Here is a 108,296-nt window from a genome sequence, read left to right as displayed (position 1 = left end):
AGAGAGGGGTAGAGGGGCTCAGGGCCATGGGTGCAGTGAGCTCCTGTTATGGTTAAGGAGCCCTGATGGTGGGAACAGGCCGTGCGCAGCAGTCAGTGAGCAAGCCTGCTGTCTGTGGGGTGAGGGTTTAACATGGTCCCTGGCGAACAGTCCAGCAAGGAGCAGTCAGGTCCGTGCACTCTTGCCACCCCCAGCAAGTGCATCCAGAGACAACCAGGGCTGATGGTGCACCGACGGCCTCACACGAAAATCCCCACTGGCCTCACAAATGCTTGGCCAAGTGCATGTTTTCTTATGAGTATCTGACTCCATCAGTCACTCTTGTTAGTCTGACCAATAGAGCCAATACAAATGCACTCACCTTGGTTCCTGCAGCATTTAAAATTGAGGCCACCGCAGCAGGCCTATAGCCCAGTGATTAAGATGCCCACGGCCCATGTCAGAGTAGCTGGGTTCAATTCCTGGCTCTGCTCTTGAATCCAGCTTCCTGCCAAGGCTGACCCTGAAAGTCATCAGTGATGGCTCAAGAAGTTAGAAACCTGGATTGATTTCCTGTCCCCAACCCAGCCCCAGCCACTATGAGCATTAGGAGAGAGAACCAGCAGGCGCAAGTGTTCTCTCTCACATAAATAAATATTTATTTGTTTAAATTTATTTTACTTATTTGAAAGATGGAGTTACAGAGAGAGGTAGAGACAGAGAGAGAGGTCTTCCATCTGCTGGTTCACTCCCCAGCTTCCATCTGCTGGTTCAACTCTGCAACAGCCAGAGCTGCGCCGATCCAAAGCCGGGAGCCAGAAGCTTTTTCCGAGTCTCCTTCACGGGTGCAGGGGCCCAAGGACTTGGGCCATCTTCTACTGCCTTCCCAGGCCATAGCAGAGAACAGGATTGGAAGAGGAGCAGCTGGGACTAGAACCGGCACCCATATGGGATGCTGGTGCTTCAGGCCAGGGCTTTAACCCGCTGCGCCACAGCGCCAGCCCCAGTAAATATTTAATGTAAAAAAAAGTTAAGGTTACTGACAGCAGAACTCCCGACCACATAGTAAGGCCAACTGGCAATACTGATCTCACCCTTGTCCCCCAGGGTCCTGGGCTTATCGAACTGTGAGAACGTCCCGGGGAGAGCAGCAGCTCTTAGTCCCGACAGCCATGATGTCATCTAGTGCCAGTCTAGAGTCCAGCCTGGCCCGCTCCAATTGGACAGCCTGCTACTTGGTATCATTACCAGTGATGATGGCAGGCAGTAGAGGAAGCCCAAGCGCCCATCTCCAGTGGTAAGAAATTCTGTGACCCTTTCTCCCATATGGACAAAAGAGCCTGCATCGCTCAGGTTTAGGCTTTGTGTTAGGTTTGGCTTGAGTCACTTTACATCGGCGTGGTTAAGGATGATGATTAGTTTTTTTTATTTTTCATTTTTTTATTTTTATTTTTGACAGGCAGAGTGGACAGTGAGAGAGAGAGAGACAGAGAGAAAGGTCTTCCTTTTGCCATTGGTTCACCCTCCAATGGCCGCCGCGGCATCGCGCTGATCCGAAGCCAGGAGCCAGGTGCTTCTCCTGGTCTTCCATGCGGGTGCAGGGCCCAAGGACCTGGGCCATCCTCCACTGCACTCCCGGGCCATAGCAGAGAGCTGGCCTGGAAGAGGGGCAACCAGGACAGAATCCAGCGCCCCGACCGGGACTAGAACCCAGTGTGCTGGCGCCGCAAGGTGGAAGATTAGTCTATTGAGCCACGGCACCAGCGATGATTAGTTTTATGTGCCAGCTTGTCTGGGCCGTGGTGCCAAGATAATCTGCTAAGATATTAATTTGGGACGTTTCAGTTAGGGTGTGTTGTGTGAGATAGACATTTAAACTGGTGGACTTTGAACAAAGCAGGTCACCCTCCGTGATGATCAGAGGAAAGCCTGCGTGGAACCTAGGGTGACCCACCCCCAGCAGGAGGGGATTCTACCCTCAGAGGGCCTTGGGACAGGAGCTATGCACTGGCTCTCCTGGCTCTGCAGCCTGCTGGAGATTTTTTGGACCTGCCTGCCCCTGTAAGTGTGTAAGCAAATTCCTTAAAACCAGTCTGTGTGTGTGTGTGCATGTGTGTGCGTTAGTGCCCTTACTCAAAAGAATGCTGGTTAGTACTTGTACAATAGGTTGCATGGACACTGTCGCTGACTTCTGCAGCCTTCACTGCCGTGTGTGACATCACCGCGACCACTTGGGCATCAGCAGATGCTTATCAATGCTCTCAGTCGACGTGGCCCAGTGCTGCCCGGGTCCTGGTCTGAGCAGCACTCGGGGGAGGCGTGTTCCGGAGCTATTGATGACATCAGGTGAGGAACAGTTCAGGACGGGCCACTTCCTCGTGAATTCTCCTGTCTCCACAGTATGTGGGCAGTAAGGACAAACCCTGTGGAAGTCAGAATGCAGCAGTAGCTGCTGCTGGATACAGGCAGGCCCCGTGATGTGCCGGCCCTGGTGGACAAGGAGGCACTCCACTCACCTCCTTCCTCCCCCTGCCCTGCGGGCTGGGGCTCTCATTCCCCTCGCCTCCCACAAAACTGGCAGTTCCCATGGCAGCACCTCCGGCTTCTCTGTCCTTCAGTCACTCCCACCGCCTGCAGCTTTCTCGAGCAGAGTCAGGTGTGAGAACAATAAGGCCCGCTTTCACCTGGGGGAAATGGACAGGAGGATTAGGCAGGAATAGATGAGCTGGAAGATTTCTCACACTTTTTGCCCTGTAACTCCATCCCTTACCTGTAAATCCAGTACACCTCCCTTCCCATAATGCACCTGTGTCTCATCCAGGACTGGGAAGCAGGAGGGGCTGTCATGGCCTCGAGGACATGAAGCCCCATGTAGAGGAGACTTGAAGCTCCCAGAATGCTCCCCACACACGCTAAACCCCATTCAAACTCTGCCTCATTTGTGGGTTCAGTTAGGGCACCAGCCCCTGCCTCACACAGCCAACTGCTGCTGGTGGGAGTGGCCCTTGTTCCTTCTCTGGCCCACTTGGGCAGGTGCATCTCCACGGCAGGTGGCCCACACCACCTGTGCGTGTCCATTCACTGCTCTCACTTGTGCACCTGACTTACGTCTCTGCTTTGAGTTCTTGTCTCTGTCAGCGGCAAGGACTTGGAATAACAAGGGAGACACTTATTCCCAAACACTTTCACAGTTTCCAGAGACCCCAGTGATTCAGGGAACAGTGCCCTTGCAGAATGGACCTGTTCAGTCCAACAGGGAAACCCACTTGGCAAAATCGGATCCATCTGGGGTGGGGCTACCCCTGGGAACCCAGCCTAGTGTTGCTTTTAAAGGGAAGGAAGAAGCCCTGTACCCAGGAATGGCTAGGACAGGATCCCAGACTTTCCACGTAGGTTTATCCTATTCCCCGTCCTCGGTCAGAACGTCCTGGTCACAACCCCAGAAGTGGCCCAAGCATGACGCCTGTCTGGGGACGGCCACAGGCAGTGTCTGTCTTAGCTCAGGCAGCCATGACGAAGAAGCAGGAACTGGGCAGCTTAAACAACAGGCATTTATTTTCTCCTAGTCTGGAGGCTGCATGTCATGATCAAGGTGCTGCTAACTCAGTGTCTGGAAACATTAGCCCTTTAGTGGCTCATGGACTGTTGCCTTCTCACTGTGTCCTCATTGGCCTTTCCACGGTGCCCAGCCTGAGACAGAGGGAGAGCAAGAGCGAGAGCGACAGAGAGAGAGAGAGAGAGAGGACCCCACTCCCACCTGATCAGGGCTCTCCCTTCTGTCCCTAAGGACCTCATTTAACCTCCATTGCACACACCATCACACTGGGGTCAGGGCTTCGGCACAGGAATTTGGGGAAGACGTGATCCAGTGCAGCACCAGAACCACGGTGATTCCCTGCAGTGCCTGGGCCAGGGAGAGGGTGTGGGGTGACAACTTCATGAGCGCCTTGGCAGGGAGGCTGCCCCGAGGGCAGAGGGCACCAGGTGCTAGAAGACCAGAGATAGCGCAGGTGCACACCAGCAGTTTGACCGTGGGCCCTTTGCTGGATGGCCCATGCCACAAAAGACGCATCATCAATGGCCAAAGGTCTGGACAGCTGGACACGAGACACAATGTCCTTTCAAGGGCCAGGGTCGGTCATCAGCAGCTCTGCTCCCGGGCTGCAGTGGTACCTGGCGCCTCACACCGTACAATAAATTACTGCACAATGGATGTCTTTGCCTGCCCCTCCATACCATGCCCTCCTCTCATTCTTTTCAACTCTTCTGTTTCCAGTTAGCTTTGAGGGGGTTTTGTCTGTCTTTCCCTTTAATGTCCTCAAAATAGCCACAGCTTCAGCGCGGTTGCCTCTGCCTTGGGCTGATTTCCATCTTGCCCCTGATCGTAGCCCCCTGCTTTCCCCCACTGTCATCTCCTCCTCCTGCTATCTACCATCCTTCCCCAGAGCTCACGGTGCTCTTGTCTTCATGCAGGGAAGAATTCAGACGTGAGACAGAGAGGAGTGGTTGGCCAAGTGGCAAGGTTGAATGGGGTAGAGCATCCCCCAGAACGAATGGGCGCCTCTCCAGACGGAAGCTGAGAGGGAGTGCCTAGCTCACATCCACACAGGGACTTATAAGGGAGTGGGGTCCGGTTCTGCCCAGCCGTTTCTCCTCCCCCACCTCTCCCTTCTCCTGGGGAGAGGGTTTGCTGAGTGTGAATTGGGTAAAATTCCTCCCAAGGTTTTACCACTCAGTCCTGTCAGACTGGGAGCCCAGGGCACAGGACAGAGGCCCTTCCCCTAGGGCGCCTTCCTTGCAGGCAGGCTATGAGCAGGCTGGGTAACCCATTTGGTGCTGAGCGCAGAGAAGTCTCCTGGGGCGGCTTGAAGAGTGAAATACTGGGCTGCTTGCAAGGCTGCTACTTTCCTTCCCAAAGAAAGCATTGTTCCCCTCAGCCCGGAACTCTCACCTCATCCCCAACACACAGGCTCCTTTCTGATGGTCCAGTGGGTTTTGCTAAGTGCCTGTCAGTCACCTGGCTGCGACCTTTGTACTGCAGCAGCAGCAGCTTCCAGGCGACAGCCTGCACCTTCCCTTCCTGTTCCCTCCTGGGCTTGCAGAGGTCCTCCGTGGCTTCCTTAGTGCTGACTCATCTTTGAGTGAGTGGAATTTCTCCCAAATCAGCTCCTTGCTAGGAGCCAGGAGCACACTCTGTCTGCTGGAATTTTCCCCTGACCCGGGTTCTAGGCGTGAGCTAGCCTGTGCTTCTCAGCGTAGGCATGTCTGGGCACGTTTGGCAACCCAGAAGTACTGGCGGCCTTGGTTCCTTTTCTGCACTGCAACAGAATACTTGAGACTGGGTGATTTATAAAGCACATGGGGCAGCTGCTTGGTGCAGCAGTTAATGTGCTGCTTGGGTGGCCCACATCCCATATCAGAGTGCCTGGGTTCAAGTCCCAGCTCCGGGTTTTTTTTTTTTTTTTCTAAAGGTTTATTTTATTTATCTGAAAAGCAGAGTGACAAAGAGGGACACACACACACACACACACACAGATCTTCCATCAGCTGGTTCACTCCTCAAACGCCCACACCAGCTAGGGCTGGGGTCAGGTCAAAGCCAGGAGCTGGGAACTCCGTCTGGGTCTCCCACGTGGGTGGCAGGGATCCAAGTCCTTGAGCCATCCTCTGCTGTCCCCCAGGGTGCCCATGAGCCGGAAGGTGGAGTCAGAAGTGGAGCTGGCCCTGCTGCGGCACCCGGGGAAGCAGCATATGGGAGATCTCTGTCTCTCTCTGTTCAAGTGGATAAAGATAGGCCGGCACCGTGGCTCACTAGGCTAATCCTAGTCCCGGTTGGGGCGCCGGTTCTGTCCCGGTTGCTCCTCTTCCAGGCCAGCTCTCTGCTGAGGCCCTGAGGCCCGGGAATGCAGTGGAGGATGGCCCAAGTGCTTGGGCCCTGCATCCCATGGGAGACTGGGAGGAAGCACCTGGCTCCTGGCTGCAGATCGAACGCGCCAGCCATAGCCACTCGGGGGGGGGGGGGGGTAAACCAAAGGAAAAAGGAAGACCTTTCTCTCTGTCTCTCTCTCTCACTGTCTAACTCTGCCTGTCAAAAAAAAAAAAAAAGACAAATGGATGAAGATAAATAAATCATTTTCCCCTAAGTTAGGAAGCAGAGGTATTTCCTGCACTCCTGGAGGCTCACAGCAGCGCTCATGTGTCCTGCTGTGTCCCAGCCTGGTGGACAGGAAGCACACCGAACCATGCCCACCCGTGTGGGCGGAGCCTCAGTGGCAACACCTACACTCGGCGTGAGTTTCGGAGGAGATGTTGAAATCACAGCACTGGCCTTGGGGAGGAGATTTGCATCACTTGGTTTTCAGTGGAGGTTGGGTGTGCGCTGCAGGCTCAGAGGCAGAGCTGCGCGTCCAGACTGTGTACACACGAGGCCACGAGGAGGTTCCTGGGCCTCTGGGGGCCTCCACCCCAGAGTGGCTCAGTGTGATCATCTTTGGACTCCTGTTCTGATTCAAATTGCCTGGAAAGAGTCGCAGGTTCATCAGTGATGTGAGGAAGGAACCAGTCATGTCAGCTGCTAAGGGTTAATGCCATCTGTTTTGGTTTTATGTTTTGAAAAATATTTCTATTTGCTTTCATTTTATTTGAAGGGGGGGGGGGAGAAGGAGAGAGATCTTCCATCTGCTAATTCACTCCCCAAATGCCTGCAACAGCCAGGGCTGGGCCAGGCGAAACCAGGAGCCAGGAGCCTGGAACTCAGTCCAGGTCTCCTGTGTGGGTGGCAGAGACCCAAGTACTTGAGACATCACCTGCTGCTACCCAGGGTGCACATTAGCAGGGAGCTGGGATCAGAGGCGGAGCAGAGACTTGAATCCAGGTACTCCAGTGTGGGATCTGGCCATCCCAATCCGCATTTCGGCTGCTGCTCCAAAGGCCCCACTCCTTTTTTTTTTTTTTTTTTGTAGAAGAAACCCTGATGCATCGTGGGTAGTGCCTGTCCTCCCGAGAGGACGTCTGGACAGTGTCACTGATGCAAAGTAAAGATCAAAGGAGCCAAATGGGAAAAACGGCCACAAGTACCAGCAGAAACACGCGTGTAAAAAACAATCACGTTCATGGAGGGGGAGAGGGAGTGGGAAGGGGGGGGTTGTGGGTGGGAGGGACGGTATGGGGGGGGAAGCCATTGTAACACATGAGTCGTACTTTGGAAATTTATATTCATTAAATAAAAGATAAAAAAAAAAAAAAACAATCACGTTCTTCACCATACGTTTCATGCAAACCCCCCTGGAAACGTCTGCTGCCTGCGTAATCTCGTTATATCTCCGAGGTTAGCCTGGCCCTTGGGTTCTCATCCAGTACTGCAAGATCTGATGTGAGCCTAAGGACTCAGCCCTCCCCACTCCCCGCCTGGTTCAGGGAGTGCCGGTAAAATGCTTTCTGGACACCTGCCTAAAGCCAACTCGGCAGTTTAGCAGGGATCTGGCCCGGGAGGGGCTGGAGAAGACTCCATTAATCTGGTAAAAGGATTCAAGGTCACAGCTCAATGAGAAAAGAGAATCTTGGAATGAAAAAAAAAAAAAAAAAAGATGCTGGTTTACACTGGGGAAGCCTGAGCGATTACCTAGGAGATTTTGCTCAGAAAGCGATCCTGGATTACCTGCTGCTTGTCTGATGGTGGATTTAAGGTTCGATATTCCTCAGGAACTCTTTGAGCAACGGAGAAAGCGTCTGGGTTTGGGGCTCCTGGCTTCAGGTTGGCCCATTCCGGGCTGTTGCAAGCATTTGGGGAATAAACCAGCAGATGGAAGATCTCCATCTCTATTCTTCTGCCTTTCAAAGAAATAAAAAGCAATGGATAAAAATTTTGAAGAAAGTATTTGAACATTTCAGGGCAATCATGAAGAACTGGGCCCAGGGTGGGCATTTGAAACCGTGGCTGAGACATAGCTTGGGACACCCGCATCTCCCACCGGAGTGCCTGCCTTCAAGTTCCAGCTGCTAACACACACCCTGGGAGGCAGCAGGTGATGGCTCAAGTACCTGAGTCCGTGCCTCCTATGTGGGAGACCTGGATGGGTTCAGGCCCCTGATTTGGGCTGGCTCAGCTCCAGCTGTGGCAAGCATTTGAGAAGTGAAACAGCTGATGGAAGATATCTTCTCTTTTTCTTTCTCTCTCTCTCTCTGTGTCTGCCTTTCAAATAAATAAAAACAATATACAAAATTTTTCAAGAAGGAACCGGCTCCAGGAATCACATATGACACCTGCTGCACCACTGCGTGTGGATCAGCGACGGCTGTGGGTGGCCCCGCATGACTGCGCTGCAGCTGAGAGACTCCTGCCTCCTCGTGGTGATGTCACTGTGCTGTCAACAAGCCCACTGCTCTGCCAGCCACGTGGACCGACGGCACGGGCATCCACGCCTGACAACGACGGTGGGCGTATTCGCCAACGATGGCTGATGCTAGCTACACTGTGGATGTTATTTTAGAGTGTGCACCTTCCTACTTCCGAAAACAACACGGGAACCTTGAAACAACACGCCCGTCCGGCCAGCGTTGGCCTCCTGGGCTTCATGCTGTGGCGTCCATGGGTTGCAGGCGGAGGTTGTGCCGAGCGGGGGCTGCCACCACGCAGGTCCGTGGAGGCTGCACAACGTCACACCCCCTAGCGCCGCACCTCTCCAGAGTTAGCCCTGGCACTGACTCTACCTGAGTCCCCCCCCCGCCCTCCCTTTATATGACCGGAAAACAACACACTCCTGCTGCAGAGAATTTGGAAAGCGAAGGAGAAATTAGAATCGCAGGTCCTGGCACCAGCAAGGCCCGCGGATAACCGTTTCACCTCTTTGGCGCTCACGGTCTAATGAAGATCGGGGGGCACAACACGGACGCACTGCAGGCCACGGGCCAGGGTCAATGCGTGCATCTGCCCAGGCACTGGACACCACTTACAGGTGGGAAAGCAGAGGCTTTGAGAGGCCCAAGTGCCCGAAGTCTCACGGCCAGTGAGTGGCCGAGGGCAGGCTCTCCCGCAGTCTGGCTTATTCCCACAGCCAAGCCTTTGTCACCACAAGGGCCGGGCGACTGACAGAGACCAGGGGGCCGTGGCTCGGATTTGGCATTCAGGGGACTGCGGTCTGATTCCTACACAGAGACAAGGGCTGAACAAGCTGTATCACCCGCTAAGCGCGCGCACGCACACACACACACACACACACACACACACACTCACTCACACACTCACAACTGTCTGGGAACTGTCTCATTGCGACACAAAGAGAGAGCAGTACTCTGGGTCACACTCTTGGAGAGAACCCCCCACCCCGGGTTGAAGCCTGTGCCGGCTGGTGCTGTGCTGCCACCTGGTGGCCATGATGATGTAGGACTCTGGGCCCTGAGGGAGAAGCACTCGCTGGAATGGAAAAGAAATGTTGGGAGAGAAATCTGCAAGACGTTGGACGTCCTGTATTGAGGGGTGTGAAGAAGCCTTAGAACTGCTGCTGTGACCCCTGCCTCTCCTCACCTCCAGGTAGGGCTTGGAGAAGCTCAGAGTACATGCATTTTCTTCTGTGCTTCCTTACAAGGAAGTTACCTCTGAAGCCCACAGACCTTACTGACAGCAGGGAACAGCACGGATGACCAAAAAGTGCTGTTAGGTCTGTGCATTTCACCCCTTGTCTGCAAAGACAGGGCTTCAGTCAACTCAGCCCTAGTGACAAAAAAAGCGCCTGCCTGCCCGTGAATATTGAGGGGTCGCCCCCATTCCCCTAGCTACCCCTGTTTCTAACATAATGGAGAGACGTGTGATCATCAGCTCACATCTGCGCCAACGAGACAGAGAGGATGAGGGTGCCCCTGCATCTGCTGCCGCAGGTGGATGGACACCTGGGCCCAGGTGTGTGCTGAGAGCAGGAGCAGGACCCAGAGCTCAGCTGTGGCCCTGGAGGCGTCTGTGCACGCCCGCTGGCATAGGAGGCCAGGTGCAGTGTTTCAGGAAGTGCCTGCTTTTTCTGGGGAGACCGTCGGGGACAGTCATCCGAGTCTGCACATGGTCTGCACCCAAACAGGAAGTTCAGAACCAACGGCTACCCCCTTCAGGGAGTCCTGCAGAGCGCGGGTTTCTCCAGCGCGGACCGGCCTCCCATGCTCTACGTCATTATTAAAATAACCACCCACTGGCAGTAGCTTGTCTTTAATTACATCTCCTCGCCTCCCAGCTGATGGGCAGCCACGGCACCCTAAGCAAGTTTACCCAGCCCCTCACTACCTTGGCCTCGGCCAGTGCTGACATAGTGTTTCATGCTTCTTATCTTCAAAGTAATCCAGGCACCCTCCGTGATGCACATGCTGTGATCCTGAACTCTGACCCTTAGTGAGACTACGCCACCTGTTTTTAAGGATTTAAGAGTTCACAACTGCTCACTGATAGTAGTATGTCTTCAGTTTGTTCAAGATGTTTGGCGTATTACAAAAGCCCCTGAGTTGACTCACTTTCTTGGGCACCTGAATCAAAAACGAAAAATGAAATGTTGACTCATTAGAGGTAAATCGACGTCTGAAAGCAACATCACTTAGAACCTGGAGCACACGCCAAAAATCACCCGTCTGAGGCTGAAGGGAGTGCCCTCGCCATCTCTGCTAAACAGGCAGCCTCTGCTGATTCCCCAGGATTGTTCTTGTAAGAAACATTACTCAGTGTGATGTCATCGGTTTGGAAGCTTTGTTTAATACAGCGGTCTGGGGCAGGCATTTCAGAGTGGCCAAGATGCCACAAGGGATGCCTGCATCCCATATCAGAGTGCCAGGTTCAAGCCCCAGCTCAGCTTCGGAGTCCAGCCTCCTGCTAATGTGCACCTTAGGAGGCAGCAGGTGATGGTTCACTTGGTTGGGCCCCTGCCACTCTCCTGGGAGACCCAGATTGAGCTCTGGGCTCTTGGATTTGGCCTGGTCCAGCCCTGGTCATGGTAGACATTTGGGGAGTGAACCAGCAGATGATAGCCTGTTTATCTGCCTGTTTCTTTCTGTCTCACAAATAAGTAAAAAATTAAATAAAAAAAATAGACGAACACTTTCTTGTGGAGCTTCGGATGTGGGACTTCCCCAGATGGGTGCCTGGGGGCTGCCGGGTGCATCTCCGGACCTTTATTAATGGGGCTCCCTGGGGCTGTGCCATGGGTGACTGGACCAAAACGCGAACGATGGGTGAGGGAATTGGACTCCAGCCTCACCCAGGGCCTGAACCCTCCCTGCCTGCCGGGATAGAAAGCCAGCGAGAATCGTGAGAGCCCACCTCAACAATCACTTGGGCATCCGTAAGTGGATTTGCTCTATTGCACAACTGACAACACTTTAAATATATTCGAGGGGACATGCAAGTCAGACGCACCGTGTGAGAGCACCTTGCATTAGTCAGACGGACGGTTATTAAAAAAGACAAAAGACAGCAGGTGTCGGTGATGGCGTGGGGAGAAGGGAGCCCTCCCCACTGTGGCTGGGAGTGTAACCCAGGACAGCCATTGCGGAACACAACACGGAGGCTTGTCAGAACATCACACACGGAGGCACACAGTGCCCAGCCCGCTCACCGCCGGGTGTCTGTATATGGCCACAGGGAATGAAGTCAGTGTGTCAGAAAGGCATCCACGCACTCGTGTCTGTTTCAGCATTGTTTGCAAGGGCCAGGATATGGGAGCAACCTAAGTGTGTATCAGTGGGTGAACGGATAAAGAAAACGTGGCATGTGTGTTTACAGTGGAATACTGCTTGGCCTTAAATGGATGAAATCCTGTCACCTGTGACAGCATGGGTGAACCTAGAAGACGTGAACTAGAGTGATCCTGCATCATCCCGCTCCTATGTGGACATCAGAAAAGTGGCACTAGAACAGTCACCGCCCGAGACCACGAGGGGAGAGACGGGAGCACTGTGGGGTTACTGTGGGGTCTGTGCTCTGCTGCATAGTCCTGGGCCTACACTTAACAATAAAACACGATAACATATAGTTAACAATAATTACACTATAGATTTAAAACTAGCTGGGGGGCTGGCGCTGTGGCACAGTGGGTTAACGCCCTGGCCTGAAGCGCCAGCATCCCATATGAGTGCCGGTTCGAGACCCGGCTGCTCCACTTCATGTCCAGCTCTCTGCTGTGGCCTGGGAGGGCAGTGGAAAATGGCCCAATTCCTTGGGCCCCTGCACCCGTGTGGGAGACCTGGAGGAAGCTCCTGGCTCCTGGCTTCGGATCGGCGCAGCTCTGGCCATTGCGGCCAATTGGGGAGTGAACAAGTGGATGGAAGACTCCCCTCTCTCTCTCTCTGCCTCTCCTCTCTCTGTGTAACTCTGACTTTCAAGTAAATAAATAAATCTTTATTAAAAAAAAAAGAAACACTTGCAAGAAGAAGAGAAAAGAGAATTAAAGACACAAAAGAGGCAAATAAGCAACAGAAAAACTGAAAAAAAAAAACTAGCTGGAAGAAAGGACTTTTCAGATTCTCACCATGAAGAATTGATAAATACTTGAGGTTAGGGATATGCTAATTATCCTGCTTTGACCATTTTACAATGTAAATGTGCATCAAAACATCACACTCTACTCCATAAATATGAACAGTTCTTATGTGTCAGCTAAAACGTTTTCTGGTTGGGATAAAAGCTTTCTTCTGCTAACAGGAAATGCACTAAATGTACCAAAAATACCTAGTTTTTTTTCCTCCCATGTGGATCAAAGAACTCACTTGATGGGTGCCATACTTAAGGAACTCTGTAGAACCTTCAAATAGAACAGGAACTCCATTGTCCACATTCTCCCCAGAGTTCTAGAAAAGTAAAACAAGCCCATGATATTGCAATCAAAATATCAAAATTAAAACCGTGCAGATTTTTAAAGAAGTTCAATCTGGCTTGTCCTAAAGTTCTATCCTTTATCCTAATGAAAACATAATGCACCCAGAACCTCAAACTGTCTCCATATGAAATGCATTTAGAAGACCCATGTGGCTCAAACCACCTCCTTCACCAATAGACTGGACTTCGCTACGTCCCATCCTTCTCAGCTGTTGTCGAAACCAGTATCAGGCACACGGTCACATGCCCAGCAGGTGCAAGCTGCGATTTGAAAATGATGCCATCAGACACCAAGCTGCAGGATCTAAAGCCAGGAGCCTGCGTGTGCCGGGAAAGACACCACGACATCGTCCTTGGCAAGGTCATCTCAAGTGCATTGAACCACAAGCACTGGTCTCAGACTGGAGGATTCATGATTCCCAGGGCGGGTGTGCTAAGGATTCTACCACTCGGACATCCAGTCCCACTGGGAATACACCCAGCTGCAGAGATAGCTGTTCCCAGAACGGGAGGCAGTTTCCAGTCAGGACTTTCTGATTAAGCGTTGTGACGAGGGCTTGCAGCTAGTGACTTGTTTCCTGCTGTCACTCTGGGGTGGCAAGCTTAATCGTAAGATGGCCGTCATGTCCCTTTTGCTCCTCTCAGCTGTCTGCACTCCAAGATTAGCCCAACTCAAGCACATGCGATGGCTGCCAGTTGTTCCAACAGATGCTTTTGCCGTACAACTTGGGACTCTTCTAAAGGGTGTGCTAGCATGTCTGCAGGTTTTAGCTGAACCCCAGTGCCCCATTAGCTGCCATCCGAGGAAAAGAAGATAAAAAGAGCACACGGCTGGTGCCACGGCTCACTAGGCTAATCCTCCGCCTGTGCCGCCCCGGGTTCTAGTCCTGGTTGGGGCATTGGATTCTGTCCCGGTTGCTTCTCTTCCAGTCCAGCTCTCTGCTGTGGCCCGGGAAAGCAGTGGAGGATGGCCCAAGTGCTTGGGCCCTGCACCCCCATGGGAGACCAGGAGGAAGCACCTGGCTCCTGGTTTCAGATCGGCGCAGCGCGCCGGCTGTAGCAGCCATTTGGGGGGGGGGGTGAACCAACAGAAAAAGGAAGACCTTTCTCTCTGTTTCTCTCTCTCTCTCACTGTCTAACTCTGACTGAAAAAAAAGAGAGAGAGAGCACACTAGTTTCCTGGTTAGGTCTAGGCCAGCTAGGAAACCGGATGCAAAGTGGCTTCCAAATGTTTGTTATTGCATTCATGATCATCTTCAGGCCTCATGAGCAACCCCCCAGACCCTGCCCCGCCCCGGGGTGCAGCTGAGTGACGTTCCTGTGGACCACACTGCATGAAGACACGCGCTGCCAACCCGGTGGTCACCCCGAGTCAACGTGGATCTGAGTTTGACCACAAGAGGGCAGTGAGGAGTTATAATGAAGGAGAGAAGAACTCGCTTACCTAAGGTAACAAAGAAAGGTCAGGGACAGCCAATGCTGAAGCTGAACCTGCTGCCGGCCAGTTCCACAGCTGAAATCACAAGAGTTCTTGGGAAAACACACACACACACACACACACACACACACACAAAGAACGGAAACTGTCTCCCGTCATGATAACGCAGCCTGCTCAGGACCGGAGTGCCGATCCGCACAGCCAAACGCGGAAAAACCTTTGATGTTCCACTAACTGAGGTTCTCTCTGTAAACCCAGCCTGGTCTGTGTGGAGACAACGTGCGTGTAACTGGTGCTGCTCGTTTATGAACGATCGTCTCCTATGCTTTAAATTGATGTGACCTGCAGACACTCCGACAAAAGTAGTGCCTGGCCCTGGATCCCAGCTTCCCACCAGTGCAGACCCTGGCAAGCAACAGTGATGGCCCAAAGAGGTGGAGTCCCTGACACCTGGCCCTGGCCCCAGCCCAGCTGCTGTGGGCATCTCAACAGTGAACTATTAGATGATAGCGCTGTCTCTCAAATAAATAAGTAAAGATTAATAAAGGGGAGACTACTTTCACGTGGTGTCTGGCTCTGTAAACCACTGATGAAAGAAACATAGAGTAGAGGCAGGTGTTGTGGTGCAGAGGGCTACCCCACTGCTTTGGGATGCCCACATCCCGTGTCTGAGTGCCTGGTTTGAATTCCGGCTACTCCAATTCCATTCCGGCTTCCTGCTAATGCACCTGCGAGACAGCATATGACAGCCCAAATATCTGAGCTCCTGCCCCCCTCGTGGGAGGACAGAATGAAGTTCCTGGCACCTGGCTTCAGCCTGGTGCAGCCCCAGCTGCTGCACGGGTTTGGGAAGTGAATCAGCAGATGGGAGATCTCTCTGTGTCTCTCCTTCTTTCTCTGTCACTCTGCCTTTCAATAAATCTTTTTTAAAAAATCTATAACAAATTCGTCAACAAACAACAGTACTTATTAGGAATTCTAAGTGAGTACATCAGTGCTTGGGACGCACCCAGTAGGAGGCACCTGTGGGACACATGGGAGAGCGACAATCCGTTCAAGCTTTCAGCTGGCAGTGGGCAGACGTCAGGAGGGTGCAGGGTTTGTATTATACTTCCCAGGAGTGTACAAAGCAAAGAGTGAATCTCTGCCAGGCTGTCTACACCACCATCTGAGGGCCAATGGGGGAGCGGAGCTTTCAGAGGGTGTAGAGAAAAACCTGCCGGCAGGGACATCCACACTGCAGGTGCAATTTCCAGGAGCAAGAACTGAGCGATGGTGCAAGATGGAACAAGGAGTAAAAGACTTTATTAGATTCGTGACAAGGTGGGGTGTTCTAAAAATGTAAGACCTCAAGCCAGTCAGAGTAGAGCAAAGGTGTGGGGTTGTGTTGCTCCAACATTAAGGAAACCTTTGATACCGGAGGACTTCAGGTGCCGGACACTGGCCGCAGCCACTGACTTCAGGCGGGAATAGGTGTTGATTGCTGATTGGCTAGCTGCTTCCCGCTAGCTCACCCTGCTGCGCAATTAACTGCTGATAACAGAATGTGGTTTTTGCCTTTAAAAACGCCCCACTACTGCAACTTGGGGTTGTCTTCTCTGGACTTGCTCTGTGAGAAAGGCAGTCACCTGCTGGCTGTAGACTCCTAATTTGATCTCCAAGCCTCGCTGGGTTTTAGTCGGTGCGCCCCACAACAGAGTCGCAGGTCACTGATTTGAAGGCCTCTGGATTTCAGACGCATTGAAACCTGTGTCTCGGAGTTGACGAAAGACAGCAGAAAGTGGTTTGAAAAGAAAGCCCTGCATTTAGAAGGCAGGAAGTCCTCAGTGAGCGGACTCCGGGACATCACTGGACAGGCAATGACTGTGGTAGGTGGCCATGGGCTGCACAAACGGGCAGTGGAGCTCGGCTGGGGAGGGGAACACTCCGAGAATGGCACGAAGCCCATTGCGGTGGGAAGACTTGATGAGGCAGGATTCAAGGAGAGGCCATTCTTGTGCGACAATGACTTCAGCCTGTTTGAAGGCTAAGGGGAAGAAACAGATGAGAGGCACCATCCAAGGTACCAACGAAAGGGTATAGGACAGATTAGTGCAGGAGAGACACAGCTATACAGTCAGTCGGGGCTGTGTTCAAACAGGAACTTTTCCACTCTCTAATTATGTGACATTGGACGTCTCTCTTAAACCTCTGAGCTTTGGCCTCTTCATTTCAAAAAACTGGGATAATGATTCTCTGACCTTACTGGGTTACTGCTTGTATTGAGTGAGGATAACTCTACGTGAATAATCACGTAGAGTGTGTGGCATGGTGGCCACGACATAGTAAATGCTCAATGAATGGGACCCACTATTAAAACAATAGGAGGGCCGGCGCCGCGGCTCACTAGGCTAATCCTCCGCCTTGCGGTGCCGGCACACCAGGTTCTAGTCCTGGTTGGGGTGCCGGATTCTGTCCCGGTTGCCCCTCTTCCAGACCAGCTCTCTGCTGTGGCCAGGGAGTGCAGTGGAGGATGGCCCAAGTGCTTGGGCCCTGCACCCCATGGGAGACCAGGATAAGTACCTGGCTCCTGCCATCGGATCAGCATGGTGCGCCGGCCACGGCGGCCATTGTGGGGGTGAACCAACGGCAAAAGGAAGGCCTTTCTCTCTGTCTCTCTCTCTCTCTCACTGTCTACTCTGCCTGTCAAAAAAAAAAAAAAAAAAAGACAATAGGAAAGGTTAGTGTTGTGATGCATTGGGTTAAGCCATCACCTGCAACCCTGGCATCCCATTTGGGCACTGGTTTGAGTCCCAGCTGCTCCATTTCCAATCTAGTTCTCTGCTATGGCCTAGGAGAGCAGTAGAAGATGGCCCAAGTGCTTGGGCCCCTGCCACCCACATGGGAAACCTGGATGGAGTTTCTGGCTCCTGGCTTCATCCTGACCCAGTCCTGGCTGTTACAGCCATTTGGGGAGTAAACCAGAGGATGGAAGACATCTCTCTCTCTCTCTCTCTCTCTCTCTCTCTCTGACTCTGCTTTTCAAATAAATAAGTTTTAGAAAAGAAGACACTAGGAGAGAGCATAATTGATTAGCCAAGTCCAAGGAGGGAAGGATGGGTTAGAGCTCATGGATGGAGGAATGAGCCCTAAAAAGGGAGAGGATTCTCCTCTGCAGTAGGTCTGAAAGATTTCCACAAATTCCCTCCTTCAATAGAAATCTCATGAGGACAGTGGCACTTAGCGACCACCTCTAACAGAACGTGGTGGAGTGACGATTTGCAGCTTTTAAAAAATTATTTGAAAGTCAGAATTACAGAGAGATGGAGAGACAGAAATGGATCTTCCATCTGCTGGTTCACTCCCCAAGTGGCTGCAATGGCCAGGGCTGGGCCAAGCTAATCCAGGAGCTTCATCTGGGTCTCCCACTTGGGTACAGTGGCCTAAGCACTTGAGTCATCTTCTACTGCTTTCCCAGGCACATTAGCAGGGAGCTGGATCATAAATGGAGCAGCAGGGATTTGAACCGGTGCCATATAGGATGCCGGCACCACAGATGGTGGCTTCACCCACTACACCACAGTGCCAGCCCAGAAGCACAGCTTTTAAGACTTAAGTAAGTTACTTGGGGCTTGTGCTGTGGTGCAGTGGGTTAAAGCCCTGGCCTGCAGTGCCGGCATTCCATATGGGCGCTGGTTTGAGTCCTGGCAGCTCCACTTCTGATCCTGCTCTCTGCTAATGCACCGGGGAAAGTAGTAGAAGATGGCCCAAGCACTTGAGCCCCTGCACCCAAGTGGGAGACCAGATGAAGCTCCTGGCTCCTGGCTTTGGATGGGTGCAGCTGCAGCCATTGTGGCCATCTGGGGAATGAACCAGCAGATGGAAGACCTCTCTCTCTGCCTCTACCTCTCTCTGTAACTATTTCAAATAAATAAAATAAATCTTCTTAAAAAAAAAAAAAACAGAGTAAGTTACTAAAGCATTGCAACTCCTTCCATGTTTGTTCTCTTGGCTCACTCCTGGGAGAAGCCACCTGATGTCTCACGGGAACACCACAGTGACCCTGAGGAGAGGCCTGTGTGGTGCAGACCCAGTGCACCAGCTTGGAAGTGTCTGCACCCAACTGTTCTTTTAAACTGCTAATCTTGGGACTCATTTATTACATAGCAGTGAATAACTAGTGTGCCTTCTTTTTGTCTGAGACAGAAGAGGAACAGAGTGACAGGTGCATGGTAGAGAAAGGAAAGAAGGTGGGGTGCCTGATGGTCTCCGTTTTCTGTGTAAAGTTATCACACGAGGCACATCAGCTGCTGACAACGAGTGGGCTTGATGACCTGGCAAGGGACTGGCAGCACCGCCGCACAGAACACAGGGAGGGAGACAAGCAGCACACACGAGAGGCCCGCCTTTCCAGTGCACCTGCCTGGCCTTCTCGCCAAACACAGCCACAGCTGCTGGTGGAAGGGGCTCAGCGTCCGCGTGAGGAGCCTTTGTGTCCGGGGTGAAGCTCGGTGGCAGTCGGCCCAAGAGACTGCGCATGTGGGCAGACTGCTGCCTGGGAGGTCAGAGCTGGGGCTGCTCCAGGCCCATCCAAAGCAAGTGCTCCCTGCTGTCACAAGCGATTTGCAACCATTCGATGGAGTTCGGTGCATTATTTATGAGGAGCGGGAGGATCTCAGAAGGGAGGTTTTTAAGAGGAAACCCCACAAGCCTATGGAGTCTGCAGCAAGCACACTGCAGGGTCCTGGTCTTCCAATGCCTCTGGTTTGCAGAATTCTTTTTTTTTTTATCATCATTCTTTTAACAAATATCTATTGGACGTATTACGGATCAGCCACTTTTCTAGGCTCATGCAAATGGACAAATTTCATGTTCTCCTGACCCTCACGTTTTAGGGAATGGAGACACATGGGAAACTTGAGCAGGGACTTTCCTGGTATCTTCTAAACAGATAGGTAGTACAGAAGCACACATTCCATCAGGGAGGAAGCCTGGAGGCTTCGCAATGAGGGAAGGCTTTTATGGCAGTGTTTCAGTGCACACTCTGGCGGCGGTGGTATGTGGTTGGCTGGTGGTAGCTTCCCTGGCAAAGGACACATACAGGCTTTCCCGCCCGTGTGATGTCTTTCGTGAGTCCTCGGGTGGCTTCTGCGCCTGAAAGACTTCTCACAAGTACTGCACCGGAAGGGCTTCTCTCTTTTGGGAGTCATTTGATGCCCATGGAGGTCTGGAGCCTGCAGGAAGCCTCTGTGACACTCGGCACAAACAACGACCTCTCATTTCCGTGTCTTCTCCGACGGGCTAATAGGGGACAGAAATGTCTAAAGATCTCAGATTTTAAGGGTTTTGGGGATCTTTCTTGGGATTCCCCGATATGATTGGTAGGGACAGGTCCAGGTGAGGACTTGCATGGCCTGCATAAAAGCCATGGTCTCACCTCCATTGTGCTGGACTGATGAAGCCGTGGCTCTGGGCACCTTTCCCAGGACCTACAGGTGCCTGGCTCTGCCCCCCTGCAGCTGTATGGGGTCCTGAAAGACACACATCCCTCCATAGGCCTGGCACAGTTCTCTTCCTGGAGAGCGACCAGGGAGAGGATCCATTGCCGTGACTAGTAATGCTGTCATGTACTTGAGTGCTTTTCAAAGAAATGTGCAGCCATCTTCTTCGTCTTGTGCTGTCGCCGCAGAAGCGGCTTGGGCAGCACATAAGGTGTCCTCCTATTACCTCCTGTTGGGGTTCCTGCTGGCAGCTGTCTTGTGAGATGACGATGGCTCCTCTGAAAGGCGTATTCTTGGAGAAGACGGCTTCCTGTGGCTGCGTGTGGGCGTGCACGGGGACAGGCGGCGTGCACTCCTCACTGAGGTCTCTGGTGGGTTCGGCTGGCTTTTGCAGGCTGCAAGTTGCTGCCTTGCACACGAGTTATTGTTGTGTGGAAATAAGCAGACCACGCCTGAGGACTTAGAGACCTCTCCTGTTGGGACAGCAGGTCTGCGGGGTGTTTTAAACCCTGGGCTTTCCGAGTTCACATCGTTCCTGGACGGTTCACGTTTACATGAGGTTCTGAGCTCTAAAGTCATTTTTAGTAAGAGTTCTCAGATTCAGGCCTGCGCCGCAGCTCAATTGGCTAATCCTCCACCTTGCGGCGCCGGCACACCGGGTTCTAGTCCCAGTTGGGGCGCCGGATTCTGTCCCGGTTGCCCCTCTTCCAGGCCAGCTCTCTGCTGTGGCCAGGGAGTGCAGTGGAGGATGGCCCAAGTGCTTGGGCCCTGCACCCCATGGGAGACCAGGAGAGGTACCCGGCTCTTAGCTTCGGATCAGCGCAGTGTGCCGGCCACAGCGCGCTGGCCGCGGCGGCCATTGGAGGGTGAACCAACGGCAAAGGAAGACCTTTCTCTCTGTCTCTCTCTCACTGTCCACTCTGCCTGTCAAAAAAAAAAAAAAAAAAAAAAAGAGTTCTCAGATTCAGCCTTAATGATGCAGTCAGTCTTGTGTCTCTGGGAGTGTTTGAACAGTTGGTGGCTGTCCAAACACTCTCTCTTGGTTGAAGTTCAAAGTTCAAACTGGATAATCCTGCACTGAAGCTGAGCTGATGTGGGACCAGCTGGCCTTCCGCACTGGGCTAATGCGACGTGGCTTCCCATGGTTCCTGCCTTCCCTCTCTTCACTGGTCGTTAGGGGATAGCCCTGCAGTTTCTCCTGATTTGGCCACCAGTCTTTAGTCTTTTTTTTTTTTAGGATTTTATTTATTTATTTATTTTTAAAAAGATTTATTTTATTTATTTGAAAGACAGAGTTACAGAGAGAGGTAGAGACAGAGAGAGAGGTCTTTCATCCGCTGGTTCACTCCCCAGATGGCCCCAACGGCCGGAGCTGTGCCGATCTGAAGCCAGGAGCCAGGAGCCAGGAGCCAGGAGCCAGGAGTTTCTTCTGGGTCTCCCACATGGGTGCAGGGGCCCAAGGACTTGGGCCATCTTTCTTTCTTTTTTTTTAAAGGTTTATTTATTTATTTATTTGAAAATCAGAGTTACACAGAGAGAGAAGAGAGAAAGAGAGGTCTTCCATCTGCTGGTTCACTCCCCAGATGGCTGCAACAGCCAGAGCTGCACCGATCCAAAGCCAGGAGCCAGGAGCTTCCTCTGGGTCTCTCACATGGGTGCAGGGGCCCAAGGACTTGTGCCATCTTCTACTGCTTTCCCAGGCCATAGCAGAGAGCTTGATCAGAAGTGGAGCAGCCAGGACTAGAACCGGCACCCATATGGGATGCAGGTGCCTCAGGCCAGGGCTTTAATCCGCTGTGCCACAGCGCCAGCCCAGGATTTTATTTGAGAGGCAGAGAGAGGGAGAAATAGAAAGATTTTCTATCCACTTGTTCACTCCAACAACGGCCAGACCTGAGCCAATCTAAAGCCAGGAGCCAGGAGCTTCTTCCAAATCTCCCACTTGGATAAAGGGGCCCAAGCACTTGGGTCATCTTCCACTGCTTTCCCAGGCCTTAGCAGAGAGCTGCATCAGAAGTAGAGCAATCAGGACTCGAACCGGCGCCCATATGGGATGCCGGCACTGCAGGCGGTGGCTTTACCCACTATGCCACAGCACTGGCCCTATCTTTAGTCTTCATCTCAGAACAGACTGGAGCCCCAGCACATGAAAGGACCATACCAGGATGACCCTCTCCCAAGAGTATTTTAAAAGCACTTTTTAGCCCTGGTCTCGCGACCCCAGAGCCCAGCAGGAACCCGGTGCCTCTCCCTACAGAGCGACAAGTCCTGCTCTCCGCAGCAGCTAAGCCTCTCTCGGTGCTGATTCTATCTACAGATGGGGAAACTGCAAAACTGGTGCCCCTTGTGCCTTACACAATGGGGCCCATTCATTCACTCAAGCTTTCACACCCTCCCTGTTCAATCATGCAGCAGCTCACAGAGCGCCTCCTTAGTCATGGGATAGGCATGGACTAATGATGGGAGTGAAGAGACAGATGCTGCGGTCTTAAGGGTAGCAACGGGGGCTGGCGCCGTGGCTCATTTGGTTAATACTCCACCTGCGGCACCAGCATCCCATATGGGCACTGGGTTCTAGTCCTGGTTGCTCCTCTTCCAGTCCAACTCTCTGCTATGGCCTGGGAAGGCAGTGGAGGATGGCCCAAGTCCTTGGGCCCTGCACCCGCATGGGAGACCAGAAAGAAGCACCTGGCTCCTGGCTTCAGATGAGCACAGCGCCATCTGTAGTGGCCATTTGGGGAGTGAACCAACAGAAGGAAGACCTTTCTCTCTGTCTCTCTCTCTCACTGTCTGTAACTCTACCTGTCAAATAAATTTTAAAAAATGGTAGCAAGGTGGCACACGGTAAGAACGCGATCAACAGGTGTTGAATGATTGAGAATTCTGCCTCCTTGAGGTTCACAGTCTAACAGGGGGAATGCGTCATGTTAAAAAATAATTTAAATTGTTTTAGTGCAATAGTAATGGAATTTTGCAAGTATTCTTAACATAGAAGCCTGCATCTACCTCGTAAGCTGAGGATGGTTTGGTAGAGGAGGTAACATTTGTTTGATCTTGAAGAAGGAATAAGAGCTTTGCAGGAGACCAAAGCTACCGACAGGTTGCATTAGTCCTCTCTGGGTTGCTGTAACAGAATGCCTGAAGCTGGGAGCTTACAAAGAACAGAGGTTTACTTAGTACACAGTTTCAGAGTCTGGAAGCTAAAGATCAGCCAGCATCATCTGTCTGACCTCTCTGGAGGGTCCCCTTGGCTGCATCACAAACGTGGCAGACAAACAGATAAGGAAGGGAGAGCAGAAGGGGCCTTGCACGTGGGGTGGCCTTTGTCTGTAACAACCCACTCTGGAGAGAACTCACACACTCCGAGAGACCAGCATTAATCCCTTCCAAAGCGGCATCTTCAATAACCTCCACACCTTCCACTGGGCCCAACCTCTTAGAGGACCCACCACCTCCTAACGCTGCAACACTGGGGACCACGTTTCTGCCACATGAGCCCTTGGAGAACAGATCACATCCGAGCCATACCATGGGTCTTATTTTTAGAAGGATTCTTTGTCATCCCAGTGTAATGCCAACCTGCCAATATAAATATGTGTCAATATTTTGTTGGGTTTTAATCTCTTGAGTTTCCTTTGCTTTTGTTCTCAAGAGAGTGATCAGCTGGAAAAATTAGATGTGAAACAATTCTGCAAAGGAATTTTTTACATTAAAAAAAATTTAAGTACACATCTGTAGTCCGAGACAGAAGAGCAAATATCCAATTTCTGCTTTTTGTTTGGGAGACAGAGAGAGTGACAGCTCCCATATACTGGTTCATTCCCTGACAGCTCATGATGGCTGGGGCTGAGCCAGGGCCAAAACTGGGAGCCAAGAACTCAGCGAAGCCACCCACATGGGTGGTCACACTTAACCACTTGAGTCATCCCCTCCTGTCTCCCAGGATCCATGTGAGCAGGAAGCTGGAGTCAGGAGCCAGAGCCAGGCATCAAATCCAAGTACTCCCATGTGGGATGCAGGCCTCTTAACTGACAGGCCAAACACTATCCTGAAACAAATTCTAACAAAATGGATGAAATTAGCTCAAGAAACAAAGAGCATGTATTCTAGTCTTCTTCCTGAAAGAGTCTTTTAATTTCTTGTAATTTCCAAGCCAGTGGAAAATATTCTTCCTAAAAATGGCCTCCATATTGTCACCTCTGAACCTTCCTCTGGGGACCTGGCTGAGCGCCCAGAAAACACCATTGTTCCATTCCAGACCAGCATTTACTGTGATCTGCTCTCTTTGGAGCCATTCAGGGAACCAGCAGGTATTGCACACACTAAATCCAAATGGCAGAAGGACTCGGAAGAGCAGAATGCAACCATCTGATTTGTCATTACCAATTTATGAGTGATCAAGTGTGTCGCAAAACTCTGAATCACATCAACTTGCTACAGCAGGGTCCTTCAGAGGCGTGGACCAATACGGACGCTTACTCAAATGTTTTCATGAGTGAGCCCAAGCACTTTGTTTCAAGAAACTACCAGCCTAGCAAGACCTGTCATGGTTCCCTACGTTAATCAAGTGCCTTTCCACCAAGTGGTCGAACCTGCTCTGCTCGGTTTGTGAAAGACTTTGACAATCAAAGGACACAAAAAGGACCCAAGTGAGACGGATGAAAAATGGGAAGCCAAACAGCTGAGCCTGCTTCCTGTTTAATCAAGAATTTGGGACTCTGTGACATTTGCTCCCCTGCCTTGCCATCAGATTCTTACTTTTCCCAGGTTGCAACCTTATTGCATTTAATAGCAGTTGATGGATATTTGTAGCCACATAATAATATAATAATCAAACTGATTATCAGGTATTTAATTGGTAAAGCCATACAACATTTATTTTTTCTTCTTAAGATTTATTTATTTGAAAGGCAGAGTTACAGAGAGAGGGAGAGACAGAGAAAGAGAGATCTTCCATTCGCTGGTTCACTTCCCAAATGGCTTCAATGGCCAGGGTGGGCCTATCTGAAGCCAGGAGCCAAGAGCTTGTTCTGGGTCTCCCACGTGGGTGCAGGGGCATAAGGACCTGGGCCATCTTCTGCTGCTTTACCAGGCCATAGCAGAGAACTGGATTGGAAGTGGAGTAGTCAGGACAGGAACTGGTGCCTATATGGGATGCTGGTGGGTCAGTCCCGCAATGCAACATTCCTGAGTCAATCTTGTACTAAAGGGTTCCCACCCAGTGAGCCAGCTGGTAGCAAAGCAGAACAATAGAGAGATTTGAGATTCTTCCTTTCTAGCTGACATACTACTGCTCATCTTCAACTTTCTGGATAATTTAGGATTGTATTGACTGTGAGTCTTCAAGAACCAAACAGTTCATCCTAAATGCATCAAGGCCAGCGTGTCACTGCAGAGCAGCGTTCCCACGTTCTCTGCCACGTGCTTTCCATCAAAGGGGTTCTGTGATCAAAGAGGTTTGGGAAACTCCATAAAAACAGAGATCCACAGGTTACCTGACACAGGAATTCTCAGGTGCCTTCATACAGTAACGCACATTACTGATTCCCCAAGAGGAAACAGGGGTCGGAATGCAGCGGGTACTCCATCCATGGTTCCACCATGGACCTAAACGCCACAGACTGCAAATGTGCGTCGCTAGCCCTAGGCAGTCACACACAGGTCTGCACATCCAATTTCTTTTTTTTTTTTTTAAGATTTATTTTATTTATTTGAAAGACAGAGTTACAGGGAGAGGTAGAGACAGAAAGAGAGGGCTTCCATCTGCTGGTTCACACTCCCCAGATGGCCGCAATGGCCAGAGCTGCGCCGATCCAAAGCCAGGAGCCAGGAGCTTCTTCCTGGTCTCTCACATGGGTTCAGGAGCCCAAGGACTTGGGCCATCTTCCATTGCTTTCCCAGGCCATAGCAGAGAGCTGGATCGGAAGAGGAACAGCCAGGACCAGAACTGGCGCCCATATGGGATGCCGGCACTTCAGGCCAGGGCTTTAACCCACTGTGCCACAGCGCCAGCCCTACATCCAATTTCCAGTTCTTGTTTGGGAGACAGAGAGCAAGAGAACTCCCATCTACTGCTCATTTGCCAGTGCCTGCAAAGACTGGGGCTGAGCCAGGGCCAAACCTGGAAGCCTGGAATTTAACCATGGATTGAAAATACTTGAAAAAAAAATGCTGCATCTGCAGGCTTTTGTCATTATTCCCTGAACAACACAGTGCAACAACTATTTACATAGCACTTCCGCTATGCTAGTTATCTGCAGATGATTTAAAGACTATGGGGGGATAAGCACAGGTTACGTGCAGACACTGTGTCATTTCCCACAGGCGACTGGAACATCCTTGGATTTTGGTGCCTGCTAGGGAGAGGGGTGGTTGTGGCCCCAGTTCCACAAGGAGGCCAAATGATGACTGCACCTTGTTTTCCAGCTCATCTGACCAGAGAAGCCATGTTTGAAGACCACTTTGGGGGACTGGTGTCCCACAGATCATCCTTTGGGAAAGGCTCTGTGCAGTTGTTATTCCTGAACACCCCAGAGAGTCAGAGGAGCAGTGGACGCTGTGAGAAGGACAGCACGTGAGAAGGACAGCCCGCAGAGAGAACACGTCAGCCAAGGGTGACTTTCACTTCCCACAAGATTCATGGGGCCCTACCCGGGCTCAGGTCTTCTGCCACCACCCCCTCTCCAAACAACAAGGGCCTCGCCACACCGAGTGCAGGGGAGGTGGGGACAGGGACCTGTCAGGAAGACACATCAAATCTGTGAAAGCCCTCAGCCCCGTCCCACAGCAAAGGAACTGGATATCCGAGTTAGCTACCTTCACTCAACTATTACTTCTCACAACCACTGGTCAGACATTGTGGGAATAAAGGCTTTCTGGGTTATTTTTTATTAAGAAGAAACTCACATAGACTTAACCATTTTCAGGAGAACAGTTCAGGGGCACAGAGTACATCTAAATGTTGTTGCCGGCACTGCAGCTCACTAGGCTAATCCTCCGCCTTGCGGCGCCAGCACACCGGGTTCTAGTCCCGGTCTGGGTGCCGGATTCTGTCCCAGTTGCCCCTCTTCCAGGCCAGCTCTCTGCTGTGGCCAAGGAAGGCAGTGGAGGATGGCCCAAGTACTTGGGCCCTGCACCCCATGGGAGACCAGAAGTACCTGGCTCCTGCCATCGGATCAGCATGGTGCGCCTGCCGCAGCGCGCCGGCCGTGGCGGCCATTGGAGGGTGAAACGACAGCAAAGGAAGACCTTTCTCTCTGTCTCTCTCTCTCACTGTCCACTCTGCCTGTCAAAAAAAAAAAAAAAAATGTTGTGCCACCTCCCTATCTTTCTACATCCAGAACATTTTCACCATCGCAATAAAACATCTCATTGGAGAGCCGCCACCCCCGTCACTGTCATCCATCTCTGTCTCTGGTAGCCACCAATCAGATTTCCCTTTTGACAGCCTTTCCTGTTTTGTGTATTTCATACAACTGGAGTCATCTAGCTTCCTTTGCATCTAGCTTCTTTCAAATAGTACAATTTTTTTAGGCTCATCTACATTGCAGCAGGTACATCATCCTTTTTTATACTTGGTGGAATGGATAGACCACAATGCATTTAGTCACTCATCCACCTTTTGGCTACTGTGACTACTGCTGCTATGAAGATTCCTGGCAAAGTGGTTTGTGTCAGTTCACCTGGAGATATATCTAGGAGTGGCATTGCTGGGTCACAGAAATAAAACTTTGCAGCTATAATTTTGTGGGACCCTAAGGCAAGTAAATTATTCTTATGGGGGTGAACGTTTGGTGCAGTGGTTGACGCCTCTTGGGAGGCCCATACCACATAGCGGAGTGCTTGGGTTCGAGTCCCCACTCTACTGCAGATTCCACCTTCCTTCTAATGCACACCCTGGTGGGCAGTGGTGACTCCAGGCATTTGGGAGTGCCAGTGGGTAGGAGCACACTCTGCTTCTCAAATTTAAAAAACTGTTTTTAAGCAGGTCATGATTTAGCTAGCTTGAGACATAATTTCTAAAGCATTTGACAATGGGGCATATAAAATGCATTACCCTCAGAAAGTTTAGAGAATGACTTACGAAGCAAGTTTCTCTACACAAAAACCTTATTTCTCCCACGAGTAACTGTGCATTTTTAGTGAGCCATTTGACTGCCAGTTACTCAGCTCCATAGAATGTCTGTTGTCTTCTCAGCCAATAAGAGTTCAACAAAGACAATCAGTAGAGGTGCCTTTTGGCAGCTCCATTATTGGGAGGTGTCGTACTCATGTGAAGGCCGCAAATAATGGGGAAAAGGTGACATCAGCACTAGATCAGCGATTCTGGAAAGGTTCTGAAACATCCAGAGTTTTTTGACGGTCAACTGAAGTGCTTCGTTTGAGCGTCAGCCTCTGAGAAGAGCTAATTATTGATGGGAGAGTGTTGGGTAGACGGAACACATGAGTTCCATGCATGTTAATTAAGCAGCAAACTCAAGCATGGCTCTCACTTTCTATAAATATTTCCAAATGTTCAGGCTTGGCTTCATTCCAAAGCCATTACTCTTCTGGGGGCCTGCTGAAAACTCTTGGCTCTCGGCTAATTAATATATGGGATACCAGGAACTTACTGAGTTTAAATTTCTTTCTAAGAAGAAAAGAATGAGGTCTATACCCAAGAAATTTTTAAGTAAATCTGCATTCTAGTTTAAACTGGTATTATTTATATCACTTCTACTTTTGGCAGCAGATACATGCAGCAAGATGCTTCCTTTCCATTTTAATTGAAGCTGAAGTCCAAGTGCTACCATTCGTGAATTTACAAGCTGAGGAAATGAATCTATGAACTCCGGTAGCTTGTTAGACTTTAACATTAGAAGCAGTAAAGTTGGGGGCTAGCACATCTCCATCTAACGTAGCTGTGGTAAATGAAAGAGAGATTGCTGACTCTGTATTTCCAGGGACTTTTGGAAGTGGTAGGCAGCGAGACCTGCAAGGCACACATGGTCCTAGAATGCACGGCTGGCCCTCCCCCAAACCAGACTGAGAAAGTTCACTTGTGTTCATGGACAGCTCTATATGCAAAGAGGGAACATCAGCACAGGTGTCATGCGGGTCGGCGGGCGTGAGCGTCTCAGGGAGACGTGACAGCAGGGTTGGCACCGTCTGGCCTGATTATCTGTCTGATTCATGTGCTGGCAAGCAGCACTGCTTGGGAAATGTGTTTGCTGTTTGTTTTCTCATTGAGCAATTTATTTAGTCATCACCTTCTTTGTATTCTCCTTTAGATCTGTAGATGCTGAGCCCAAATTCTGTAAGGTAGGAATTTTTTGTTCCAAATTTTTACAGGATATGTATTTTAATAGTGTATACAGTTTGAGATAATAAAACCAATAAAAGAATACATGCTCAATGTGGAAAAACACAAAAGGATACAGAAAAAAATGTAAATATTTTCTGTTCCATATGGTCCCCTACCTCCCACCTCTCTATGTCCCTTCCTGCAGCAAAGCACAGCTGTCAGCCTTGGTACACACCTCTCCCGGGTGAATAATTACAGCAGCAGTACAGGGTCATAGAAGCATTTACTAAGCGCTAAGCAATAAATGACACTGGAACTACTTCTCCGGGTTACTCTCAAAACAAGAATACAGGTTATCTGGGGGTGGGTGTTTGGCGACACAGTTAAGATGCTGTGTTCCACATGGGAAGGCCTGGGTTTGAAATGTAGCTCTGACTCTGGCTCCTGACTCCAGCTTCCTGCTAAGGCAGGGAGCTGGGACCCTGGGAGGCAGTGGGGATGCCTCAAGTGATAGCGTCCGTGCCATCCACATGGGAGACCTGGATTTGATTCCTTGGCTCGTGGCTTCCACTGACCCAGCCCCAACCACTATGGGCAATTGAGGAGTGAACGAGAGAATGCAAGCTTGCTCTCTCTCTCTCTCTCTCTCTCTCTCTCTCTCTCTCTGCTTCTCAAAGAAATAAAGAAAATAGGGTGTCTGTAAAACAGCCTAAGAAGTTACTGCCTACTGGAATTTCAATGCGTTCCTTTGTTCTCTGTTTGTGATTTCATATATGCTGGCGTGCTTCCCTGCCATGTGACAGACTGTAAGCTGGAAGGAGACATACTACAAATACAATGATGGCTGGTAAAATTTGCAAAGGATATGCTAATGTATGAGTCTGAATTTTAAAATCTTAAATCCGAACTTAAGAACAAATGCCTCTCAGTAAATCTTGGGAAGCTGGGGGAAAAATCCCAGGGAAAGAAGGGCTTGGGGGCCTGTGTGAAGTAGGGGAGATGGCGACTCTGGCTCAAATAATTGGCAAATGTTTGATTCCCCGATGCTGCGGTGAGCCTTGTAGTTATACAGGAACGTAAGGTGTGGCCCCTGCCCCCAAAGGGTTTGCCATCTGAGAAACCAGACGAGCCAGAGTGGGATCAGATAAGACAGGGCTTGCACAAGGACCTGGATTTGGAAAAGTCACGAACAAAGGAGCCTCCACTGGTTTTGACAGAAAGGAGGAGCGTGATAAAGTCGAATGGAAGCTGTTGGCATTCGTCCACTCCCCTCTGTCCCCGCATTTCCACCTGGCTCGGGCTCTTAGGACCTTGCCACACTCTGCCATCCCCCCCACCCTCTCCCAGCCCCAAGGCTGACCTGCCCAAGGCGCAGGAGGGCTCCAAAGCCACAAGTGACTCTCCTCTCATCACCCCACGTTCTCAACCGATGCAAAATTCAAGGCCCTCCTACAGATTCTGTTCACCCCCTCCCAGACTTGTGTCCAGGTTCCTTAAAGGAGCTCTGCTCTACTGAAATTGAACCACTCACCGTTTCCCAAACCCACCTCTGTGCTGGCCTCATGGGATTCCCATCTTCCTCTTGAGCTGCCTAAACCTCTTCTCCAACTCCACAGAGAAGCAGTCAGAGAAACCAGCCCTGGAAAAACAACACCAACATAAAGGCCTGAGCGCATGCAGGTGCTGGCTCCCGCTGTTACCAAGGCCCTGGCGAACGTCTCACTTCGAGTTTCACAGACACTCGCATAAGTCTTACACCCCAAACCACCCCAGCACTGAAATAAAAGATTCGGAGGAAATGCAGACAGTTTATGTGGAGAGCACTGTGGTTAATCACACAACAGTATTTTGAGTGTTTCAAAGGCTTCCAGCTCCCAAAGCATTTTGCTATGCCTGCCTTATTTAAATGAGTACATCATCGAAATGATATTGTATCATGACTGTTGCAGTAATCTGGGTGTGAGAGGGTGAAGAAGAAGGGGCAGGGTGGGGAGCGTGGGAATGGAGAGGAGGTGGTGACTGCACAGGGAGCTGGGTTCTCTGTTGTACAACACCTCTGGGCTCCAGTCCCCACCCTCGCCATTGCAGGCATTTATGGAGTAAACCAGCAGATGGGAGCTCTGTGTTCTCAGCCTCTTAAAAGCAAAGATTAAAACGGGCAGCATTGCCACAGGCAGAGGATTAGCCTATTGAGCTGCGGCGCCGGCACCCCGGGTTCTAGTCCCGGTCGGGGCGCCGGATTCTGTCCCGGTTGCCCCTCTTCCAGGCCAGCTCTCTGCTGTGGCCAGGGAGTGCAGTGGAGGATGGCCCAAGCGCTTGGGGGCTGCACCCGCATGGGAGACCAGGAGAAGCTCCTGGCTTCGGATCAGTGCGCTGCGCTGCCGGCAGCGGCGGCCATTGGAGGGTGAACCAATGGCAAAGGAAGACCTTTCTCTCTGTCTCTCTCTCACTGTCCACTCTGCCTGCAGCATTTATGAATACGCAAGCTCTATTTTTAAGTTTCTTTTGCTGCAAAAAATATTTAAATCCATGCATAGCTTTCTCATAACATACATTTCCATAAACTTCTTGAGTACCTCTGTGTGCAGAGTGTAAACTTTTTTGCACCAAAATAAACGTTTCTTTAAAAAAAAAAGATTTATTTATTTAAAAGACAGTTATAGAGAGGTAGATAGAGTTCTTCCATCCACTGATTCACTCCCCAAATGACCACGATGGCGGGGCTGGGCCAGGCCAAAGCCAGGAGCATGGAACCCTATCTGGGTCTCTCGTGTGGGTGGCAGAGGCCCAAGGACTTGGGCCATCTTCTGCTGTCTCCCAGGTGCATTAGCAGACAGCTGGATCAGAAGTGGAGAAGCTGCAACTCAAACTGGTAGCATCTCACAGTGGTGCTGGGCCACAATAATGGCCCACAAAATAAACGGCTAAGTTCAATTTTCCTCGGATTTTGTGAAGTACCATCATACATTATTAATAATATATAATACTATCATCATGATCCACTATTATAAATATATATACATGCATATTATGTAATTATATTTTTTTATTTATTTTTTTTTTTGACAGGCAGAGTGGACAGTGAGAGAGAGAGACAGAGGGAAAGGTCTTCCTTTTGCCGTTGGTTCACCCTCCAATGGCCGCCGCGGCCGGCGCGCTGCGGCCAGCGCACTGCGCTGATCCGATGGCAGGAGCCAGGAGCCAGGTGCTTTTCCTGGTCTCCCATGGGGTGCAGGGCCCAAGCACCTGGGCCATCCTCCACTGCACTCCCTGGCCACAGCAGAGAGCTGGCCTGGAAGAGGGGCAACCGGGACAGAATCCGGCGCCCCGACCGGGACTAGAACCTGGTGTGCCGGCGCCGCTAGGCGGAGGATTAGCCTAGTGAGCCGCGGCGCCGGCTTATTATGTAATTATATATTAATTTACATATATAATTGTGTCTGTGTGCACCCAAAACTTCGTAATGATGCAATAGCAAAACTTTAAAGATCACTAGCATTTGGCAGAAATCTGATTTCATTAGCTTCATTATCAAGTGACTGAAAGCTGGAATCATTATTTCATAATATAGACGAGACAGAGACTGCATTTGAAAGTGATTATTAATAAGTGCTTTTATCTGGAGCACTTTATATGAAATTGTGAGAAATTTGGAAAACAGCACCCGGCGATGCCCTTACATGCAGACCCTGCGGCTCAGTCTCTGCAAATTGCAACCTGCGGCGAGTTCGTGCAGCTCCTGTCCCAAGTCTCCTTGACTGAAGCTGAGCATGATCCCAGCATTTTCCACAGAGGGCTGCTTTCAGGATTTAATGCACTGATGCACACCTGGATAAGAATCCAGACTGGTGCCTGGCATTTAATAAGTGCTCGGTGAATGTTAGCTAATATTAACCAGGCTTTGGTTACATTTTGAAAAAACAAACATAGAAACAGAACTATCCTTGGGGCTCTGTTTGGGCAGCAGTTAGGTCGATGCTTAGGGTGCCCGCAACCCACACCAAAGTCCCTGGGTTCCAGCCCCAACCCGGCTTTGGATCCAGCTTCCTGCTGAAGCACATCCTGGGAGGCAGCAGGGGTGACTCAAGCCCCTGGGTCCCTGCCACTTGCATGGGGCACCTGGACTGCGTTCTGGGCTCCTGGCATTGGCCTGGACTGACCTTGCTGTTGGGGGCATTTGGGGAATGAACCAGTAGATGGAAGATCAAACTCTCTCTCTCTCTCTGCCTTTCAAATATAGTAAATAAAAACACAAAACTATCCTTGCTTCCTACTGCCCCTTGCTGGCCAACAGGAGTCAGTGCCCCATGTGATATACGGGGAAGACAGATGCCTGGGTAAGGCTAAATTCTCAGTGTTCAAGGAGATATCAATATGTAACTTCAGAGAGCTTTGCAAAATATTGTGGAGAAAATCAATTGAAATTAAGTACAGATAGAAAGAAGAAATTAAATACCTTTAAATATAATAAAATAATGCATTTTAGAAATTTAGAAAACAGGACATTTTAAATGGTAGTGCTGGGAAGCAGAGGCCATGAAAAGTATGGTGAAATAGAGCAGGGTTGGCCAAGCCAAGCAGCTTGCTCTCCGAAACAACCAAGGACACATTTAAGTTCTATGTGTATATATATATATTTTTTTTTTTTTTGAAAGGCAGAGAAAGAGAGAAAGTGAGAGAGAGAGAGAGAGAAGTAAGTCTTCCATTGCTGGTTGACGTCTGAAGGCAGGGACGGTGGCATGACTATTCCTATTTGTATATCATTGAATAACAATGCTTGCTTATTGAGTGCTCACTCTCTGCCTGGCACTTTCTATATATCACTTTTTCAACTTCTTTTTTAATTTGAAAGGTAGAGTTACAAAAAGAGAGGGAGAGACAAAGAGAGAGGTCTTCTATCTACTGGTTCACTTCCCAGATGGCTACAATGGCCGGGCTGGGTCAGGCCAAAGCCAGGAGCTTCATCTAGGTCTCCCACATGGGTGGCAGGAGCCCAACCACTTGGACCATCTTCGGGTGCTTTTCCCAGGCACATTAGCAGGGAGCTGGATCAGAAGTAGAGCAGCCGGGACTCTAACAGGCACCCATATGGGATGCCAGTGTCGCAGGCAGCAGCTTTATGCACTACACCACAATGCTGGCCCCATAGTTTTTAACTTTTTAACATGAAAACATTTAAACATAGAATAGATGGAGTAATATAATAAACTCCCATATCCACATCACTCCATTTAATATTATTTTCTGTGTTTTTACTTTTGTGAATTATTTTAAAATATAGATATTATGTATTTCACCCTAAAACACACCAGGATATCTAAAAATAGACATACACATTTCTACGTAAGTGCAATACCATTATCACACTTAATAAGCTGCCTAATATCATATACTACCCCAGTGCAAATTCAAATTTCTTCCATTGTTCCTAAAATATCTCTTATATCCGGTTTGTGAAACCAAGATTAACCAAGGACAAGCCATTGCACCTGGTCACCACGTCTCTGAAGTTTGTTTTAAGCTAGAACAGCCATCCCTCGGCGCCGCATTTTTTTTCTTTTTTCTTTTTTTAAATGACAATGACTTAAGAGCCTGGATCCATCTGGTCCATCATTTGTTGTGGGTTTTTCTGATTCTTCGACCCTTGCATTTCCTGAGGGAAAAAAGAGGGAATTAAAGGCTTGATTGGGTTGTGATTATGGATTTTTGGAAACATACTTTATAGATGAAGCTGGAGCTCTCTATCAGGAGACAGTGTTTTAGTGGTGATAAGACTGTTCTAGGTTCAGGTGGGAGAACGGGACTTCTTCATAGTCCCCGCCGCACCCCACTGTCCAGCAGTTACTCTGAGGGAGAATGTGGCGTCCTGTGAGTATCCTGCTTCCCAGCGCCCTTTCACCACATCGGTGACGCTGGCATGAAGCCATTATGCCACCGGGTGGGCGCTGGACACGATGGCTAAGATGCCACGTGGGATGCTGGCATCCCAAAACACAGTGCTGAGGAAGCAGAGGCTTCCGGGTCCAGCCTCCTGCTAATGTGCACCGTGAGAGGCAGCAAGGAATGACTCCAGTGCTGGGGTCTCTGCCACCGTGTGGGAGACCAGGATGGAGTTCCTGGCTCCTGGCTGTGGTTGCCCCCAGCCCCGGCTGTTGAAGCTGCCTTGTGTTTTTTTTTTTTTTTTTTTTCTCTCTCTCTCTAATACACTTTTAAATGGTGATTTTCTAAGTCTTGCATTCATTTCACATTATTTCACTGTCACTATTTTGCCAGGTGAGCTGCTTGCTAATCAGCCAGATTACCCTGAAATACACCTGCTGCTAGGAGGCAGAATAATTATTATGTGACATTACTGTCTGTCAGCGTGAAGCATCCGTGCCATTGTCACCGCCGGCCCTGTAGCAACTGAGGTTTAATTTTGTGTTTGTTGTTTGGCTGCCTCTTCACTATTACCAACCGTTTTTGCAGTCTGCAGCCCTGGCTGCCTTCCCTGCTCTGGTTGGTGTGATTTTCCGGGTGTCCCTCAAGCTGGCTTCGGAAAGGACCTGGACTTTCCCGGGGCTGTCATCGCTCCCGGGCTCCGGGTTCACATCTCCAGTCCGAAATTAACTACACAGGCGTGTGTACTCGCAGTCACGGCTTCCATCAAGACCCCTGTCCCCCGGGGTACTAATGGCCAGAGCCGGGATTTGAGCCCGGGCACAGCGCTTCCTCAGGGGAGGAAGCCGCGGGCCTCGCCAGGGGCTTCTCCAGGCTGCAAGCGTCCTTAGGGCGTCAGACTGGCGATCGGGGCCGGAGACGCGGGAACCGACGGGTGGGGTGGACACTCGGACCTTTCCCGACAGACTCCCACTAAGCAGGAGGACGGCCGCGTGAGGGACCCCGTCGGGGGCGTGGCCAGGCCCGCGGCCCCACCTTGGATCTGGCCAGAGACCCGTAAAGAGCAGAAACTGCCGCACAATACCACGCGCCCAGTCCAAGGCGAGAAAGCACCCGCGCGCCGCGACCCTCGGCCCGAGTCCACAGAGTCCGACCCGCTTCCGCGTAGCACCCACCAATCAGAGAGAGCCTTGAGCAAGGGGGGCGGGTCGTCGGGAGAGCGTACCCAATGAAGAATCAGGCCCCGGTCGCATCAGGACACGGTATTTAGTGTCCCTGCGGAGGGCGGAGAGCAGGAGGTGGGGCTTGACCAATCAAAGGGGGCGACCCACGTTGGTGGGGCGGCAGCCAATCAGAAGGGAGCTCGCTCTCGACTCGCCCGACCCACATTTTCCGCCTTTTCTGGGGCCGGCGGCGGCGACGCTGCTGTTGCTGGGCTGGGGTCGCCGGCCGCTGCGCTGCTCTCGCTCTCCGCTCCTAACGCTTCTGCTCTCAGCCCCCGAGGCGTGCGGGCGTGTGGCGGGGCATGGCGGACTCGGGCTGCGATGACGGCTCGGGCCAGGGGGAGGACACTTTCCTATACTTCGCGTATGGTAGCAACCTGCTGACCGAGAGGATCCACCTCCGAAATCCCTCGGCCACGTTCTGCTGCGTGGCCCGCCTGCAGGTCAGTGTACCCCGGCGGGTCCTGCGGCCTCGTGCCCGCGGTGCACACGCCCAAGCCAGGGCCGCCGCAATCGCATCTTCGGGGGCAGGACGGGCCGGGAATGCAGCTCCGCCTGGTGAGGACGCGTCGGGGTTCTGGGGTGCCACCTCGTCCGGGGCCCTCACCATCCTGTGCTTGACCCCAGGGCGGCAGCGGCGCCTGAGAATGCCCTGAGCTGCCCGCTCCTGGCGCACCCACCTGCGGCCGGTTCTGCCCCACTGCGGCCTCCTCTCCCTTGTCCACTAACTTAGGAACATCCTCCCAGCACCAGTCCCGCGGGTACTCCTGTACCACGACTTGTCACCAGGTATCGTAGAATACCTGCATATCTGTCTCTCTCCTGAGCTGGCAGGTCCTGCACTGTACCTCCTCCCTGAGGGCAGGCGGGTGGGTGAACCTCCAGCTGTTGCTCTTGGTCCGTGCAGTGCAGCCTTTAGCACTCCTGTTGCAGCACGGAACACTGAACAAACCCGACTGAGCGAAGTCGCTGCTTTGGGGTCTCCCACTCTGTAGGAGACATGTGCAAACAGGTTGCGCACAAAACCTTCTGACAGCTTTGACCTAGACAAAAGTGATCTCTGCTAAGCTCATCAGAGTTCTTAGTTCCAAGCAACAGAAACTGGCTGATTGAAGCAAAAAGAGAGGACAGAAACGTGTCGAAAGGCTGCTGGAGAGGTCACAGTGACCAGGAAGGCAGGGGTACAATGTGGACAGAGAGGCAGGCGGAGAGAAGGGTGCACAGCCCACACGGCATCACAGGATGGAACCAGCCCAGGGAGCCACTGCCGCACCCCTGCCGAACCGGGGAAACTGGGACACAGCAACAGCACCCTCTGAGCTGGGCCCTGCCTGCCAGTGTCCCACATGCCCACCACCGGACGGGAGGAGCTCCCCTGCTGTCCTGGGCACCACTTCTAGTTCAAAGCCCCAGATGAGTGTCCTCATTGGCAAAGCCTTGTCCAATCTGAGAGCATCAACTTCTGGCCTTTGAAGCTTCAGATATGGGAGTCAGGCGCTGGTCCTCTGTACCCTCAATGCACAAGGTAGGGACTTCCCCAGATGTAAGCAGGGAGTTCAAGAGCTTACAGTTAAGGCAGGAGGAAGACAGATCAAACACATGGTTACAGTTACAGGTCTATGGCCAGTCTTAAAAACCACACAGGCAAGTTGCAGTGAGGGGTGGGCCTGAGTTGCCCAGGACACTCGGGAAAGCCTTCCTTAAAAATGTGAACAATTGCAGAGGTGGGGGAGCAGTGTATGCAAAGGGCCTGAGTGTGGCTGGAATTTAGCAAGGAGAGTGTGGCATGAGGACCGGGGGGGTGGAAAAGGGCCACACTGTTAACAGGACCCCAGAGCCAAATCAGAGAGCCATTGCAGAAACAAGCGAAATCAAGGGCCAGACTTGGAGCCGTGCGAGTTCATCCCGTTGCTATAGAAAATGGACTTGATCGAGGGGCCGAGTTGGGAAGTTGCAGCAGCAGGTGGTGCGGGAATGAATGTCACCGTGAACCGGGGTGGCGGCAGGAGAGGGTGGAGGGACCCGAGCGAGGGAAGTGTAGGAGATAACACTGTGAAAGCCTGGTGGCTGAGTGTGAAGGGAGGAGAGACATCAAGGCCGAGAAAACTGACAGTGAGTACAGAAAGAAGAGAACCAGGCTTGGGAGGGAAACATCCTAAGGCTAGTTAGAACATTCTGGAGTTTAAAATGCTTCCTAGACAGCTGCGTGCACAGAAAAACACTAGTAAACATTTAGCTGGGTGCTGGGCCCCATCCCGCACATGTCTGAGGCTCGGAGGAGACACCTGGCCCGGGTTGTAAGAGGATCAGGGTGTGAGATGGTATCTGAAGCTGCTGCACAGCTGTGTGAGCAGAAGGGCCTAGGCGGAGCCCCGAGAGGGGCAGCGTTCAGGCAGCGGAGGGAGAACTGGCAAAGGGAACAAGAGGCCGGGGAACAGCCTGCAGTAGGAAAGGGGGCCGCCCGTGTCCCTGGCGGCAGGCGGGGGACTGAAGTCGGCTTTCGGGTTCAGCGGCAGCCAGCCAGTGCCCAGCGTGGGCTGTGACCTTCATCCCATCTGCCAGTCTCCTGCCAAGGACACGTGGTGCTGGAGGAACCTCCAGATTGCCAGTTGGAAGGACGGGTCCCTCGGATCCACCTCTTCCCTGAAATGTCTGGCATGGTTTTTGAGAAAACAGAGGAGACAGGGATGATATATAAACCTAGAAAGGACCTGAGTTATCACCCATCCCAACCTTTCGAAATTTTACTATTAAGGGAACTTAGCTCTGCACAGACAGAAGTCTCCCCAGAGCAGACAAGCCAGGTAAGGACTTTGAATTTTCCCCAGGACTCTGATCCCCTTGATGCCCTGCTCTGTGAGGGAGGAAACTGGACCAGTCATTTGGCTTCATTACTTCCTAGTTGTGAGACCTTAGGCAAACTGCTTGATTTTTCTAAGCCACAGTAAAAATGGGTATAATAAATTGTTGGCAGGATAAGCGGAGATAATCCATGTAACGCTAACAGCACAATGTATAGCACCCAATAATTTTTCAGTGTTGGGCTGCTGTTAGGATTACTGAGTGCAATTTGTGAATATTAGGTTAATGTTCAAAAGTGTATAAATCACCTGTAATGCCAATTTCCTTGGAGCAGATATGGTGATATATCCTGTTATATTCTACAGACATAAAAATAGATATGTTAACTGTAACTGTCAACCAGCTTGTCTGTAAGTAAAAACGCATAAGTAAACTGGGAAGTAATTCGCAAAAATGACAGTGGTTGTATTAAGGCATTGGGTTATGGGACTTTATTTCCTTAAACCTTATATTTTAACTAAGGTACCTGTACATATTCAGTGTGTTTATTTTTAAGGGAAAATATGCAAAAAAAAAAAAAAAAAAAACAACCATAGCTCTCGAGATCTGGGTCCTTGTCTGCTCATCTTTGTATTCCCCACAGCTTCTTATACATAGGAGGAACTCACAATTTATTGACTGTTTTAATTGCATGCAGTTCAAAGGTAAATCCTTTTTATTTTGAGGAGGGAAATTTGGGCTCGAGTGGGTATTGATCATATCACTTTGGTTTCCTTTGTAGGATTTTAAACTTGACTTTGGCAATTTCCAAGGCAAAACGAGTCAAAGGTGGCATGGAGGTATAGCCACCATTTTTCAAAGTCCTGGCGATGAAGTGTGGGGAGTAGTATGGAAAATGAACAAAAGCAATTTAAGTTCTCTGGATGAGTAGGTGGATTCTAATTATAAGTTTAAAATGACTAATTCAGAAGTGGGTTCTATGCAAGGATGTGCACACGTGTGTCAGGTTCTCACAGCCATACACTAGGGGCATGTTCTTGACGCTTCAGTCGACACACACAGCAAGATGATGTGAGTCTGTTCAGAAGTCTGCAAGGGGCACGCTTTCTGATTGAGATTTGAGGGAATGTTGTGCTATCCCACATAAAAGATGAAAGCCCTTATTTTTCAGTTAGTTGTCTGTTATAAGAATTTATCTTTGTAGTGTCATAAAAAACATGGAGATGTTTGTAACAGTTACATATTTTTATTTCAAGAACAATTTAGTGTTTTTTTTTAAACCCATTCTTTAGGATGGAAGTTGAATGGGTGAGTAAGTAATAATGATTTGTAAAGCATTCACAACACACTGGAAGTGCTCTCATGTTTCTTATAACCACACTCCAGAGCTGTGTGGCACAGCATTCCATTCAAAGAAAGTTGGCCAAACAGCACAGACCTTGAGAAAGGCAGACGCCCATGTGGCCGGTCCCTGACTTGACTTGTGAACAAGAGGGAGCCACCCTCTGCCTTTGCGGGAGTCAGAACACACTGGCCAGTCTTGCAGTCCAGACAACAGTTTCAGAGACGCAGAGACGGGAAGCAGTACCCTGAAGCATGTTTTCAGACAGCACGAGCAGAGAGAGACCGGTCCTGGGTCTGCTGACTGCAGCCACCCCTCCCTGCCTGTCAGGACCGGCGCTGGGACCCCTCTGGACTCCAGAATCCTGACACCCTGGTCCTTCCTATGCAGTGCTGCATGTCTGCACACAACCGACACACACCCTCCTATGCATACTTCACATCGTCTCTAGTACTTCCAGTACCTAATACAATATGAATGCTGTGCAAGCACTTGTAAAAACTGTATTGTTTCGGAAGTAATGGCAAGAAAAAAGACCTGTACGTGTTCAGATACAGATTACTTTTTAATGTTTTCTATCCACTGTCACACATGTGGCGCTCTCAGTTACAGAGGACTGACTGTACTGAGTTAATTCTCAGACTTTCTGGTTGAAATGCTAAGTTTATTTTAGATAATGTGGTATTTATATGCTGTATATTCCAAAATACCTAGGGAGCAAGTATATGTATATAGTTACATTTTTAATGCTGTACCCAAGTTGATTAAAGCCTTTATGCTGTCAACCAAATTGCCTAAGTCAAATATGGTTGAAACTTGACTCTTCTGGTTCCAGGCAAGAAGGGGTAGAAAGTGGAATCTATGTGGTGATAGAAGTTAAGGTGTCCACTCAAGAAGGGAAAGAGTTAACCTGTCGAAGTTACCTGATGACAAACTATGAGAGCGCACCCCCATCTCCACAGTATAAAAAGGTGAGCCACTCATGGGGTTTGTGGCGATTCTATTTTACTTTGCACCGAGATCAACTAAAGAATGTCTTGTTTTCAAAAGGCTTTCTGTGTTTTAAATTCCATGTGGACAATTCATCTTAATCAAAATGGTTTTTTCTTAAAGATTTATTTATTTGAATGGCAGAATTAGAGAGAGAAAAGTCTTCTGTCTGCTGGTTCACTCCCCAGATGGCCACAACAGAGCTGGGCCAATCCAAAGCCAGGAGCTTCCTCCAGGTCTCCCACTGGAGTGCAGGGGCCCAAGGACCTGGGCCATTTCCTACTGCTTTCCCAGGCCAGAGCAGAGAGCTGGATCGGAAGTGGAGCAGCCAGGACTAGAACCAGCACCCATATGGGATGCTGGCACTGCAGGTGGTGGCTTCAGGCGCTATGCCACAGTGCCGGCCTCTCAAAACGTTTTTAAACACAAAAATGGTAATAACCTAAAGTACAGATTTTAAAACCTGATCTGATTCACATATAATGGTAGAAGTTTTTTTTTTTGTTTTTGGTAAAGAAAAAGAAAAGCTTTTAGAAAGGTATATGAATCAGGCTGGTGCCACTGCTCACTTGGCTAATCCTCCGCCTGTGGCACCGGCACCCCAGGTTCTAGTCCCGGTTGCCCCTCTTCCAGTCCAGCTCTCTGCTGTGGCCCGGGAAGGCAGTGGAGGGTGGCCCAAATGCTTGGGCCCTGCACCAGCATGGGAGACCAGGAGGGGGCACCTGGCTCCTGGCGCAGCGCGCCGACTGTAGCGGCCATTTGGGGGGTGAACCAACGGAAAAGGAAGACCTTTCTCTCTGTCTCTCTCTCTCTCTCACTGTCTAACTCTGCCTGTGGGAAAAAAAATAAAGAAAGAAACATGTATGAATCAGAATTCTAGCCATCCCTTTTCTTTCTCAAAGTCAAAAGGAGCACGTATGAGTGTGTTTTTAATAGGGTGAGTCTGTACATATGCTTTTGTTACACTTTATTCCTCCACAAAACAGTATTTTGTGCACACTAAGATTCATTTTTAAGGAGAGACATACAGTTACTACTGAAAAGTTTTCCCTCCCTTGATGGAGAAAGCCACACTGTTTCAGAGTCATGGAAGTTGCCCCTGAAGGCACAAGACAAGAATGTGGGAGAGAGACCCCAGTATTCCTCTTCAGAAACCCCGGCTTAGGCACTTGTTGGCAGGCCCAGTTGGGAGATGGCACTTGCAGAGGGTAACTCAGGTCCAGGGTCTGGTCTGGGATTTTCTGAAGTGGAGCCTGGCATCAGTCTTGAAAGCGCCACAAACACAGCTACCATTTATTCCCATGTCCAATTCAGAACAAGAGCAGACTTCAGGGGGTAGGGATGGTGGCACAGTGGGTTCAGTCACCGCTGGGGATGCACACACGCCACATCAGAGTGCCTGGGATCAAGTTCTGATCCAGCTTCCTGCTAAATGTTCCTGGGAGGCTGCAGATGATGGCCCAAGTACATGGGTTCCTGACACACGCAAGGGAGGCCTGGATGGAATTAGTTCGCTTCTAGCTGCTGCCTGGTCCAGCCCTGGTTGTGGTAGGCATTTGGGGAGTGAGCCAGCAGATGGAAGATCTCTCTCTGTGTGTCACTCTGCCTTTCAAATAAAATAAATAAATCTTAAAATAAAAAAGAATATACTTCAGGATGGAAACCAAAACTGTTCTAGGAAACTTTAAATTTTTTTGAAGAATGTTTTTCCTTAGCAAATTCTATACAGTTAGATAGATTTTGTCTTAATATAAGAATATCTTAAGTCATATTACTGAGTGAAATTGCTGTCCCATGAGGATACCTCATGGGGCTTTGAAAAGTCCCTGCGGGGCTGGTGCTGTGCATAGCTGGTTGAAGCCCTGGCTTGCAGTGCCAGCATCCCATATGGGCGCCGGTTTGAGTCCCAGCTGCTCTGCTTCCAATCCAGCTTTCTGCTGTACCCTGGGAAAGCAGTAGAAGATGGCCCAAGTCCTCGGGCCCCTGCACCCACACGGGAGACCGGGAAGAAGCTCCTGGCTTCTGGCTTTGGATCAGTGCAGCTCTGGCCATTGTGGCCAGTTGGGGAGTGAACCAATGGATGGAAGACCTCTCTCTTTCTTTCTCTGCCTCTGCCTCTCCTTCTCTCTCTGTAACTCCAACTTTCAAATAAATAAATAAATCTTTAAAAAAAAAAAAAAAAAAGAAAAGTCCCTGCTCACTCATGCTCAGTGTGAGAGGAAGAACCATATCTCAGTTTTCTAGAATCATGTGAAAGGTAATATTTCATCTTTGACAATGCAGATGAAGCTGTGGCATGCTAAACTGAATTATGTTCCTAACTAAAAGGACTGTTCTGTTTGTGTTAACCGTTTCTAGGTTGTTTGCATGGGTGCCAAACAAAATGGTTTGCCGCTGGAGTATCAAGAGAAGTTAAATGCAATAGAAGCAAATGACTACAAAGGCAAAGTCTCAGAAGAAATAGAAGACATGCTGCAGAAAGGGGGGACAAAGGCTCAGTAGAACGTACAGTACATCCAGGGACAGCTCTCCCTGTGCCACCAGCAAAGCCTCAGTAGAACGTAACAGTACATCCAGGGACAGCTCTCCATGTGCCACCAGAACACGTCTTCACATTTGAGAGCAGAGATTGGCCTTCTCCACGTTTACTCTGTTTGCAGCAACCCCTTGAAGGGCTATCTCACCTGGGCAATTCCTTCTTTGCAGATTTTAAAGGAGAGTTAGACAGTCAGAGGCCCCGGAGGGCATGACGCCCAGGCGGGACGCTGTCTCCTTCCGCGGACGTGCACAGCTCATCTCTTGACTCGATCTCAGGGTCTTCCCATGTGTGGCCAAGGATGGCTGACGATGGTGCTGGTGACTCACTCTGCTCTGTTGTTCTGGTTTTAGTGGTTTTTTTTTTTTTTTGAATCAGCTTGATAAGTAAGTTGCAGAGACAGTTGATAGTAACATTTTGAAAGTTGTAAAGATGGTGTACTGTTCTCAAGAATAAATGCATTGTGGTGTAGCCTGTTCTCCCTGTGAAAGGACTCCATTTTGCTCTGTTGTTAGACTTGAAGCATCACACACACTGGGTGTGGTCTGGGCCTTGTAGATCTGGAGCCAAACTGACCAGGACGATGGGGAGTTCCACCACTTGCTAAGCACAAGGCTGTAGGATTCTCTGTGCCTCTCCTGTGGGGTGAGGGCAATCAAAGCACCTGTTCCTTAGGATCATCGGGGGTGGGGGGGTTAAAGAACCAAATACACATAAGGAGCTCAGGACAGAGGCTGGCACACAGCAAGTATCTGCAATCCTCTCTGTTCTCTTTGGAGAGGTGAGTTCATGCCGGGCCCTTCTTGGCACAGTACTTTAAACTAGAAGAGTCAAAGCTGTAAAGAGAAAAAACGCATTTTGGGACCCACACTGTGCTTCGTGGCATGTCAAGAAATGAGGAACGTCTTGAATCTGTTTACTGAATAAACCGAGGGAAGAGGAGTCGTGAATGGGGGGCATGGGTAGAGAAAACCCCTTGTGTCCCTGTGCAGTATGGTGAGGACAGGCTGCAGGAGGGTAAAAGAAAGACTTGTTTCTCTTGGGAAAATAACACAAAGGATTTTTCAAGCTACAGCTGCAGTTGTATGGGGAGGCTGCACCACGGGCTACAGGTTAGACCACGTTTTGCAGCTGTCACACCACCTCACTCTTTTCCAGCGTATCCTCCAGTGCCAATGTCCTTGTTTTCACCTAGGTCTTTTTTCTTTATATTTGTTTATTTAGTTGAGAGACAGAGAGAGAGCTCCCATTCTCCAAATGCCTGCGATGACTGAGGTTGGGTGAGGAGCTGGGCTTCAGTCTGGGTCTCCCACATAACTGGTAGGGACCCATCACATCTGCATTAGCAGGAAGCTGGAGTCGAGAGCTGGAGCTAGGAGTGGAACTTGGGTATGGCGATACGGATTGTAGCCATCTTTTTTTTTTTTTTTTTTTTTTTGACAGGCAGAGTTAGACAGTGAGTGAGAGAGAGAGACAGAGAGAAAGGTCTTCCCTCCGTTGGTTCACCCCCCAAATGGCCGCTGCGGCCGGTGCGCTGCGCCAATCCGAAGCCAGGAGCCAGGTGCTTCCTCCTGGTCTCCCATGCAGGTGCAGGGCCCAAGCACTTGGGCCATCCTTCACTGCCTTCCCGGGCCACAGCAGAGAGCTGGACTGGAAGAGGAGCAACCGGGAAAGAATCTGGTGCCCCGACCAGGGCTAGAACCTGGGGTGCTGGCGCCGCAGGCGGAGGATTAGCCTAGTGAGCCATCTTAACACTAGGCCAGACACCTGCTCCTTTCTCCTTGTTCTCAACTACTCCAGAGACAAGTTTGTCCTGAGTCCAGTTATGGTAATGTAGCAAGGCTCGATTTTGCTGTAGATAACTAAAGATTGAGTATTATTCCAATAATCTATCACACCTAAAGTGACTACTATTATTAAGAGATTCAAAATGCCAACAATACCTTCATGTGTGGCCTTTTAACAGAAGTCTGGAACCATGAGGAATGCCATTCTGCTGGTTGTGTTTGGGGTAATACTGCCAACTGTCATCTGTGAGGGTTTCCTTTTCCACCAGTGATTTTTGGCCCCATTGCCACAGCACAACCTTTGGAAAGCACTGCTGAGCATGCAGGAGAGGACTCACAGTGTACCAACCCTTCCCCCACAAGAAGGAAGAAGGGAGATAAAGTGTGAGCTGGTCAACAAGTGAGCCCGAGTCCTGGGGCACAAGTGCCAGTCACAGCGCTGGGATCAGACCGTTAACCCCAGAGCACACATGTGCAGGCCAGGAAAACCACCTGAGAATTCAGGTATGAAACCAGGACCCATGAAGAAGACCAACATGGTCCCCAGTTTGTAGTCCCAGTGTTCTCCACGAAGGAGAAGAGGAAAAAAAATGTTTAAAAAAATTGTTAAAAAGCAAATTTAGAGGCTGATATTTGGCACCACAGGTAAGATGCCCCCTGGGACACCTGCATCCCATGTTCGAGTGCCTGGGTTCCAGTCCTGACTCCACTTCCAGTTCTAGCTTCCTGCTAACATTGCAGTCTGGGAGGTAGCAGATGATGGCTCAGGTACCTAGGTCCCTGCCACTTGCACTGGAGACCTGGACTGTTCCCAGCTCCTGGCCCAGCCCCAGCTGTTACAGGCATTTGGGCAGTAAGCCAGCAGATGGAGGATCTTCATTTCTCCGCCTTTCAAATAACATAAATAATAAATTTAAATTAAAAAAATAGATCCCCAAGGTTTTAAGATACTGAAATCATCACAGAATATAAAATAAGTAAGAAAGGAGACTTGACATACTTTTCCCTATTCCTCTAGTTATGTACAACTAATCCCCCTAAATGTTATATATAAAACATCATATTCAAGAGGACTCTGAAAAGTGGCGAGCAGGCGGAGCGGCCAGGGAGCTCAGGATCGAAGGCACAACGTGGTGCTGAGTGTCCTGATTTCCTCTCGGCTCCCACATACCAGAGCTGTAGCTGAGGGAGACAAAAACCTAACAGCATCAATGAGTACATGCACGTGCACAGAGCCTGCTCTCTAAAGGCCCAGCAAGACAGAAAACTGAGAGAGCAAATCTCTACTCCAGTTGCACCAAGGAAAGAACTGTAGACTCCTGGGGCCGGCGCTGTGGCGCAGTAGGTTTAATCTTCTGCCTGCGATGTCAGTATCCCATATGGGTGCTGGTTCTAGTCCCGGCTGCTCCTCTTCCCATCCAGCTCTCTGCTATGACCTGGGAAAGCAGTAGAAGATGACCCAAGTGCTTGGACACCTGCACCCACGTGGGAGACCTGGAAGAAGCTCCTGGCTCCTGGCTTCGGATTGGTGCAGCTCTGGCCATTGCGACCATTTGGGGAATGAACCAGTAGACGGAAGACCTTTCTCTCTGTCTTTCCCTCTGTCTGTAACTCTGCCTTTCAAATAAATAAATAAATAAATCTTTTTTAAAAAATAAAAAGAACTAGACTTCCACCTCCACCCATGGCAGCAAAGACCAAGAGGGAACCTTGACTCCACACTCCACGGCTATGACGTGGCACCTGCCCCACCGTCCCCACCAGGTGATGTCAGAAAAGGCCAAGTAGGGGACCTTGGCAGTGACAAACCTCCCTCCTTCTGCCAGTGGAAACCATGTGGGGAGCCTGGACTTAACCCACCATTTGGCAGTAACAGGGCCCCACCCCTCCCTTCTGGGTGGAATTAGGAAGCCGAGTAGAGAGACCTTTCACAGTGGCTCATAGGTAATGATGCTCTCCCAGCCCTTCGCCATGGTGTCAGGAGAGGCCATGCAGGGTGCAATACCAAGGCTTTCCTACTCTTCTAGTCAAGGAGGACTCAATGGAGGCCTGGTGGGGAATTGGGAGTCCCAGACCTGCTCAGTAGTAAGGTGCACCCACACCCCCTTGGGTGACAGAAGCTGCATGGGGCCTTGCACTTCTATCCCTTCCAGGCAGGACTCTCTACGCAGCACCCTCACCTTCTGGCTTCAGTGTTAAGTCAGCTAAAATAGAAGATTTTGATAAGACCCAGAGTCCCATAGCAATCTACTAAGTGCCTAGGTTTCAATTGAAAAATCACTTAGTTCAGGAACCAGGAGAAGTCAGCGCTGTGGCATATTGGGTTAAGCCACCATCTACAGCACCAGCATCCCATGTGGGCAGCTTGAGTCCCAGCTGCTCCACTTCCAGCCCAGCTCCCTGCTAGTGTACCTAGGGAAGCAGGGGAACATGGCCCAAGTACGTGGGCCCCCCGCACATATGTGGGAGACTTGGATGAAGCTCCTGGCTCCTGGCTTCGGCCTGGCCCAGCCCTGGCTATTGCAGCCATTTGGGGAGTGAACCAGTGGATGGAAGATCTCTGTCTTTCCCTCTCTAACTCTGCCTTTTAAATACATAAATAAATATATATTTTAAAAAAGAACCAGGATAGTCTCAAATTTAAAAAAGACAACCCATAGATACCAAAACCAAGATGACAGTTACACTTCAATTATCTAAGATTTTAAAGCAGCCAACATAAGAACACTTCAGTGAGCAACAAGGAGCACGTGTGGAACAAATGAACATTGCAGAAAGTCCCAGTAAAGAAAGAGAAGCTATAAAGATCCAAATGGAAACTTTAGCACTGAAAATATAATAAACGAAATTAAAAACTCAACGCATGGTCTCAGGAGCAAAATGAAGAGGAGAGAGGAGCAAATCAATGAGCTAGAAGACAGAACAATAGAAATTACCCAATCTGAAAAACAGAGGAAAAACAGACCTCGAGGGGAAAACCCTCATGGACTCCCAGGGCCCTGCAGGGCTGTAATGGAAGATCAAACGCTTGTGTCATGGGTGTCTCTGCAGGACAGGGGACATGGTAGGCTGAGAAAGCCAAAAAACAATGGCTACAATGTCCTGAATCTGGTAGAAGAAAGAAAAAGAAGAAAGATTCAGAGAAGTTGAGTCAACCCCAAACATGAACCCAAAAAAATCTGCACCAAAACAAATCAAACATCTCCAAACTAAAGAAAATTCTTGAATGCAGTGAGAAAGCACACCCAGAGAAAAACAATTTGAATGATACCAGATTTCTTATAAACCATGGAGGCCAGAAGAAAGTGGCACATTTTTCTTCCCTTCTTCCCTCTTCCCTCCTTTCTTGCTCCCTCCCTCTCTCCCTCCCTTCCTTCCTTTTTAAGATTTCTTTATTTATTTGAAAGAGTTACAGAGAGAGAGAATCTCCCATCGACTGATTCATGCCCGAAATGGACACGACAGCTGGGGCTGGGCCAGATGGAAGCCAGAAGCCAGAGGTTCCATATGGGTCTCTCATGTAGGTACAGGGGCCCAAGGACCTGGACCATCCTCTGCTGCTTTCCCAAGTGCATTAGCAGGGAGCTGGATCAGAATTGGAGCAGCCAGACTCAAACCAGTGCCCACATGGGATGCTGGCACTGCATACAGAGGCTTAACCCACTAGGCCAGGACGCCATACCCAAGGGGCACATTCTTCAAGTGACGCAAGAAAGTAACTGTCGGGGCTGGCATTGTGGTATCCCATATGGGTGCCAGTTTGTGTTCCAGCTGCTCCGTGTCCTGTCCAGCTTCCTGCTGATGCACCTGGGAAGGTGGCAGAATACGGTCCAGATGCTTAGGCCCCTGATCCCACAAGGGAGATCTAGATGGAACTCCTGGCTCCTGTCTTCTGCCTTGCCCAACTCTGGCAGATGTGGCCATCTCCGGAGCAAGCCAGCAGATGGAAGTCCTCTTTCTCTCAGTCTCCCCACCCCTCCCAACTCTGGCTTTCAAATAAATAAAATAAATCTTAAAAAAAAGAAAAGAAAGTTAACTGTTGATTGTGAATGTAGTAAAGATGGCCTTTGAGAATGAACAGAAAATCAAGACATTTCAGATGAAGGACAATTAGTCACCGGCAGTTCTACCCTACGAATGTCTGAAGACAGTTCTCTAAACAAAAAGGAAATGGTGAAAGAAGGAACCATCAGGAAATAAAGAGTATGTAAGCAAATACATGGATAAACACAATAGATTTTCCTTCTCTCAAGCTTCCTAAATATGGTTAATGTGTTGAAGCAAAAATTATAACACTGAATGATAACACTATAGATGGATTAAAATGGCATTCAAAAAAGTGTTCATGTAACCCACAGGAAGGCAGAGAAAATATTTACTTATTTATTTTAAAAAATTTATCTTATTTATTTGGAAGGCAGAGTGACAGAGAGGGAAAGACAGAGAAAGAAAGAGAGACAGAGAGACAGAGACAGAGAGAAAAGAGAGCTTTCATCCACTGGTTCACTCCGCAAATGCCTGAAGGAGCCAGAGCTGGTCCAGCCAAAGCCAGGAGACAGGCACTCCATCTGGGTCTCCCACATGGGTAGCACTTGGGCCGTCACCTGCTGCCTCCGAGGTGTGTTAGCAAAACCTGGATCGGAAGCAGAGACGGGACTTCATCCCAGGCACCCTGATATGGGATGCAGGTGCCCCAAGCAGTGGCTTAACCTGCCGTGCTACAGTGCCCGCCCCCACAGCTTTTCCATAATACACATATTCCATGAACATCTTGAAGACCCCTCAAATATGAATGTCAGTTGCAGTCTAATTCATAATAGCCAACAACTAGAAACAACCAGATGACCTTCAACACCTGAGTGATTAAGCAAACTGTGGCAACCTGTTCTGCACTTCTCAGAGATCAATAGGAAAGAACTATTGATGCAGGCAGAACTTGGCTGAGTCTCCAGAGAACTGTGCTAAGTGAAAAAAAAAATCCACGGCAAAATGTTACATAATGTATGAGTCCATTTATGTGTGTTCTTGAAAAGACAGTTATAGGAATGGGTAAGAGAATAGTGCTCACCAGCAGTGAGGGAGGGTGTGACATGGCAGAAAGGATAATAGGAGGGCAGGCTACCCTGGTGCATCCAGTTAAGCCTCTGCCTGCAACGCCAGCATCCCACATCAGGGCAAGGGTTAGAGTCCCAGCTGCTCCCCTTTCAATCCAGCTCCCTGCTAATGCACTTGGGAAATCAGTGGAGGATGGTCCAAGTGCTCAGACCCCTGCCACTTATGTGGGAGACCCAGATGGAGTTCCTGGCTCCAGTCTAGCCCATTTGGGGAGAGAACCAATGGATAGAAGATCTCTCTCTCTCTCTCTCTCTCTCTCTCTCTTTCTCTCTGGTTTTGTCTTTGAAATAAATAAAATAAATTATTTTAAAATAAAGGATAACATGAGCCGGCGCCACCTAGCGGTGCCCGCACCCTGGGGTTCTAGTCCCGGTCGGGGCACCGGATTCTTTCCCGGTTGCCCCTCTTCCAGGCCAGCTCTCTGCTGTGGCCAGGGAGTGCAGTGGAGGATGGCCCAACTGCTTGGGCCCTGCACCCCATGGGAGACCAGGAGGAAGCACCTGGCTCCTGCCTTCGGATCAGCGCGGTGCACCGGCCGCAGCGCGCCAGCCGTGGCGGCCATTGGCGGGTGAACCAACAGCAAAAGGAAGAACTTTCTCTCTGCCTCTCTCTATCCACTCTGCCTGTCAAAAAAAATAATAATAATAAAATTTAAAAAAAGGATAATATGAGGATCTTTGTGGTGCTGGACACAGGTATCTTGACTATTCACGGCACATCCTGGTTGAGCTACTGTACTATGGCTTTGCAAGATGTCACCACTGGGGAAATTTCGTTCAAGGATCTAGGGCTTTTTCTGTGTTCTTCATTTCTTTTCTTTTTTTTAAGGTTTTATTTATTTGAGAGGCAGAGTTACAGACAAAGGAGAGACACAGAAAGAGAGGTCTTCTATCTGCTGGTTCACTCCCCAGATGGTGGCCATGGCCAGGGCTGAACTCATCCGAAGCCAGGAGCCAGGAACTTCTTCCAGGTCTCCCAAAAGGGTGCAGAGGCCTAAGCACTTGGGCCTTCTTCAGCTTTCCCAGGCCATAGCAGAGAGCTGGATCAGACAAGAAACAGCTGGGACACAAACCGGCACCCACATGGGATGCGGTGTTGCAGGCAGAGGCTTAGCCCACTACACCACAGCGCCGGCCCCTCTGCATTATCTCTTACAACTTCACTTGAATTGACAGTCATCTCAAAATGAAAAGTGTAAAAACAAACCAGAAATAACAATGAGATTTTAAAAAATTTGATGAGATAATCAAAGAACAAGGGACTATTGAAAATGATAAAGATAGCTAGAAATACAACCAAAAATCTTAGAATATACTAATAACAAATGGGTTTATATATTAATACACTAGAAGTGAATATATTATTGCTAAAATTAAGACGTTAACTAGATGGCGTTATTAGTTTCCTATTGCTGCCTGAATTTAGTGCTTTAAGACACAAATGTGTCTTCTTACTGTTTCGGGGGTCAGAATTCCAAAACGGGTCTCATGAGACTACATGCAAAGTGCTTCCGCGGGCTCCCCAGGGGGGAATCCAGCCCAGAGGGCGCGGGCCGCGCCCTAGTGCAGCTCCGAGGCCAGCAGTGCGGGCCGGGTCCCGCTTCGCTCCTGCATTTGCCCGCTCATCCCCGTGAGGGACCCCAGCCGGCCCCAGGCCAGGCGCCCACGCCCTTCCTGCCACACGCAGAGCCCGAGGTGCAAGACACAGCCACGCCTGGGGAGCCTCTGCGCTACAGGCGGGTTAGAAAGCGGATTCAAAAAGGTCTGCAGATGACAGTAATCGAATCAAGAGATAGCACGGGCGCCCTTCAAAACGCGAGGGGTCAGCAGCGAGGGAGGTAAGGCCGGACTCGGGCGGAAAAGGGAACTTGTCTGGTTTTCCTCCCAGGTTTCTGAGGCAGGTGAAGCCCGGAGTCCGCGCTGCTTCCCGCCCGTGTTCCGCTGGCGACGTCCGGCTTTCGGCCGAGGAGGGCAGGAAGTCGCCCACGAGGGTGGGCGGGCCGCGACGGGGACCCTCGCCTGAAACCCTGCTAACCGGGAATGCGCGAGGCCACGCGGCGGTGCAGAACGGGGAAAGCTTCGGCCGCGGCGGGGCACCCAGCGCCTGCCCGCCCGCCGTCCCGCGTCCTGCGGCCGCAGCTGGGCGCCGTCGGGGGCGGGGGCTGACCGCGGCCGCCCGGCCTCCCACGCCGAGCGCGCCGCCTCGGCCTCTCCCAGGAACGCGCCGGCCTCTGGGGCCCGGCCCCGCCGCCTTCCCCGCCAGTTCCCGTTCCGGGCCGGCCCTGCCCCTGCGGAGCTGCGGGCGCCCGGCGCTCCCGCACGCTGGCCCGGCCTGGCTCCCGGCCGCAGGGAGTTCCTCAGACCTGGCTGCCACGTAAGTGCCGGCGCTGCGGCGGGGGTTGGCGCGGGGAGGCGGGATCTGCGTGCGGCTGGCGGCCACGCTGCCCGGGGACAGGTGCGGGGACAGCTGCGGGACAGGGCCCAGAACCCCCCCCACCCCGGGGTGGGGTGGGGAAGGATGCTTGACGGTGTCAGGCACTCGCTCCCCAGAGCGTTTCAGAACGTTCTTGGAAAAACAAATATTCTTTAAAAATTTATTTCGGTGCAGTTTTTGAAAGCCATGTGTGTTTTTTTTCATAACAACTTTTCGTGAACTTTCTGAAGACTCCTCATGTGCATGAGTCTCAGAAAACTTATTTAGCTCCATCTTCCATGAGCTTCTGGATACCCTCGCCTCACCGGGGGCTAAGGCGGGGTTATAGTGTCCACACGTGGGGCTGACCTGTGGTCAGCTCACACCTTCGTGTCGTTTGCCGCCAAAAATGGGATCTGGAGACCAAGGCGAAGGAAGGGCAGACAGGGGCCTTCACGAAGCCCCGCCTGCTCGGCCTTGGAGCCGGGGTCCCCCCAAGGAGGGAGATGACCATGGGTGTCGGGATCTGCTGTCCCACGTGCCCTAAGAAGCCTGGGCTGTGCACGCGGGCTTTGTGAGAAAGCTAAGGAATACCAGGTTGCCATCCTCTCAGAATGTCCTGCTTGCTCTGTATTTTCAGGCAGGGCCGGGGAAGCCAGTAGATCCCGGCCAGGCCCTGGAAGAAGCCAGCAGGCACCTGGCCAGGGGCCTATGCTCACCTGGGGGCGGGGGAGCGGTCCAGCTGCAGGTAGCTGTGAGCCAGGCAAGCAGTGGGGTTGACAAGGGACCGGTTTCTACTGCTCATGCCAAGCAAATGCAAAGGGCAGATTTTAAACCAAAAGAGGAGCGGGGTGGCTCAGAGGTTCTGAGAAGGTTTGACTTTTGAGGATTTGGTGTCTGTCAAACACGGGTCCGAGTCTCAGCTCTTTTTCCCACCCGTGCAGCGGGGCTGCAACAGCACAGCCACGATGGGGCGGGGATGCTTGTCCAGAAACTGCCTCCCTTGAAGGCCCTTGCCCTGCTCTTTGGCCCTGCTGCTGCCTTCCCCAGGGGAGGCCCCCCGGTTCCTTCCCCTGTGAAGCCGTGGTTTCTTCCCCCTGGGGATGTGGCTGCTCTGATGTGGGAGCTCGTGGCTGATGGCCAGGCCATGGCTCTGGAATCCAGGTTTGTCTGGGCGATGGGGATAGATTTCCTGACCCGAGAAAGCGGCCCTTTATCTTGAGACCTCTGCCCCACCACCATGTCCCCCCCCCCCCCCCATCAGATATGTCCTCCTGGAAAGCTGGGCCGTGGACAGGCTGTCAGAACTGGTGTGGCCACACGTGTGAGGCTCCCCTGCCACCACGCCCTGCTCTTCCTGTTTTGCTCCTGACTCTTGGCCCTGTGACAGCAGCTCTTTCTTCAGTGACCAAGGACAAGGGAGAATCTGGGGGTGGAGGAGCTCAGATCCTGCCAATGGCAATGCCTACATCCCCGCCGGAACCTCCCCAGTTCGTGACAGTCACTTTGGTGGGAGCAGCAGCCCTGTTCCATTTAGACATTAGGAATGTAAATAGTGAGGTCAAGTAGGTATGGGGGTAGGGGGAGTGTATTTATCGTGTATGTGTGATCCCTGGTGTTTTCTTAAACAGAATTACCAAAAGGATTCAATATTTGTTCAATACCCAAGACATAAACTAGGACTTGAAGTTTAAGTTGCTAGTTCCTCATAGGACTCTTTCTTGGGAGACTGAGGCAAGATGGAATTAGAAAAGGTAAAATCTGCATTTGTGCTGAGGCGTTTTGGAAGCTTTCACAAGACCTGAATCCTTTGCAATCCTGGGGAAGTCACTTGCATGTCACTCAGAGGGCCTCCTTCCATCTGTCCCCAAGACCTGAGCTCATTCTAGGAAAACACGGATGCTCACTGAGGGCCAGCTTGACCCTTGTGATGAGAGGTGAGCAGCCATTGCCGTCCCAATTCATTGATGATTCTTGGCCTGTGCTAGAGAATTTGTCAAGGCAAGACTTACTCGCTTGGATTCTTGTTTAAACTCGAGTGTTATCGGGAACCACCACCGGCCACCCCGTGGACAGAGATCACCCCCGTCCTCCCAGCCTCTGGACACCAAGCCAGCTGGGGGAGATCCACTCCAAGGGGATCTTGCTTTGGCCGCTTCATGGGGCAGATTCCCCTGACAAGGGAGGCACTTCTTAGCCAGTCAGTTCTGTCTTCCAGCCCCTTAAAATCAGTAGTTGACTCACTAGTAAGTGGCCACTCTGTAGTTGGTTTCTCTGAGGAGTCATTTTTCTCCACATTATAGAAAACCATGCATTAGTTATTTACTTACATTTATTTCAAAGGCAGAGAGAGAGGGGAGATCTTTCATCTGCTGGTTTACGCCCCAGCCAGGAGCCAGGAACTCAATCCAGGTTTCCCACATGGGTAGCAGGGACTCAATTCTTGAGCCATCACCTGCTGCCTCGCAGGTGGATGTTAGCCAGAAGCTGGAATTGAAAGTGGAGCCAGACTCGGACCCAGGCATTCTGATATGTGTTGTGGACACTCTAGATGGTGTCTTAACTGTGGCACCCAATGCCTGCTCCAGAATATGTCAAGGGCTAATAAATAGAAAAATGTAAAGCACCATGTCAGCCCCAGGTTTCGAGAGAGTAATAATTTTTAAAAATAATATATTTATTCATTTTGAAAGTCAGAGGGAGAAACAGTGAGGGATGGAGAGAGAGAGAGAATGTCTTTCATCCCCTGGTTCACTCCCCAGATGACTGGCGATGACCAGTGCTGAGGCAGGCTGAAGCCAGGAGCCAGGCACTCCATCTGGGTCTTCCACACGTGTGCAGGGGCCCAAGCACTTGGGCCATCTAATGCTTCTTTTTTTTTTTTTTTAATTTTTTTTTGACAGGCAGAGTGGACAGTGAGAGAGAGAGAGAGAAAGGTCTTCCTTTGCCGTTGGTTCACCCTCCAGTGGCCGCTGTGGCCAGTGCGCTGCAGCTGGCGCACCGCGCTGATCCAAAGCCAGGAGCCAGGTGTCTCTCCTGATCTCCCATGGGGTGCAGGGCCCAAGCACTTGGGCCATCCTCCACTGCACTCCCTGGCCACAGCAGAGAGCTGGACTGGAAGAGGAGCAACCGGGACAGAATCCGGTGCCCCGACCGGGACTAGAACTCGGGGTGCCAGTGCCGCAGGCAGAGGATTAGCCTATTGAGCCGGGGCGCCAGCCCATCTTCTGCTTATTTTCTCAGGTGCATTAGCAGGGAGCTTGATCAGAAGTGGAGCAGCTTGGACACAAATCGGCACCCACATGGATGGGATGCCAGCATTGCAGGCAATGGCTTTACCTGCTGTGCCATAATGCTGGTCCCATCAATAGATTAATATTAATAAAACATGGCAATGCACCCCTGATATACGAGGGTACTTCAAAAACCTCATGGAAAAAGTGGAGTTAAAGATAAGTTTATTCTGGTGCAAAAAAATTTTTTAGAAGATTTATTTATTTATTTGAAAGTCAAAGTTACACAGAGAGAGGAGAGACAGAGAGAGAGAGAGAGGTCTTCCGTCCTGTGGTTCACTCCCCAATTGGCTGCAATGGCCAGAGCTGTGCCGATCTGAAGCCAAAGCCAGGAGCTTCTTCCAGGTCTCCCACATGGGTGCAGGGGCCCCATCTGCTGCTGCTTTCCCAGGCCATAGCAGAGAGCTGGATCGGAAGTGGAGCAGCTAGGTCTCGAACCAGTGCCCATATGGGTTGCCGGCATTTCAGGCCAGGGTGTTAACCCATTGTGACACAGCGCTGGCCCCTGCAAAAAAACTTAAGCTCCATGCATAGGTTTTTTTTTTTTTTCCATGAACATTTCGAAGCCACCTCGTGTACTTGTTTCAGAATGTTGCTGTCCCTTTCACTTGTGTTGTTCTGTGGCCGCCACACAGGCTGGGGTCAGAAGACCTGGAGAATGCTGTAGTTCAGGAGGTGCTTTCAGACTGCGTGCAGTGGGGAAGGCAGACGCCGTTGGCTAAGGGAGCGCTTCCCAGCGTGGAACAGCTCTAGGAGATGCTGGCTTACTTGGGAAATATTTATGCTGTTCTAATCCCCCCAAAGATTAAAGGTTTAGTGACTAAACTTCGCGTGCTTTCTGTAAGTGTATTCCTAAATTGCTGTGATCTCCAAACTGAATTTTGGCAGAAGGAACTGTGTGGTAAGCTGGGCTTTTCTCTGGGGATAGCCACCGAGGTGGGGGGCCACTCCTGGCCTCCATCTCACAGAGCCAGTGTTTGCTATTTAACATGCGGTCAGGCAGTTGGTGGTGTCAGGGGGAGATGCGAGGTCTAGGAAATGGGGGAGGGGGGCGACAACCCATGGGGTTTAGGAGTCTGAACCGGATTCCAGCCCGTACCTTGTTCCTAACCTAACTGCATGGCCTTGGCCAAGACACTGACCCTGTCTACCTGAGTCCTCTGTGAGAATACTTTGCCTTGCATGGTGGCTCTGGGCGCTGGATGCGCTTCTCCCCATGAAGTGTGTTACACACCACCTTGCTTTGATGCTTATGGTGGGAACGATTGTGACGCCTTTGGTCCCTTTGCTGGGTGCTTCATCCTCACAGGCCTCAGCTTCTCCATCTGTAAGGGGGGCGACGACTCCTCTCTGGATGGACTGACTTGAGACTTGACACTGACTTGTAGACGCCGAATAACAATGGCAGATGATGGGGCCGGCACTGTGGTGCAGTGAGTTAATGCCCTGGCCTGAAGCACTGGCATCCCATATGGGCGCCAGTTCGAGACCCGGTGGTTCCACTTCCAGTCCAGCTCTCTGCTATGGCCTGGGAAAGCAGTAGAAGATGGCCCAGGTCCTTGGGCCCCTGCACCCACGTGGGAGACCCAGAAGAAGCTCCTGGCTCCTGGCTTCAGACCAGCACAGCTCCAGCTGTTGCTGCCAATTGGGGAGTGAACCAGCGGTTGGAAGACCTCTCTCTCTTTCTCATTCTTTCTCTGTGTAACTCTGACTTTCAAATAAATAAATAAATCTTAAAAAAAATGTCCGATGCTTGCATAGACTTGCCGTGTGCCCCACTGGCCTACGGTCTTCAGGTTTTGTTGTTGTTCTTCAGGTCATTTAATCTTCCCAATGACTCTTATGTGGTTGTTCTCATTTCCCCATTTTGCAGAGGGGACAACTGAGGCTTGACAAGGTTCAATAGCCCTAACTCAGCGAATAGTGAGTGCTGTGCCCTCGACTGGAAGTAGAGTCCTGTTCTTTTATTTTTAAAATTTATCTATTTATTTTTTACTTATTTATTTTTATTTTTATGTATTTCAGAGGAGGAAGAGGAGATGGGGTGTGGGGCAGAGAGATAGAGGCCGGGCTCCCATCTGCTGTTCTCTCCTTAAATGTCCCCAACGACTAGGGCTGGGCCAGGCCTAAGTCAGCAGCCTGTCCAGGTCTTCCATGTGGTGTGCCAGGGCCCCAACTGCTTGAGCCATCACTGTTTCCCCAGGGTGTGCATTAGCAGGAAGCTGGAATCAGGAGACGGAGGAAGGAGCTGAAGCCAGGTCCTCTGATGTGGAAGGCGGGCTTCTTAACTGCTAGTCCGAATGCTCGATCATAAAGCCCTGTTCTTACCTCTGCCCCTACTGCTCAGTGAGTGCCTCACCCTGCCCTCTCCCCCACGCATCTCCCCACACTCATCTCCTGGAGTAGCACACTGGCTTCCTTGTGCCATGTAGGGCCAGATTTCTGTATGCAGGTCTCAGCTTCCAAAGAGCTGTCTGCTTGTGATGTGAAAGTGGGAGCTCCCTCTGCTTTCTCTGCTTCCTCCCAGAACTTGTTTTTATTTTATTTATTTATTTATTTATTTATTTGAAAGAGAGAGAGAGAGAGAGTTACAGATGGAGAGGAGAGACAGAGAGAGAGAGATCTTCCATCCGCTGGTTCACTCCCCAAATGGCTGCCACGGCCAGAGCTAGGCTGATCCGAAGTCAGGAGCCAGGAGCTTCTTCCAAGTCTCCCACCTGGGTACAGGGGCCCAGGGCACTTGGGCTATCTTCCACTGTCTTCCCAGGCTGTAAGCAGAGGACTGGATTGGAAGAGGAGCAGCTGGGACTCGAGCTGGCACCCCATATGAGATGCTGGCACCACAGGCAGAGGCTTAGCCTACTATGCCACTGCACCGGTTCTCCTCCCAGAACTTATAAACCTCAGCGTGGCTTAGATGGTTTGATCTAACATCAACTGAAGAAAATAAAAGGACGGGAGCTCCTGATAATGGTACAGGCTAACGTTCTGAGGGTGGATAATGTTTTCTCTGAGATGAATGATGTCTCAGAGATTGTTAGCTTGGGTGCAGTAAAACATGCCTTCTCCCAGACAGGCATGCCAGGGGTCGGGAACAAAGAAACGGGACCTGGAAGTGCCCAGCATGGGACTCAAGGACTCAAGTGGACAGCGACAGAGCTTAACACAGTATTCCATCAGAGTGCAGTGGCTCCATCTAAGTGCACTGCTGCTGTTGAAACTCCTTACTCATCTTCCCTCCTCTTTACACCCCAGTGGCCGTCGCCTCTGCTGGAGATCTGCCAGTCTTCCCAGAGGCCTGGGTCAGGAGAACTCAGCAGCCAGAAAAAGCATCCTCTCAACTGAGTGACCTGTGGATGCCTTAGCATTGCTGAGAAGGACACAGCAGTTGCCTTTCCGGCCTCCTCAGGGATGGGAAGTGCTTTGCTGGTTCTCCTGCCTGGTATTGAGGGGCTGTTTGCTTGTTCTTCGGGGCTTCTGTTATGCAACACAGTAACTCAACAACTATTATCAAAGTCTTGCTGGGGCCAGGAGTCTCCTACATACTTGGGATATAGCAATGAATGGAACAGACCCAGCCTCTGGTCAAATGGATCTTGCAGGCTTCTGGGGACTCTCAGCTCAGCTGCTATAACAAACTCCTACAGACTGGGTAGCTTGAGCATCTACCATTTGTTTCTTCCAGTTCTAGAGCCTGGAAGTGTGAGATTGAGTTTGGTGAGGACTGTCTTCCTGGTTCACGTATGCAGCCACCTTATTGCTGTGTGCTCATGAGGCAGAGAGAGTGAGAGTCTCTCTCACATCTCTTGTGTAGGGCACTGATCCCATATGGGGCTCCCCCACCCCGACATCCTCCAACCCGGCAGCCCCACCTCCAGATACCGTCATGTTGGGGATTTAAGACCTCAGTCTATGAACTTGTGCTTGGAGGGGAGGGGGCACAAACATTCAGTTTATAGTGGGAGTGGGGTATACATACACAAATAAAAGACAATTGGCAATTGGGGTAAGTGCTGTCACTGAAGCAGCAGATGTACTAGGATTAGGGGGTTCTGGGACGCCTCTCCAGGAAGGAGTCTTTACAACTAGGACTGGGAGTGGAAGAAAGTGATGTCTCATGCCAGTGCAGGGAGCAGCATGATGGATGACCCCGAGGTGGGAAAGAGCTGGGTGTGTGGAATGAGGGAGAAGCTGATGAGTGGCCCGTGCAGGAAGGTACAGAGAGGAGCCCGAGAGTGAGCCAGGCTCAGGCCAAGCACTGCCTCCTGAGCTGGGTGAGGACTTGGAATTTTATTCTAAGGCATGGAAAACTGTTGAGGACCCCCCTTCCCCCTATCATTAGTAATGTGCAAGAAAAAGCTCACTCGTGACCTCTTTGTTAAGCTTTCTCAGCCCTGTCTTGATGTGTGAAACATTCTGAGGACAGAGATTGTAGTTTTCAACTTCCAGAGGAAACACCCAAGGCCCAGAGCAGTGTGGAAGAAATCTGCCCAGCCCACAGCACCTGCTCTACGTTGGATGAGTGCGGGCCTCCCAGGTACACAGCATTCTTCATCAGGAGCCTCAAGGGATGGATATGGGGCCAGTCTAGTCTTTCTTGGCAACCTGGGAGCAGGAACAAAAGACCCCGAAGAGTGAAGGGAGGGTGGCTGTGGTCTCAGGGGCTCGGATCTGCAGGTACAAAATATGCTAGAAGCCCCTGGAGAGGGAAAGAGCCTTGGGCATGTTTTCTTGCTGGTCTGTTCTGCACCGTCAGGCTGTGACCCAGAGGTCTTGAAAGGGGTTCTTCCCTGTTCACCTGGGGAAGACAAGTTCCCCTGTTTAGGAGTTTGCACACTTGGGAGGCACAGGATTTGGTGGCGGTGGGGGTGGGGTGGGGGTGTCTATTTGGAGCTCTCGGCCCAGGAAAAGCTTGCTCCAGAGGGCCATGTTCTTACACGGCCATCAGCTGGCTCCCGGCTGGATGTGCCCTTCCCTCCTCCTGCTCTGAGAAGCTGTCTGCAGGTCACAGAGTGAGAGGGGCTGGTGGCTCAGGCGGATCTTGCCTGGTTGGGCCGGCCTGTGCCATGAGCTGCACCTCACTCTACCAGGATGAGGGCTGCTGTGGCCCCGGGGTGTGCCGGCTTGAAGTGCACCCTGAGACGCTGGCTGAGCTCTGATAGCTGTGTCCCAGCACCCTGCTCACTGGCCAGCAGTGAGCAGAGTGATTGTTTGCTAACAGCCAAACTCGAAGTCCAGCTTCTGCAGTGACTAATATGGGTGTTGTGATGTCATGGAGCACTTTCACTTGAGAAGCCCCAGACACTTACTTTCCAGCAGTAACACGTGTCCTGTGACCCGGCCACTAATGCAGCACGCCAGCTCTCTCACAGTTCCAGGCTCTTCCTACTGAGCTCACACTCAGGTGTGACTCCCAAGTGAAGAGCCCAGTGTTGCCTGTGTTGCTGGCTTCACATGTGAGTGCCAGTTCATTGTGGAGGCTCTGCTTCCCATGTGGCTCCCTACTAATGTGCCTGGGAAGGCAGCTGAAGGTGGCTGAAGTACTTGGGCCCCTGCACCCATGCGGGAGACCCAGATGGAGTTCCAGGCTCCTGACTTTGGCCTGGACTAGCCCCGGCCATTGTGGCCATTTGGGGGGTGAACCAGTGGGACATTGTGGCTACTAGGGAATGAACCAGTGGATAAAAGATCTCTCTCTCTCTCTCTCTCTCTTCTCTCTCTCTCTCTGCCTTTCAAATAGATAACTAAACTTTAAAAAAAAAATCAAAGAGCAGATAAACTCAGGAAAATGTCAGTCAATCATTGTGGGCAGCCTTCCCCTCCAAGGCCCTTTTGGGGGCATGGTCACCAAGCAGAAGGGGTTAGGGAGCTAACAGTTGCAAAGACAGTGCCTTGACACTGAGAGCTGGGACTGAGCTAATCTTTTGGAGACAGCAGCTAATAGTGATGCCTTAGAGCAAGAGCCAGTGTTGGTGATGCAAACCTGAATTCACCCACTAATCCACTTGGTAAGTGACACTCTCTAAGGGAGTGTGTGGATCACGTGAGCACGGGTGGAGCCCTTGCTGTCAGCAGTGCCCTGGACCAGGTCCATTCCTCCTGTGGGTTTTACCCACCTGCTCCCTGTGCTGGACACTCAGTGACTAACGGGATGGACCCCATCCCTCGTAGTGAGTGCTGGGCTCCGAGCGGACCAGAGGGAAGTCCTGGCCAGGCCTCCCGTGTGTGCTTGCTGTATGACCGGTGCTGTTCTCAGCTCGCTAAAGCCTCACAGCCAGCCAGTAAGGCCACTGCAGCTGTTATCGGTATTTTACAGCCATGAAAAGGGACGCGCACATGGTGGCGGTGACTGGACCCAGACAGCCTGGGTGTGTACTTCACTGACTTGTCAGTCAGTGTGAAAGAAGAGGAGACTGCCTCTCCCTCAGAGAGGGGTGGGGGCGAAGGGCCCCAGGATTTCACTGCGGGGAGAGATGGGCTGAGAGGTGGGACCACTGCCCTTTTCCTCCCTCTGGGGGTTGGGGATACTCTCCGCTTCAGAAGAGCTGTTCTGGCCAGAAGAAACCAAAGCAGCACTTGCCTTGGTGCCAGGAGACCTGGGTTCTAGATCTGGTTGTGGCAGACAAATCTGTGTGCTCGCCAGGGCCTTCATTTCCGCCCCTCTCAAATGGGTACATTGGCCAGCGTTCCATTCCACCCCAACATCCAGGGTTCCAGCAGAGTCTGCCCTGGCTCTGTGTGCACTCTGAACAGGGTTTCCTGGGAGATGGTTGACTCTGACACGTGGCTTCCCGAAGGCTTGGGCAGCTGTGAAAGGGTGCTCACTTCCATCGTGTCCCAGCCGATTGCCTCTATTTGCATCCCTTTGTTTATAGGCAGAGTGGCTGCCTGTCTGGGGTTCAGACTACATGAGAGGAAGCACTGGCTGACTTTTCTGGCTTTTATTTATTTATTTATTTTTTTTTTGAGAGATTAATTTCTTTGTTTAAAGGCAGGGGGAGAGAGAGAGAGAGAGAGAGAGAGAGAGAGAGAGAGAGGTATCAGTCTTCCATCTGCAGATTCACTTCCCAAGTGGCCACAACAGCCAGGGCTGGGCCAGTCCAAAGCAAGGAACCTGGAACTCCATCTGGGTCTCCCCCATGGTTGGCAGGGACCCAAGTACATGGACCATCTTCCACTGCTTTCCCAGGTGCATTAGCAGGGAGCTGGATGGGAAGTGGAACAGCTGAGACTTGGACCAGGGCTCACATGGGATGCTGGCGTTGCAGGCAGCTATTTAACCCACTGAGCCACAATGCAGGCCCCTGCTTTGAGTTTCTGAGGGATTAAGAGCTGTCAGATCCCTAAAGCAAATGTTAGTGGAAATTAAAAGCTTCAAATAATTCTTAAGAGTTCGATTCATCTGCTGTTTTCTCTGGAGGGAGCTGTCTGTACTTTTCTAGTGTGTCTGAGGAATCTGAGACTGGCATTATTTGTTGGTTTAAATTCCTGGAGGAATTGAAAACAAAGCAAGAAAAACAAATAGGCAGCAGTGGAAGCAGAGACTTGTGTGGCTTCTGCAGCAGGGGAAGGAGGGCCCAGCTGGAGTGGCCAACATGCATGTGTGTCCTGCTGTGTCTGAGAACAGGCTTGGGGTCAGCCTCCTGGGGGTTCCTCACTCTTGGGGCAACTTGAACAATGGTGGAGCCGTGTCACTCATGGTATCGCTTTGTTCTTGAATGTCCAAAAGGTCACTGGCAACAGACACTGTGTAAGTGTCCTTGTCCCTTGCAAAACCAGCCTTAGGAAGCGGCAGATTACATTCACCACAATGAACCTCGTTCAGGTGAACCCAGAGACAGTGCTCAGTGTTCGTGGGTTTGTGGGAGGTCTTCAGGCTAAGCTGAGGATTACAACCAGGTGGGTGGAGCCTGTTCTAGTGGACATGGTGCAATCTGAGGTTGGGTGAATGGTGGCTTCACTGTACCTTATTTTAATTCCATAAATAAGTATCCGTGTACTGTGCCTCCGTGCATGACTGTAGTGGACAGAATGTTTGGAAAGCCTGTGTTGTGTACAGCAGGCTCTGGCGTTGCTGGAGATGGTGTTTGCTGGACTTTAGTATCAGGTGTGCTTTTCTCGGGAGGGGGGAGAGAATCTAAAAGGTTTCCTTGGTAACGACAGCCATTTAGGTAGGGAGCGGACACTGGGCGGGAGAGGGCAGGGGCACTTCAGCATCGTCCATCTGCTGTGAGAATTGAAAGTGAAAGCGTGTCTTTGGGTTAGAAGGTCACAAGGCAGTGGAGCTGACCATTTAGTGTTCCGAGGTTTGTGTTACAGGAAAAGAAGGGGAATTGCAACACAGAGGAAACGGTGACATGCGTGGGAGTCGTGGAACAATCTTCACTGGGGTGTTGCCTGACGTCCTGGGGTTTTTAAAGAAAAAACCCAGTTGTGGGTTTTTGGTTTTTTGGCATTTCAGCTTTTTCTTTTACTCTGTCCTATATTTTTTTTCAGGGATTGATTTTTCACTTTAGACTCCTCATTTCAAAAGCAAGTCATGAGTTGATGGCCTCCTACTAAAAAGTGAAGCTGTTCCCATCATGTGTACTGTGATGCTCCAGCAGCCCAGGACGGGCCTCCCGTGTGCTTGCAGGTGCCCAGGGAGCGTGTTTGTTTTGAATGAACCCCCGGTCAATGGGCTCTGAGCATTTCCCTTCCACGGGTTGGAAATCAGAGGCAGAGCTGAGAGCCGAGGTCCCTGGGAATGAGGTCATTGCAGAGAATGTCCCCTGGCCTGCCTGAGGTACGCACCCATGATTAAAGGTGCTCTAACATCATCTTTCTTTATGCAAGTGTGGCTTCCTGTAGAAAGGTGATGCTGGCAGAAACGATGACTGTGGACTGGGCTGAGACGGCCGTGGTTCTGGTGTGGGGACAAGTGGGGGGGATGACGCCACCAAACCTGGCTCCCCAGCTTGCACAGGTGGAAACTAGGTGGGCCTGTGGGTCTCCCAGCTGTGTGTCTCTCTGCCTTGTTTCCTTTTTAGGACGTTAATATCTTCTTGTATGGATTGCTTCTAAGTTTGGAGTCGACAGAGAATGTTGCCATATGTTAATTTATTTTAAATCATAATTCCATAAATAGCTAGTTTTGCAGTCCCTGAAAAACAAATGGTAGTGACTTGTCTTTGCTGAGAGGGGTCCCTGAACGTGAGGGGTGTCAGCTGTCGAAAGTCCTGACTGGTGGAGGGGGCGTGAGGAGCTTCCAGGCGCAGACACCCTAATCCTCTGAGCCGTGCCTCCCACCGTCTGGCCTCACCCAGCTCACCTCCATGGGCCCCGGTCTCCTCATGTACTCAGGGTCTTCCTTCCTCCCTCCCTCCCTCCCTCCCTCCCTCCCTTCCTCCCTTCCTTTCTTTTGAAAGGCAGAGTAGACAGTGAGAGAGAGAGAGAGACAGAGAGAAAGGTCTTTCTTTTCCATTGGTTTACCCTCCAATGGCCGCTGCGGCCGGCGCACTGCGGCCGGCGCACCGTGATGATCTGAGGCCAGGAGCCAGGTACTTCTCCTGGTCTCCCATGCGGGTGCAGGGCCCAAGCACTTGGGCCATCCTCCACTGCACTCCCGGGCCACAGCAGAGAGCTGGACTGGAAGAGGGGCAACCGGGACAGAATCCGGCGCCCCGACCGGGACTAGAACCCCGGGGTGCCGGCGCCGCAGGTGGAGGATTAGCCTAGTGAGCCGTGGCACCGGCCTGCGTTCCTTTCTTTCTAAAGATTTATTTATTTATTTATTTGTTTGAAATGCAGAGTGTCAAAAGAAAGGGAGAGATGCAGAGATCTTCCATCCACTGGTTCACTCCCCAGATGCCTGCAATGGCTGGGACTAGGTCAGGCCAAAGCCAGGTGGTGTGCAGGATCCCAAGCTCTTGAGCCATCTTCCATTGCTTTCCCAGGCACATTAGCAGGGAACTGAATTGGAAGTGGAGCAGCCAGGACAGGAACCTGAATGCCAGCCCTGAATGCTTTTCTTACCCACACTTTTACTGCACCAGTTAAATTCTAGGGCTGGGCCATGCTCCAGTACCAGCTGACCGGCAGTCTCAGTTGCTCAAACAACCAAAGCGTCCCTCTCGTTCTTGCTGTATGTGCAGGGGAGTTGGCAGAGGGCAACCGCATCCTGAAGGGTGCTGATCCACAGCGCCAGAGAAAGGGGAGCTGTGCCCTGACAGTTCTGCACTGAAGCCTAAAGTAGCTCCTTCCATGTGCCCATACTCTGTGAGTCAAAGCAGTGAACTTTAAGAGGGTGGGGAGGCTTCTGCTTAGAAACTCACCTTTCAGGAAATGAAGAGTTTGGGGAGGGAGGGTCAGGACAGGAGCAGGACTGCACCAGATTCCCTGTCACCAGAGCCAGGGGACCTGACCTTGCTTTTACATTTGGACTTGTTTCCAGTCTGTGTGCAGAAAGTATCAACTGCAGAATTACTTGTGAAGTGGTCTGAGTACAGAGAGCTCATTGTTTAAAAAAACAAAAAAATTTAAAAAAAAAACACTTTGAGGGATAGGCATTTGGCACAGCAGTTAAGATGCTGCTGAGGGCGCCCACATCCCAGCATTGCAGTTCCTGGATTCAAGTCCCGGCCCTGCTTCCAAGTGCAGCCTCCTTGGAACGCAGACCACGGGAGGCAGCAGTGCTGGATCAAGTATGTGAGTCCCTGCCACCCACGTGGAAGACCTGGATCGGGTTCTGGGCTCCCAAGTTGGGCCTGGCCCAGCCCTGGCTATTGAAGGCTTTTGGGAAGTGAACGAGGAGTTGGAGGATACATCCTCTGGCAGAACTAATGACTGTGGGCTGGGCTGTATCTGCACATCAAATAAATAAAGATCTAAAAAATAATAATAATAACCTTTGGGTTGTAGCTCTGAGTTAGCATGTGTTCCATTGCTGGAGAAAGCTTTACAAAGTAGGCCTCAGATGTGTAGGAATCCTGTCTGGTGGTATTGCAACATGAGCTGGCCGAAAGCTGTGCCATTTATTTTGAAATACACATATGTTAAAAAGGAGCAAGTGAGGATTCCCAGAAACTGGGCGTCTAAGAAAAGAGAATTCACAAGGCCAGCGTGGCTGCCGGGAAATCATCTTCTGGAGGTTTCTTGTTCTCGCCAAGCCCTTGTCAGTTGGGATGGAGGCCAACCGTGTCTGTTGGTCCAGGGGGAGGCGTTCAGAGGCACGCTGCCCGCGGAGTGACCTCTGTGCTCAGTGCTGCTGGATGGCTGCACAGAGCGGAGCTCCTGCTGAGTGGACGGTGCGGGCCAGGCTGCGGTTCTCTCTGTTGATGGAGGTGTGTGGCTGGGAGGCTGTGGAGCTATCTCCTGCAGCAGCGGGTGGCCCCGGTCCCCTACTCATGTGCTGTGGCTTCTTGGGATGCAGCTCTCTCACAGTCTCAACTAGATTGTGGCAACTGGAGCCCAAGGAGGGCCGTGCCACACGCTTACCACCTTGCTGCTTCCTCTTTCTGGGTCTGTCTGCCCTGCCTGGTCGGCCGTGAACTCTGAGAGGGCAGAGAGCTAGTGTCTTACAACAACCCTCGGAGGCAGGGAGTCTCACCGTGGGGCACTGGAGGCGCAGAGAGGCTCAGCCGCTCACACGTGGCCATCCTGCCACTAAACTCCAGAAACACAGGTCCCTCGGCCTGCCCCTGCTCCCTGCAGTCTGACGGTCAGTGGCAAAGAGGTTCACACTCAGCCAGGGGCAGCTGCAGAGGCCGCATGATCAACCTTGTGTCCTCCGCCTCTCAGCGCGTTACTGGGACGTGATCATGCAGCGTGGCAGCTGGGTGGAGGCTGCTGGCTGCGCACATTGGCTGCACCTGCTCAGGCCGGCAGGGCCAGGCCAAGGCCAGGGTTTCTTTGGGCACCTGTGTTGAGCCTCTCTCTGGTACGTGGACTTTCTCCAGGGCAAAGCTTTTACCACAGTTCTTCGTCTTCTTTACAAAAGGAAACAAGGCAAAGCGAAGCATTCTGATTTCCAGAAGCCCAGGCAGTCAGGAACCAGCTTCTGTAGCTCAAAAGAGGAAATTTGAGATCCTGGTAAGCCCCGGACAAAAAACCAGCATGCTGTCAAACAGGCCGAAACAGGCACAATATGACATAGGCCCCAGGAAAGGAAGTACTGCCTGAGTCAGTAGTGGGTGATAGGGGACTTGACTTTCTTCCTAAACTGTTTTGTTTTGCATTCCCCTCCATTTTCCACTGTTACCAGGTGGTGTTTTTATACTTAGTTAGGGACAAAGTTATTAAGCATGGAAAGGTTCCCCTGGCACAGTGGAAAGGACGGAAGAGAGCCTGGGTTAACCCCCCTCCCCGCCCCGTGAAACGTGACATTGAATGTGTGTATCTGTGGTCTCTGCGGGGCCTCCCCGGGATTGGGACAGAAACAGGAAGTTAGTCTCCGCCCAAGAGTTCCTTCCAAGTTAATCATTTCTCTCATGAGTCTCAGTGACCTGGGAATGTGCCATGACACTGCAGCCTGACAGCGGGTCAGCTGCAGAGTCCCCCGCCCTGAGCCACGCTAGGCTGAGCCCAGGGACCCCCTAGCCTTCCCCAGAAATCTGGGCCGACACTGGCCTCCCTCCATTCAAGGGCTTCCGCGTTGATCTCGTGTACAAAATTGTGGCTTTGTTTTAGATAATTTGGAATCTGCTCCCACTAAAATGAAAGAAATATCGATCTGTAATTTCACCACCCAGAAATAATCCCAGTTAATATGAATTTCCTTTTGATCTTTCTTTCTTAGTGTGTATGTGTATTTATATGACCATGCAAAAAGCATGAAGATGTCAGATACATGTATAGAAGGCTACACATTTTTGTGGCTTCTTTAGTTGCATTCCACAGATTTTGCTCTCTTAGCACGCAATTCGACATACTTTCTAATTTCCATTTCTACTTCTTTGCCTCTGAACTTGGGGATTTTCTAGATGCCTTTTGCTTAGGGATTTCAACCTAATTCGGCTGCCATCAGAGAGCAGAGTTACAGTGATTTGAGTCCTTTGAAGCTTGTTAAGAACCTGTGTTTGGCCTGGAATAGGGTCAGTGGTGACAGATTCCGCACGTGCATTTCCTGCGCCCTGCATTCCGTGCCTGTGGAGCCTGGTGTGCCAGTGAGGATAAACTTGCAGGTCAATTTGCTCAGATCCTCCACATTCTGGCTGTTTTGTTACTGTTTGTTGTTTCACGTGCCTTTTCCGTTATTTGGAGAAGTCTGTTAAAGTGCCTTCCTGTGACTGTGGGTTTGTCTGTTTCTCCTTTTACTGTTGTCAGTTTTTTGCTTTATATATTTTAATATGTTGTTATTGGATGCATACCAGTCAATGTTTTTGAATCATCCTGGAGAACTGGTCATCATGTCATTAGGATACTTTCCTCTATCTGCAGGAACATTCTTCCTTTAAAGTCAGCTTGAGGGGGCTGGCGCTGTGGCATAGCAGGTAAAGCCACCTCCTGCAGTGCTGGCATCCCATATGGGTGCCAGTTCAGTTCCCCACTGCTCCACTTCTGATCCAGCTCTCTGCTATAGCCTGGGAAATCAGTAGAAGATGGCCCAAGTTTTTGGATCCCTGTACCCACATTGGAGACCCGGAAGAAGCTCCATGCTTCTGGCTTCAGATTGGCTGAGCTCTGGCCGTTGTGGCCATTTGGGGAGTGAACCAGCAGTTGGAAGACACCACCCCCTCACCCCCGCCACTGCCTCTGCCTCTCTGTAACTGTGCCTTTCAAATAAATAAATCTTAAAAAAAAAAAGTCCATTTGAATTTCAGTGTGTTGTACCAGATTTCTTTTCATTATTGTAGACATAACATTTTTTCTCCTTTTTGAAAAAAAGATATTTATTTATTTGAAAGGCAGAGTGACAGAAAGAGGGAGAGAGATTGATCATCCATCCACTGATTCAGTCCCCAGATGACTGCAAGAGGAAGGGCCAGGCCTGCAGTGCCGAATGGCCCCTGGGATTCTCCGGCTCCTTGGGAGCAGATCGGAAAGCCAGGAGGCCAGGGAGTGCGTGGGGGGCGCCCACCTCACCCCAGGTCCCTCGGGGGACCCTCCTTGCCAGCAGGCTCTTCCCACCTGCCTTTGCCTCAAGAGACAGCTTTGGGTGGTGGACTCAGGCTGCCTGGGTCTTTGTGGCTTCACCTGTCCATGTGGCGGGTGCTGGTCCACCATTCACCCCGCGGGGGTCTTGCCTCCTGGCCACCTCCATGGGCCTGGTTGTCCCTTAGGAGCTTTCCTGGGGCTGCACAGCACTGGCCCGGAGGAGCCCCTCCCACTTGGGAAGGCTCAGCTCCCAGAATCCTGGCCCAGGCCCAGCCTTGTCTTCCCTTTCCCTTTCCTTTTCCCTTCCCCAGCCAGACCCACCCTGTACCAGCTTTCGGCTGGGAGGTGCCTGGCTTCCTGGAGTTTCTGGGCAAGCTGCATGCTTTGAGTTTCCCTGCAGTGCCCTGTGCTCCGGATTTGCTCCGCCCTTGGCTTCTGCTGGCCAGGGCAGCCTTCAGTTTCTTTGCTTCCCTTTCCAACACCTCTACCTTGTTCATTTCTGACTGCATTGAGCTAGCTCTTTGCTCTAGGTAAAATCTCGGGCCGGGGCGGTGCATGGCACAGCAGGTAACACACCGCTTAGGGTGCCCGCATCCCGAATCAGTCCCAGTCTAGCTTTGGCACCTTGGGAGACAGGAGATGGTGGCTCAACGCTGAGTCCCTGCTTCTCACTTGAGAGACTGATGGAGTGCCAAGCTCCTGGCTTCCTTCAGCTTGCCCCAGGCCTGGCTGTTATGGGCCGTTGGGGAGCAAACCAGCAGATGGAAGATCTCTCTTTCTCTTTCTTTCTCTGCCTTTGTGTCTGTCTGTCTCTCCCTCTCTGTGTCTCTGATGTTCAGAAATAAATAAATAAATAAAAATGTAAATCCCCACGCCAGGCTCTGGAAGTTACGGGACAGCAGCCCCCTTGCCAGGCGCTGACGTGTCATCTATCACTTTGTGTAGGTGGCCACGTTTCAGGAGACTTCCCCTAAGTCTCCACCCTTGATGGCAAGAGCTGGAGATGCCCGTGGCGATGGCCGGAACAGCGCAGGAAGACCTGCCACCGTGCTTGTGGGAGCCCCAGGCACACACGAGACCCAGGCGGTGAGTAAAACAGACCCTCTTGGTGGAGGGACGAGGACTGGAGGATCTGGAGGGGATGGGGGAGGGGCGGCTGTGTGACTCCCCCTGCTCCCTGCCTTGCAGAGACGGAGCACAGCATAGAAACACTGACTCACTGTGAAGGTCATTTCCTCTTCAGTTTTCTGGGTCGTAATCATCTTAAAGGGCAAGCATCAGCTCTGTGCCACGACAGTCTCAAAGCCCAGTGCGCTGCAGGCACACAGCACCCTTGTCCTATTTCCGGTGAATGTGTTTTGGTGTGACTTTCCATTTATTGCCTGTGATATCTTTCCCATTTCTAATGGTGACATAAACTTTCCTTTAGTATATTTTTGAAGACTCAGTTTACAGCAGCAAAGTTAAGCAAATAAAAACGCACTTGAGGGTAGGATTCAATTATGGCAACAACAGTAACAAAACTGACTGTGGTGGTGCCGGAATGACTGTCCTTCGAAGAGGAGGTACAGAGAGGACCTGGCACCCTGGAGTTGTGGATTTCAAGACCCTCCTCTTGCCAGTCCCATTCATGCATTCCCCACTGGTGGAATCATATTCTCCAAACACCTCTGTTTCAATTTTGCAGATTCTGAAATGAAACTGAAGACTTAAGGAGAGAATGTTGTTGTTTTAAAATATTCTGGCATCCTTTAAAGAATGATGTCAGAAACTTTTTTTTTTTTTTTTTTTTTTTGACAGGCAGAGTGGACAGTGAGAGAGAGAGACAGACAGAGAGAAAGGTCTTCCTTTGCCGTTGGTTCATCCTCCAATGGCCGCCGCGGCTGGCGCACCGCGCTGATCTGAAGGCAGGAGCCAGGTACTTCTCCTGGTCTCCCATGGGGTGCAGGGCCCAAGCACCTGGGCCATCCTCCACTGCACTCCCGGGCCACAGCAGAGAGCTGGCCTGGAAGAGGGCAACCAGGACAGAATCCAGCGCCCCGACCAGGACTAGAACCCGGTGTGCCGGCGCCGCTAGGCGGAGGATTAGCCTAGTGAGCCGCGGCGCCGGCAGAAACTTAAATAGGTATTGTTAACCACTAATTCAGACTTCCTGGCATCAACTGCTGTGCCTTAGAGGAATCAGTTTTCCAAAGTGACAGTGATCTCCTTAAAGAGAGATCGTAGAACTGACCACGACAGAAGCCTGAGTGGTACAATAGTGGTACAGTAGTGGTACAGTAGTGACTAATCAATCATTTTCATCTCTTAAAAACGTTTATTTATTAATATATTTAAGAGAGAGAGAGAGAGAGAGCGCACTCCCACCCACTGGTTCACTCTCTAAGAGCCCACCACAGCCAAAGCCAGGAGCCAGGAACTCAATCCAGATCTCCCATGTGGATGTCTCAAGGGCGCAACCACTTGAGCCATCACCTGCTGCCTCTCACAGTGCACAGTAGCAGGAGGCTGGAATAGAGAGCCAAACCAGCAGTCAAACCCAGGCACGCTGACACAAGACTCAAGCCTTCTAAACTGGTGGCTTAACCATGCATCAAGCGCTCACTCCCATTGTCATCTCGTTAGATGTTTTTTTGAAAGATCTATGTATGTATTTACATGAAAGGCAGAGTGACACAGAGAAATATCTTCCATCAGCTGGTTCTTTCCCTAAGTACCCACAACAGCTGGGGCTCGTCTAAGCTGAAGCCAGGTGCCTGGAACTCCATCCTGGTCTCACATGTGTGTGCCAAGGGACAAAATACTTGAATCTGCTGCTGCTTTCTCAGGCACATGAGCAGGGAATTGGATGGTAAGCGAAGCAGCAGGCACTGTAACCAGCACTTACATGGGATGTTGGCATTGCAAGCAATGGCTTAACCTACTGCACCACAATGCCAGCCTCTCTCTTACTTATTTTTGATGAGGATCTCTCACCCTTCTGGGGCTTAGAATGTTACATTGTGCTGGCACTTGCTCAATTACTTGGGTTATTGTGTGGGGTCCAGCCAAGAATCTCTATAAAGCCTAGTGTGCAGCAATTTGGTAGATTTTAAAAAAAGTGGAGGGTGGGGATAGAGGTGTGTCTGAGAACAGGAAGGTCACCTGTGATTTGCTAAAGAAAAATCTGAGACCCCTGGACTTAAATGTTAACAGGCCTGGGTTTCTGAGACACATTAAACACTGACAAGTGTCCGGAGGTCTATGGAATCCTTTTTTTTTTTTTTTTTTTTTTTTTTTTTGAGCCCAACAACAGCAAACAATTTTAAGTATCTCTGAAGTGTGTGTCTTCCTGGCCAGGCAGAGGACAAGGTGGGAAGTTCAAGGCCTTTCCAGTTCCACAAGGATGACTGGAGAGGTTGCCAGAGTAACCAGAAGGCATGGCAGTACAGTCTAGAGAGAGCGCAGAGGAACGCAGAAACGTTTAGTACCCAAAGAAAGCAACTCAGACCCCTGTTCCCATCCAGACAAGATGAGCAGCAGGTGCAGCAGGTGTCCCAGGGCTCCAGGGAGGTGCCCCTCCTGCCAGCCCTTTCCTCTCACCTGCTGCGCCCTGGCCACACTGGCCATTGCTTCTCCTTCATTCCCCAACGATGCCTGCATAGCACAGACTTGGGGGAGTGTGTGAGGATAGTGGGGGGATGGGAGGATCCCACTTCCTTGACTCTGGCTGCCACAGGCAGCTTCATACTGGCTGGTTCTCTCCCTTGCTCATTTTGTGCTCAAATCCCTTTTCTTCCCCCTCTGCTCCCAATTCCAAGCCCACTCCCTACTTGGGGGCTACAGAAACCCCCAATACCAGTTAAGTTTTCCTTCTGTAATTCCAGTCTAGGATCAAGGCACACACTTTTGCTTTAAATAAATACTGGGACCAGCATTGTGGCAGGTTTAGCCACTGCCTGCAGTGCCTGCATCCCACATGAAGCCAGTTGGAGTCTTGGCTCCTTCACTTCTGATCCAGCTCCCTGCTAATGGCCTGGCAAAAGCAGCAGAAAATGGCCCAAGAGCATGGGCTCCTGGCATCTTTGTGGGAGGCCCAGATTGAGTTCCTGGTTCCTCGCTTCAGCCTGGCCCAGTCCTGGCTGTCGCCGCTATTTGGGGAGTAAACTAGCAGATGGAAGATTTATCACTCTTGCTCTCTCTCTTCCCCCCACCTCATAACTCCGTCTTTCAAATATAAATAAATCTTGAAAAGAAAATGCTAAGCTTTGTTAAACAAAAGTTTTGGTTACCTATGATCACCTGCCCTAGCAGTGTAACCCATTAGCAGAAACAATTATGATTTTTTTTTGTATAATGCATCTCAGATAAAATTCTTAAATATGGCTCTCTGTGTCCTAAACAGAGGAACCCAGGTCCAGTGGGCAGTGGTGGCGGGGGTGTGGTAGGTGGGAGAGTCCTTCCATGTCACTTGCTCTGTGGATTTATCTCTTCAGAGACTACACTGAGAGCCTGGGACCCCGGAGGACTGGCCTTGAATCCTGATTGCCTTGCCCTGCGGAAGACGCATGCAGCCGAAGATGAATTCAGGAGAAGTAGCTGCTTGCTGCTCTAACTATGGAAAAGCAGGGCCACAGTGAGATGGAAATAACCCTGTCCGATTCTCGTTCCCACGTCAAGCTGCTGAAAATCCACCGGGAACTTCTGGTCACCCACATCCATAACACCCAGTGTCTGGTGGACAACTTACTGAAGAACGACTACTTCTCCACGGAAGATGCAGAGATTGTGTGCGCCTGCCCCACGCAGCCCGACAAGGTGCTGCCTGCCGTCCAAGCTGGACGAGGCCACTCCCTGCTGACCTGAGAGAAGGGGAGGGGGGTTTGAGTACCATGGGCAGAGTTTCTCACCGGGGTCCTGACAGCTCGTAAGGCCCAAGTTACCAGGTTATTACAGCCAAGTTCTAGTCCTTCAAAAAGTGTAGTGAGCCGTGGAATTAAGAGAAGTTTATTTTGGTGAAAAAAAAAAAAAAAAGAAAGAAATCCATTCTTATGCAGGATCTTCAAAAAGTTTATAGAAGGAGGGCCGGTGTTGTGGCTCAGTAGGTAAAGCTGCTGCCTCTTATGCCGGCATCCCATATGGGCGCTGGTGCCAGTCCTGGCAGCTCCACTTCTGATCCAGCTCCCTGCCAATGGCCTGGGTAAAGCAGCAGAGAATGACCCAAGTACCTGGACCCCTGGACCCACGGGGGAGACCCAGATGAAGCTCCTGGCTCCTGGTTTCAGCCTGGCCCCGCCCTAGCCATTGGGGCCATCTGGCAAGTGAACCAGCAGCAAATGGAAAATATCTGTCTCTCCCTTTCTCTCTGTAACTCAGAGAGAGGCAGAGGGAGGGAGGGAGGGAGAGAGAGAGAGAGAGAGAGGTCTTCCTTCTGCTGGTTCACTCCCCAGATGGCTGCAACAGCTGGAGCTGCGCCGATCCAAAGCCAGGAGCCTCTTCCGGGTCTCCCACGTGGGCACAGGGGCCCAAGGATTTGGGCCATCTTCTACTGCTTTCCCAGGCCATAGCAGAGAGCTGGATTGGAAGTAGAGCATCCGGGCTCAAACCAGCACCCAATGGGATGCCGGCACTGCATTTTATTTTTTAATTTCCATTTTCTGTGAACTTTTTGAAGTTGCCCCTTCCCCTCTGCTGTATCTGTGTCCAGAGCCAGCTCTGTGCTCTCAGCTGTCACTGCTCACAGCTTGTTTTAGAAGCTAAGAGTCGTCAGGAAGAAGCAGACAGACCCAGAACACCGGCCAGGGGCGTGTGTTCCGGGTCTCTGGACTTGGAGGGCTGGCCGGGCTGCGGGTTCAGGAGTGGGTGCCTGCCAGGCAGGGTGGGTCTGCAGCAAAGGGAGCCTTCGGAGGGCTCCCCTGGGGCAGAGCCGGGAGGCCCCGGAACAGTCTCCGCAGCAAGCCCAGGCACACACTCGTGTGCTGTGCTCTCCTCTCTTGACTTTTTTTCCTTGAGTTTTTAAAGCAGAAAAAGCCACTGTGAAGGGGGCGCAGTCCTCGTCCCCAGGGGTTCAGAGGGGCTGGGAGGCAGCAGGCGGAGGAGGAATTCCACGGGTGGACAGGGCTCTTGGGGTGGGTCTTAGACTCACAGAAACCCTTGCTGTCCTCGAGCTGTGTGGGTTTATTTCTTGCTTGGGGTAGGAGTGGATAGGGCCCCCGTCTCTCAGATTCTAGGCCTCCCTCGTGTCAAGTCTCACGCGGCCTGCATAGCTGCTGTCTGTGGGAAGAGCTGGGGGCCCTGCCCTGAGCCTGGGGGTCTTCCTGGCAGGAGGACATCATTTGTGCGAGCCCCTGCCCTCCTGTTTGTGTCGTCACTAGGTTCGCAAAATCCTGGACCTGGTGCAGAGCAAGGGCGAGGAGGTGTCGGAGTTCTTCCTGTACGTCTTGCAGCAGCTCACAGATGCTTACGTGGACCTCAGGCCGTGGCTGTCGGACGTGGGCTTCATCCCTTCCCCGCTCATTCAGAGCAAAGCCATTGTCAACACCGACCCAGGTACAAGTCAGCGCCAGGGGTCCAAGCACGGGGCCGGGGCCTCCATCACAGCCAGGCCTGTGTTCAGCTTCAGCAGGCAGCCAGGTGCTGTTTTGATTTTAGAAAGAAAAGCTGGTCCCTGTCCCCCAAGCACAGCACAGGTGACAGCAGCTGAACTGACCACAGGTTGGGGCTTTGCCTCGCTCAGGCGCCCCTGAAAGTGTGGGAATGGTGTGCTCTGGGCTTGGTGTACTCTCTGGGCTGACATTTTAAAGGCTGCCTACATTCAAGGGTGCTTGCTTGCTTGCTTTTTTTTTTTTTTTTTTTTTTTTGACAGGCAGAGTGGACAGTGAGAGAGAGAGACAGAGAGAAAGGTCTTCCTTTTGCCGTTGGTTCACCCTCCATTGGCTGCCATGGCCAGTGTGCTGCGGCCTGCGCACCACGCTGATCCGAAGCCAGGAGCCAGGTACTTATCCTGGTCTCCCATGGGGTGCAGGGCCCGAGCACTTGGGCCATCCTCCACTGCACTCCCAGGCCACAGCAGAGAGCTGGCCTGGAAGAGGGGCAACTGGGACAGAATCCGGCGCCCCGACCGGAACTAGAACCCTGTGTGCCAGCGCCGCAGGTGGAGGATTAGCCTAGTGATCCACGGCACCGGCCCAAGGGTGCTTTCTAAAAAATCTTTCCAATTGCGATTCTAGGCAAAGTCTTCTCTCACCCCTGCATGTCAGTTCTTGTTTCCAAACATCAGGGGACCCCATTGTGGTTCAGCGGGTGTTCTTGATGCCCCCAGTGTCTGCTGGGCACCAGGGGTTCCACAGGGAAGAGACACAGATATGGCTCCTGCCCACAGCGAGCTCAGGGTCTAGATCAAGTGGCCACCGTTAACCAGTCACATGGATGTGGGTTTGCAGGCGCTGAGCAGGGCAGCAACAGCCAAGGCTCCTGAGAACGTGTGCCCTGGGCAGTGTCTCCTTTGGAGCCAGATGGAGTCTTTTTTTTCCAAAGAGTTATTTATTTGAAAAGCAGAGAGAGAGATATCTTGAGAGATATCTTCCATCCACTGATTCACCCCCCACCCCCCGCCCCGAAATGGCTACAGCAGCTGGGGCTGGGCCAGGCCGGAGCCAGGAGCCAGGAGCTTCTTCTGGGTCTCCCATTTGGGTATAGGGGCCCAAGCACTTGGGCTGTCTTCCACTGCTTCCCCATGCGCATTAGCAGGGGGCTGGATTGGAAGTGAAGCAGCCAGGACATGAACTGGCACCCATTTGGGATGGTGGGGTTGCAGGCAGGGGCTTAAACTGCTACAGCACAGCGCAAGCCACAGGGTTGCATCTTTCCCTGCTCCTCTCTCCACTCTGGGACAGCTGTTGGCAGCATACCAGCACCCAGGCACAACTTCTGATTTTTAAAAAAGATTTATTTACATATTTATTCAAAAGATAGAGTGAGAAAGAGAGAGAGAGAGAGAGAGAGAGAGATCTTCCATTCTCTGCCTTACTCTTCAAATGGCTACAACAGCCAGGACTAGGTCAGGCTAAACCCAGGAAGCAGGAATTCTATCCGGGTCTCCCATGTGGGTGGCAGGGACCCAGGTACTTGGTCATCTTCTGAGGCCTTCCCAGGAAGCTGGGTTGGAAGTGGAACAGCCAGGACCAGAACCAGCACTCTGATATGGGATGCTGGTGTTGGGAACAGTGGCTTAGCCTGCTGGGTCCCAATGTAGGTCCCCTAAAGTCTGATTTTTAAAGAATCCAACTTGACCTTGAAAAGTGAAGCCATGGACAGTGTTCTAGGGAGTCAGGTGTATGCTTAGGAGAAGCGAGACCACTCCACAAAGCTCCCGAAGCCCCCACAACAGCTCCTGCTCTTCAGGCTCCATTCCGCATCCCCTGGTTTCCTTCCCTCCCTTTACAAGTCCCCCCCCCCCCCAGCCAGCCCCTGCAAAGACAAATGTTCTCAAAATGAGTTGTTCTTTCAAAAAACTTTTCTATTCTTTTAGCCAATAATTTACTAGCTTTTAAAGTATGATTTGGGTCCAGGATTGTAACACAGTGGATTAAGCTGCCACCTGTGGTGCTGGCATCCTATATGGGCACTGGTTCAAGTCCCAGCTGCTCCACTTCCAATCCTGCTGTGCAAAGGAGCAGGCCTGCCTCGGATGCTAACCCTGGTGGAAGCCTGTCACCCTTTAACTAATTCATCTATATTATTATTATTATTATTAAGTCCATTTATAATTCAGGAAAAGCCACTGGGTTTTAAAATATTTACTTACTTATTTAATTTTAGAGGCGGAGATACAGACAGATCAGACTGGCACACAGAGCTCCAATCTGCTGGTCCACTCCTCAGATGTTGGTAACAGCTAGGGGCTAGGCCAGGCTGAAGCCAGGAACCCATTCCAGATCTCCTATGTGGGTGGCAAGCATCCAAGCACTCGAGCCACCACATGCTGCTGCCTCCCGGGGTACACATAAGCAGGAAGCTGGACTTGGGGTGGAGCTGGGACTGGAACCCAGGCGCTCCCAATATGGGATGTCCGACTGCCAAGCCAGATGCCCACTCCCTGGCTGGCTAAATCTAAAGTCAGGCAGAAGGACGGAAGCCCAGGGCCCCTCAGACCTTGGGATGCTGGCTTTCTGGGGCTCCAGGGCCTGTGTGTGGGGAGGTTTGCTCTTGGCTGTGGGTTCTGTGTGCCTGTGTGCTGGATGTGATGGCCACCTGTCTGTCTCTCTCCTTGCCCCTCCCCCGCAGTGAGCAGATACACCCAGAAGCTGCGCCACCAGCTGGGCTGTGACTCCAAGTTCATGCTGTGCTACAGCAAGAAGGAGGAGATGCTGCTGGAGGAGACGTACACCGACACCATCATGGAGCTGATCAGCTTCAACAACGAGAGCCTGGGCAGCCTGGGCAGCCCGGCCTGCCTGCTGGACCAGAGCGCTGGCGTCCTCAACGAGCAGGCCGAGACCGTGTTCGTCTTCGGGGACGCCGGGGTGGGCAAGTCCATGCTGCTGCAGCGGCTGCAGAGCCTATGGGCCTCGGGCCGGCTGGACGCAGGGGTCAAGTTCTTCTTCCACTTCCGCTGCCGCATGTTCAGCTGCTTCAAGGAGAGCGCCACGCTGTGTCTGCAGGATCTGCTCTTCAAGCACTGCTGCTACCCGGAGCAGGACCCGGACGAGGTGTTTGCCTTCCTGCTGCGCTTTCCCCACACCGCGCTCTTCACCTTCGACGGCCTGGATGAGCTGCACTCGGACTTCGACCTGAGCCGCGTGCCTGACAGCTGCTGCCCCTGGGAGCCCGCACACCCCCTGGTCCTGCTGGCCAGCCTGCTCAGTGGGAAGCTGCTCAAGGGCGCCAGCAAGCTGCTCACGGCGCGCACGGGCGTCGAAGTCCCGCGCCAGCTCCTGCGGAAGAAGGTGCTGCTCCGGGGCTTCTCGCCCAGCCACCTGCGCACCTACGCCCACAGGATGTTCCCGGAGCGGGCGGCGCGGGAGCGCCTGCTGGAGCAGCTCGAGGCCAACCCCAACCTGTGCAGCCTGTGCGCCGTGCCCCTCTTCTGCTGGATCATCTTTCGCTGCTTCCAGCACTTCCATACCACCCTCGACGGCTCCTCACAGCTGCCGGACTGCACGGTGACCCTGACCGACGTCTTCCTGCTGGTCACCGAGGTGCACCTGAACAGGACGCAGCCCAGCAGCCTGGTGCAGCGCAACACACGCAGCCCCGAGGAGACCTTCCAGGCCGGCCGCGGCAGCCTGCTGGCGCTGGGACGGGCGGCCTACGGGGCCATGGCCAAGAGCCTGTTTGTCTTCAGCCAGGAGCAGGTGCAGGCCTGCGGTGTGCAGGAGGAGGACCTGCAGCTGGGCTTCCTGCGGGCCGTGCCGGAGCTGGGCAGCGAGGGCGGTCAGCAGTCCTATGAGTTCTTCCACATCACCCTGCAGGCCTTCTTCACTGCCTTCTTTCTTGTGGTGGATGACGAGGTGGGCACGCCGGAGCTGCTCTCCTTCTTCCACGAGTGGGTGCCCCCGGGGGAGGTGGCGGCCGCCTCCTGCTATCCCCGATTCCTCCCTTTCTGGCGCGTGGGGGGCAGTGGCCCGGTCAGAGCAGACCCCTTCAAGAAGAAGGATCACTTCCAGTTCACCAACCTCTTCCTGTGTGGGCTGCTGTCCAAAGCCAAGCAGAAACTCCTGCAGCACCTGGTGCCCCTGGCGAGCCTGAGGAGGAAGCGCAAGGCCCTGTGGGCACACCTGTTTGCCAGCCTGCGGACCTACCTGAAGAACCTGCCCCGGGTGCAGTCCGGGGGCTTCAACCAGGTGCAGGCCATGCCCACCTTCCTGTGGATGCTGCGCTGCATCTACGAGACGCAGAGCCGGAAGGTGGGGCAGCTGGCGGCCGGCGGCATCTGCGCCAACTACCTCAAGCTGACCTACTGCAACGCCTGCTCGGCCGACTGCAGCGCCCTCTCCTTCGTCCTGCACCACTCCCGCAAGCGCCTGGCCCTCGACCTGGACAACAACAACCTCAACGACTACGGCGTGCGGGAGCTGCAGCCCTGCTTCAGCTGCCTCACCGTCGTCAGGTGAGGCTGCCAGGCACGGGGAGCGGCGGCGGCCTGTGAGGTGGTGGGGGGGCAGGCTTAGGGCATCCGTGTCCCCTGAGCCTCCAGGACTCACAGCCACAGGTGCTGGAACACGTGGATCTTCTCCATCTCAGGGTGGCAGAGCGTAAGGAGCGAAGCTTCAAGTCGGGTGCCCCTGGATGAGCCCCAGCTGGGTGCCCTAGAGCAAACCGAGCCTCTGTGCTCTCACCTGGAAGCAGGAGGTACCCAGGACTCTAGAGGTCAGGGTAATGCCAGCCAAAGACCTCAAGAACTTCCCGTGCACCAGGTCACACATCTGGGTGGTGGTGGGGCCGGAATGCATGCAGAACCCACCCTTGAAGACAGACGCGAGGGCTGGTGGCTGGCAGAGTGCAGCTGGCACGTGGGTGCTTCCCTGACTGCAGAGACAGCACACACATGCTGGCTGGTGTTAGTCGCTCATGCTCCTGCGCTCACCGCCTAAAGGCTGCTTTGTGGGTGATTGCTTGCTCTGTGGTTCACCAGGGAGAGAGCTGGGATTTCTTCTGCACCCTAGGGAACCTCATGCCTTCTGTATGACCTCAATTCTCTGCTCAGCTCCTGTGTTTCCGAAGAGCAGTGGGGATTGGGAGCTGATTCTGGGGGGCCTGGGCTGCAGGTTGCTGGGAATTGGGAAGCCTGGACCGTGTCCTCTGCAATGTGGCAGCTGACACCCAGTGTTGCCCTGCACCAGTCCTGAGAGGGAGGCTGCCCCAGCCTGGCCATTGGCTGGTCTAGCTGCTGCCTTCCTCCAGGCCACCCCAAGGTAAAGCAGCTCATGGGCAGACAGGAGAATGGGGGAGTGTTTTGAGCTCCCTGAAGGCTTGGGGTTAGTTTTGGCTAGGAGTTTGACAAAAACACCTTACAAGCTTATCTCTGTTGTGCAGATGCAGAGGTAGGCAGTTCAGGGCTGGCAGGGTCTCCCTGCCTCATTCTTCAGCGTCTTCACTACCTAGCTTTGCCTCGTGACCCTCAGTAGGCTGCAGCCATCCAGTCAACATTTTGATGCCCCAAAGAAGGGCACACCCCGTTCTTGGAGACTTCTCAGCTTTGGCTAATGATACTGCTGCTTAGATTGCTTTGGGCAGAACTTAGAGGAGTCCAACTGAGAAACGCAGGATCCTGTTGCCACTGGGAGCAGCTGATGGGCCCTGCCACACTGGGTGCTGTGCAGCACCTATTCACACTACGTCCCAGCCCCGAGCTGGGTACAGCGGGCAGGAGGGCCAGGGCACTGGGCCTGATCATTTCCATGCCTGAAAAACCAGGCCTCTGCCTGTTTACTTCTCAGAGGTCAGCATGTGGGTCAGCTGTGGCCGTGACCTGCATTTGTAAGTAAAGTTTTGTAGGAACACAGCCACAGCATCCTTGCACATGATCACGGAGTGCTCCGGACCGTGGGGCCAAGTCGTGGTGCCGGCCGGTGGCCCGCAGGGCCCCTGACGAGCAGCCTCCTGGTCCCTGGTCTGCTGCCTCGCCAGGATCTGGCCCTCACCTCGCCCTCACCTTCTTCAGCCTCTCTGAAGTGATCCGGGAGAGGATTGAGAGTGTCAGCCTATTTTATTACGTATTTTATTATGTATTTTATTACATATTTTATTACTTGGTAATGAAGCAAATGGCTGTACATTGCAGCCATATCAAAATACCCTGCTCATATAGGACACTCCAGTGCGTGGCCAGCCCTCGTCCAGGAACTTTTCACAATTTCCCAAGGCCTTCTCCTCCCGCCCTGTCCCCAGGCCTGAGGAGTGGCGCTGTCCCTGAGTGGAGGAGGCCCCCTGACAGACAGGCTCAGCGTAGGCCTCTTTGGACAGGGACTCTTAGGACCTTTGGGGGCGAGACCATTCTGGAGGGGACCCGTAACATCCCTGGCCCTGCCCACACCATGGCAAGGTGCTCCCTCCCCCATTCCAGAGACCACTAAAGGCAGCTCCTCAGGTTCCAGACCCTGAGGCCACCCTCCCATTGTGAGAGAGTCTGGCTGGTGCGTGGCGGTATGCCAGCGTGGGACAGTAGAGCCATCCGGCCCCATCCGGCCCCACCCGCCCATCACAGTTCCTCGTGGTTCTGCTGAGGCACCTTGGCTGGGGTGATCCGACAGCCCCAGCATGTCCCAGCTTCTCAGGGCTGTTGGGCTGCTCGCCATGGCTGTGCTGGAAGGGGCAGTTGTAACAGCCACCACCGGGGCCTGTAGGCGTCTGGACCCCGTGGGGTGACCACTCCTTCAGAACGGGCACTGCCCTGACCCGTCTTTGTCTTCCATGTTTTATTTCAGACTCAGTGTGAACCAGATCACTGACAGCGGGGTGAAGGTGCTGTGTGAAGAGCTGACCAAGTACAAAATCCTGACGTACTTGGGGTATGTCTTTCAGAGGACACTGGGTCAATGGCCTGCGATGATGCCACGCGGCAGGACATGGCCATGAGTGTGGGCAGGGGGTGGTTGCCGTGGAGGGCCCAGGGGTTGGGAGCCCTGAGTTCTGTTCTGTCCCTCCCTCCCTGATTTGTCCCAATCAGCACATGTTTATGGGGTATGGTGCAGCATTTTAGTATACCTGTACCGTGGGCAACGGCCAAAAAAGGGTGACGGGCAGATCCGTCACCATTCATCATTTCTTTGTGTTGGGAACACTCAGAATCCTGTCTACAAGCTATTTTGAGATAATTGTAACTGTAGTTACCCCACTGTGTTAGAGAATGCCACAAGTCACTGCTCTTGTCCACCTGCGCGCTGGGCCTGCCAGCTGTCCTCTCTGCAGCCCTCGCTCCCCACAGCCTTCCTGGCCTCTGGGAACCACTGTTTTGCTCCTCATTGCTGCAAGTGACAGAATTTCACCCTTTGTAATGACCAAGGTGTATTCCATTGTGTGCGTATACCATACTTGTCAGTCATCGCTGGGTGGAAGTCTGGGTTGTTTCCATGTCTTGGCTGGTGTGAATAGTGCTGCAGTAAACAGGGGAGTGTGGCTGCTCCTGGCTGGTTTCGGTTCCTCTGGTTGTGGATCCAGGAGTGAGATTGTTGGGTCATGTGGTAGTTCTACTTCCAGTTTGATAAAAACCCATTGCTAACGTTTGCTTTCATTGCTTGTGTTTTTGTAGTCATATCCAAAAAATCTTTGCTTGGAGACCCTAAGGTTTTTTTTTTTTTTTTTTTTTTTTTTTGTAGTTTCACAGTTGAGGTCTTAACATTTAAGTCTTGGTCCATTGTGAGCTGATTTTGTATATTGTAAGATAGGGGGTGGTCTCTTGTTTCATTCTTCTGCGCATGGATTTGCAGTGTGCCCAGTACCATGTTTCGAAGAGACTGCCCATTGCTCTCTTGATCAAGAATCAGTGTCTGTAAACATGTGTGTTCATTTTTGGGTCTCTATTCTGTTCCATTGTCTGTGCATCTATTCCTATGCCAGCGCCATCATATTTTGGTTATTGTAGCTTTGTAGTATGTTTTGAATCAGGTATTGTGGTGTCTCCATCTTTGTTCTCTTTGCTCAGGTTTACTTTTTGGGGATCCTAGTAGTGTTTCTCCGAGTTCTGTAATGAATACTATTGGAATTTCTATAGGAATCCCATTGATTCTGAGGATCACCTATGGACATCTTTACAATATTCTCCCAGCCTACAAACAGGTTATCTTGCCATTCTTTATGTCTTCTTCCATTTCTTTCATTGGTGTTTTGTAGTATTCATGAAGAGGTCATTCACTTCTTTGGCTAAGTTTGTTTCTAGGTAGGGGTGTGTGTGTGTGTGTGTGTGTGTGTGTGTGTTAGCTATTTTGATTTGAATGCAATTGCCTTCATGATTTCTTTTTTAGTGAGTTTGTTATTGGTATATAAAAATGCTACTGGTTTTTGTATGTTGACTTAGTATACAGAAAATTTACTGAATTTATTGATCAGTTCTGTTTTCTTCAGAGTCTTGGCATTTTCCTATATATAAAATCCTGTCATAGACAAACAGGAATAGTTTGATCTCCTTCTTACCTATTTGGATTTCTCCTCCTCTCTCCCCTCCCCTCCCCTCCCCTCCCCTCCCCTCCCCTCCTCTCCCCTCCTCTCTCCTGTCCTCTTCTCTCCCTCCTCTTCTACCTCCTTCTTCTCTCCCTTACCATCTCTATTTCTTCTTACTGCTGTGGCAAAGGCTTTCAATACTATAGCGAATGAGAATGCTGAAAATGGACTTTTTTTGTTGTTCCTGATCTTAGAAGAAACAATTTCAGATTTTCCCTATTCAGCATGTTGTGGACTGTGGGTTTGTCATATAGGCTCGTATTGTATTGAGGTACATTTCTTCTATAGCTAATTTTTGAAAATTTGTATCATGAAGGGATCTTGAATTTCATCAGATACTTTTTCTACATCTGTTGAGGTGGTCATAGAGTGTGCACCCTTCGTTCAATCCATGCAGCACATCACATGCACTGATCTGCATGTTCAGTGTGTCGCGTGCACTGATCTGCATATGCAAATATCACATGTACTGATCTGCATGTACAGTGTGTCACGTGCACTGATCTGCATATGCAAATATCACATGCACTGATCTGCATGTACAGTGTGTCGCGTGCACTGATCTGCATATGCAAATATCACATGTACTGATCTGCATGTGCAGTGTGTTGCATGCACTGATCTGCACGTGCTGAACCATCCTTGAATCCCAATGATGCATCCTCTGCATCCTGGTGTATAAACATCTGTATGCACCGTTGGATTTGATTTGCTAGTGTTTTGTTGAGAATTTTGGCGTCTGTGTTCACAGTGATGTTGGTCTGTAGTTCTCTTGTTTCCTTGTCTGGCTGCGGTGGCAGGGTACTACTGGCCTTACCGAATCAGCTTGGAAAACTTCCCTTCCTCTTGATTCTTTGCAACAGCAGCGGCCCACTGTCTGAACAAGTCGTGCAATCTCAACCTCTCCTCCCTCCTTGCCTGTAAAACTGGAATCTTCTTCTAGGCAAGTAGTTTTTACATCTGGCTAAGGGGGATGCAAAGACAGCATATATGAGAGCATTTGCCACTGTTAAATACTGTGTGTGTATCAGATCTGTAATCACTCATCTAGAGCTGTTGGGGCAACACATGAATCCGGATCCAGTGCAGAGGCTGTGGAACCACCAGGGATCTGGGACAACACCCTGTTCTCAGATGTTTTAACATTTCTGCAGAGAGATGCATGACTAGTCAAACCAGGCAGGGTAAATAAAGACCATCAACAGCTCCATGTGAGTCACCAAAATAATTATGAAAAGGTTGGGTTTGCAGAGTGTTTGGGATTTTGGAGGTTGAGAGAGGGGGTTGTAGGTGAAGCCATCCAGCCCTGTGGCCATGACCAACTGACTGCACTGTGGAACGAGGACATCAGAGCAGGTGACCCCAGGCTGGCCCTGCACTCGGAGCTCTGTGTGTGACCATGGAGCCCGTGAAACCTCCATTCAGTTAGGTCTTTCAGGTCTTTTCCTGCCGTATCGTTGAATTACAGCTGAGTGGTAGAAGGATGAAAAGGTAGACGTTGAGGAGGTTCATTCAGGGAGGAGGTTTTCCCTGGAAGATGCTGTTTGTGATCCAACTCAGGGGAACACCAGCACCTGCCCGTGGCCGGGCCCCTTGGTGCCAGGGCTTTGCATCGTATCAGAGAACCCTGGGAACAACCTCCAAGGGAGCTCTGATTGCCCTGTGTCGTAGGCAGGGAGACTGAGGCACGGGAGGTCACGTAGCTTGTCCCAGATTGTAAAGCCGCGGCTGGTTTCAATCCTTGGCTGCAAGTCCCAGGAAGACCCATTTGCACCTCCAGTGTGCTTTCACCCCAGCCCTTGGGAATCAGCAGGGCACCTGTCCTCACTTAAAGGGAAGTGGGGGCCAGCAAATACATGGGGGCCCCACAGCCTCATGACTGCGCTCTCTCTTGAAGTTTGTACAACAACCAGATCACGGACGTCGGAGCCAAGTACGTCGCCAAGATCCTGGATGAGTGCAGAAGCCTCACGCACATTAAGTGAGTGGGTTGGGGTCAGTGTCCCTTTGCTTTGCTTGGCCACCTGTCCCATCACTCAGAGAATCAATGCCATGCTGGTGTGCGGCCACCCCAAAGCCTCCTGCTTGGCCCAGGCCTGTGTAGGTTTTGGAGAGCCCCAGCCGTGCGTGCAGGCTGCGTGGGCATGCTGAGGAGCTGGGGCCCCTGTGTGAGGCTCCGGCTGTGGCAGAACCACCAGTCAGTCCAGGGGAAGGTTTGGGGGTCAGTGAGAAGAAAAAAGGCTGCAACTGCCACCCTCTTTGCCACCTGCAAAGTCCCACACAGGTGCAAGCAGCAGTTTGAGCCTGTGTCTGCCATTGCGATGTCCTGCTCAGGCAGACAGTGCAGGTGGTCCCGCCTGGCAATGGGCACCTTGCCCACTGGCCGTGAAAGCCAGCTCAGGTCAGCTGCTCAGAAAGTAGGAGATGCCCTGCATCCCGGGACAGAGTCCTGGCTCAAGTGCTGGCTACTCTGTTTCCAATCCAGCTTCCTGCTCATGCGCCCGGGAAGCAGAGGATGATGGCTCAAGTGCTTGAGTTCCTGCGACCCACATGGGAGACCTGGATTGAGTTCCCGGCTCCTGGCTTCAGCTTGGCCCAGCCCCAGCTGTTGTGAGCATTTGGGGAGTGAACCAAGCAGACAGAAGGTTCATGCTCATATTCTGTCTGTCTCTCTCTCTGTCTCTCTCTCATCTCTCAAATTAAATTAAAAAAAAAAAAAAAGCCAAGAGGCCCCTAAGGTCAGAGGTCAGGCAGAGAATCCCAGCGTGGGGGTGGGGGGGACTGGTGTTGCTAAAATGACTTAGGGCCACGTCCGGGAGAGGAGTCCTGGCTGGCTGTCCCTGTGACAGGAGGCCCTGGGCACGCTGGAGAAAGCGTGCATTTGCCAAGACAGGCACAGAGGATGCTCTGTGCCAGGGAGGTGGGCGGCCCACCTGGGGGTGGGGGAGGGGGCCTGCAGCTGGGGCTGATGGTGCTCTGTCCTCTCTGCAGACTGGGAAAAAACAAAATAACGAGCGAAGGAGGCAAGTGCCTGGCGCTGGCGGTGAAGCACAGCAGCTCCATCATTGATATCGGGTGAGTAGGCCCATGCTGCTGCCGCACTCTGGCTGTGCTGCGAGTGGACCAGGGAGGTTGCTCGGCCGTCTGCATCGTGTTGGGGCGTTGATGCTTTCTGTAGAACACGCCCTGTTCTAAGTGCTTTGCATCCATTAGCTCACCAGAGCCCCATTGAGCTCTGCAAGAGATGGCTGCTGTGATCCCCACTTCACAGCTGAACAGACTGAGGTCCAGGAGGTCCTGTAATTTGCCCATGGTTGCACAGGGAGCAAGTGGCAGAAGCAGGATGGGAGCCCCACGGCTCGCGCTGTGGCCTGCTTCAGCTGGGTCCTCTCCCGTGTGCACCTCTCGGGGAAGGAACACGGCTTCGTCATTGCAAATCTCCCCGAGGCCACAGCGGCCCACAGAGCGTGGTTTGGTAACATCCTCTTTCCCTGGGCTCAGCTTCCTGGAAGATGCACTGTGTCTGCAGGGGGATCTGTGGCGCCTGCCCAAAGCCGGGCAGGTGCTGGGCATGCAGGGCCTCTGCAGGGGGCGCTCGGGAACTTTCTGAGACAGTCGACAGTGCGTGCTCGCGGACTGACTTGAGTTTCTTCCACAAGCCCGGGGTGAGACCTGGCCCTTAGCCGTGCACCTGCTGATGGCCCTCTGCACCTTACTCTCACACTTATCTTTGGGTTTGCAGTGCAGGGCAGGCCATGGGGTGGCAGTGGCAGGAATGGGCCCGTGCCTTGTGCAAGAGTCAGGCTGTGGCCCTGGGCAGGGAGTAAGGGCTAGGCGCGGCTGCTGTGGCAGAGCCGGCTCTCACCATCTGCCTCTGTCCTCAGGATGTGGGGCAATCAGATCGGGGATGAAGGCGCCAAAGCCTTCGCGGAGGCCCTGAGGAACCACACCAGCCTGAGAAACTTGAGGTGACTGTCGCAAGCAGGCCTGCTGGCTCGGGGCCGCCTGGCCACCCCGGGAGCAAGGCGGGGAGGGCGTGGGCTTGCCTGCTGGGGGCGGGGCCCGCCTGCATGCTTTTTGTTTCTGGTCTATGCAGAAGAGGCGCACAGCAAAGCCCGTTGCTTAAGCCCGATGACTTTGGCCTCTGCTCTCCCCACGTTTGCAGCCCCTGGGGGTGGGCGTGGAATTCCCCAGAGCAGAGAAGCTTGCAGGGAGCCAGCCTGGCCTTGTCCTCTGATGGTGCTGGAGCAGAGGAGACCCTTCCTGTCTGTAGACAAAGACGCTCCTTGCCAGCAGATCCCAGAGCCTTGCTGTGTCCAGGGCTCGGCTCCCGTCCTCCTCGCCATGGACACAGCGCCTGAGATGGAGGGGGCGACAGCAGGAGGAGCTCCTCCAGGTCTTGTTGATGGACCTGCCTCTCAACATGCCAGCCCCCTGAGGCAGAGCCCACCAGGCCTCCGCAGCCCATGAGTCCACACGCAGATTCCAGGAGCAGCTCCCAGTGCTGTCCCATGCTCTCTGTGGAGCAGTCCTCATGCTCCGAGCATAGGGCTCTTTGCCCCACTGCCCGGGCTGCAGCTGCCACTGGCCAGGCTTGCCTGCTTCCCCCTGGGGTCAGCCTGGCAGGTCCCACTGGTGGAGGCTCCCCCCTCCCCCGCCCCGTGTCAACATGGAAGCCGAGGCCGAATGCAGATGTGTCCCAAATAGCTCAAAGTTTCCTTCCAGCCTCGCGTTCAACGGCATCACCTCAGAAGGAGGAAGGAGCCTCGCCCAGGCCCTGCATTGCAACACGTCTCTGCAAATATTTTGGTAATGGCCAGGAGCATTGGGAAGGGCTGGGTCTCGGGAATTACGGGGGAGGGGGAGAGGGCGTGGCCTCACATCTTAGCAGAACAGGTGCTCACGAGCATCCTAAGCTTCTGTGCTTGACCCAGAGCCCTTCTGGTTTAACAACAGCTGGGGGCTGCAGGAGACCCGAGAAGCAGTCTTGGCCCCTTGTTTTCCCCGGGCCCCACTCTGTGTGACGTCAGGGATGGGCAAGGGTGGGGAGGGAGGGAGGGCTCCCCTGCAGGCCGCAGAGCTAAGGGAAGGGAGTCCAGGGACAAGATTTACACTAGAAATGAGGCCCCATGTTGCCGTCTGTGGGGTTGAGGGTCTGGGCTCGGGGCCTGGGACCCCACCTCTGTAACCCCTGAACCGATGTCTGCGGGGCTGGCTGATCTGGGTAACAGCGCCTTTTTCTACTAGGCTGACCAAAAATGAACTCAACGATGACGTGGCAGAGAGCATGGCGGACATGCTGAAGGTCAACCAGACGCTGAAGCACTTATGGTAACTCGGGCTGTGCCCTTTTCCAAAAAGATGTCTCCAGATGAAACTGGCATAGCGTAAAGCCTGCCCCGTAACGTGTGCAGTCCAGACGCTTCTGGTGTGTTCACAGGGTGGTGCAGCCATCACTCGAAAACTCTCACTGCTCGCTCCTCCGCGAGAAACCCCGCCCACCTCCTGCCCCAGCCCCAGCCCCAGCCACTTTCTCTCTCTCCTTTGCCTACTCTGGGCGGTTCACATACATGGAATTAGAGTCGGTAGCCTTTGTATCTCTGTGTTCTTTCATTAGCAGTTTTCCAAGCTCATCTGTGTTGTAGCATGTGGTAGTGCTTCATTGCTCTCCCTTTCCATTTCAATTCTGTTTGAGAGGGAAGGCGGCAGAGACAGAGAACGTGCTCCCATCTACTTATCTACTCCCAGATGTCTGAAGCGAAGAGCCAGGGCCTCGATCCAGCTCTCCCATGGCGGTGGCAGGAATCCCATTACCTGAGATGCAACTGCTGCCTCCCAGGGTCTGCAGTAGCAGGAACCTGGAGTGAGGAGCCAGAGGCAGCCGGGTATTGAACCCAGGGACTCCAGGAGGAGACGTGGGCTTCTTATCTGCTGCTCCTCCGCACGCGGAGGAGCCGCACCGGACCGGACGCTTGTTGTTCCCTTTTTTTACAAGTCCTTTCTATAGTAAAGTAAGAATAAGTAAACAGCAAACTCCCAAAGCAAGAATGAGTAGAGAGAAATGAGAAAGAACGAAGTAACGAACTTCCCCGCGAACTCTCCAACGCACTCTCCAACCAACCCACACCACCATGCCGTCTCTCTCCTCCTATATAGTCCTCTCCACCAATCCGTGCTCTGCTACCCACACGCCGAGCACGCCGCTCTCCTCCAATCAGGAGCGGCTCTTGCAGCTTGTCAAGTTGGTGAGAGGCAGCTGGGTAGAAGCTGTACGCTCCTCTCCCAGCGCCACATTGTGGGAGAGCAGATGCATAGAATAAGTCTTAATTCCGGTAACAGTATAGTCCGAGTTGCTCCCCACATTATCCAGTGCCGTGACCCAGTGCCAGTGCCCAGTCCTTCCTTGCATTCTTACGGCTGGATGATATTTCTTTGGACATTTCACATTTTGTTTTTCTGCTCTTGATGGACATTTGGGCTGTTTCTACCTTTTGCTTGCTGTGAACATCTGTGTCCATGTCTTAGGGTGAACACATTCGCATGTCTCTTGGGCATGTACTTAGAAATGGCATCGCTGGGTCCTATGGCAACTGTATGTTTAACTCTTTGAAGAAACCCCGAACGATCTTCCAAAGGGGCTGCCCTGTCTTCCATTCTCACCGACAACCGATGCAGGTTCCAGTTTCTCTGCCTTCTCACCAACACCCATCTTTTGAATCCAGCCACGCCAGTGAGCGAGAGGTAATTGGCTGGTTTTAATTTCCATTTTCCCAGAGGTGAACAATTGTGGGGAGCAACTCGGACTAGACTAAGTTACTGGAATTAAGACTTATTCTATGCATCTGCTCTCCCACAATATGGCGCTGAGAAGGGAGAAACAGCCTCTACCCAGCTGCCTCCAGTTTAACCAATAAACTGTAGGACCTACTCCTGATTGGAGGAGAGCAGCGTACTCGGCGTGTGGGTAGCAGAGTTGGGATTGGCGGAAGAGGACTATAAAGGAGGAGAGAGACAACATGCACCAGGAACATCTATCTGAAGGAACACCTGTGCAGCCCCCGAGCGAGCCTGCCGGCGGTGTGCCGCTCCCCTGCGGAAGTGGGGAAAGTGGCAGGGGGAACCGCCCTTCCACGGAGGTGGAAGGGACGGTAGCCAACCCAGGAAGAACCAGCAGCAAACCCGGGGAGGGCCGAGCAGACAAAAGAACAGCGCAGGGTCCTGTGTCGTTCCTCCACGAAGAGGGGGAGCGACAAACAATGTTGTCTTTTTGTGTACCTGTTGGCCATCTGAGTGTCATCTCTGGAGAAGTGTCTCCGTATCCTTTGTGCTTATTTGAATTGGGTTGTTTTGCTGCTGCCCCTGGATTGTAGGACTTCTTTAAATATCCCAGATGCTAGGCCTTTGCTAAATACAGGACTTGCAAATATTTTCTCACGCGCTTTGTTGATAGAGACCTTTGAGGACAGGAGCTTTTATTTGCTGAAGTCCAGTTCTGTTTTTCCCTTTGGTTGCTTGTGCCTTGGGGGTTTTCTCCAAGACATCATTGCCTAGTTCAAGGTCACGAAGGTTCATACTTAAGTTTTCTGCTACGTTTCATAGTTGTGCTCTTACCCATAGTTCCACAAACCATTTTGAGTTGATTTCTGTGTCTAGTGGAAAATCAGAGGCCAGCCTCATTCTTGTGCACGTGGATGTCCATCTGCACCAGCACCGCTGGCTGGACTTTCCCTACTGAATGGCCCTGATCGAAACACTGGTTGACCATAAATGTGTGAGTTCGGTTCTGGATTTTGATCTGCTGGTCCCTGTGTCTGTCCTCATGCCAGGACCGCACTGTCTTACTGTTTGTAGTGAGTTTTGAAGTTGGGAAATGTGCCTCCTCCAAGTTCCCTTGCCTTTCCACAGGGCTTTGGGGCCACCTTGTCAATTTCTGCACAACAGCTAAAGGAGGCTACTTTTCCCTCTGGATTTTAGCCTGCCGACTTCTCTGCTGCCCTTTGCCGGGGCCAGTCCAGCGCCTCCAGAGAGAGCACAGCCAGCACAGGGCCAGAGACTGCCGGCTGCTCTGCGCGTGCACAGCCCGTGCTGGCCCCAGTGCCGGGCGCTGCCAGCCCGGGTGCTCTTCTCTCTCCTGGCTTCTGGCCGTAGTCTTGGTTGGAGGCTGCCCGCCCCAAGCCTGATGAGGCATGAGTGGTGGCAGGGCAGCCACCATGAACGTGATGGCTCATAAACAGCGGAGTTTGACTGAAATCAGATCTCCACGCTCACTTTCAGGTTCTGTTTTTGTTCTTTGTTGCAAAAACATCCAGTTACACTTGTGCTCATTAGAAGCTCACCTCTGCCACTAAGCCCAAGGGTCCCAGCCTTTGGGGGCGGGTGTGGCTGGGAGTGCCTGGTCCCAGCTGCAGCCCAGCCATGCGGGCCCTGTGTGCCTGGACAGCGATAGTGACAGGAGCTCCCTGCCACTGGGTGCTGTGCCTTATGCACAGTCTCCACTGAAATCTCGCACGCCCAATATAGGGGTGCTGATAGTCATCCCACTTGGCAGATGAGACAACTGAGGCACAGATTGATACATTTCTTTTGTTCAAGGTTTCATAGCTGAGGACTGGGGATGGGGTTGTGAGCAGCACTTCCAACCACTATGCCACACTGCCCCTTTAAGTCCCCTCACACTGTAACCTTCCTTCAGAGGTCGGTGCTAGGATCCTAAGGGTCTGTTCTGCAAACAGCCGGGTGTGGGCACTGAGGCCAGGATGAAGCGTCCGTTGCCCCTGCCTCTGCTGCACTTAATTCTGGCTGGATCCGATGGTGGCTGCCCAGGCGAGCACTTCAGGAAGGACCAGGTTCTCCGCCACCTCTGAAACCTTTGTTGCACCTGGCCGCTGCCACCCAGTAGCATGGGGCACAGGCGCGGGGCCCCGTGGTGCACGCTTTTCCATCGGGACCAGGAGTGGCAGCAGAGCTGTTTCTCCGCCCTCACCTTGGGGTGTTGTGGGATGTGGTCCTCGCATAGAATCCTTTGGATCACTCAAAGAAGCAAGTGACCAGTGGGCAGCAACTTAACCTTAAAAACTGCCTTGTTGGGGCCGGCGTTGTAGTGTAGCAGGTTAAGTCGCCACCTGCAACACCAGGATCCCATATGGGTGCCGGTTCAAGTCCCAGCTGCTGCACTTCCAGCTCCCAGCTAATGCACCTGGGAAAGCAGTGGGCACACTCGTGGGAGACCCAGGTGGAGTTCCAGGCTCTCCTGGCTTTGGCTTCGGGCCATCTGGGGAGTGAACCAGTAGATAAAGATCCCTCTCCCTCTCCCTCTCCCTCTCCCTCTCCCTCTCCCCCTCCCCCTCCCCCTCCCCCTCCCCCTCCCCCTCTCCCTCTCCCTCTCCCTCTCCCTCTCCCTCCTACCCCCACCCATATCTTCCCCGCCAACTCTGTCTTTCAAATACAATAAAATAAATCTTAAAACAAAACAAAACTGCCTTGTCACCTGGAAGGGGTGTCAGACCTGCCTGCTGGCCTGATGCTATGTTTCTTAGAATCTGCTGGGTGGGGTGGTCCCCAAACACATTTGAGTACCCTTGCCAAGAAAATTGCCCCCCCCACATAATATCCATGCATGTACTACGCTGTCTACATTTGAATATACAGACCTATTGTGCCCACTGTAAAAGCATATGAAGGGGTCGACATGGTGCAGCAGGTTAAGCTACTGGTTCAAGTCCCGGCTGCCCCACTTCCTATCCAGCTCCCTGCTAATGTGCCTGGGACGGCAGCAGAAGACAACCCTAGTACTTGGGTCCCTGCCACCCATGTGGGAGACCCGGATGGAGCTCCTGGTTCCTAGCTTCAGCCTGGCTCAGCCCTGGCCATTGTGGTCATTTGGGAAGTGAACCAGCTGATGAAAGATCTCCATCTCCTCCTCCCTCCCTCTCCCTCCTTCTCCCTTCCTGTAACTCTGCTTTTAAGTAAGTAGATTTTTAAATGCTTAAAAAATAAAAAACATATGAAAAGATTGACCTTTAAAGGCCGCCCTTCATTCTGATGGGTGGATGGAGACTGTCAGCCGGATGAAGAGGCTGATGGACCCTAGTGCCCTGCCCCCGACCTCCCCGACCCTGGCCCGCCGCGTCCGCGTCCTCCCTGACGGGGCAGGTGCTGAGTTTGACCTCCGGTCTGTGCTTCTTTCAGGCTCATCCAGAACCAGATCACAGCCAGGGGGACGGCCCAGCTGGCGGAGGCCTTGCGCCAGAACACCGGCATCCTGGAGATCTGGTCAGTGTCCTCCTCCACTTGACCTCGGCACCAGTGTGTGCCTGCCACCAGGCGGGACAGTGTCCGTGTGTGCTCCCGGCAGCCCCGTGCAGGAGGGCTGCCATCTCCATTTCACAGATGTAGAAACCGAGGCCCTGAGCGCTGAGGTCAGACTTTCCCAGGGTCACCCACGAGAAGCTAGACTTCAGTGTGGACCAGATAACTGTACAGTCCATGCTCTCCTGCCCTGGGTGACCCCCTCCCCCCATTCTTGTCTACTTTCTGGGGGTCCTTGGGGGATGGATGGCTGTGAAAGGGATCCCCTGGAACCCGTGCGACTGACAGGTGGCCGTGCTGGTCAGGAGTGTGGGGCTCGCTTCTGGGCTCCTTGGGGTGCAGGGTTGCCTCCAGGCTGGATCCGAGCGACTGGGCCTTTTCACTACGTCATGCTAAGGGAAGGAAGCCCCACCATGTGCCTCACTGTGGCCTGGAGCCTGCCCCCAGGCCCATTTCCCACGCCCCCACTCAGCAGCCCCCTGCATCATTGTAGCATGGCTGCGGTGAGACTGGGCACAGCCTGCAGAGTGTGCGGGCTGTTTTCCAAGGGGAACAATGGTGGCCACACCTGTGCACCTGCTTTCTGCCAGGCAGGGCGATAGGGGCTGGGGATGCATCAGGTAATGTGCAGAGGGACCTTGATGACTCGGAAGTGCTGCCTGGGCCGAGCCAGGACAGGGGCCCATGGACCTGAACTTGCCCTGAACTGCAGGTCCATGACAGCCCCTCCTGGTGAGCCATTCAGGCCCAGGTGGAGAGGCTGATGGGAAGAGCAGGATTTCTCTTGACACAGGCTCAGGGGCTCGTGCACCCACCAGCCTCAATACGTCTCCAGGGCCTTGACCCCCTTGAACAAGTATTTTTGATATTTCTAAGCTTTTAATTTGTTTATTTGAGATGAGAGAGAGCATGCTCCTATGTACTGGGTCATTCCTCAAATGCCCATAATGGCCACAGCCAAGCCAGGCCAAAGGCAGGAAGCAACTCCAGGTCTCCTGCAGGTGAGAGGGACCCAAGTGCTGGGAGCTGTCACTGCTGCCTCCCGGGACCTGCACTGGCAGCCGGAAGCTCAAGTCGGGAGCTGGGTCTGGGAATGGAGCCTGGGCACGTAGTGTGAGAGGCAGGGGTCGGAACCACGGCGCCCAAGCCTGCCCCGAAGGTTTATTTTGAACTCTGCTTTGGGACTTGCTAGTGGGTCGTAAAGTCAGTTTGCTCGAGTACCATCGGCGTTATTTAAAAGTGGGATTGAGCGCAGAATACCAGGATGCACTGAGCATCCTCATCGTAGCTCAGGTGTGCGTGGGGGTAGGGAGGGGTCGTTTGCCTCGATGCTGCTTCCCAGTGTAAAAGTGGTTCTTATTTGGGCTAATGGTCAAAACACTTTTTAAAAGGATTTATGTTAAGTATTTGAAAGGCAGGGTCACACACACACACACACACACACACACCCCGAGAAAGGGATTGCTCATACACTAGTTCACTCCCCAAATGGCCACAGTGGTGGAGCTGGGCCAGCCTGAGGCTGGGAGCCAGGAACTCCATCCAGGTCCCCATGGGGGTGCAGGGGCCCAAGCACTTGGGTCATCTTTTGCTGCATTCCTTGGCCCATGAGCAGGGAGCTAGATCCAAAGTGGAGCAGCCGGCTCACATGGGTGCCAGTGTCACAGGCCATGTGCCGGTCCCCAAAGCATTTTTTTGGAAAACATGATCCTGTCAAACAGCACAGCGCCATCCAGGCCTGCAGGAAGGTCGGATGCTGCCGTGGGCTGCGGAGTTTTCACTCTGGGAGTCGCCTCCTGGGCGTGAGCCCCTGGAGGGCAGGCCTGGGACCGGCCTAGTGTCTGCATTCGTTCGCTGAGGACCGGACAGCTTGAGTGCCAGGCACCCTGGAGCACGGAGAACCCTGTGTTGAACTAAGTGGCTCTGCCCTCCAGGGTTCGCCGGCCAGGCGGGGGACCCACTCAAGGAAGTGGTCCATCTCAGCTGCGATGGACACTCTAAAGGAGCAGGCCAAGAAGAAACCAAACAGCGATGCGGCCTCCGGGGGGACTCAGAAGGAAGTGGCGCTGCAGTTAAGCCATGGAGGAGGAGGAGGAGGAGTTGGTCAAGAAGGGAGGGAAAGCATTCCAGGAAGGGGGAACAACCTATGCAAAGGCTCTGAGCAGGAGGGAGAGGCGTCCTGGAGTTGCAAGAAGCCGATGTGCTGGGGGTCCCAGTGGTGTGGAGGAGGGGGCAGCAGGAGGCTGAGACTTGCAGAAACTTCCTGGGTCATTTTACACATCTTGGTCTCCATCCTAAAAGCAGCTGAAGGGTCTGAGGCAGGAGAGGGGTGGGCTCAGAGCTGCATTGTAGAAAGGCCACCCCTGGGGCTGGCGCTCTGGCATAGCAAGTAAATCCCAGATGGACGCTGGTTCAAGCCCCAGCTGTTCCACTTGCAATCCCACTCTCTGCTGTGGCCTGGGAAAGCAGTAGAAGATGGCCCAAGTTCTTGGGTCCCTGCACCCGTGTGGGAAACCTGGAAGAAGCTCCCGGCTCCTGGTTCCTGGTTTCAGATTGGTCCAGCTCTGGCTGTTGCAGCCATTTGGGGAGTGAACCAACAGATGGAAGCTTTCTCTGTCTCTCTCTCTGTCTCTGTAACTCTGCATTTAATAAATAAATTAAAAAGAATGGCCACTCTGGGCTCCTCCAGGACATTCCACCGTGGGAGGCCAGAGCAGGTGCCCAGGGCCCATGGGTGGCACACTGCAGTGACTCAGAATGTGGGTGCCCAGCCCAGTGTGGAGGCCCCTGGAGGGAACCCAGGGTCACACCTGCTGTGAGAGAACCTGAGGCTGAGGATGGTGCCTGGCATGACCTTGTGTGTAGCTTACGCCGCTGGAGGAAGAGCAGTGCCCTTCAGTGGCGGCGGCCCTGGGGCTGGGGGCAGTTTGAGGAGCTGGGGAGATGAGCCAGGGAGGGAGTCAAGGAGGTAGGTGGCTTCACCCACACAGGACTGAGGCCACACGCAGGTGAGTGTAGGGGGACAGGGCCTGGCCCCAGCCTGGAGGAGGAGGCCCAGAGAGCGTGAGGTCAAGCCAAAGGGCAGTACGTCCAGGGAGAGGGGGAGACTGGGCAGCTGGGGCCTGGCCAGGGCAAGACAAGACCTGCAAAGCATTGTTAAGTTCAGTCCTGTGGGACGGGCATTTGGGACCATGGTTGTGACACCACTCGGGGCGCCCCTGTTTCATATGACAGAGTGCCCGGGGTTCGAGTCCCGGCACGCTCCTGAGCCCAGCTTCCTGCAATGCACACCTGTGAGGCCTGGGCCCCCTGCCACACACAAGGGAGACCTGGGTGGAGTTCCCAGCTCCTGGCTTCAGCCTGGCCCAGCCTCAGCTATCGAAAGCATTTGGGGAGGGAACCAGCACAGGAAGATTTTTAAAGATTCCAGGCTCATGGAGCTGACCTCAGTGAGGCTCCTTTAACCGTGTTGCCCCTTTCAACAGCCTGAATGGAAACCTGATGCAGCCCGAGGAGGCAGAAGCCTTTGCGGAGGAGAAGAGGCTCATCTGTTTCTGACTCGGCCTGGAGGTGCCCTGCCGAGCCGGGCCTGTGGCAGTGCAGGCCACCTGGCCACCTCCCTGAGCCCCTGGGACAGCCTTGCTGGAGCAGGCTGTGTCCCGTGAGCTGTGGGAGTTTCCGCAGAACGGGCATGTGCTTCCTGTGCTCCGGAGACACCGGACTGTAACTGCTTTTGTTCGAAGCCCGAGAAGTGAGAGAGCACAGAGGCGGCTGGCTCAGCTCCTGCGCGCACCCGTCCCGAGCGTCAGTGGGCATGGCGGCCGGCACGCAGCCTGCGGGCACAGTCGGTGCCCATGTTCCTGGAAAGAAGGTGCTCTGTGTCTCGCCTGAAGCAGCCCCTTCCTCCCCAAGACTTCCGCTGTACTTGGGCTGTTCCCATTTCACAGCTGTGGCTACTGAGGCATGGACAGCGTGGAGATTTGACTCAGCTGAGGTTTTGTGGGCCGTTGGTTTAGTCTCACTGTCCGCTGACAAGCACAGAGCAAGATCAGTGCCTGCTTCGTGTTCGGCCCCACTCAGCCTCTGGCTCGTCCAGGCTGCGTTCCTCTGTCCAGAGACAACTTGCTTCCTGCCCACCCGAGGGCGCCCAGCCTGGCCTGGCTTGTGGCCCAGCATCAAGTGGCGGCTTCGGTCTCTCTCGAAGGGCCACTTGTTGTCCCTGAGCAGCTGGAGCCCCGACTCCGGGAGCCGGCAGAAACCTCAGCCGCAGAGCATGCTGGTGGGACACCCTGCACGTGGCGTAGGGGTCTCGGGTAGGGGTGTCCCCCCACAAGCTGTTTGTCCGTTTGTCAGCTTGTTTGTTAATAAAAAGCGCTCCAGGTGCTGTTGGAGTCCGTGCGTGCTGGGGGCCTTTTCCCCATCTTGACCTGCCAGCCTGGGGGGCCTGAGGCGGTGGGGGCCAGCCCCACTCTGCTCCTCTGCTGGCCTCCCCTGTGACCCGGGCCAGCCCCTGAGTTCTCCCCACCTGGCCTCGGCAGCCAGGCACGCGGCTTCCCCAAGGAAATCCCATGTGAGTCAGTTGGCTGGGGTGGAACCACACACCCTCACTGCTGCCCACAGCAGGTGGCAGCGCCAGGGCAGGGGGAGGGGCCTCCCACGGGGCCCCCTGATCCTGGGCTGCCAGCTTGGCTGTGTGCAGCTCCGTGTTGGGAGGGATGCAATCAGGGGGCCTGGCTGTTACCCGCAGTAGCTGTGGGCCCCCCCCCCCCCGGCCCATTCCCACCACCCCCAACCCCGCTTCGCCAGGAGCTGAGCATTCACGCCTGAGGGGGCCACGTGCTAGATGGCAGAAAGCTCCCCCCCCCCCCCCCTCCGCCCAGGTGCCTGGACAGACTTCAGCCCGCCTGGGCTTTACTGAGAACCACACTTGGGTTATTAAATGGCTAAAACTAGAGTTCGCCCAGACACTGCCGGACATGGCTGCCTCCCTCCCGGGCGTTAGGCTAAGTGTGGCCGCCGTTCAGGTCCTCTACAAGGCAGATAGAAGCCGCACGTGGGCTCCTAATTTGCTGCACATGCACACCTGCAGCACAGGTGCGCAGACTTTGCCTCATACAAAAAAAGAAAAAAAATGACCAATGAGAGGGCAGCAGCGCCGCGCCCCACCCACAGGCGATAGGTTTGAAGAGCCCGGGGGATGCTGGGAACTGCGCGTGCTCCGCCATGTTCCTGCTCTGCGCTCCCCAGCGCCACAGGCGGCGCAGGGCCCAGCAGTCCCGCCGCGGCTTGTGCCCTGGTCCTGCTTGGGGGCTGTCACTAAGTATAATGAGAGTGACGTGAACCCAGTGCTGCGTGTTATGCACGACGGCGGGAAGGTTCACGTGCAGGGAAGGGTGGAGCAGCCGTGTCACAACTGATGAGCCGTTTGCTTCTGGAACGTTCCGTCCATGGTTGACGGCAGTTACTGAAGCCACGGAAAGCGGGACGGCAGGTAAGGGGAGACTGCCGTTAGAAAGAGTTCAGACTTCTGTCCACAGGGTGCGCGGGTTGGCTCCGGGAAGGAGACGACGGCTCCCGTGCGTCACGTCCCTGGGATCGGGAGTTTACAAACACATTGCTCGTCTGGGCTCACAGTGGAACTCCTCCGGCTCAGGGAACTTGGAACAAGGCCAGATGTGGCACCGAGGTTCTCGGAGTAAAACCCCCAAATAGTCAGTGTCCAGTTGCTTGCAATATCCCAGCGCTGTCAGTGGAAAACACAGCCGTAGGTTCCATCGTAGTCACCAAGGAATGCTGCCATTGGGGCGGCGCTGTGGTGCAGTGGGCTTAGCCTCCACCCGCGGCGCCGGGATCCCGTGGGGGCGCCAGTTTGTGTCCCAGCTGCTGCTCTTCTGCCCCAGCTCTCGGCTATGGCCTGGGAAAGCAGCGGAAGGGTCCCAAGTGCTTGGGCCCCTGCACTCACGTGGGAGACCTGGAAGAAGCTCCTGGCTTCAGATGGGCCCAGCTCCAGCCGTTGTGGTCATTTGGGGAGTGAACCAGCAGATGGAGGATCTCTCTGTCTCTCCCTCCTTCTTTGTCTCCCTGTCTAACCACTGCCTCTCAAATAGATAAAGAAAAAAAATCGGGCTGCTCACCCAACATGGCGGTGTGGGGGGGGGGGGGGCGGTCATGCCTGCACCACACAATGAACAACAGAGCCAGGGTCCTGCGCTAGGTCAGCTGATCTTGCAACTCCCGTAGCAGAGCATTCCAGGGCAGAGGCTTAAGCTACTGCCTGTGAGGCCCGCATCCCATATCAGAGCACCAGTTCGAGTGCTGATGCTCTCCTTCCGATCCTGCTCCCTGCCAATGGCCTGGAGAAGCAGTGGAGGATGGCCCGAGTGCCTGGGCCCCTGCACTCATGTGGGAGACCTGGATGGAGTTTCTGGCTGTGGACTGGCCCAATGCTGCCAGTGCGGCCATTTGGGGAGTGAACCAACAGATGAAAGTCTGTCTCTGTCTCTCCGCCACTCTGCCTTTCACACATAAATAAGATCTTTATAAAGAAAAGAGGAAGAAAGAAAAAGGAAGGAGAATGAGAGGAAGGAAGGAAGGGGAGGTGAAAGGGGAGAGGAGAAAATAGATTCCCACGTGGACATTCTGGCCCATTTCCAGGCTGGGCACACGAGTGTTTCTGGTAAGTGATACCTCATTTATAGGAAACAAGCCACCTCGTTCTGGAGCTGAAAGGCAAAGCCCTGAGCACCGTCTCAGGTCTGTGGAGAGGAATTTTAATGAGTGGGGCTGGCTGGTGAGGAGGCTGAGACGCCTGTTCCCACACAGATGGGCACAAACGCTGCTTGGAGCAGTGCTGTGGGCCTGTGTGGCCGAACCCAGCCGGAGTGGAGTGGGGTGGGGTGGGGTGGAGGGGCGTCAGGTAGGGACAAGGCCCCGGCCCCCCGAGGGACTGTGGTCAGTGCTGACAGCCACCAGAAGTGTGAGTGTGTCAGCACAGCCCAGAGTTTTCCCGTGGCCGGTTTTTTAAGGGCCAATGACAAGTTTCAAAATATTGTGAAGTTGTTTCCTCTCTTCCTATCCGTAGTACATTTATTTTTGTCGCGGTAGCAGTGCAGTGCCATTAAAAGGACACCTTAAACTGTTGAGGGTAACTACTGATGCGGCGTTTAGATTCTGGGTAGCATCTTCCGGGTGGTGCTGGGGGAGCCTTTCACATGGCCGTAATTACAGTGTACATTTGCATCTGCCCGCGCTGTTACATAGCCTTTACAATTATCACTTATATTCTAGGAGTTTCAGAATTTGCCTAATTACGTCCTGACTGCTGGGCATTCATGTTTCTAGACTGGCTACAGTGGCGGTGATTATTATGGATGTTTCTATGGAATTAAAGGAAAATTCTTGGGGCCCCTTTGGCGCAGCAGTGAAGATACCACTTGGGATGCCGCCTCCCTTATTGGAGGCCTTGGGCTTCAGGCTTGGCTCTGCTTCCAGCTAGAGGGCACCCTGGGAGGCAGGAGATGTTGGGTCCCTGCCAACTTGGGGCATAACAATCTGTCCCAGTCCCAGCCTTTCTGGGCATTTTGAAGAGAGAACCATTAGCTGGGAGCGCACTCTTTCTCTCTCGCTCGCTCAAAATAACAACAAATGAGAAAATAAATCCTTCATGGTTATTTCTTTGGAGTGGGGTCATCAAGGCAAAGATTCTGGTTGTTTTGTTTCTCATCAGTGGGAGGAAGTGGGGATTAGAGCTCCCTGGCCCTGAGTCTGGGCAGGGTTCAGCACTGCTGGGGCACATCCGGGTCACCTCCAGTGCCTGGCCATGGCAGTAGCTACAGTGTGGCCAAGAGCTGACCCATCTGCACACCTGCATGTCCCAAGTGGTAGTGTGCAGGCTAATCAGGCACTCGTGTGCAGGGCCAGGATCTTCCCAACCAGCTTATCTTGACTGTGTGTGTGTGTGTCCTTTGCCCAACAAGCCCAGCCTGACGGCACCCACCAACGCTGGGTCACACGGAAACTCTGCTCCCCATAGCCCTGTGACACCAGGACTGTGTCAAAGCTGAGGACTAGTAATAGGACTAGGTACCTTGTCCTGTCCATCAGGAAGTAAGTCAAAATAGAAAGAAGCCCAAGGCAGGGGCTCAGAACAGGGCTGCTGGCAAGTGCAGAGTGGGGCCGCGGCGGTGTTTGAGCCTCAACCCAGCCCCTCCCGTAGGCGTGGATAGTGAGGAAGCCAAGCAAGGAGATGGACTTCCCGCAGTCACACGCCTTGGTCCGACGGAGCGGGAGCAGGAACCAGGGCTTCCAGCTGGCTGTATCTTCCTCTGTTGCATCAATCTGCACAGCAGTTCCCCAAGCCCCGGAAACCTGGTTCTAGTCAGCCAGGGCAGGTTGAGAAGAATGGGAATGCTTCCCCCGGGGACATGGATGGGTCCCTGTAAGTTCCTGGGATTTCCTGGGGAAGCCTGACTCTCCTCCTGTACCCACGGTGCTCGGAGTTGCTGGCCCCCAGGAGCATGCTGGAGAATGGCAGGTCAGAGCCCTGAGCGTGCGGCCGCAGCAGCCTCACTGCCCGCTGCGCAGTCTCCACCCCCTGACGGGGAAACAGGCCCATTGCAGAGAGGGGGACTATGGTTTCCATCACAAGAGGGCAGCATGTGTCCAGTAATTAGTCCATTATGTTTGCGGCCCAAATGATTTAGCCATGCAGGAGGCCTGGCTGGCACACTCTTCTGTCCCCACCCCGGCTGTCATAGCATTTATTTCAATTTGCAAAAACTACACTATATTATATATAGATACGTACTTTTGCAGTAAAATATAAAAAATACACAGAAATGGAGTTCATCCACTTTCAGGTTGTAGTTTTCTGTGCGAAATAGAGGAATGGGATCGGGGAATATTTTTGGAGGCATTCATTGCATTTCTGATATTTAGAAAAAGAAGAATGAGGGCTTACGCCATCCCTCACTTGGTTAATCCTCCACCTGTGGTGCCAGCATCCCATATGGGCGCTGGATTCTGTCCTGGTTGCCCCTCTTCCAGTCCAGCTCTCTGCTGTGGCCTGGGAGTGCAGTGAGGATGGCCCAGGTCCTTGGGCCCTGCACCCCATGGGAGACCAGGAGGAAGCACCTGGCTCCTGGCTTCGGAGCGGCACAGCGCCAGCCGTAGTGGCCATTTGGGGGGTGAACCAACGGAAGGAAGACCTTTCTGTCTCTCTCGCTGTCTAACTCTGCCTGTTAAATAAAAAATAAAGTAAAAAATAAAAAAGAGGAATGGGTAAACCGCAAAACATCCAGATTTGCTGGGTGGGAGGGACTCTGTCTTGTCCGATGGGTCTGGGTGCGGGGTGCAGGGCTGTGCGGCTTCAGCAGAGAGCGGCGGTGTGCTCGGTGTGCTCGGTGTGCTCCTGCCTGGCCTGGGCATGGTGGCCGGGCCGCCATTGGGCGGCGGCACAGAGATGATGCAATAGAAGAGGCAGGGGACCTCCTCCGCCCCCTCATGCTTTCCCCTTGAGGGAGAGGCACCCGAGAAGGAGGAAGACACGGCGGAAACTCCTGGTGCGCACCTCCGTGCTCCCCCTCAAACAGGAACAAGAGCACGAGTGACCCTCGGCCTCCGCCCCTGCTGCGGGGTCCAGGATGATGAGTGGACGGCTGAAGCTGAGGGGCGTGGGTTCTTCCGAGGCAGCCCCGATATTGTTTTGTTTTATTTTATAAGATTTATTTATTTGAAAGAGTTAGGCAGAGAGAGGGAGAGAGGTCTTCCATCCACTGGGGCTGCACCAATCCAAAGCCAGAAGCTTCTTCCTGGTCTCCCGTATGGGTGCAGGGGCCCAAGGACTTGGGCCATCTTCTGTTGCTTTCCCAGGCCACAGCAGAGAGCTGGATCGGAAGTGGAGCAGCCGAGACTTGAACCAGCGTCCATATGGGATGCCGGCACTGCAGGTGGCAGCTTTACCTGCTGTGCCACAGCGCCAGTCCCTACTGTTCTGTTTTAAAAGACTCCAACCAGAGGGCACTGCATGAGAAGCAGTTTTGTTGTAAACCTGTCCATCCATGTGGTCAAAGACATCAACACGTGCAGAGGACTGAAAGCACACAGGAACAGTATGTCTGCCAGTTCCCTGCGGACTGAGGGACTGGGTTCAGCAAACAGGGCTACCTGCCAGAAGCTATGACCTGGACAGGTGATTTGACATCCCCTGCAATTCCTGGACAGGTGACTTGGCACCCCCTGTGATTCCCACCTGCAGCATGGAATTGATGTAACTGTTCCCCTTGCAGGCTTGTTTGGTGATGAGCAGATGAGCTCACGTGCGTAAAGCATGTTGGACAGTAGCTGCAGCTCTCATTACCTAATCAGAGCTCCTCACTGCCTCCATGAGCATGAGGGATAAGGCGAGAAGACGGGGGCCCTGTGGGGCTGTCCTTCCTAACCCTCAGAGCCCCCCCAAAACCACAGCACCAGTTCCAAACTGATGGCAAAGTCCAAGAGCCAATTCCAAGGCTGACTGCCTATGCCATTGGCCCTCTATAGTCTTAAGTTCTGCATCTGCAGATTCAACCAACCACAGGTCAAAATGAGAAAAAAATTGTATCCAAACTGGAGACATTTTTCTTGTCATTCCTTACACAATACAGTGTAATACTATTTATGTAACACACTGTATTAAGTAAAAGTAATCTTGCAATGATGTAAAATATATGAGGGGAAGTGCTTAGATTATATGTAAATACTACATCATTTGCTAATAAAGCGTACATCAAAAGTTAACGGAATAATGGAATATGGGCGCCAGTTCAAGTCCCACCTGCTCCACTTCCTGTCCAGCTCTCTGCTATGGCCTGGGATAGCAGTGGAAGATGGGCCGAGTCTTTGGGCCCCTGTATCCATGTGGGAGACCTGGAAAAAGCTCCTGGCTAAGGATCGTTGTTCCGGCCGTTGAGGCAGATTGGGGAGTGAACAAGCGCATGGACTCCCTCTGCCTCTGCCTCTGCCTCTGCCTCGAGTCCAGAACTCCATCAGGGCCTCCCACGTACTGGAGGCATCACTTGCTGCCTCCCGTGCTGTGCATTAGCAGGAAGCCAGATCAGAAGTGGAGCAGCTGGGACTAGAATCAGGCACTCTGATGTGGGATGCAGGTGTCTTAACTGCTGTGCCAAACACACATCTTGGTGCACACACAAAAAAATTGGAATTATATGGGGGTGGAGTGGGACTTGAGCATGCGGGATGTGATATGTGGATCTTGAGGGACTTTCTTCATTTGGTGCAGTGGTTACAATGCCACTTGGGACTCCCACATCCCATATGGGGGACTTGGGTGGAGTTCTGGGCTCTATTGGCTTTGCTCTGGGCTAGCCCTTGCTGTTGTGGGATTACGGGGAGTGAACAAGCGGATGGAAGATATCTCCCCATCTGTGTTTCTGCTTTTCAAAAAGTGAAAATAATATTTTACATTTGCATTCTTCTTCCCCTTTATCTGTCCTGAAGAGTTTTAACGTATGTGCAACAACTTTGTTATTTTAAAAACTTGCTTGTATGTGAAAGGGGAAGAACCCTTGCTTGCAGGGACAGCTGCTGTTGGAAGGCTCTGCCCAGAAGCTTCTGAGATGGATTTCCATGCTGGGTCCCCAGCTCCTGCCACAAGGCCTTCGGGCAGAACTTGAGGCCACACTTGCCTTGGCTATTGTCCTACTTCCCCTTCTCACTTCCTGGTTCTCCCTGCCACACCTCTCCTAAGAGACCCAGCAATGCCCAGAGTTCCCCTTTTGAAAGAGGCTGCCTGCTCTGACATCCCCCTCCCTACACATCACTGCCAAGCTTGGCCAAGCGTCAGGACATGGCAGCCATTTCAAGAGTTCAGAATAAAACGCAACTGCCGGACAAGACAGGAGAGTAGGAGAGTCCACACATCAGAAAAGCAGCAGCTGGGCCAGCACGGTGGCTCACTTGGTTAATCCTCTGCCTGCGGCGCCATGGGTGCCAAATTCTAGTCCAGCGCTCTGCTGTGGCCCGGGAGGGCAGTGGAGGATGGCCCAGGTGCTTGGGCCCCTGCACCCGCATGGGAGACCAGGAGGAAGCTCCTGGCTTCGGATCGGTGTAGTTCCAGCCATAGCGGCCATTTGGGGGGTGAACAAACGGAAGGAAGACCTTCCTCTCTGTCTCTCTCTCTCACTGTCTAACTCTGTCAAATAAAAAAAAAAAAAAGTAGCTGATGCAAAAAAACTTTTTAAAAAAATATTTACTTGAGAGGCAGAGTTACAGACAGAGGAAGAAGCAGAGAGAGAGGTCTTCCATCCACTGGTCCACTCCCCAAATGGCCACAATGGCCAGAGCTGGGCCGATCCGCACGCAGGAGCCAGGACCT

At 52.3% G+C, this 108,296-nt stretch overlaps 2 protein-coding genes and 3 long non-coding RNA genes across 20 annotated transcripts; 2 read left to right on the top strand and 3 right to left on the bottom strand.

The window, feature by feature from the left end:
* Positions 1–544: 544 nt before the first annotated feature.
* Positions 545–11,090, bottom strand: LOC149121770 (uncharacterized). 2 transcript variants are annotated; one of them, XR_016223012.1, is made up of 3 exons: positions 10,247–11,090; positions 2,576–2,663; positions 545–2,402 (listed from the first exon to the last, which is right to left on the bottom strand). It is a non-coding gene; the product is annotated as an uncharacterized LOC149121770 (long non-coding RNA). The 2 variants fall into 2 exon arrangements; XR_016223011.1 differs by lacking the exon at positions 10,247–11,090 and adding an exon at positions 2,750–3,160.
* A 13,534-nt stretch (positions 11,091–24,624) lies between these two features.
* LOC103349439 (uncharacterized) lies at positions 24,625–36,196 on the bottom strand. 2 transcript variants are annotated; one of them, XR_016223009.1, is made up of 4 exons: positions 35,482–36,196; positions 34,514–34,677; positions 30,572–30,663; positions 24,625–25,656 (listed from the first exon to the last, which is right to left on the bottom strand). It is a non-coding gene; the product is annotated as an uncharacterized LOC103349439 (long non-coding RNA). The 2 variants fall into 2 exon arrangements; XR_016223008.1 differs by lacking the exons at positions 34,514–34,677; positions 35,482–36,196 and adding an exon at positions 32,705–32,841.
* A 135-nt stretch (positions 36,197–36,331) lies between these two features.
* On the top strand, positions 36,332–44,287 carry GGCT (gamma-glutamylcyclotransferase). Its single transcript, XM_002713666.6, has 4 exons — positions 36,332–36,570; positions 39,711–39,856; positions 41,107–41,242; positions 43,620–44,287. The coding sequence occupies exons 1-4, from the start codon at positions 36,430–36,432 to the stop codon at positions 43,761–43,763; spliced, it is 567 nt and encodes a 188-aa protein (XP_002713712.1). The 5' UTR covers positions 36,332–36,429; the 3' UTR covers positions 43,764–44,287.
* On the bottom strand, positions 43,725–52,857 carry LOC149121769 (uncharacterized). Its single transcript, XR_016223010.1, has 2 exons — positions 52,734–52,857; positions 43,725–44,633 (listed from the first exon to the last, which is right to left on the bottom strand). It is a non-coding gene; the product is annotated as an uncharacterized LOC149121769 (long non-coding RNA).
* On the top strand, positions 52,263–100,307 carry NOD1 (nucleotide binding oligomerization domain containing 1). 14 transcript variants are annotated; one of them, XR_016223005.1, is made up of 14 exons: positions 52,268–52,536; positions 71,423–71,563; positions 74,953–75,274; positions 76,831–77,005; positions 79,742–81,566; positions 83,884–83,967; positions 87,513–87,596; positions 88,101–88,225; positions 88,607–88,690; positions 89,500–89,583; positions 90,341–90,424; positions 90,863–90,946; positions 95,804–95,887; positions 99,409–100,307. XR_016223005.1 is itself a non-coding variant. In XM_089316078.1 (14 exons), exons 4-14 carry the CDS (start codon positions 75,074–75,076, stop codon positions 99,479–99,481), a joined length of 2,862 nt encoding a protein of 953 aa, XP_089172204.1. In that variant the 5' UTR covers positions 52,273–52,536; positions 64,901–65,039; positions 71,423–71,563; positions 74,953–75,073; the 3' UTR covers positions 99,482–100,307. The 14 variants fall into 14 exon arrangements, 9 of the variants coding, with proteins under 9 accessions (XP_008259814.2, XP_089172204.1, XP_008259812.2 ...); XM_089316078.1 differs by lacking the exon at positions 88,101–88,225 and adding an exon at positions 64,901–65,039 and having other exon boundaries at positions 52,273–52,536; XR_016223004.1 differs by lacking the exon at positions 52,268–52,536 and adding an exon at positions 52,936–53,072.
* Positions 100,308–108,296: the final 7,989 nt, after the last annotated feature.

The sequence above is a fragment of the Oryctolagus cuniculus genome, chromosome 16, assembly GCF_051225735.1.
Source record: "Oryctolagus cuniculus isolate XC-2025 breed Fujian yellow rabbit chromosome 16, ASM5122573v1, whole genome shotgun sequence".
In the NCBI taxonomy this organism is placed as follows: domain Eukaryota; kingdom Metazoa; phylum Chordata; class Mammalia; order Lagomorpha; family Leporidae; genus Oryctolagus; species Oryctolagus cuniculus.
This window is presented reverse-complemented; position numbering and strand designations above follow the sequence as displayed.

Excerpts from the sequence above, each read along its gene's own strand:
- GGCT (XM_002713666.6), top strand. The coding sequence starts at position 36,430 with ATGGCGGACTCGGGCTGCGATGACGGCTCGGGCCAGGGGGAGGACACT. Across the intron at positions 36,571-39,710 it reads GCTGCGTGGCCCGCCTGCAG|GATTTTAAACTTGACTTTGG; the intron begins GTCAGTGTACCC and ends TTTCCTTTGTAG. Across the intron at positions 39,857-41,106 it reads AATTTAAGTTCTCTGGATGA|GCAAGAAGGGGTAGAAAGTG; the intron begins GTAGGTGGATTC and ends TTCTGGTTCCAG.
- NOD1 (XM_008261592.5), top strand. The coding sequence starts at position 75,074 with ATGGAAAAGCAGGGCCACAGTGAGATGGAAATAACCCTGTCCGATTCT. Across the intron at positions 83,968-87,512 it reads AAAATCCTGACGTACTTGGG|TTTGTACAACAACCAGATCA; the intron begins GTATGTCTTTCA and ends TCTCTCTTGAAG. Across the intron at positions 90,947-95,803 it reads CAGACGCTGAAGCACTTATG|GCTCATCCAGAACCAGATCA; the intron begins GTAACTCGGGCT and ends TGCTTCTTTCAG.